Source organism: Prunus avium, chromosome 6 (genome assembly GCF_965620075.1).
Source record: "Prunus avium chromosome 6, drPruAviu1.hap1.1, whole genome shotgun sequence".
Lineage (NCBI taxonomy): Eukaryota > Viridiplantae > Streptophyta > Magnoliopsida > Rosales > Rosaceae > Prunus > Prunus avium.
Window position 1 is genome coordinate 27952567 of NC_142289.1, and position 143220 is coordinate 28095786.

At 36.2% G+C, this 143220-nt stretch overlaps 10 protein-coding genes, 1 non-coding gene and 1 pseudogene across 30 annotated transcripts; 7 read left to right on the forward strand and 5 right to left on the reverse strand.

Moving 5' to 3' along the window:
• The first annotated feature begins 4130 nt into the window (after positions 1-4130).
• LOC110769235 (Rho GTPase activating protein with PAK-box/P21-Rho-binding domain-containing protein) lies at positions 4131-9605 on the forward strand. The gene is made up of 5 exons (XM_088254486.1): positions 4131-4893; positions 5602-5722; positions 5963-6082; positions 8126-8356; positions 8813-9605. The coding sequence occupies exons 1-5, from the start codon at positions 4463-4465 to the stop codon at positions 9356-9358; spliced, it is 1449 nt and encodes a 482-aa protein (XP_088110612.1). The 5' UTR covers positions 4131-4462; the 3' UTR covers positions 9359-9605.
• Positions 9606-13330: 3725 nt separating this feature from the next.
• Positions 13331-15046, forward strand: LOC110769236 (FANTASTIC four-like protein (DUF3049)). Its single transcript, XM_021973172.2, has one exon. It carries the CDS (start codon positions 13835-13837, stop codon positions 14792-14794), a length of 960 nt encoding a protein of 319 aa, XP_021828864.1. The 5' UTR covers positions 13331-13834; the 3' UTR covers positions 14795-15046.
• Positions 15047-37839: 22793 nt separating this feature from the next.
• Positions 37840-41476, reverse strand: NLP1 (nitrilase-like protein 1). Its single transcript, XM_021974023.2, has 9 exons — positions 41296-41476; positions 40176-40224; positions 39789-39880; positions 39439-39590; positions 39314-39360; positions 39185-39218; positions 38787-38953; positions 38425-38521; positions 37840-38320 (listed from the first exon to the last, which is right to left on the reverse strand). The coding sequence occupies exons 1-9, from the start codon at positions 41382-41384 to the stop codon at positions 38145-38147; spliced, it is 903 nt and encodes a 300-aa protein (XP_021829715.1). The 5' UTR covers positions 41385-41476; the 3' UTR covers positions 37840-38144.
• A 2484-nt stretch (positions 41477-43960) lies between these two features.
• LOC110769944 (copper ion binding protein) lies at positions 43961-47917 on the reverse strand. 2 transcript variants are annotated; one of them, XM_021974002.2, is made up of 4 exons: positions 47758-47917; positions 46608-46727; positions 44913-44951; positions 43961-44363 (listed from the first exon to the last, which is right to left on the reverse strand). In XM_021974002.2, the coding sequence occupies exons 2-4, from the start codon at positions 46707-46709 to the stop codon at positions 44154-44156; spliced, it is 351 nt and encodes a 116-aa protein (XP_021829694.1). In that variant the 5' UTR covers positions 46710-46727; positions 47758-47917; the 3' UTR covers positions 43961-44153. The 2 variants fall into 2 exon arrangements, with proteins under 2 accessions (XP_021829694.1, XP_021829695.1); XM_021974003.2 differs by having other exon boundaries at positions 47671-47906.
• On the reverse strand, positions 45587-45667 carry LOC148293972 (small nucleolar RNA SNOR75). The gene has a single exon (XR_015836938.1). It is a non-coding gene; the product is annotated as a small nucleolar RNA SNOR75 (small nucleolar RNA).
• Positions 47918-49727: 1810 nt separating the features above from the next.
• Positions 49728-54028, forward strand: LOC110769940 (uncharacterized). Of its 5 annotated transcripts, none has more exons than XM_021973993.2 (6): positions 49728-49965; positions 51102-51231; positions 51314-51781; positions 52118-52267; positions 52390-52838; positions 53226-54027. In XM_021973993.2, exons 2-6 carry the CDS (start codon positions 51150-51152, stop codon positions 53835-53837), a joined length of 1761 nt encoding a protein of 586 aa, XP_021829685.2. In that variant the 5' UTR covers positions 49728-49965; positions 51102-51149; the 3' UTR covers positions 53838-54027. The 5 variants fall into 5 exon arrangements, with proteins under 5 accessions (XP_021829685.2, XP_021829686.2, XP_088111658.1 ...); XM_021973994.2 differs by having other exon boundaries at positions 51113-51231; XM_021973995.2 differs by having other exon boundaries at positions 49729-49965; positions 52393-52838; positions 53226-54026.
• A 2356-nt stretch (positions 54029-56384) lies between these two features.
• On the forward strand, positions 56385-60681 carry LOC110769939 (uncharacterized). 2 transcript variants are annotated; one of them, XM_088255529.1, is made up of 6 exons: positions 56385-56524; positions 57248-57433; positions 58144-58620; positions 58779-58925; positions 59343-59779; positions 59951-60681. In XM_088255529.1, exons 2-6 carry the CDS (start codon positions 57262-57264, stop codon positions 60563-60565), a joined length of 1848 nt encoding a protein of 615 aa, XP_088111655.1. In that variant the 5' UTR covers positions 56385-56524; positions 57248-57261; the 3' UTR covers positions 60566-60681. The 2 variants fall into 2 exon arrangements, with proteins under 2 accessions (XP_088111655.1, XP_088111656.1); XM_088255530.1 differs by lacking the exons at positions 56385-56524; positions 57248-57433 and having other exon boundaries at positions 58479-58620; positions 59330-59779.
• On the forward strand, positions 56472-80776 carry LOC110769945 (uncharacterized). 3 transcript variants are annotated; one of them, XM_088255527.1, is made up of 6 exons: positions 56472-56524; positions 77420-77626; positions 78023-78499; positions 78658-78804; positions 79163-79599; positions 80050-80776. In XM_088255527.1, exons 2-6 carry the CDS (start codon positions 77434-77436, stop codon positions 80662-80664), a joined length of 1869 nt encoding a protein of 622 aa, XP_088111653.1. In that variant the 5' UTR covers positions 56472-56524; positions 77420-77433; the 3' UTR covers positions 80665-80776. The 3 variants fall into 3 exon arrangements, with proteins under 3 accessions (XP_088111653.1, XP_088111652.1, XP_088111654.1); XM_088255526.1 differs by lacking the exon at positions 56472-56524 and adding an exon at positions 73148-73430; XM_088255528.1 differs by lacking the exons at positions 56472-56524; positions 77420-77626 and having other exon boundaries at positions 78358-78499; positions 79150-79599.
• Positions 67138-71049, forward strand: LOC110769941 (uncharacterized). Of its 9 annotated transcripts, none has more exons than XM_088255537.1 (7): positions 67138-67431; positions 67846-67963; positions 68224-68396; positions 68488-68822; positions 69203-69352; positions 69476-69918; positions 70321-71049. In XM_088255537.1, exons 4-7 carry the CDS (start codon positions 68711-68713, stop codon positions 70933-70935), a joined length of 1320 nt encoding a protein of 439 aa, XP_088111663.1. In that variant the 5' UTR covers positions 67138-67431; positions 67846-67963; positions 68224-68396; positions 68488-68710; the 3' UTR covers positions 70936-71049. The 9 variants fall into 9 exon arrangements, with proteins under 9 accessions (XP_088111663.1, XP_088111664.1, XP_088111662.1 ...); XM_088255538.1 differs by having other exon boundaries at positions 68491-68822; XM_088255536.1 differs by lacking the exon at positions 68224-68396.
• Positions 74364-76200, reverse strand: LOC148293973 (uncharacterized). 2 transcript variants are annotated; one of them, XM_088255534.1, is made up of 2 exons: positions 75748-76200; positions 74364-75671 (listed from the first exon to the last, which is right to left on the reverse strand). In XM_088255534.1, the coding sequence occupies exon 2, from the start codon at positions 75357-75359 to the stop codon at positions 74556-74558; it is 804 nt and encodes a 267-aa protein (XP_088111660.1). In that variant the 5' UTR covers positions 75360-75671; positions 75748-76200; the 3' UTR covers positions 74364-74555. The 2 variants fall into 2 exon arrangements, with proteins under 2 accessions (XP_088111660.1, XP_088111659.1); XM_088255533.1 differs by having other exon boundaries at positions 75752-76195.
• Positions 80777-91167: 10391 nt separating the features above from the next.
• LOC110769943 (uncharacterized) lies at positions 91168-94707 on the forward strand. Of its 2 annotated transcripts, XM_088254033.1 has the most exons (11): positions 91168-91411; positions 91679-91791; positions 91898-92028; positions 92118-92184; positions 92700-92752; positions 92953-93007; positions 93095-93169; positions 93325-93442; positions 93549-93595; positions 93696-93887; positions 94161-94707. In XM_088254033.1, exons 1-10 carry the CDS (start codon positions 91168-91170, stop codon positions 93804-93806), a joined length of 1014 nt encoding a protein of 337 aa, XP_088110159.1. In that variant the 3' UTR covers positions 93807-93887; positions 94161-94707. The 2 variants fall into 2 exon arrangements, with proteins under 2 accessions (XP_088110159.1, XP_021829693.2); XM_021974001.2 differs by lacking the exon at positions 94161-94707 and having other exon boundaries at positions 91169-91411; positions 93696-94043.
• Positions 94708-122245: 27538 nt separating this feature from the next.
• LOC110769964 (uncharacterized) lies at positions 122246-129258 on the reverse strand (annotated as a pseudogene). The gene is made up of 11 exons (XR_015836484.1): positions 129226-129258; positions 129118-129173; positions 125545-125632; positions 124925-125218; positions 124408-124673; positions 124072-124313; positions 123675-123779; positions 123347-123537; positions 123074-123092; positions 122645-122679; positions 122246-122564 (listed from the first exon to the last, which is right to left on the reverse strand). The product of XR_015836484.1 is annotated as an uncharacterized LOC110769964 (transcript).
• Between the last annotated feature and the right edge of the window lie 13962 nt (positions 129259-143220).

Genomic DNA, 143220 nt, shown 5'->3' on the forward strand with positions numbered 1-143220 from the left:
TCGTTGATTATTTTATTTGAGATAATCCACCCAAGTGCCCGAAAAGATTTAGAGGTCAACAACGGCGTAGCAAATGAGGCCTAAATAATAGAGTAGGCCTAGTTCAAGAATTTGGTATATGATACAGATTGACCTTCAAAGAGAGGCCCAAATTCAAGAGTTTGGTATGCAATACGACCGTCGGACGGTAACCCACCTAACGTAGATGGAAGGAGAGGAACGGTGGATGTTATTGTCGTTTGTTTTTTTTATACATTTCTATTTCTTGTAATCTTATTTTTGTGCATCTCACTTCCTAAGTTTTCTGTCACGTTTGAAATGGAATATTGAAGAACCAGTTGGCGTTGAAAATATACAAGTTCTGTTTCATTGCAGCTGAGTTTTTCGTGGTCAATGATACTGGGGTGGGACCTACGGATCCAAAAGATAAGAAAAGGGTTGTTCCAAAATATCTATACAAAGAATAATCTTGTCCATTAAGTGAGTATAATAATCATTTTTCACTCACCACGTCACACGAAAGGAAAGAAGCACGCCAAAACATTCTGGTCAATGGTGACACATGTAATTCTTCAATTAAACAACCCCAAGTAAGATTATCTCACCTAAATTTAGATCATCTGCCTGACATTATATGAATTTTTTTTTTTTTTTTTTATAATTGTATTTTTTGAGAGAATCTCGAGAGTACGAGGGAAATTTTATTCATCATCAAAATGAACTCGAGGGACTTAATGTCTTACCCTTATTACAAGCATTAAAGACAAGACAATCTTTAATAATATCTGGTGGCTCCTCAAACCACTTTACTCGAGAATCACAAGACAATGCACCATCTTGTTGGCTTTATGCTTAATAAACACAAAATTAAACCCATTATGGTTTGTAACTAGGGTTTTAAGATCCTGACTGTTTTTATTTTAATTACGATTACTTGAGGAAAAGGAGGAGGAAGTCTAAGTTGGAATCTATTTCAACATTGTAAAAGAAAAATACTACGAAACTATAATTAGGAAATTGATAATAACATTTCATTATCAATAAGGCTACTTTTACGGCATTTTATACTACAAGTTCATACCACTTTATATGCAATTGAAGTGACTAACTATCATTATTGTTTAATTGAATTATTTCATTTCATCATCATTTCAGTTTTATTAGGCAAGTTATGATTTTCTCTTTAAATGACCATGTTTAGACTTTAAGAAAAAGATAATCTTTGATAGGATACCATTATTTTTCTTGCATCTATGCATCCATACTTGAAGCTCCCTATATAAACTCATCTTGGCCATAGCCATAGTTTGTGACATAATTTCTAAAATTATATAAAGAAAACCTTTTCTTCTTTTTTGAGTACAAGCGATAGTCTAAATTACAAATGATGTCATGGGAGTTTGAATGTCACATCCCGGATCGGCTCCGCCGTAGCACGATATTGTCCGCTTCGGGCCCCCCCTCTCTGGTCCTCACGGTTTTGTTTCTGGGAGCTCACGACCAACTTCCCAGTGGGTCACCCATCCTGGGATTGCTCTGGCCCCCAACTCGCTTAACTTCGTAGTTCCTATGACTCCGAAGCCAGTGAGCTCCCAAAAGGCCTCGTGCTAGATGGATGCGGGTGTGCACATATAAGGTACATCAACCCCTCTCCGTTGGTCGATGTGGGATCTTACAATCCACCCCCCTTAGGGGCCCGACGTCCTCGTCGGCACACTCGCACCACACGGCAGAGTGGCTCTGATACCAAATTGTCACATCCCGGATCGGCTCCGCCGTAGCACGATATTGTCCGCTTCGGGCCCCCCCTCTCTGGTCCTCACGGTTTTGTTTCTGGGAGCTCACGACCAACTTCCCAGTGGGTCACCCATCCTGGGATTGCTCTGGCCCCCAACTCGCTTAACTTCGTAGTTCCTATGACTCCGAAGCCAGTGAGCTCCCAAAAGGCCTCGTGCTAGATGGATGCGGGTGTGCACATATAAGACACATCAACCCCTCTCCGTTGGTCGATGTGGGATCTTACATTGAACCTGAGACCTCTAGTCTGCAAATCAAGACCCTTTTTCACTAGGCTAAACTCCGTTGACGAAAACCTTTTCTTCATACAAGGTACTACGCAGTACCATTTTTGTGATGTTGATTTGCTAGGAAAAATATATTATTACAACCATTTGAATGAAGTAATGGAAATGGGACGAGTCAAATGGCTCTTGATGATTTAAATGGAGTTTTTCTTTCTAAATATGTATGCCGTCCATGTTTCCAATACATATATATTCCTTCCTTGGTCATTCGTTATGACTAATATATACTAACATGCATAAGAAGATGTCAAACTTCTTAAACCACCCCCGTTGACTAATCTTCTGTAGATTTGGCGAATGACCCATGGAGATGGTAGAGGTAGAAACAAAAAATTTAGTGAGGTTTTGGTGTTCAACTTACCAAACTAGAAGAAAGAGACGGGACCTTGTGAGAACTTGAAGAGCCAAAATTTGATACCTTGCAACATACTCTACTAATAACTTCTTTGGTTTATTCATTTAATTTTTATTTATTGTTATTTTATTTATATTCTACAAAACTTCTTATGTTCTCTAGCACGCTTGTGCTAATGGCCATTTTATTATTATTGTTATTTAGACATTTGTATTTTTTTATTATAAAATATTTGAGTATAAAAGAATATAACAGAAATATTATTTTACTCAAATGATGTGGAGTTGATGAGAGTAACTGCTTCCAGTAGTTGAGGTTCTTTTATTCGTATATTTTAATTTAATATTGTCCTATAAAGATAGGAGATTATATTATATTTTTTTCTTTTTAAATTTTAAATTTTAATAAGAAATATTATTATTTTACTCTTTTATTTTTATTTAATAATTTATTCTCAATCTTTATTATTACTCTTTTTAACCCATCAATATTCTAAACTACTCTAAAGTATGGGGAGGTGAGTCGAACACAGTTGCAAGGTGGCAAATACACCGACTTGGTCAATTGGCATAACCCACATATGCAATCTTTATAATTTATTATAGTAAATTTGGGTTTTTCCCTTTAAATTCATTTTTCCTTACCTACAGCCTATCCTTTTATTTTTCTATAAATTAAACCCAATTTTTATAAGTAAAACCCAATGACTAGGATCCACCTAAGCAAGTTACCTAATCAAGCTTAACATATTAAATGTTATATTTTTTCAATTCCTAAATTACCATAATTGCATTTTAACGTTTTTTTTTTCCAACAAATTGTTTGCTATTCAATGTCATAATGGTGTTTCAATTTTGCATAAGTTTTGTGGGTCAGTTTTATTTATTTATTTTATATATAATTAAAACTTGGTGTGTAATTAGTGTCGTATGTTTTTGAAATTGAAATTTTAAATTTTTTACTTTTTAAGAGTTCTCCCCGTATATGAGTAACACCTTGTGGGTACACTACAAATTTTACTTCAACGATTCGAACTGGTTTACTTTTCAACTCTTCGTTCATAGATTATCCTTACAAAATAATTAGACAAATTAAAAATCATTTAGTTATCTAGTTGTGACTAAAAAAATAAATGAACACGATACTTCAAGAAAATACTAAAATGACAATCATATCTAATTGAGTGATTAAATGAGTTTGGATTCGCGGGATGTTTTGTATAGGTGATTTTGGAACCAATAAGTGCCCGTTTGGCATTGCTTATTTGGGGTGATAAAGAGTGCCTTCTCAATCGATGAACGGAATGAGCCAAAAATGAGCTCTTAAAATTTACTGAATTCATTTGTGGTGATGATTGGAGGAGATTTAGTTGATGTAGTTCAACAAAGTACGCAAATGAAAGCCTTTGAGGCGATAAGACTAGTTTTTCTATAAACAAGAATTGCTCCTTGTCAACACGTCCACCTCACCTCTCAAGGAGGAATTACGTGAGCCGTCCATCTCAAAACCCAAATTCCTGCAGTGCAGCCAGCCATTCCCACTACACCACTAGATAGAAGCAAAACGGTGTGGTGAGAGTTAATTAAAACCTACCTGTAGAAATTAGTACTCTAAAGTTAAATTAATTTTCATTAATTACATTAATTAATGCTCGGCCCAACCGTATTCATTCGGTTTATGACTTCGCACCGAAATACAACTCTCTTCCTCTCTGTCTCTGTTGCTTGCTTTTCTTGTTCAACGCCACCAAAACCAGTCACAAAAAACCCAAATAAAAAAAAAGGACATATTTATTTCAGTTAATGATTCTCACGTCCCACATTGCTCATTGCTCAAAGACCCTTTCTTCCCTTTCAATCCAAACTCTCTCTCTCTCTCTGTGTAAAAGCTTCAACAACACCAAAGGCTTTTTCTAGCATTTGTTTTTGATTTTCTTGTTTTCTTAAAGCAAAGAAGTAATCTTGAAAACGCTTTCTTTGCTTTTTTTAATCAATCAAGAAAAAGGTTGCTTTCATAGCCAGCCATGACTGAGGTCCTCCATTCCCCTTCCCATTTCTGCTCTTCCCCAAGAGCCGGCTCCTCTTCTTCTTCTTCTTCTCCTCCTCCTTCTAATTCTTCTTCTGTTTCGTTATCGTGCGCACCCCCATCTTCTTTATCCTACGCGCCCCACCCTAGCGAAGAAGAAGATTGCGAGTCTGCGGTGACTGACTGTGAGGTGAAGGACCGTGACAAGCAGAGAAGGGAACAGCTTTCTCTCTTGGCATTGCTTGTAACCTTTTTCAGGAAATCTTTGATTACTTGCAAGAGTGATAGGAGGGAGCTTTGCGCTATGGAGATCGGCTGGCCAACCAATGTGCGCCACGTGGCGCATGTCACCTTTGATAGGTTCAATGGGTTCTTGGGTTTGCCTGTGGAGTTTGAACCTGAAGTCCCCAGGAGGGCTCCTAGTGCAAGGTAACTTTTTTTTTTTTTTTTTTGGGTCAGGGTGAATGTTCCGCTGTGATTTTGTGTGAAATGTGAATGTGGGTTTTGTATTGTTATGTTATGTTTGGTGTTTATTGGGTTTACCCAATTTATGTAATTGAGAAAGTTTTCGTTTTGATTGATGGGTTTTGGTTGCATTGAGTTGTGGAATTGCTGTGAATTTTCTGTCTACAATAACTGGTGTAATTATTTTCCCTGAATAGGTTTTTACATTGCATTTCTTGAGTTCAATTAGTGCATGTGTTTCTGCGATTCAATATTTCTGGTTGTGAGGTTACAGATGATTTCAAGTTTTTTTTTGTCCTGATATATGTTCTATCAACTTCCTTGGTTTGGCCTAGTTATGACATGATTAAAAGTGTTATTTCTTTTTGTCTACCTTCCCAATGGGATGGAGTAGTGCCTTTAATCTAGCAAGGGCAAGGATCAGTTTATGAGCCACGTCTTTGACAATTGCAAATTTCATCATATTCCTCATCATCACAGATGAATGAAATTAATTTGCACTTTTACAAACTTGTTTACAACATTAGATCAGATCCACTATTTGTTCCTCAAAAACACAAAGCCTGGTAGTTTTTGTGATAACAGTTTTTGTTTCGTGACAAAAAAAAAATCGTGTGTCATTTAATTGCTATAATTTCTGCCTCTCTTGATTTTGATTATCTTAATATGTAGTACAACTGTTTTTGGAGTATCCACGGAGTCCATGCAGTTGTCATACGACTCTAGAGGGAATAGTGTGCCAACAATTCTCTTGCTTATGCAAGGACGGTTATATGCTGAAGGAGGCCTTCAGGTATACTGCATTTCCCTTCTCTCTGTGCATTCTATGTTCACGTGATGAATAATGATTTCCAATGCTGACATAAATTTTTGCTACACAATCCTAATACTTAAGAATTAACTTAAGTCCGTAATTCTGATTCATTGTATTGTCTGTGTGATATGGGGTGGTTCTGCTTCCACATTTTTGGTTATAAAGATGTTGACTTTATTGTCCCTGACATTTTCTCAAATTGTAAAACTATAAATGTAGGCAGAAGGGATTTTCAGAATTAACGCAGAAAACAGTCAAGAGGAGCATGTAAGGGACCAATTAAATAGGGGAGATGTACCAGAAGGCATCGATATACACTGTTTGGCAGGTTTGATCAAGGTAGGTCATTATAATTTATGATTGATACTTTTTGTCTTGCATTATATTTGGCATATGCTTGTTCACATGAAATATGTGAAGGTAACCTGAGTGATGAATGATGATAGTGATACAGGGGACTCTGCCTCTCTACTTCCTCACAATTTTCTTGCTTGACTTGATTGTCGGAGGTTGTTGGCTGACACCACACTGCCCCCATCTCTGATTTTACTTTTCCCTTGATTTCATGGCCTGTTTGTTTTTTTAATTCTTTTTTCCGGATATAATTTCATGGCATGTTCAAGGCACAAGTGTTGCATGAAAAGCATGAGACTTTTCATCTGATTTTTGGCATCAACATGTATAAGGGTAAATGTGCACCCATTGGTTTGTGTCAGAGATAATTTTGAAATTTGCATATTTGACATTGCTTTGAATTTAGTTTCCAAAGTAATGGCCTGGTGATGATGGCACTGAGAATGATTATTAACTATTTTCAGACTTTTATCCTTGTTTACGAGGGAGTTAATAAGTGATTTAATTTGACTAGGTAATTAATTATGGGATTTCATTTAATGGGATTTTCAGACTGGCTCTATAAATTCCAAGTCAGGGACTTTGTGTGAGAGTGTGTCAAGGAGAATGTAAAGAGGGGGATTTGGTGAAGTCAGAATTAGGTTCATGACCTAGGAAAGGAGGAGAATTTGGTGTGGGCTGTGCAGCAAATCTGACTAAGAGGAATGTGACTTTGTTAGGGAAGTGATTGTGGATCTTTCCTTAGGAGAGAAATCCGTTTGGCATACTGTCATTTCAAAGTAGATATGGTCCTGGCACTAACAGGTGAGATTCCAATAAGGTGTTGAGAATCTCTTGTAGGAGCCCTTAGAGAAACATTTCACAGGGAATTGATTCGTTTTCTGAAATCCTTTGTCTCATTGTGGAGAATGGGTTTAGGGAAGATAAATGGGCTGGGGAATTTCCTTTGTATTTCTGTGCCTCAATTGACTGTTTTCTGTTCACAATGTGTCAATTGCTAACTTTATAGTAAGTTCTATCCAAGAAGAAAAAACCACATAGGCCCATGCCAAAAGAACATAATGAACTCAACTACGGCATGACACAAGCACAAATGTGCCACAATCGAGGATGGAACAACACGGGGTACAAGTGAGCATGATCTTTCTTTTATTGAGGCACCCTTGAGCCTCCTTTGTTGTGCTTGTATCAACTCCAGGTGTAATTGATGCATTGTCAACATCCTTTGTACCTTTTGATCAACAAAAAATGGGAGTGCTTGAAAATGTTCTTCAAGTTTAGGTAGTTGCAGTATCACATGTCCATTTTAACTCGCAAGAGTCAAGTTCCTGTAGTAGGAGTCCAGGGAAGAATGGTGAAGATCCTACAAAGAATTATTACTACAGTCTTCTATCCTATTTAGGGGTTTGATTACAGAGTAAATTAAGGATTTTACTAGTGATTTAATTTTTTTACAATTTTGACTAAGGAATTTGATTTTGACGGAGGTTTACAAATAGGTTATGATTCAACTTGAATTACAGGATAATGAAATCATATTGGCTTGGCTCCCTCTTGTTCGTCTCTTCCTTTCTTCTGTTTTCCTCATCTTTGTGCTCTCTATATCTTCTCTCCCACTTCCCTTTCTACTAAGGTCCAGAGTTTCGTTTGCAAATCCAAAACTTGTTGGATTTGCAAATACTCCTTTCCTTTCATTTGCTCATACATTTTTTAATCATTACATTTCATCATGTCATTTATTTTACAAGTCGAACTTTGTTATTCAGTAACCTTTTCTCATGGTGCACGTATCTGAGGATTTTCTTGTGAAGCCTATTCTGGATTTTGGTGAAAATGCTAGGACTTATGGGTTTCCTTGACTTGAGTGTTCATCTTTATTCCTTTTCGTGTGGTTGTGAGTATCATGTGTATGCATCCATGATCCATGTGAGCACCCATTAGAATAGAATGCTTTCTTGTTGTTTACCTCATCTTGCATCGTCTTGATTCTTGATACATATTCAACTGATGTGTAATTTGGTTATTTAGGCTTGGTTTAGGGAACTCCCAGCTGGGGTTCTGGATTCTCTATCCCCTGAGCAGGTAATGCGATGCCAGACAGAAGAGGACTGTTCGCAGCTTGTGAGGCTTCTACCTCCCACTGAAGTTTCTCTACTGGATTGGGCCATCAACCTTATGGCTGATGTTGTCGAACAGGAACATCTGAACAAGATGAATGCACGCAACATAGCCATGGTTTTTGCACCAAACATGACGCAGGTTTGTTTTTATAGTTTTTCTGTTCTCGCTTTTTTCTCCTTTCCCCTGAAGAGTGCATCTTCCATACCGATATCAGTGGCAAGCATAGTTACTATTTCTTCTGAAAGATCACATGTTAATTTTCTGATAACCCAATCGCTGATTTGAATACATGCTTTCACTGCATGTATGAGTATTTTTTTTGTTTCTTTAGTTTAGTGTATATATAGCTTTTTAATTTCCAGCGAAGGTCTCATTCTCCTTTTGTTCAAGGGTTGAAGCGGCATGTCATATGCTGTATACTAGATTCTGTACTATATTACATACAAAGGGATACAGGCTACAGCATCAGTGGGGCACCTCCCACCCCCCCTCTGGTTTGGGATCCTTGAAGTTTCCAACCATAGAAAAATCATTAAATGATTTCTGACTATGTTTGCTATCATTGCCATATTTTGACTCTGTTTTTGGGTTCAGATGGCAGATCCTTTGACTGCATTGATGTACGCAGTCCAAGTGATGAACTTCCTCAAAATGCTTATTTTGAAGACACTGCGAGAAAGGAAGGATTCTGTGGTAGAGCCTCCTGTGTGCTATGAAGAACCTTCAGATGAGCATGGACACCAGAGCCCTTCACAGGCCTGCAGGGAAGATACTGGCAAAGATAATGAAGAGAAAGAGCAATCGTTGATTACTGAAGAACCTATACTGGGAAGTTCATCTAACTCTAACCATGTCAATAATCTAACTAATAGAGAGGCTAGCAGTTCAATAAGCTTGGTTGATGGCGATGGGTGTTGTGATACTGCTGCGCAAGTTGACAGCATAACAGCGGAAATTCAAGGCGAATCTGCAAAGAACAAACCTGGTGAATCGAGTATCTCGAATTTCAAAATGGGGCCTAAAAGCACAAGTGATCACCAGCCTGTGGTATGGGGAACAGGGCCTGTTGAGAAGAATAAGGGTATCAGCAATCTGAGTCGCATAGATTCAAGGATGGAGCGGATTGAAGCCTGGCGGTGAAGAAAGCTAAAGCTCTATCCAGTTTGATCTTTAACTGAATATATGGCATTGTGTGAATATAAGTTTGATTGATTTGCAAGATTGTGGGAAGAGTTTGTGAATTGTTGATGTATGTTTTCTGTCTGGCTGTGTGGTCTGCTTAACCTGTTCTTATTTCATGGATGACACTCTGATAGTATCTATCACTAACACTGTTATTGGAGTTCCATTGTGTTTCTGATGTATGCATGATTAAACTTTCATTTTACTTTTGTTGATGTTACTTGTGGATCCGCAGTTACTTTCCTTACACGCCAAGATTCCTATATTTAATGTAATTGATTTACTTCAATTCCTAATTCTATTTACCCGCAGTTACTCTCATTTTGTCACTGGAAACTGAATTCTGAAATCCCTAGTCTCATTTCAAAAACTATGCCGGAAGATAAGGGCGCTAACATCAGAGTTATGACAGCATAAGTAGTCCGTGCACCTGTGGACGATTGTGGGCCATTACTGTATTGTATGACTCCTTAACATTATCCGTCATTCATTCACAGTCGACGAAAAACAAATGGTATTTAATTTGCTTTGTCTGGAATGTGTAAATGAGAAGGGTGACCACAAATGTATATAGCCAGTGAACAATACACATCACGTGGAAAGAAAATCATACCAGGACGACATAAAATCTACCCCATTATGGAACTCTCGAGAACTCTAGTTGCTACTTTCTTGAGAAGTATAGTCTGCATCAAATAAACATCAACGGCTTGGAGATGGTTGTCTATAGTTAGATGAGCCATCATTATTGCGTGATGGGAGCCAAACATTGTCATAAAAAAGTTGTGGCCACCATAAGGAACCATTGGCATATTCCTCATCTTCATGCCCCTTGAAAATCACCAGCTCTTGGCTGTGGCTCATCCAGCTAGCTAAACCGTCTTGATTGAAGGCCGGCCATGACATCTAAAATATTTTATGATCGCGACTGGTGAACTGGTTCTTGCCCGTTTGGATTGGGTTAAAAATAGTTTAAGTTGTAGTAAAGTTCAATCTAATTAGTATCTTGTTGATTTTTTTGTTGGTGAGTCCTTATTTAGTTAGGATTTTAGTTCCTTACTATATTAGGATTTTGGTTACTTACCTGTTTATGGTTCATTTGTGAGTGATTCTGAATAGGCCAAAATCACTTCTGGGGAGAGGCACCTCCCACGTACTTCTCCATATAATCACTTTAAGTGATTCTTGTGAGAAGCACCTCCCATGTAATTCTCCATAAAATCACTTAAAGCCACTTAAAGTGATTATATGGAGAAATTCTCCATAGAAGTGATTTTATGAATAATTACATGGGAGGGGACGAAAAGGATCTGTTTCTCTTTTCTATGAAGATATTGCTTATTCCTTGACTCTGACGACCCCTTCTCTTCAGGGGGAGAGGGGAGTGAAGAAGTTGTGTCTGCGCGAATTAGGTAAAGTAGATATGGATGAATTCTCCTTCACTTTGGCTGATGTTGTCTTTGTTGTTATCGCGGTCTCTGTTGCCGCCATTGACGTTGTCTTTGCTTGCTTCGCTTTTTGTTACTGTGGTCATCACCATTGATGTTGCTATGGCGGTGTCCTTTGCCTTTTCTTTGTCTTTATTTGCCCTTACTTTGCCTTGCCTTTACCATACCACCGCCTCTTGGCACCGCGACAACCCAACATGACTGTATTCACTTACTCTCTATGTTTTTCAATCCCTTATTTTATATCTTTGCACTTTATCCTGTCTGCACATGGCTCCTTTAAAACTTCTCTCCCTATCTTTCTTTGAACAAGAGGTAATTAGAGTGGGTTTCTCATTCTTTAATAACTTAAGTTTTTGAGGCTAGTGTTCTCTAACAGTAACAACTAAATCTACGAATTAGAGGTAACATGTTGTGGCAATTTAGATTTTTCGTCTTCGAGAGAAAATATAGAGATGACATGTTGTGGTATATATTTTTCTTCAAAGATTCGTTACAAATCAACATGATATTCACTCATAAGAACATGGGCAGCAGCTTAGGACAGGGACAGTGACAGAACAATCTCATCCACGTCTCGCACATCAATACCCTTATCATTTATGAGGAAATTTCTTATGTCTCATATATGAAATTACAACATTCGTATGTGAACAAATATAATTTAAGACAAATCCTACTGATTTGATGTATGACGCATACAATTTAAAGTCTAGATTCATCTGGTTGATTTAACATAAAGTTCATAGTCAATGAGTTCTAGCCTAGTGAAAAAACAAAAAACATTAACTTGCAAACCAGTAGTCTCAAGTTCAAACCTCCATACACCTTGGTAGTGTGTGTGTGTGCGTGCGAGAAACCCCCCTTACTCGCTTGTATTCAAAACATCAAAGTTTATAATAGAAATGTGGGTTCATATTTGAAATCCATCCTTTTTAAATTCGAACGGATGAATTTAGATTTGAAATTTCAGTGCAAATTGTTTAATTGAACCTTAAAAATATTAATCTTTTATGTGAACAAAATCTACATGCGATGTTGCTATTTGAGGGGGAAAAAAAAGGGTGGACTTCAAATACTAAAAAAGTTTATTTTAAATTTCATTTCATTTTTTTAATTATATATCCAATGCAATCATTTAAAATGAGTAATCCCTTTCCCTAGTCATCCATTTTATATATATATATGCAATCAATGAAAACTCTCTCTCTCTCTCTATATATATATATATGGTTTTCATTGAGGTATCCTTCTTATTTGAGGGACACCTTTGTAGGGCTTACTCCGCATTATATTTCACAAATCCAAACCGTCTATTTTGTAGCATTCATTCACAGATCATCTCTACAAAAAATCACTTGAATCCGATATCATTTGACCACTCAATTAAATTATTGAAATTTAAGTACTTTTTTGAAGCACTATATTCATTGATTTTGTATGACACAATTAGATATCTAAACGGTTTCCGATTTGTCTAATTTTTTGTAAGGATAATCTATGAATGAAGACCTAAAAAATAGATGGTTTGGATCGTTGAAAATAAATTCGTAGGGTACCCTAAATGGCGTCCATCAAATAAAATTATTTGAGGAATCTGTCAATAGAAGGGGACTGATATATATATATATATTGAGCTTCGGTTGAGGGATCTCTCAAATAAGCTTATTTGAGGGACACCCTTGTAGAGCCCACCATACATTGTATTTCATTAATCCAAACGTCTATTTTGTACACTGAGATCTTTGCAAAAAATCACTTGAATCCGATATCATTTGACTATTCAATTAATTTGTTGAAATTTTAGTACTTTCATGAAGCACCGTGTTCATTAATTTTGTAGGACACAATTAGATGTCTAATGGTTTCCGATTTGTCTAATTTTTTGTAGGAATAATCTTTGAATGAAAACCTAAAAAATAGATGGTTTAGATCGTCGAAAAAAAATTATAGGGTACCTTTAAGGGGACTATATATTATATATATCCAAAAAAAAATCAAGCAAGAACAATTCCAAATGCCATTGTGTGGTGCTTTGTACCAAGTCCCTTTCGTTTCACACAAGCGAGTAGTGTTGGGTAGGCAAGAAATGATGTAAAGAGAAGACTCAAAGATGCGAAGGGTATGGGTTCAAATCCTCTAGCAAATCACATCAGTTTCCTCTGCCACCAGGTTGTAAGATGGAAAATATATACATCCGTACAAAAACATCAGTCATTCTCCAGAGTCGTCTCTGGAAAAAAAATTGAAAGAGGAAAGAAAAAATCACATTACTGGGGTCATTCACTCCACACAAAGAGGATCCTGGTACCATGATGATGTTTCGGCCAATATGTTACAGATTGTTTGGCTATGTTATTATCACTTTGAAGATTTCAGTTTCTATTTATTTTGTTGGTCTATTTATTTGGCTATGTTATTATCATAGATTGAGTCATGATTTCACATGATAAACGAGTACGCGAGCGCACAATCTATGATCATTTGGCAAGTAAGGTATTGTACTAAATTAATACACTTATAAACATTGTCATCACAGTTAAAACATAAACTTGTCATGAAACCTAGATAATTCATGTGAGGTGCCTTTACATAGCTAGGCCTTGTTAAGTGTAACAAAACAAGCAAAAAATAATGGGTCGGTTATAACTTATATCTGCTAATTACACCAAAGGTTTTGTCAGAAATTTACGTCCAACAATAAGCACCAAATTTAAGGCGTAGAACCAACACCACCCATCTCCATATTCCAGTCCAACTGAATCAGCACCCACCACCAATCCTCATTAATTAATAGCAACAACACACGCTTTGATTTTTTCAACCCACATGCCTGATCCCGTGCCTCTTTCTCTCCACCATCAAAATCTCATCTCTTATATTTCTTTCTGGAACTACCCTTTATTTGTTTCTTTTGTCTCAAGCATCTTAGAGAGACAGAGAGACAGAGAGACAGAGAAGAGTAAGAAGTGCAGAGAACAAGGCCATGGCGGCCTGTGGAAGCCTCCAACACATCTTTGAAAACCCTAAATTACCTGAGAACCCAACAACACTTCTTGAATCCTTCTCCTCACCATGGAACCAAATCAAGCCTCTAAATAAATCATTATCCATTCCTCCTGAGAATTCATCATCCTTCACTGAGATCTTTGGTGAGCTTCATTTCAAAGAGAACATCAGTTCTCATTTGATGTCCTCCTCATCTTCATCCCCATCTTTGGTAGATTTTGATGTTCCACAACCCAAGATTGAAAAAGAAGAAGAATCCAATATTGACAACAAGAATGAGGAGGAGAATAATTACCAGAAAATCCCATCAAAGGAATCCTTTCCAAGCTCCCCAAGGAGTTCCAATTACAACAGGTCTCATAAAAGCAGTGATAGCTTTTCATCAATGAATTCAGAGAGCTTGCAGTTCTGCACAGAGGGACTTGGATTTGAAAGCTCAGATGAGGTTGAGGACTTGATCAAGACTAGTGATCAAGATAATTGGCAGAGTAGTATGCAAGAGGAGAAGGTTAGCTTTGCAAAGCAATATTTTCCAATATCAGAAATGAATGGTTGTGGTGGTGAATCTAGGAGGTCAAGGACTAGTGTTGGGGGATTTCCTCCACCAATTTCTTGCATAAGCAAGAGCGGGAAGCCTTGGGTTTGCTTCAAGTCTTACAGGCAGGATGGCAGATTTGTCCTCAAGGAGATCAGAATTCCCACCCAGGAGTTCCTCCACGCTTACAGAGAAGACGGGCGTCTCAAGCTGCACTTTGTCATGCCCGACGACGAAATTCTAGATGAGGAAAATGAGGAAGATGATGATGTATTAGAGGATGAGGAAGAAAAAGAGGAAATTGAAGATGATGATGACCACCAAGATCATCTACATGCAGATGATGCTAATGGAATAAATGAGGGAAATGAGCCCAAGACAACAAATGATGAGGTACTGTGAGGTTGTTTGTTTTAGGTAGGAAAAATTTCACTTGGAGTGTCTAAAGTGATTAACTTGTTAGCGTGTCAGTAAGGCTTTCAGTTTCTGTCATTAATTCCTCCCAATATGCAGGTTTTTCTTTTATTATTGGTAAGGAATATGCAAATAATTTTAGATAAAAGAAAACAAAAATGGCTTTGACTATGCCATTCTGAGATGATCTCTTTTTCTGCTTACCCCTAGCAATGAATTAGCCAGTTGTGCTTATATACTTTTCACAGAGCTCGAGCTTTATTTTGTTTGTTTGGTGTTTTTTTTTTTTCTCATAATACAGTAGAGCATCAGATTCAGAGCAAACAGCAAGCGAGCTTTATCCGAATTCTACTGTTTCCCATCGAAAAAATTTTCCTTCCATTCCATGCAGTTAATTTAGCAAAGAGAAATTTAGAATAAAACCCATTTCTTGCATTGAATTTATATATAAACACTAAAACCTTTAAATTGAAGAAAAAACCCAAAAAGAGCCGTTTGCAATATTTTTATTAATTTGAATGATGTGTGAAATAACATTATTATCTTTGCATTATAATTTTAAGAAAAACAAAACACTTTTGATATTGTTGTAATTTTTAGGTTTTTCAAGGTTTTTATTGTATATATAATCCATTTGAAAAGTCAATTGAGTTTTTTCCCCTAAGATTTGGGTAGTGTATGATTTTTCTATATTTTGGGCAATTTGATCCAACGGTTAAGAGATAGAATCTCATCTAAGGGCCATATACAAGGCCCTCACTATAGAATTCTTGCACATTAAATTAGGCTATTGGGACATTCATGGTCTAGTTTTTGTTTTTGTTTTTATAGTACAAGCGATTAGAGGAGGGAGGTTTACACAAATATTTATTAGGTGCGTAGGGATTTTGAACCTCTGCCCATATTGTAGAGGTGGAAGAGCTTAACTAACTAATCCCATTAGCTTGTCTAATTTTTATTAACGTAAGCCGTATATTATATTGTATTTATTTAGGGGGATTTTCGTCCCAATACTTATTATTGTACAATAAGGTTTTATTACATTTCTCGATGTATACACGTATTTAGGTGTGTATGGCTTTTGTCCATGTTTACAAAACATCAAGGCAGTTGAATCCTTGCGATTTACTAGTGTGTGTGTTTTTTTGGCTACGGTCAACATCAAAAGAGGTGTGATTGCTATCTATCACCCACCTACCCAGAAGATTTATATATTAAGATATGGGGTCTACACAACATGTCGCATCCTGACGATGTTATCTCCTTTGGGAGAAAAACTTCCCTGGCACGGGTATGCCAGGGTCAGCCATCCACATCAGTATCCCAACTCAATGAAATCACGCCACCTGTTAAGTTCTCTGACTTCCCATTTGATTTTTTATTATAATAAAATTTATCATTTAATATTTTAACAATACTTTTAGTCAGTACAAAATCTCCAGAATACCCTCCCACCGATTCCAACCTTCTCTTCCAACCAATCTTTTCTTTTTCTTTTCTTTTTTTTTAATGAAAAGTGATTTCTCTTCTTTTTCTGGGATATTTCTCGCTCAACTTGCTTCCATTCCATTTTCTTCAAAACTCAACTCACTCAAGTCCTTTTTTTTGTTGTCGAAAACTCACTCAAGTCATAACCCATCACTGAAGCAGCAATTGCTTTTGTACCATTTTCTTCTCTCTGTTTTTTCGAATGCCCCTGCTAGGTTAGGGTTCTGGGTTTGTTGGGGGTTGGAGGGCGGTGGTCACGGGGGAAGGGGGCGTTGGGTGGTTATGCTGCGGTGGAGGGTGGCTGTGGTATGGGTTTGAAGGTTAGGTGTTGGAGCTTGATCGGGAGAACGCAGAACGCAGAGAGAGAGAGAGAGAGAGAGAGAGAGAGAGAGAGAGAGAGAGAGAACCTGGTGTGTGGAGGAGTATGGCTGCTATGGATTCCAAGTAGTGCTGGGAAAGAAGAGAAAGCACGGGAACAAGAAGGGTATTTGGTTATTCGACATTAAAAAAAAGAAAAAGATTTTGGTTAGAGGTAGGAATGGGTGGGGAGGGTATTCTGGAGATTTTGTACACACTAAAAGTATTCTTAAAATATTATGTGGGAGGTTTCACTAAAAAAAGGAATCAAATGGGAAGTCAGATAACTTGACAGATGCGAGATTTCATTGAATTGGGATACTGATGTGGATGGCTGACCCTGGCATACCCGTGCCAGGGAAGTTTTTCTCCTCGTTTGGGCCTCTAACAACTCGGTCAGTCAGCAATAAATGACTTCTAAGATATGGCGTGTCGGAATTACAATCATATATTATTTTCTACCGGTGATGGGAATATATATGCCGAGAGCTTTCATTTAAGGATTTTTTAATAAGTTTATTTGAGGGACATCTTTGTAGAGCCCATTCCTCATTATATTTCACAAATCCAAAATTTTTATTTTGTAGATATTCATTCAAAGATTATTTTTACAAAAAATTACTTGAATTCAATATCATTTGACCACTCAATTAAATTATTGAAATTCAAATATTTTCTGAAAGCACCGTGTTCATTGATTTTGTTGGTCTCAATTAGATGCGTTAATAATTTTCAGTTTGCATAATTTTTTGCAAGAATGATCTCTAAATGAAGATGTGAGAAATAGATGGTTTGGATTGTTGAAATTTTTTTCGTAGGGGACCCTGAAGGGTGTCCCTCAATAGAAGGAGACTGATATATATATATATATATATATATATATATATATATATATATATATATATATATATATATATAGAGAGAGAGAGAGAGAGAGATCCCTCAAATAACTTATTTGAGACACCCTTCTAGGACCCTCTCTGCATTATATTTCACTAATCCAAACCGTCTATTTTGTAGATATTCTTTCAAAGATCATCTCTACAAAAAATCACTTGAATCCGATATCAATTGAAATTTAAGTATTTTCTTAAGCACTGTGTTCATTGATTTTGTTAGTCTCAATTAGATGCCTTAATGATTTTCAATTTGTATTATTTTTTTCAAGAATGATCTATGAATGAAGACTTGAAAAATAGACAATTTGGATCTTTGAAAAAAAAATCGTAAAATACCCTAAAAGGTGTCCCTCAAATAAAATTATTTAAGAGATCCTCAATGGAAGGGATATATATCTCTTTCAACCTTCTCTCTCTTTTATGGTACCATCAACCCAATTGTCTTCCAAGAGGTATAATTGCAGGAATGGAAGTGCAGCTGCAGGGGCCCGAAGCTTGTGGTCCAAAGACAGATTTTTGGTATATAGCTCGATTATTTTGGGAGGCGGATGGGTAAGAAGAGAAAACTGGCAAACAATTGTCGGGAGATTGTGAATAATAAAGGACCCTATGTAGACAAGGACAAAAGCTCTTTTCCACCAGACACATGGCAAAATTTATCTCCATAGTCTTGGGAAGATGATAAGAACTTTAAATCATGGCGTTGGAGCTCAATTGACTTATTGCAGCGGTTCATGTCCACATCCAGCATCTTGATTATGATCACAATTGACAACTAAAACTATTGATAGCGGGTCTTATATGTTGTCACTTTGTCATATCTTGCAAGAAAGGGATCACGCTAGCTGTACATAAAATTAAATAAAATGTCCTCTATTTGTTTTTTAGGACAAAAATATTAAATCAATTTATACGTATATGACTAGTAATTACTTATTACATAGAAACCTCTGTGGGTGGCTATTCCAGAAAAAAAATGGCGTAAATAGAAAATTGTAGATTGCATTAACTTATACCGTGTATACACGTGCCGTACATTAATTCAATATTTTTGTATTATCCATTTGAAAAGAAATATCAGAGCTCAATTTGATTGGAATATGTTTTTATCAAAACTATTACTAATCCTTCATATTTCTCTCTTATGCTTTTCATTTTTTATGCACGCGGCTGCCTTTGGATCGCTACTTATATAGGTCATAGTTGTTTTAGTGAGCTAAAATTTCCGGCCAAGGGAAATTACGAGGTTAACTTGAATGTGGTATTGAAAAGATTATCCAAAAAAAAGGAAAGCAAGTTATAGAAGAGCTGAAACTGCTTTCAATGAAATGTTGGAGTAAAATCTCCCAAACATGTTGCAAAAGGTGTATCTTTGAAGGAAGCCAAGAGCTTCGCAGAGGATGCCCTTAATTACCACCAAGGAGCTATAATTTAGTATGATAATTGCCTCATAAAATACTCAAATCAATATTTCTTAGGTTTGAGTGACGCAACTAACGGACTATATTTGACAAATTACAAATTCGTTGATACTCCCTTAATGTTTGATCAGAAAGTTGGTCCATTGTTAACCAAATTATGTATTCATGCTTATGATAGTGATTTTAAGGTTGCTCACGGGGAGTTAGAAACTGGGATATTGTACTAGGGTTTAATTTATGGTGTGGATCAATGCACTAGTGATCTTTCTAGCCATTCTTGTAAAAAATGCCTTAATGTTGCAATGACCGAACTTTTGAAAAACAATCATGGAAGGAGCAGTGGACGTGCTTATTATGGTAGTTTTTGAGAAGAGAAATTCTATTAATAATTTAGGAAGAATACAAGAGAATCTGCATGATCGGTTCATAATTGTATATCATTTTGTACCCTTCTAGCTTATGATTTGGTTATGTTTTTGAGTTAAACTTGTGCTTTTAATCCTTTTTGTGTTTATCTTTCAGTTAATTGACATTTAGGTAACAATGATGACTTTGGATAGGAAATGATGCAATCCATGCATGTTATGGGCTGATTGGCATATGAGGAATATGAGCTTAAAGACAAACTAATTTTGGCTACAACCCATTTCCAGCCCAGTTTCGTAGGTCAACTGCTTGGCCTTGGATCAGAATGCTGTGGGGCTCGGATGAGGTGAAGATCTTCATGAAAGTTGTTCCATTGGGTGTGTACTATAACATATCCAAATTTCAGCCCAATTGAACATATGTGGAGTCCTTAGCCCGTCCAACACTGAACCATGCTCAGGAGGATTTGCAGCTGCCAGCTTTGAGCCTTGTCTCCTCCTTTAAGCCATGTGCCTCACCCATGCTGCAACTGACTTTGGATCCAACATAATGAGTGAAGTGGGGAGGCATTCCAGCAATGAAATTCTAAAGGAGCAAGTTGGTACATAATGGAGCTATTAAAGAGAAAGCATGTGCATGCATGTAAAGCATAAATGAAATGAAGTCAATTCCAGTCTCTGTTCGGCAGCCAAATTGCAAGGCCCAAAACGCACACTTCTACTACTCCGATGAGAATACTTTCTTCATATAAGTTGTTCCAATGGGTGTCTACTATAACATATCCAAATTTGAGCCCCATTGGATAAGTTTTGAAACCTCTGTCCTTCCTACACCAAGTCTGGTTCAGAAGACTCGTTTTTGTTCAACAACCAAAAGAAGACCACATGGGTTGGCAGCAAAAGGCAGCCACAATTGATCACCTTTGATCCCATGTGAAGAAAGCTTGAGGTGCAGCAAAAGAAGTATGGGATGAGATTGATTCCAACCACACTAACATAGACAAGATGAAGTGTGAGTTATGGGTTGTATTAAAAGAGGAATGGTGGTGTTGGATTTCATCATGTTGTTCCTCCCTCTTAGCCCTATAAATAGAGAAGCCTTCAAGCTTCAAAACACACCCCAAGGGGGGGAGCTCTCAAACACTTCTCTAGAGCTCCCTTCCCTTCTCTCCCTCAAATTCTCTTAGTTTCCTTTCAAGTTGTCAATTGTTGTAACAAAATGAGTTTACTCAATTTTCCTTCAAGTTTTCTTAGTTCCACTTTACTTTTATTTGTAATGTACATTCTTTCTTAAGTATTCAAGTTTAATTAGTTTCCAAGTTTCAATTATGGTTTTTGTTCTTATTCATTATGCTTATAAGTTAATATGCTAGTTTGAATGATTGATCACCATTTAGGCTTGCATGTTAGCTATCTTGGTTTGAATTAAGAGTAGACACCATACTTTAATTCGAATTGAACTATGAATAAGAAGAGTATGTATGGACATTCGACAACAGGGATTAGATACATGCTTGGTTGTTTAAATTGTTCTTCTATGCTTAATGGGTTCCTAATGCTTAGTTTTAGGTTAGACAACAAATGATCAAATTAGGGAATTAGGAACACAAGGTTATGACCAAACACCATGGCTTAATCATACTTTAGCTAGAATCAATCCGTTAATCTAATTGAACTTGGGAACTTATTTGCTTGAGTTATTTCCTTTTTCTTGTTTTATTTATTTTCTTTTTCATTTCTGTTTTGTGTAGGAGAAATGAATTGGATCATTCAATCACCAATCCTCGTGGGATCGACCTCGCACTTACATATGCTATACTACCAAACGGCTCGTGCACTTGCGAGTATCACAAGTTGAGGATACAGCTGAATCCATTTTGGTGCAGCTGAATCGAAGCAACACTGCACGTAGGAACGCAACCTCATTAAAACCTTCCCAAAGATACCCTTGGGTGGGAAAAATAGTGCCACACGTGCATTGGACTACAAGAGAGTCAAAAAACTAAGATAAAACGAAATAACATAAAGCACAACTACAAGCTCAGCAAATAACATCCACCACAATGTAAAACTGTTAAAGAAGAACTTCTATGCTCGCATAGTTCTTTGTACAATGCCAAGAATGTGTCGTGAGGGTCAGAAAATAGAACCAGCAAAAGCACCGTACCCCATCTCCCCCAAATCCAGACAAAACCAAGCACAACTACAAGACCAACAAAGAGCATCTCACCACAATGTCAAAGAGAAAACTCCTATGCACGCATAGCTCTTTGTACAGTGCAAACTAGTGAGCGTCAGAGCAGAGCCCACAGAAGCACCAAAAACCAACTCCTTATCTCTTAATCCAGACCCCTAACTGACAAGGCAAGGGGGGGGATCAAGAGTGACCTCTTAGTAAGATGACCTTCCAATAGAAGATCATCGTAGGAATGTTTATTGGATGCCAAGCCCGCAAACGCTCTAACAAACGCATTAGGGAGACATGGGAGGCTCCTCTAGGCTGGTCTTCGTCGCCTTATCAGCATAAACTTCGGGGGAAATACTACGCTCACTAGAAGAATCCATAAGCACTAGGTTGCACCTGAAGGAGTGCTCAAGATCATCAAGGGCTTTATCATCTGTAGTCCCCAGCACAAAGAAATCAAGCGAAATTGCAGATATGGGGACAGAGATAGCACCCCACATCCCTAGCCGTCAAGAGTCTCACCCAACCCTGGGAAAAACCAAGGAACCCATATTGCCATAGATCCATACAACCCAAGGAGAAACCCAGACCCCAACCTCTGCTAGACCCCCTGTATGTACTGCCAACATCTTGCAACACCAACCCACGTACAACCCTCACCCTAAACCCTCTGCTAATGTTACTTCCGTACCCCATCGACAGACCCCCTAGACAAACCAGAAGCTGCAATCGGCCACAAGTCCCTAAAACAACCGAGAGCAGCCCACCTGAAAAACGTGAAGGGCTGATTGAAGAAGAGAGGGGACTAGATTTTGTCAGACGCGAAGGAAAAACCCACGCCGACAAAACCTAATGGAAACCACCACGCTGAGAAGACACCCTACCACGATCCCAATCAAAGTCAGAGAGAGATGAGTGACGCCGATGACACCCTAACCCTAATTTTGACGTAACGGCCCTTCTCACGTACGAGAGGAGAAATTATAGAATAGTACCGTATCACCACGTCAGCTGGTGATACTTCCACTCAAAATACGCCATGTGTCAATTATTTTTAAATAAATTTGATTTTTTTTTTCAAGCTGTATTTAAAATTCATTATTTACATTTAGAATAAAATTTTAGAAAGACAAAAAACAAAAGACGCCATTACCACCTCCCTCCCACCCCAACCCAACCCAATTTCCCCACTCCCACTGCTTGCCGCCCCTCCCTCTCTCTCTCTCCATAAAAATCTGCAAGATCTCTTAAACCATAGGAGCAGAAAACAAAACCAATATCATATATTCTAAGCATGTCAGGAGTATCCATCACTTAAACCCAGTTCGAAAAAAATCTAAATCTTCAACTTGGGTTTTCATTTTCAAGCATAGCTCAAGAAAAAAAAGTAAACTGTAAACTGGGTTGGTGTTTTTTTGTCTTAATATGTATCAGGAAGTGAGTGATGGAGGAGGAGGAGAAGGAGAATCTTAATCCCTTTGGTAATATTGTGGAGAAAAATCAGCCCAAAAAAAAAAGGCGTTATGATGCTCTCTACACGTTGATCCAATGAAATAGAGATATGGTCGTTGTTTATGGAATAGAGATATGGACGGAGGAAGAAAATGATAGAGAGGGCGCGTCAGTCAAGGGAGCCAGGGTTGGGGTGGGCGGTGGTTCTTCTGTCTTTTGGATATTCTTATTTTCTCAATTTTATTTTAAAGATAAAAAAATATTGAAAGTCCAGCTGTATAAAAAAGATTTAATTATTTAAAAATAATAATAATACGTGGCATATTTTGAATGGAAGTATCACCGGCTGACGTGGTGATACGGTATCATTGTATAATTTCTCGAGATGATGACCATATTCATCAATATTATTTTTTCCATTTCATTCCTAATTAAATAATAAATTATCATTAAAAACTAATAGACCCCAATGCACGCATCTTTAATAAGCAGGGCATTACTTTCTAGTTTTGATTTTCCGATTTGGCTTGGGATTTTGGTTTTCTCAACTACAGCAGGAGAAATTATAGAATAGTACGGTTGGGGACGAAGGGTTGTTGGAAAATTCTTTCTTTTTTTTTTCTTTTTTTTTTTTTCTAATTTTATTTTAAAAGATAAAAGTTAAGTAAGTCCAGTTGTAATAAAGTAATTAATTTTTTTTTTTTAAATAGACACATGTCAAAATTTAAATGGGAGTATCATACGCTGACATGGTACATCCGTACTATTCTATAATTTCTCGTACGAGAGGGCGACCCTATCCCCTATATGTGTTCTCAATCCTCCATGACTTAATTTATAATCGTGCTTATTATGGTAGTTGTTATATTAGATTTGAACCTTTTCACTTCATTTACAAGTATGATTATTAGATTTGGAGAATATATGTAGGTCTTGTTGCTCTAGAGTATTAAGAATATGTACCTTACACCTGATATTTGAAGCACTGAATGTTGACTTTTTAATTGTATCTTAGGTAATTATTTGTAATATGACGTTTCCTAGTGTAGTCTTGTAATTACCCCCTGTTATAGTGGGATTAAGGTTGTAATCCTATGTATATATATACCTCATTGTGAGATGAATATTACGAAATAATATTAGCCAAATAGTATTCTTCTTCTTGGCACCAAAGTTGCGTTGAGGAAAGAAAGGAAAACCCTTAACTGAATCCACCGCACCACCACCACACGAACTCAATGCGTCATTGCCGCTAGAACCCAAAAACCACCATCACAGCACAATATCACGCATAGCTGAACTGAATAAGCGTGCGCTGCCGTTGCAAGAATTCTGTAGCCGCCGCACCGACCTACATCGCATTGCAGCAACCCCAACCCTTGCACATAACCCAGCCACACACCTGCTCCGCATCAACTCTATCGCCACTCATCTTCCTCCTTGAAACTTTCAGTTTCTTGCAATGGCCAAGGAAGACGAATTTGCTGCCACTTCTAACACTGCTTCCGTCGTTGTTCAATTTGACAATACGGTGTTCCATGCCGGAATTACTCTCACGAGAAGAACTACGATTTGTGGTCTCAACTCATGGAGATGCATATCACAACGAGACAAAAAGTATTTTGTGGCAAAGATAAAGTACCCACCGACACTTATCCCAAGTACAACAAGTCAGTGGGGGATCCAGCATCTTGTCAAAGTGTGGGCATAAATATTATATAATAATATTATAATATTTATTTATGTAGCAATATTATATATTGGAAAATGCTAGGGAGACCAACTTGGGAGACCAACTTGGGATACCAACTCTCTAATAGAGTGTGGGACCCATTGTATTGGTGGGCTCCATCTCTATTAGAGAGTTGGTACACAAGTTGGTATCCCAAGTTGGTCTCCCTAGCATGACCCTTATATATTTACATAACTATTTATTTTATGAACACAAAATGCATGTATGAGGGAGGACAAACTAAGTTATTTTTTGAACTGGTGTTTCCCTCTTTTCGGCCGGGTAGGCCGATTGAAGGAGTTTTTGGTCCTTCTTCTTTTGGATGCGGGGCGTGCCACCACCAAGCCCCGAATTTGGGCTTGAATGGAATGTGAGTAGATGGATGTGTTGCGCTTCTAACTTCTGATCAAACGATTGACCGGCCAAGCAAGGAACCTCCTCTTGGCCTAGGTTCTTTCACTTCCTCGGGCTCGAGGATAGTTAGGTTTCGTACGGATGTTTTTATGATTTTTAAGGTTTTAAGTAAAAATAATGCAATTAAACTAAATGTGCGTATAAACGTAAAGACAAGAATTGAAGTGCGATAAAATAAATCAAAGCGATAAATAAAGCGAGAATGAAAATAAAAGCGATAAGAACAATAAGAACGATAAAATAGAATAGACTTGAAATTGAACTTAATTGAAGTGCGATAACAATGAAAAGCAAAGCAATGGAAATAAACTTGAATATAAATGACACGAAAATATAAATTGAACAAGAATTGAAACTTACACTAGGAAAAGGAAGAACTCGCTACACTAGGTGCTTGAAAATAAAGTCCTAAGTCTAGGAAAAGAAAAGTGCGAGACGAAAGATAGGTTTGTCTGTTTGATGTTGTGTCCTTCTGCTTTCGTCGAGCAAGGTTTATATAGGGCACTCGTCAGCCCATGGGCTGGCCATTGAATGGCCAAAGGTCAACTCTTTATGAAAATCTTTCCTTTCGAAGCTCCCCTAAATCCGTGGGATTGCACTTGCTTGAAATATTCTGACATGCTTGATTCTTCCTTGTTTCGGCACACTCGGAGTTACTATGAAATTCTTGATTGCTTTCCTTATGAGGCCTCTGTCACGTGCATGTGATCCTCCGAAAACCCAGGGCTCGAATTGGTGGCTTAAACTTGGGCCTCCGATTTCTCTTATATTGCCACCCATATAATATACATTAAATTCCAAATATATATAAGCTAAAATGGGATGAATAAGGCTTAAACTTGGGAGCTGGCCGCACATGCGTATTCATCTACTTATATATACTTATATATATATATATATATATATATATATATATATATATATATTATATTATCACAATATATGAGATGGAGGGCTTAAGCTTGGGAGCTGGCCGTACATGCAACAACAATTGCATTTATATATATATAATATCAATACAATATTAGATAAAGGAAGTTCAATAGAGCCCCGGCCGCATGTTTTGAAGTTCCAGCCCCACTTATTTGAATATATATATATATATAATAATACAACTAAACTTTCCAACTCAACCAAATCCTTTAGCCCAATTTGCAAATAACCTAGATGCTCCAAACGTGGCCATTTCCACACTTTAGTCTAAAAACCTTCGGCCGCATCTTCCTCTCAATATACTTCGGCCGCATGTCCCTTGGAAAAAGCCCCGGCCGCACTCTAGCCATACTTCGCACACACTTGGCCCCCTTCAATCTCCAACCACGCCTGAAATAAAGTTCGGCCTCGATTGAGCAAGGCCCGACCACACCTGGTTGCCCAGCTCCGTACCCGGCCGTGCTGTTCGGTTCATTTTTACACATGATTTTTCATGTTATTCACCCACTATTTTGAGTTAGTTCTTGACATTTTATAGCTTTTTACTTCCTTTTTGTGTTTTCTTAGATTTTGCCTTGGTTGGGATGAAAATGAGCTAAAAGTGCATTATTAGTTATAAATTCTGTTTTTGTTCATTTTCGTAGGTCAACTTCTTGGCCTGGGATCAACATGCTCTGGTGCTCGGATGAGGTCATGATCTTCATGAGACTTGTTCCAATGGATGTTAACTACAACATATCCAAATTTGAGCTCCATTGGACAAGTATTGCCTATCCAACCAATCCATCATGTTACCACAGTTCTGGAAATCCGGATTTGGCCAGCTTTTACCTCCCTTGTGTCATCTTAACTTCTTGTTACCATAACTCTTGGTAACAAGGAATTACATTTGTAAAATAGATATTTTCTGAGCTTTTGGCATCTTTGTGAAGTCAAAGCTCCATCATGGTAAGGGGACAATGGGCTAAGGCTTTATCAAAGGTGGTAGTTTTATATTAAAAGGTAAAAGCTGGAAAAGAGGAGAGAGGGAGGAGAAGTCAAAATTGCAATCTGATATTGGGAGCCTTTTGATCGTGGGAAATCAGGCTATTCCACATTCTACACAACTTGAGAGCAGCTTTTGGGGAGCTAAGAGCAAGGAAGGAGAAGGAGGTGCAGCCAAGGAAGAAAGGAGAAGACTTCCACCATTGAAGACTTCAAGCTTTCATCATTTCCAAATCTGTAAACTCCTTCTAGTTATATTTCGAGTTTGTATTTGGAATAAGTATGAGCAACTAAAATCCATAGCTAGGGCTTAGGTTGAAGCCCTAAACATGATTACCTTATTGTTTTGATGCTTGAGTGTATGAATTTCTAGATGTTGTTGATGAACCCCATTCACTAATTGAATTTTATGATATGTGTTTGCTTCCTTTGCTTAATCACCTTAGGTTGTATGCATGTAGCTAAAGTTGAGAAGTTGTGTAAGATAACCAAGAACACAATTTCTAATTAGCAACAAATGATTGAACTTGTTTAAGTGAGCATCATGTGAATTGGTTTCTTGACAACAATTGATGAATTCCAATTCACCAAATTAATCTATCCTTGATGTGTGTTTTCCTTGATTGATTACCTTTGAAAGCATGCTTCTTGAGGTTGTTGGGATTATGTGTATCTTCATGTTTTCCTAAGCAATAGATGGATGGAGTAAGAACCATCCATGTGAATTGGTTTCTTGAATACCTAATGTAAACACCATGCTATTAGGGTTCTTGTGATGTTCATATTCTCTTTGAACTTAATGGGTTTTCCTTACAATCGAATCGAAGTACGAACCATACCTAGGTTCGGTTATGAGGAGGGCACAAGTATTGTAGCACGAACCATGCACTTTACGTATATTAGAGAGAATCAATGCGTCTTGAGCCACGACCCATGGTCTTGATTGCGAACATCTTCATCAATACATTTAGAGTTCATCACTTGAGTATCCATGAACATGGGTAGAATTGTTTAGGGTGGATTCCGAAACCCTAGTGTTTGTTACATTTTAATTTCACATTTTGATAATTCATCTCTGCCATTCACATTTAAATTCAAAGTCCATTTACTTTCATGCAATAGAAATAGGTCACTTGAACCAAATCAAAAAACCCCCCCCAATGTGTGTGTGAGTTGCGTGTTTGACACGTTTTGTGTCTTTGTCACTGAATTTTGTTTGTTTCCGTAATTGTTTTGGACTTTTGGTCCGCGTTGTGTTCTTGAATTTTCTGTGCTGATTCCAACCGTATAAAGAACGTGAATTTTGGATAAACGGTTGGAAAGTTATAGGTCAAAAACTGGACAGAGGTCGAAACTGAAAAACAGAGAAACGAATCTGTCCAAATGGTGATAAACGGGTGATAGAAAGTGCTGTTTGTGTTTTTCTTTGTTTTCTTGTGTTGTTTCATTTCTTTTATCTTCCTTACTTCATTTCTAGTTTCCAATTTGTATTGTATTTGTGTGTTGTGTAAAATTAGTGTTCTTTACGTACTCAAATTAGAACTTATAGGAAACCGACAAGTTCTTCGTGGGATCGACCCCGTACTTACATAATCTATACTTCATTAGATTCGTGCACTTGCGGGTATTTTTAATTGGTTGTTTGCACATTAATTTGTGTCCTTTTAGGAATGCAACAATTTTTGGCGCCGTTGCCGGGGAACTGGCACGGTTGCTTATTTGTTTTGTTTGAGTATGTTTAGAGTACTTAGTTTTATTTTTGTTTATTGATTGTTGTTTCATTTTATCTTGATTTGTTTTTGTTTCTTTTTCTTACAGGAACATTCGAGGAGTCACCTCCACCATCTCCAATGGCAGCCGCAACTGAAATTGTGGAACTTACTATGTAAGAATACTCCAATAAATTTGTGATGGAAGAAGCAAATGTTTTTGGCTCATTTCATAATGAATTGCCTATGAATGAATATTTCCGACAAACATACAATTCGGAGTGGAGAAATAATTCAAACTTCTGGTGGACCGACAATCCAAATTTTCAACAAGGGTCATATCAACCATATCAAGGCCAACATAATACTTGTCCACCTTATGGTCAACCCCAATATTATAATCCACCACCACTTAGTCAATCTCACCAACCACCTCAAGGACCAACTTTGGAAGAAATTGTTGCTTCAATGGTTAGACACACAGATAGTTTCATCATGCAGAGGAATGACACCCATATGCAGAGGAATGATACCCACATGCAGAAAATGGTTAAGGCCATTGCCAATCTAGAAAATCAAGTGGGGCAAATTGTCACATCTTTGAGTCAAAGGGAAGCTAGGATAATGTCTAGCCAAACAGTGATACAAAATGGGCGTGAGCATGTTCAAGCAGTTACCTTGAGAACTGGTAAGGTAATTGGTGAAATTGATGGTTCTAAAAATTTGATTCACAATGTTGATGAAATGCAGGTTGAGCAAGTGATTGGGCCTAAGGAAAAGGATGAAATCAACATGGGGGAAGATAAACAAGCAGCATCTTCACCTGAGTGGATCCCAAAGCATGAACTTGCAAGAAGGGCAAGAAAGGAGAAGGTAAGTCGTGAACCTACTGATGAAGATATCTTACATGCTCCTTTTCCTCACAGGTTGATGAGTTCTAGGAAAAATCAACATGCCAAGGACATATTGGAAACTTTCAAGCAAGTGCAAGTCAATATTCCTTCCTTGGATGCAAACAAGCTCAAGGAATGCGAAACTGTTGCATTAACGGAAGAGGTTTCTGCTGTTTTGCAAAGGAAGCTTCCTCCCAATTTGCAAGATCCAGGAAGTTTCACAATTCCTTGTATAGTTGGTGATAAATTGTTTGAGGAACCTTTAATTGATTTCGGTGCTTCAATTAATCTAATGCCATATTCTGTTTTTGAAGTACTAAAGGAAGACAAGCTGAACATCCATGTTCCAAGCACCAATCATATGTTCAATGTCACTCCTTCTACTCAAATGAGAAGGCCACCCGACCCTAAATATGTGCCTCCTCCATCTAATCCACGTATTGAAGAGCGCTTAAAATTGCTTTTGAAACCTACTCATGTGCATAAAAAGAAAAGAATACGAAATGGGTTGATTAGATGGCAAAGGGATTTGAAGAAACTTCATGTTCGGCACAAGGAGGCGATTGAGCCAAAACCCCCCAAGTGACCCAAGTATGTTGGAAGTCCGGCAAAAGACTTTAAACTTAGCGCTTCTTGGGAGGCAACCCAAGGTGAATAGAAGAAGTTTGTTGTCGTCCTAATCGCTTCAAAGTGGAGTTTCTCTAGACTCAAACTTACTTTTATTTTACTTTATTTATTTATTTTCCTTTTGAGTTAGGATTTCAATCTCCAACCAAGGTAATTTCGATTTTCTTGTTGTTTCTCTTTGTTTTTCTTACTTTTACTTTCCTTTACTTGTTTGTGTTTCTATTTTGTTGTTAAGTTTGGGAAGTAAATTGCTTCATGATTGCACACACTGAACTTTGGCTCAAATGTTTATTTCATTCCATACATGTGATTCCAAACACAAACTTGAAAAAAAAAAAAAAAAAAAAAAAAAAACATAAATTTCTCAATCACATGTTCATTGTTGCATTTTGCACCACCTGAGGCTTCTGCTAATTGCCTCTGTCTGTTCTTGCTTGTAGAACCTGCAACAGCTCTACATGATCTTCATTCCTCTTTTGCAGCATCTCTACATGCTGGCTGGCACTGTAGAGCCGCTTCTGCAGGTCCGCCACCAGAGCTTTTGGGGAGCTAAGAGCAAGGAAGGAGAAGGAGGTGCAGCCAAGGAAGAAAGGAGAAGACTTCCACCATTGAATACTTCAAGCTTTCATCATTTCCAAATCTGTAAACTCCTTCTAGTTATATTTCGAGTTTGTATTTGGAATAAGTATGAGCAACTAAACTCCATAGCTAGGGCTTAGGTTGAAGCCCTAAACATGATTACCTTATTGTTTTGATGCTTGAGTGTATGAATTTCTAGATGTTGTTGATGAACCCCATTCACTAATTGAATTTTATGATATGTGTTTGCTTCCTTTGCTTAATCACCTTAGGTTGTATGCATGTAGCTAAAGTTGAGAAGTTGTGTAAGATAACCAAGAACACAATTTCTAATTAGCAACAAATGATTGAACTTGTTTAAGTGAGCATCATGTGAATTGGTTTCTTGACAACAATTGATGAATTCCAATTCACCAAATTAATCTATCCTTGATGTGTGTTTTCCTTGATTGATTACCTTTGAAAGCATGCTTCTTGAGGTTGTTGGGATTATGTGTATCTTCATGTTTTCCTAAGCAATAGATGGATGGAGTAAGAACCATCCATGTGAATTGGTTTCTTGAATACCTAATGTAAACACCATGCTATTAGGGTTCTTGTGATGTTCATATTCTCTTTGAACTTAATGGGTTTTCCTTGCAATCGAATCGAAGTACGAACCATACCTAGGTTCGGTTATGAGGAGGGCACAAGTATTGTAGCACGAACCATGCACTTTACGTATATTAGAGAGAATCAATGCGTCTTGAGCCACGACCCATGGTCTTGATTGCGAACATCTTCATCAATACATTTAGAGTTCATCACTTGAGTATCCATGAACATGGGTAGAATTGTTTAGGGTGGATTCCGAAACCCTAGTGTTTGTTACATTTTAATTTCACATTTTGATAATTCATCTCTGCCATTCACATTTAAATTCAAAGTCCATTTACTTTCATGCAATAGAAATAGGTCACTTGAACCAAATCAAAAAACCCCCCCCAATGTGTGTGTGAGTTGCGTGTTTGACACGTTTTGTGTCTTTGTCACTGAATTTTGTTTGTTTCCGTAATTGTTTTGGACTTTTGGTCCGCGTTGTGTTCTTGAATTTTCTGTGCTGATTCCAACCGTATAAAGAACGTGAATTTTGGATAAACGGTTGGAAAGTTATAGGTCAAAAACTGGACAGAGGTCGAAACTGAAAAACAGAGAAACGAATCTGTCCAAATGGTGATAAACGGGTGATAGAAAGTGCTGTTTGTGTTTTTCTTTGTTTTCTTGTGTTGTTTCATTTCTTTTATCTTCCTTACTTCATTTTTAGTTTCCAATTTGTATTGTATTTGTGTGTTGTGTAAAATTAGTGTTCTTTACGTACTCAAATTAGAACTTATAGGAAACCGACAAGTTCTTCGTGGGATCGACCCCGTACTTACATAATCTATACTTCATTAGATTCGTGCACTTGCGGGTATTTTTAATTGGTTGTTTGCACATTAATTTGTGTCCTTTTAGGAATGCAACACGTGCCTTCTAGCATACCCGGCCGCAATTTGCGAGCCCAAGCTCCTTCGACCGCGCCCAACTACGTTCGCACGTAGCCCGGCCGCATTCAAAACCTCAAGCTATTTCGGCTGCTTCCTACTAGCCTTCAAGCTTCGGCCGTAGCTCCGCAACTCAGGTACCCGGCCGCAATTTTCCAGATTTGGCCACGCCCAGCTGTCTCGCAAGCCCAGGTTTTTTTCTAGTCGTGCCCGACCTTTTCGCAAGTTCCCACTCTCGACCGCCGTTCCTCCAATCAGGTTGTGTCCAGCTTTGCATTTGAAAACCCGGCTGGGCACAATCCAGCCGCCCTTCTTGAAGCTCCAAACCCGATTGCCAAGTTTCAATATCCCAAGCCGCTTGAATTTCATCAAGTGCTCGGATTGGGTGGATTTTCAACACGCCCAAACAACTGGGTCTTGATCCTTTGTCAACTTTGGGGCCTTGATATTTTGAATATGGGAAATTTGGGTTAAAAATCTTGAAGGTTTTATTTATTTGTTAGGCAAATGTCTTATTTATTGTAGCCTACATGGTTGAAGAAGAAATTAAGTGTAGATAGCTGCCCACACTAGGCTTTATATACGTCCGCCAATGCCAATACAACTACACCTTTTAAACTCTTATAAATATAAAATATCTAGAAAACAATCAAACACTAATGTTGTGAGGTTTTCTTCCAGGTCACTCAAGGAATATTGTTGCGTTATTAATTTGAGATGGGATCTGGTTTATATGCCCGTGCCATTCTGCCAACTTAATTGCCATGAACAGATTAAGTAAGGTTTTACAATTGGCATCAACTAATTAATACATGCATTTTACTTACGCATGAGTGTAGGCAGCTGCCCACATTAGGCTCTATGTAGGTCCGCCAGTGCAACAAGTCGTATGTTGAAAACTAGAAAGTCAAGGGTTGGTTGTTGACCTCCATGACACTAGAAATTATGAAGCATTACATCCACCTGAAGACGACGAAGGAGATTTGGGATGCCATTTGAACGACATTCTTTGATGAAACCAATGAAGTTTGTTTGTTTGCCTTGAATCAAAAGGCGTTTACTACCTAACATAATGGAAAATCCATGACAAATTATTTTTGGGAACTAATTGCAATTTTTTTGGAATTGGATCATCGTGATAAGGTGGTTATGTCTTGTGACCATGATATGAAGGAAGCCATGAAAAGCGAGGTTTACCAGTTAGAAGTAGCGGCCATGGTGGCACGCCATCCCTCTCAAAACCGGATCGGCTAGGACACCCGAGCCGACCAAGACCAGGTTTCTTCGACCAATGGTGGAGGGGCTGATTGGTCCAGCTGCAATGTTGATTGCTCTTCTCGCACATTGAATGATTGTAAATGCCCTAATTGTGGGCAAACCATGCATTTTAAAAAAACACTGTTATGAAATTATTGGCTATCCTGAATGGTGGGACAAGAACCGTGATCCTAGGTACAACAAGTCTCATGCATTTGTTGCTTAAATGAAGGATGATTCTGAACATGTTTGTAAACAAGCACCTACTTTAGTCACTGCTACATGTAACAATGATAAGTCTTTAAAGGTTTCTGCATATGTTATGAATAATACATGGATAATTCATTTTGGCGCTACAGAGCATATGACTTTTGATTCTAGACAGGAACAAACCTTAATGACCTCCACACAACCTGTTGTATCTACTGCTGATGATAATGTCATCCATGTTATTAGGGAAGGCACCATATCCCTTACTGATAACCTTTCTTTAGACACTGTACTTGTTGTTCCTTCCGTGGACTATTACCTTTTGTGTGTTGCTCAACTAACTGTGGCCTTACATTGTATTGTGATTTTTTAGCCTCTTTTTTGTGTGTTTAAGGATATCCGAACTCACATGTCGATTGGTTATCACATTTTTTTTTTGTGTTTGGACTCTTTATCACATTTTCGATGCAGCCCTTTGGTCATTAAAACTATTGGTGCTTGCTAACGGGGTCTAGCATAGTGAAAAAAAGGCTTTGACTTGCAAACTATTGGTCTCAGGTGTGAACCCCCATAGCACATTAGTAGTGTGTGAGTATGTGAGTGTGTGTGTGTATGAATCCCTCTCCCCATTGTAGTTTAGACTATCGCTTGTATTTAAAATTTTTAAAAAATTATTCTGGCTTATTTTTTTAACATTGACAAATAGTGGCTACTTTAAATTTAGTCAATATAGAGTTTAGATTGAATAATTAGTGACTGAAACCCATAAAGTGGTATGGCATGGTGTCCTCACATGTCTTATTTGCAATATTTGTGACCAATTAATTTTTTTTAAACTTCTTTTCAAAAGAAGCGTCCTCATATCCAACCAGCGTATTCTTTTATCTCCCTCCCTAAATCACTCGGTAGATTTCATTAGGAAATATCTCCACTCAAGTGGGCTCTTGATTTTGACTTCTCTAACTCTGGTTCCATTTTTCATTTCGAATTTGATGTCGATTTAATTCAAATTGATTTTGATAATATTAGGTATAAACAACTAAAAACACTAACCTGAAGCCATTGAATTATCTCTATAGCTAAACTCTTTATGTTAGGTTTTGTTTCGTTAATCTTTTAGCATTCCTAAATAAACTTGTAATCTTGTATGTAATTAATCAAGCTCAAGTAATTTAGGCTAGTTTAAGTCTGCATTCAAGATGATTACATAAGTTGAGATAACCTTGTCATGACTCATATGGAATCAAGATCCTTGAAGGTAAAAATACATTGTATTCATTTAAATTATAGGGTATGACTAGTCCCTACCTCTCTCTTCCTTCTTTGCCCCTCCCTCATCTCTCCCTTTTCCTCCCTGACCCAACCCTCATCGCACCCCACCCCACCTCTCTCTCTCTCTCTCTCTCTCTCTCTCTCTCTCTCTCTCTCATCTTTTCTCTATGGCTCTCCCTTCCACTACAATTTGCAAGCTTGTTAATGCTTCCATTTTTTAGGGCTAGTTGGGTAAGGACAGAGAGTTTGTCAGTATGGGAAGGTACGAATAGGGCAGAGGCTGCCGATAGAGAAGATGGGGAGCGGTTGCTGAGCATAATTTTTTTTTTAAAATTTATTTTAGTTTTAAGATTTTTTAAAAATATATCTTATTTCAATTACTCATCTCACATAAAGAGCTAAGGCCATGTTTGCCATCCCTGACTATGCCTCATTAAACTGAACTAGGTTAAATAGTCCTTGAAACCCATGTTTGGTAAGAGAGAGGATTAAGTTAAATGGGATTGTATAGTCTAATGGGGAAAAAAACATCGGACTCGCTTGTCTAATATAGCAAGCCTGAAATGTGGTTCGCAAAATAGTGAGGGTGCTATTTTGAACATGCGAGTCCGGCTAGATACCATCACCACCATCAAACACACGAGCCCGAAACATCAAACATACCACCACCACCATGATGCCATGACCGTCAGACCACCACCATCAAACCCATAACCAGCCGCCCCAAACCCAATCGAACCATCATCATCACCCAATCAGTTAGTCGAACCATCATCACCACCCATAACTAGCCACCACATACCCAGCTCAACCACCATCACCACCCAATCAAACCACCACAACCATTAATTAGTGGAACTAGAGAGAGAGAGAGAGAGAGAGAGAGAGAGAGAGAGGGTGGGTTGATGGTTCGATTGGATCTGCGACAGCATGAAGAGAGAGTGAAAAGGAGGGAAGGAAGAAGAAAAGAGAAAGCAAAGAATAGGAAGAAAGAAAGAAAGAAAAAAGAAACGGCCTGGGAAGGAAGAAGAAAAGAGGAAGAAAGAAAAAAAAAAGAAATGAGCCAAGGAAGAAAAGGAAAAAGAATAAACAAAGGAGAGAAGAGGAAGGAAGAAAGAAAAAGGAGAACAAGGAGAAAAGAAAAAGAAAAAAAAAAGAGATAAGATAGTTTTAGTCATTAAAAAATATTAATATTTTCTTTATTTTTTAGGTCAAGATCCTTAATTAAAATTAAATATTAAAATAATTAGTTTTAGTCCGACACAACACCAAACATAGGTCTTCACTATTTTTACAGTCCAGCTTCTTAGTCCATGACAGTCCGTCGTACCAAACGACCCCTAAAAGTACTAAAATGTTCATGCCATGTCATCACACTTAATGTTATTGTGGACGGAAATGGTAAAGTGAGAAAATTTCAGCAATTTTTAGAGATTCTAGGGTTAAGTGAGAAATTTTCAGTTTCATGGAGTAAAGTAAGATCGAGCGTCCATTCTAGTGCTAATGTGCCACCTCCATCCAATTCCATTTAATTTCTATTAAAATATTATAAAAACACCCCAAAATGTTCTCCAATGTTTAGAGAAGTTTATGTGGTAAATTGCTAAATTTCTTTCTTTGGATGGTAAATGCACACTCCTAATAGTCCACATGGTATATGTGCAAAATTCCCTAAATTTCTTAATATTTAAAAATGTTAATTTACTATATTATCCCTATTTAATGAAAAGTTTCCATTCTTAATAAATTCATTAATCGATGACAATTTTTGATATTTTGAATATTTCACCATTCTCTACCTATGCTTTATATATATATATATATATATATAAATTTTTTGGTTGTATATTACATAAAGAGAAAATATTAGAATATTTTGTAAAACGTGAAATCTTATCTCTCGTATGTCAACATTTTTGTAAAAACAACCAAGTATAAATTTAAATTTTAGGTGCTAATTTTCATTTCCAAATTTTAGCAACATAAATATCAATATGTTTTGTATTTAATTGTAGACAAGTTGCTAACGGGGTCTACCGCAGTAGAAAAGGGCTTCACTTGCATAACAGTGATCTCAGGTTCGAACTCTCATGACACCTTGGTAGTGTGTATGTGAGAGACCCCACCTCCCCAATATCGCTTGTATAAAAAAAATAATAAAAAATTGCATACGAGTTCACAGAAAAAGTTGTAGAAGGTAAAGATCCCCAATCAAACTCTAATTCTCTACATTAAATGATGGAATATTAATACCACGAATTGTTTTATGGATATCAAAAGGCACAAAATGGCTTCACTTTCCCCAAACAAACTCTATTCCAATTTCGTACAATAATATAATTACTTCTTTGAACTTCAAAAAAAAGACTTTCAGATATTTCCTTGTAATGATTTGTACCCACCAATTATCAGGCTGACAAAGAATTTTTCAACCTAGTTCTGCTAAAGCACCATTATTAACATATTCCAATTTTCTTATACCTAAACCACCCATGATACTCCTGAGTTTTTCCCTTTTTAATTCATCAAGCACAAACTGACTCAATTTTGATAGAAGCGCAGGGCCCAGACCTTTCTGTGCTCCAGAAATAGAACCTTTGGAACAGAGCCTGGATTCTCTGGGAGGGCAACCAACTTGCTCCAATGCAGTACAGTAACCAGGATAAATGAAGTTCAACAACAAGAATTAAGCCATATGATAACAAACTAAATAAGAAATATGACATCGCACTCTCAGCAAATACATTGAAGAAATAGATTGGAATTAAAAGTTTGACTTGGCAAGGTAAATAAGAGTTTAACACAATCCATTCTGTAGAGACTACCAATTATAAATGATCACCCAGTAGTGCTTCACTTGAAATAATTTCTTCCTCTAAAGTACTCCTAAATTTTCTAGTCATGCCATTGAGGTCCCTGTTAGTAATCCGGGTAGGACCACTGTACTTCTGAAATTTAGTGCATGATAGTGATGGGTTTAGAAGTATTTCCTTTATTAATTCTACAACATGCATAGCAGTAAGAGGTAAGGGGCATCATCACAACGGGGAATTGCTGCCATCTGATGTCAGTAGCACCTTGTATAAATCTGGGCGTCGATCACGGAATACTCCCCAACTATGTCTCTTCCATTTGATTTTGTCCAGGTCAAATTCTGCTACTAGTACAGCTTCCTCTTTATCATTAGCAGTTGCAACAATTTCTCCAGTGGGTCCTGGACATTAAATTATGCAAATCCAAGTATTTCTAAAAATTCACCTCAATCAACGAAGGATTGGTTTATTGAAGGTAGTTCTAAATAAAAGTAAGGAAAAATACCTGCAATGAAAGAGTTACCATAAAATGTGATCTCACTCTTTCCATGCTCGGTCTCAATTACCTCTTTCCCTATGCGATTTGAAGTTACTACAGGGACCTGAAATTCATCAAACAAAGATTAATTACTTTTTCTTGGTAGCAATTCAATAGGAAAAAAAAACTCTCAATTCGTTCCAATTTATATATTGCATCTTTGATTGGCCATTATTGGTCCAAGACAGTCACCAGTTTAGAGACTAGACAAACTAAACCCAACTCCAGACATAAGCAGCTTGAAATGACAAGGACAGACAAGCTAACTTTAAACCAACTGAAGTGCTTTCTAAATCCAAAAAGTAGCCAAACTACTCTAAAATATTTACCACATTAGCCCCAGCATGCCCTTGCATTACTCGCCTCCAGTGATCCCTAGAATCAAGTCCTCCATCTTGAGGTTCAGAACCAATAGCAGTAGGGTAAAACAATATCTCTGCACCTTGAAGAACCAAAGATCGGGCTGCCTCAGGAAACCACTGATCCCAGCAAATTGCTGACATGAAATGAAGTACTAGCAGAATAAGTTCACAGTCTTCCCACAAAATGTCATTGGTCAACATACACGCCACTATTCTCAACATGATTTCTATTATCTAACAGATAAAGATTGCAGAGTTCAATGAACCACAGACGATATTGAAGATATGCCAGCTTTTGAATTGGGCAGCTGTTGCCCCAAGAAATTCATCTAAACTCAAGAAGCAAGTACTTCAAATTTTCTCACCAACTCCAATTGTGGCAAACTTGGTCTTGAAAACCTGCTTACCAACAAAATTACATCATCAATCACCACCAATATAGAAGCAACCAAAAACAGCATTATATATAGATTGTAATTGTATTAAGCACCCACCTTGAATCCAGTGTCACCTGGATTGAAGTAGAACTTTTCCTGGTAGCCTGCAGCAGAAAAATTGTGGCTTTTATCATAATTACAAGATGAGATCAAATAAGAGGAACATTGTGCAACTTGAATACCTGGTCCGTCTGGGATGTGAGATTTCCTATAAAGTCCAAGATCTGCCCCATCAGCATCAATAATGGCAATTGAGTTGTAATGGGCATTATTTGCCTCTTCAAAGAAGCTAACTGGTATTACCACACCCAACTCTTTTGCAATTTTTTGCATCCTACAGAGCATGCAATAAAATACATAAGTATTCCTGCCCAAAAAGTGTTCCCAAGTCAATTAAGAACCTAATTTTTTTTTCCTTCATTTTTCTTTTTAAAGGTTTTCCTGATATGTTAGTAGCACAATGCAGAATCCAGGATGAGGACATCTAGGAAGATCAAACCGAAATTGAAAAGCTATTTCCCAATGCTTTCACCTAAGAATTGTTGGATGATCTTTGTAAGGCTTTGCTCGCTGAAAGAAGTCCTCCCTTTGTGCCTGACAGAAGTAATGTCCCTCAAAAAGTTCCTGCAACAATCCAGCACCAATCAAAAGAAAAGATCACATATAAACTATCACAATTTGCATTCAATCATAAGTGCCATGGAAAAAAAACAGAACAATTTTAGACTTAATCACGATGCTTCTTGCTCTCCACCTTTTAGGCTCACGTTGAACTTTGCATATATAACTCTAATTTGGAATTTGGAATATCAAATCTTAATAACTTTGAGGATGTATCAGTATGAGCATGGCAAAATGAAAACAAAACTATGAGTTATAGACCTAGAAAGAAACTTCTTCCAGATTTGAAGTGTCATACCTGTATAAGAATGATGTTTGCACCCTTTGCATGAGCAGCTCTAACCAACCTGAATGGAAATAGACAATGAATTCCACTTAACAAGAATACTTCTTTAAAAATAAGGGCAACGCCCAGCCTGAGGAGAACCAGTTGACGGAACAACTTCGAACCCTCAATTCTTTAGTTTAAATTAGGCCCCAACTAGATCCAACTACATATAATTTTTAGAGGGTAAAAAAAAAAAGCATTATGCTTATTTAATCTCAAATAAAGTGTCATAACCCAAGTTCAAAAGGGCTCACTCTCCTGGACTAAACCCAACAGTCACACACCCATCTTCTTGACTAAAAAAGAGTTTCCAAATTAAAACACTAACAAAAATATTCCTTCCAAACTTCGGATAAGCACAAACAGTTTTCCATTTAATAGTTCATTGCACGTTCAGATGCGTACTTTTAAGTAATCAAATGAGACACATGCCATGCCTGAATTAGATTTGATCAAAATCGAACTGTTAATAGAACAAAAGCACCGGGCAAGTAAGTAAAAGACATTTCATATTAATCATTAGATTTTCATCAACAGACATACAATCATGTTCAAATGTATACTCTCGAGTAATTTAATGAGACTTCACTGGATCAAGGTTCAACGGTGAATCGAACAAAAGACTATTATCCAGAGCAAGCAAACTATAACTTAAATCCGCCTTAATGCGACTAAAATCCGTAACAACCACTTACTTTTACTCTTATGGAATGGTGGATGGTATTGGACAAATTGAGGGGAATGGCAAAACAAACTAACCAATACGATTATACAATCAGAGTAATTTTCTGGCCCCGAAAACAACGAGAAACACTGGAAACAATTAGGAAGATTGCAAAAAGAGGAACAACCCAGAAATTCATCCAGTGCAAGAATCTCACTCAAGGAAAACAAGCTGATAACTTTCTGGGTTTGGTTATTCAGTTCCAGAAATGCACATAACAAGTTCAAAATGCAATCTTTAACAAAAGGGTCTTTCAATTCAGCAAATTTTCATTGATCAAATAACAGGCCCTGCTTATGCTCGCTTAGCCTATGATGTTAACAAGATTAGATGAATGAAGAGAAAGAAGAAAGTACAAAAAGAGACCTTTCCGCTGTTGCAACGTTAGTGGTGACGTCATCGGTGCAAGCGAATTGCAAAGCTGAGACCACCACCTCCCTTATATCCTTCTCCATTTTTCTCTCTGCAAACTATACTCTTGCTGAGGCACTGAGAAGAAGAAAGAAGAGAGGGGAGTGCGAGCAAGTGGGGCCTGTTAAAATCCGACTTCGCTTTCTTTTAAAATACGACCATTTTGATTCTGTCAAACCAAACCGATCAACGTACCGATACAATTTTTTTCAGTGTCTTTATTTCCCCACCTATTTTATTTAACCACTAATCATGTAAATTTGAAAAAACATAATCCTATCTTTTCACCTACTATTATTCCTAAAATATCATTTAATTATTAATTCAAGAAAATTCTTTCCTAATCATTAGTAGTAGAGATATGGAGAGGATCAAGTTGTGTTTCACTCAGTGGATAAATATTTTAGTCTAACATTTTGATTTTCTGGATCTTTAAGTCTTTTTTTATCAAACGGTAGAATAAGTGGATTACATAAGTTGAGATTTTTTCCTTAAATCCTTAGAAGTCGTTTTACAAAAGGGTAATAAATAGAGGTGAAAATAGCAGTCCTCATAATTTAAAATTGCAACATACCCACAAACATTGGTTCACTCTTTGATAAACGCAAGAAAATCGAATGCCATGTAGTTACAAGAATGTTAATATTCACCAGTACTACTACGACTACGATTTTGGGGAGAGAGTGGGAACTGAACCTAAATTTTGGGGAGGGGGAATCGAACCTAAAACCTGGAGTGTAATGATAAATACTCTTAGCCATTTGAGCTACAAACTCTTTGCATATAAACATAATATCTTGGCTTTTTATCACAAATGGTCCTTGCCGTTAAAAATTCTGTTAAGTGTGATGTGGAAGATAAGTGGAGCCCACATGTCCAATCACATTATGACATGTGGATTAAATAAATAAATAAATATTTTTTTGATGAAAATCCATTAAAAAACATTTGGCTTTTTATCACAAATGGTCCTTAACATTTACGAAATTATCACGAATGGTCCTTGAGGTTTTTTTGTGACACCAATAGTCCTTAACGTTTGAGCTTTTTATCACAAATGGTCCTTGCCGTTAAAAATTCTGTTAAGTGTGATGTGGAAGATAAGTGGAGCCCACATGTCCAATCACATCATAACATGTGGATTAAATAAATAAATAAATATTTTTTTGATGAAAATCCATTAAAAAACATTTAGCCTCTCTCTCTCTCTCTCTCCTCCCTGTGGATTCCAATTTACATCTGTTGGCATTCATTTTGGTGTGCTCATGTCCATTTGAACACAAGACTTTTGATTCCAAAAGCTCCCCGACAACAGCATGGTTCTCTCTCTGAAGAATTAAGCAAGGGAATTTAGTTTCAACGTTAAAACTATAGGCTTTACTTTATGTACATAAATAAAAACCTAAAAACTAGAAATAAGAACACATTAACAATCAGAAATTAACTCACCAAATCCGAACAACAACATCTAAAATTGAATCAAGAAGTTCTTTAGCCGTGGCTTGTGCTTTCCCTGCCGGAGCCATCTTTGTATAGTTGTATATAGGGTGGACATGGGTTGGTCAGGTTGTAGAGGCAAGAAAAAAACAATGGGAGAGGGGAAGCACGGAGAGAGAGAGGGCAGAGGGAGAGAGAGAGAGACAGAGAGAGAGAGGCTAAATGTTTTTTAAATAGATTTTCATCAAAAAAATATTTCTTTATTTATTTAATCCACATGTCATAATGTGATTGGACATGTGGGCTCCATTTATCTTCCACACTAGATACTTAACAGAATTTCTAACGGTAGGGACCATTTGTGATAAAAAAACTCAAACATTAAGTACTATTAGTGTCACAAAAAAACCTTAAGAACCATTCGTGATAATTTCGTAAACGTAAATGACCATTTGTGATAAAAAGCCTAATATCTTTAAAAAAAATATATACATAAACATGTTTTTTATGTAATGAATTATAAGTTGCACTGAAAATCAATTCGCAATGATATTGTTACAAACTTATAGGATGATATTGTTGCATGATAAATAAATTCTTTAAAGTCCCATTTATTTTTCTTTTTTTCACACTGTTGACGATAAATCCCATTTCTAAGGTGGTTATTTTTTTAAGCGCTTAATTGCTCATATCAGCTTTACATTACAAAAATTGGAACTCAGCCCAGTGAACTTAAAATTCCGACAATATCACTGTCTCATGCATGTAACAACATGTAACTATAGATGAATTATAAGAAAGACAGCTACTAACAAAGCTGCAGAATGTGTAATCTAAGTCAATTTGCTCTTGGAGCTTGTCTATGTCTAGTTCACCAATTAGATTCCTAATATTTGCACTGCACGGCATCTGCAAACTATGAAAAAACAAACCCTAAGATATGCAGCAAATCATTCCATCAAGAAGACTGCTTGGCCCCGTTACAGATAAAGAGCCATTGCTTGCTACATGCTAACAAATCACAACCTAAAACATTCCCTCCATGCGGAGCGTTTTTCTTCCTTTCGCACAACTTGGGCTCAAGCCTCTCCTTAAGCCCAAGTGAAAAGTCTCAACTGCTGACACAATCGTCAATCAACAAAAACCATTTGCTACCCTCTTATAACGCAATGAACAACCGCACTAGAAAATTGAAAGCTGCAGAATACCTTCCATTATGCATATATTTCCCAAAACAGAAAAGGTTATAACAAAAACTCAACACAGCACATATCCGCCAGAAACAAAGACGGTTCGTAGTTTGATTTATTTCTATGCTAACCAGAAAGTGTTATGACAATTGATGCTTCAATTGTTCATACCAAAGCACACTAATCTCAGTCCTGCACTTCTTGTTTCTTTCCACTAGATTTGAGATACCAACCTGCAGCAGCACCAATAGTTATAACACCTGCTACAACTGCATAATTCCGGTACTTGTCAGTGGATACCTTGGCAGTTGATTCTCCAGAGGTAGAGCCACTTGGTTTGGCATCAGATATCGAGCCCTCTGAGCTTGCAGTTGGGTTCTCTTCCGGTTTAGGGCCCTGAAAATGTTCAAATAATTGAGCATAGTATTTGTAGCAGAGACATGACAATCCCAACCAAGAACTAGTATGACATTGAACCACATCTAGCAGGCTGGAAGAAAAAATTTGACCAGAACATATAAATCACAATTGATTGGGTGATCGCAATGATAAATATGTGATCAGACATGTAAACTAATAATCAATACGCCAGCAAACCAGACCACACTAAAACTTGAGCTGCTAAACATTTGACTAGAACACTTCAAGTTGCAAAATGAAGGGCTGAATAAAATATGGTCTTCCAATTTTATCGGGTGTTCCCGAAGGAACAACACACAAATACATTATCTGTAGAGAAAAGTATGATGCCATAGTTGTATTATCTTGTTTCTCAATTTTAACAAGCTTCATTTAACACTACGCAAAGCCCTCAAAAGTAATTCAATTTTCTGAATGCTGAACTCTGGCTGCTTAAACAATGAAGAATGCTTTACATTCTAAAGTGTGGTTATCTAAGATTACTTAAATCTCAAAATACATGAAATGTAAAAACTGTGGTCATACTTTACGCGCAAGCTTCGCCAGCTTCTCTTGCTCGATTTTCTGCATTAAAAACAATAAACAATAACAGTGAGAAGATATATCACAATAGCATTGCATATACGATAAGTAAACAGACAAAATAGAAACACTCGTCCACACTTCATATACATGTAAGTATGCGTGCACATATATCTACATATTTATATGTATCTGTACACAACGTTCTTCACTAGCAGATACACCAAACTTTCAAGTGTGCTGGACTGACACCACAGCAGTAGGATTGCATTTAATGAGATTCTACAACTCCAAATATTTGAAACCGTAAAAAGACATTGGCCACACAGTAAACCATTACAGAAACCAGGTTTTCTAAGAGAGAAAGTAAAACGGAGAAACCTATCAAAGCCTCTATGGAGCAAAAATTTCTACCACCAAATCATCTAAACATTTATCTTCATCAAGATATTTTTTTTCCTTCAACGTATGCATCAGGATCATCAAAACTCAAGCTCAAAATCAAAGGAGAATCAGAAGCAAATCAAGATCTTGAACTGTTGATGCAGCAGATGCCTTTCTATCCCAAAAATGAAAGAAAAAAATTATTTGAAAACCAGAAAATAAAATATAAAATATAAAAACTTGGAAATAAATAGAAACAATGGGAATTGGTCTCATAGGAAAAGTGGGTATTATTCTCTCAGACAAATGCCTCGATTGTCTTCACAATTGAAAGAATGGAATTAGATCGTCATCATTTTTAATGATCACAGAGATAACCCCCCACATCGATTTCATAATTCAGATTTTAGAATAAATAAAAGTATTTCGAGAATAACAGACCAACCATTGTGGAAATCAAATCCAGAATGATTAGCCTATGAGGCTATGAATCTGAGCAAGCAGAAAAGAAACCAACCAACGGAACAGTTGCTTGAGATCTATCACATCTGATTGATTACTGCCTATGATTAGCCTATACTTCACATGCAGATGCACAAGTTCAAGAAAAAGGAAAAAAAATATTCATGAAATTAAATTTCAAATGATTTGGTGATAAAACTTTTGCACCAAATAAAGCAAAAGATGAACAGGGAGATCTGGACTCACTTCGGCCTTTGGTATTGCACCAAAGGTATATTGGAACCACTCCAAGTCAACTCACGCTTTACATACAAGCAAGAAATCACAAGAACTTCTTTCAATTCAGAAATTCTAAAAGACAGACACCTAATACGTTACTCATGTGACCAATACTCAAACACTATGAACCTTCACATACATGTGTAAATTGCATTTATACCATTAAAAAAATAGACTTTTTCATTACGTGTGCTTGTACTTGGATAGACTTATCTATTATTCTTTGAACATGGTAACTGACACTAAAAGTGTGTTCCAGCTCTATGAACAATAATACGGTATATGATATAGTTCTATAACACATTTGTTTATTACTAATACATACTGACCTAATACATTCCTACAAATATTTAAATAGATTCTTAATCAGTTTGTTATTTCAAGTTTCCCCAGACAAACTATTTACATAGGTTTCAGCTCCTAGATAAAGACCTTTCCTTCATCCAACAATAGTCATCAACCTCAATAGTTATCTAAATCTAAGAGGAAATGCGTACAAATGCACACAAAACAGCAACAATACAGTTCAAAGGAAAATCATAAGAGAATATATCTAGGGTTTTTATAAATGACCTTAATATAAACAGTCTCTGCAGCTCTTTCCTCCTCGCTAAGCACTTTTCCACTGCTTGACAGCCTCCGAGTAACAAACCTTGCAGCCATCCTTGACGCCATTGGAGTTGATTATCCTTCCTGAAAAGGATATTATAGATAAGGAAATGCTCCTCTATCTTCTATTCCTATAACTGTGGTTTTGAGTTATATAAGTTCTGGAATACAAAAAAACACAAACAAACAAACAAACAAACAAACAAAGTAAACCAATGACGATAACATCAATTATCTTATCCAACCCAATTTTATTATTGATTTAAATTGATGATAAAACCATTAAATCTATTGATAAGTAGCTTTTAGTCAAGTCCTAATTAAACTTGCATGTGCACCATATGATGCTCTCAATTGTACCCCAATCTGAGTAACAACAAAACCATGGAGTATCCAACAAAATTTACACATAGGACCCCTTTTGTGTCCAATATACGTTAAGATAAGTATAACAAGTACAAGAATTCGGTAAGACCCATTAAGGATCAACACCAATGACAACCCCAAACCCTCATTCCGTCCCACAAAAGAAAAATAGCATAACAAAAGGAAAATGCAAAATGCCAGGGTATGTTTCACGCATATCTCCAAGATTTGATTCTTGAAAATGTAAACTGTATAATTAACAAAAACAGAACAGGGGTATCTTGTTTAACAACGGTCTGACCATTTATAATCTATCACTACACAGAACCTTAATGAATGAACTACGCATTGACGGGCAACCATATTTCCTTTATAGAATCATCCATTCTAAGAAAATCTATTTCAAAACTATACCCAGAAAAGGTTTTTCCAAAGACTACAACATAAAACTAAAGAACCATATGCAATAAAGGGTACTATAAATACTCCCGGAGCTTCGCATTTCATTACAAATCCAGGAGCTGGTACTGAATTACATATTAACCCTAAATCAACTACTTCGAAAATTTAACCTGACGGCAACAATCGGGAGCATAATGTACATGAAACGAAAACTAATCCAACAAAATCAATCAGAACCACACACTTGAGGTGAACTTACTGATATCAAAATGTTAGGGAACTCGATCACAAGCCCTAAAATTGCAAGTAAAAAGGAGCCGATGAATATTTGGGAAAAATTGCTTACCGAGCAAATGCTTCTTCTAGAGATTGAGACGACGAGAGAGGAGAGAAACAGGTGGTTGCTTGTGGTATTGGGCTACTATGTGAGTTTGTGAGGAGGGTTTATAAATGATGGACCGAGTAAGATCGAGAAGCGAAGCTCTTGGCCGTTGGATTCGAGGGAAATATTTCGTTGGCGCAATTGGGCCCTTTGGTTACGAGTCACAACTACGAATCTAGGATAGTATTTGGAAACTTCTAGTTACAGCAAAAATATTGTCCAAGCAAATTCCAGGCGAATTTGTTTGTTTTTATCCAAATGCAATGTAACGAAATTTTGGGCTTTGTTAATTACGCGCCCTCATTAGTAGTACTTTAGTTAGGATCCGGATTTTCTGTTTGGATTTTCTCTGTTAGGATATGCTTGATTTCTATCTTCAAGACGTTATCTCATTAAAATTTAATTCTAAAGATTTAAAGTTGACACATCATCCCCCTCTAAATTTATTAGAAAATTTAACGAATGTGACAACACGACAAACATTGCTGACGAAAGTAAAGTTGAGGAACTACATAAGCTATTTTGCGAATTAATTAGAATACGAAAATGCAATTTTCCTTCATACGCCCCCTATGTATACAGTGTACGGCAACTCAAAACCACAACGAACAACAAACAAACCCCCCTGGTTTTCTTTCTCATCCCGCCCTCTCTGTTTTGTTTTTATTTTTCATCTAAAGATGTAAAATTCATTGAAATAGTTTTCTTTCTCATATCTCCCCTTTCTATTCTCTTATTTTTACATCTCACATTCTCACATGTAAAAATTAAAATCCTCTCAAATGCTTACTTTCAGATGTTCTACTTTTGAGCCTATGAAAATTTGGGTCAAATTTAAAATATGTCCAAAACGATGGAAAGGATTTGGATTTGGGCCTCTAAATCCAAATCTCCCTAATCAAATCCATGAATTCAAACGGATCCTTATTGCCTCCATACAAAAAACAAAAAACAAAAAAACAAAAAAACAAATAAAATCAAAGGACCTACATCTAAAACCAACAACGCATGAACTATACTCAATGACAATTGATCATTTTGAACGTAGTCTAACAACCCGAAAAAGAATATACAAAAGAATATACATGATAAAATTTCTCAATTTGATTGTTTCACATAATCACTTCTACTTTTGAACTATTCCTAGTCCACATTTCTTTTCGGTAGCCTGTCTTCTTAGAAACTGAGGAAGCTTCACACAAGTTTCCAGTCAATTATAATAAGCTTTGGTCGACCCTCTTTGTCTCTTGGCTCTCCGTGGGAAGCCACTGGCCATATAATATCGTCTTGTCTTTATTAATTATTGGATGTTTGGTGTCTTGTCTTCCTCCTCCAGCTGAAAGAAAGTAGGAAGACCAAAACCCTGGTTTGGTGGGTATTGGATATTAGCTTAGTTTATTTTTATTTTTAGAAAAGATTGTATTTCATTCAACTGAAATGAATATTACATGATAAGAATTAGCATGTTAACGGCGGTCTCGTTAAAACCTTCTCAGAGAAAACAAAACCCTGGGATAGGAAAGAGTATCATCCATGCTATTAACTAAACAGAAGAGTCAAACAACTTATACGAAACAAACAAACCTCTAAAACCCAACCACAAAACCCCTTAAAACCATATTTAGTGCTAAAAAAATGAATATATCTAGGACAAAAGATAATCTCACCATAATTCAATTAGGTGCATTTTTGTAAGATAATTTATTTTTTTTTAAAAGGTGGGACACATAAGACCGGGAGCCCATACTCGAAATCAAAACACTAATATGCCAATTAATAAAGAGTACTTATCATTGACTGTAATTCCAATCCTATCTCCTAATCTAAGTAAATCCTAAGTACCAAACACGGCCCAAGAGTACTAATTTTCCACAGCCATCGGATCTTATATTCACACAACTTTATATTGTGGAAATTTTTAAAAAGAAGACAAAACATCATACTTCGAGTGAACCTTTTCCCCGTTAGAGACCCAAGTCTTAAAGTTTCCCACTAGGCAAGAACATATAGCAACCCCCTTTTATATATATATATATATTCAAGTTTCCACCAAGCGTACGTAGAGAAGATTGGCACCATATATCTTCTTTTTTTGTTCAGTTTCTCTCTAAAACCTACCCGAAGAGGAGTGGTGGTGGTGCTGTTTAGATCTATTTGGGTACTTTGAACACTGTAAGTATAATCTTTATATCCATGACTTCTTCCTTCCTTGCCTGTTCTCTCTTTCATTTTCATTTTCTTTATTTTTTTTCTTTTAGTTTTTGAAGAAAGAAAAACACTCCAACAAATTCTTCACAAGGCTCCAGATCCATGATTTCATAGCAGTGATCCAAAATTCAAAATTAACGGTCTTAAAACAGTTTTATTTTTACTTTTATGTATCACGCATGTATTTATTTACACAAATTCATTGTAGATAGTTTTGTTTTTATTTGTTTGTATGCATGCGATGAGTATCGTCCTCGATATTTCCACACACCCATTATCTTCAATTTTTTTTTTTTGGTAAAACATTATCTTCATATTTTATTTTGTTATCCACCCTGTATAATTTATAATCATGATATTAGTTATGCATCGTTAATTTCTTCATTTGACTTGTTCATCTTGTACGTACATGCGTCAAATAAAAGATTAGTCTAAACTTAAATGCGAGTGGGAAATATATAGACTTTTAAGAAGATCGGGAATTAATATAGAAAGACTTTTGACTAGAATGGAGCAAACAATAATTGAGTTGAGAATTTTTAACTGCAAAAGTTTGGAAACAATAATAAAAATAAAATAAAAAGGACGGCCGGGTGCACATGGCATTTCATATTGTCGGACGTTAGTGCCAATTTGGCTGGTTCATGTAATAATTGTTTTGGTCGTTCGTCAGCCTTCACTTAGGTGACCGACGTCAGCAGGAAAAATCACCACTGATTTTTTTTGTTGTACTTTTCTTAAAGGGAGTTGATTTTATCTCTTTTGTCTGCTTACATTTCTTTTTATCTTTTAATATTTTTTACCATAACATATAAGGGGTGTAGACGAAAGAGAAGTGAGAACACAAAATTTCCAACAACGGAAGTGTAAGTGGATAAAAAAGAAGTGTGAAAATTAGCTCCATTTTTTAAAACAGAAATACATTAGAAATTAGATCCCTCTGAGATCTTAATACTGTACAAGTCAAAATGCACTTTAATAAGTACATCCAATGGAAAATTACTTACCCAAATACATGAATTATTGTAGCGATGTCCTTTTTTAGCCAACTGCTTATTGCTTTAGAAATATATAATTACTTGCTGCGCACATTGTTCAAGTTTTTGCGCAGGTACGACGCATTTGAGCAAGTTAAAATATTTGGAACCATGTCTAGCCCAGGAACACAATCTACACCTGCTTCCACAGAGCCTAAGCATCCTTCACGTCATCTGCTAGAAAAAAGCAATAGTACGTAGGATATCTGTTTAATATGAAGAAGAAAGAGTAGAATAAAACATTTCTTGACTTGATTCCTTTAAATCCTACACAGGAAAAGCATACTTGGACTTATGTGTGCCTCTGCACAAAGCTGCAATAAAGGGTGATTGGGATACCGCTAAAGGAATCTTAACTAATAATCCTACACTTTTAAGTGCTAGCATAACAAAAGGATGGCAGACCGCTCTTCACATTGCAGCAGGTGCAAGGCATATTCACTTTGTGGAGGAACTGGTCAAAATGATGGATAAAGAAGACTTGGCACTTCAAGACAACAAAGAAAACACTGCATTGAGTTTTGCAGCCGGAGCTGGAGCCATAGAAATTGCCGAGATTATGATTCAGAAAAATAAGTTATTGCCAACAATTCAAACTGGTAAAGGACTGACACCGTTCTTTATGGCTGCTTTGCTAGGACGGTCTGAAATGGCGTGTAACTTATACCGTGAAACGTATCCAACGCTAAATGAAACGAACCGCAAGGATCTATTTTTTTCTTTTATCGATACTGGTCTTTATGGTAAGTTGCACAAAATTCTTCTTCCTTGTGAAATTTTCTCTCTTTTTTATTTATTTTTTAAATAGCATTTATCAAATTAATGTTGGAGCTTGTTAAACATTAAACAATTAATTTATATTTTCTTTTACTCATATCTTAGATTATTTAACTTAGATATAGTAGAACCAGTTCTAGTAATTTAATTGGAAATTTTTTTGCCTTAATGTCTATAAGAAGATCTCTTCTATATTTTTATGTGCACTTAGAAGTAGAGGAATTAATTCATAATAAACTTTTACAACTGGTTTATTTCAAAATTCTTTGCATTCTTTCTTATATCCCTATGAAATTATGCAGATTTAGCCATGAAGATGCTAGAAGATGATAAAACACTAGCAACGGCCCATAATTCCGATGCAGAAACTGCCTTACATGTCTTGGCTCGAAGGCCTTTAGAATTTGGTGGCCGAAGTACTTCAGGAATGTGCAGTAGGCTCATGAACTCATGTGAGTTGATTCTTCGAAAATTATATATGATATTGACATGTGTAATAATTAGTTGTGTGTTTTTGTTTATTTGGTAATCTTGCCTTGTTGTTTATTGACCTTTTTACATCATAAAAATTAAGTAGTCTCAGGCATTGAGGATACGTACAAAAGCTTGAAGCAAACTAAAGCCCTAGAACTAGTCGATTGCCTTTGGGATCAAATCTTGAAACACGATGATGACGATGTCATGCGCCTCATCACAGAACCTTCGGAAGTACTATTTGACGCGACGAGATTAGGAAATTATGAGTTCCTGTCTGTGCTTATTAATGCTTATCCAGATTTACTATGGGAAACTGATGACAAAAATCGGACTATATTCCATGTTGCAGTCTTATATCGTCATGCAAGTATCTTCAATTTAGTACATGAGACGGGTTCAATCAAAGACATCATAGTGACATATGCTGATCATGATGATGAGAATAACAACATTTTACATCTTGCTGCAAAACTAGCACCTCAGAATCAACTCAATCTTGTGTCAGGAGCAGCTCTACAAATGCAGCGAGAGTTAGTATGGTTTGAGGTACCCTTACAATCCTTACCATTTTATTATGTGTTAAATGTATTCTTTTAAACATTATTGCCCTTTTTGTAAACATTTCTTTTTTATTCAACAACTGTACGTACACGAGATTCGAACTCATGATAATAACACAAAGTAGAGACTAAATTACAAACACTTAAAAGCTCTCTTATCTATCATAGTAGCAGCTGTCAAAAGGCGTTGCACAATATTAAATAACATTGAATCCAAGTCTAATGAAATTGATTGGGATGAAAAGAAAGCTCTTGATAGAATGCATTGGTGGCCTCCTTATTACTTCTACATTTATTTTGAACAGTTTCAATTGTTTACGCGTAAAATATTTTTATGTCCTTCAATTTTCATCATCGATTTTTCCTATGACAGGAAGTGAAAAAGATTGTTCAACCTCTGTCCATAGATATGAAAAACAAGGACGGCAAAACACCTCGAGAATTATTCACTAGTGAGCATGAGGAGTTATTGCGAAAGGGAGAATCATGGATGAAGAACACTGCAAATTCGTGCATGCTTGTTGCGACCATTATCACCACTGTCGTGTTTGCAGCTGCATTTAGCATACCAGGTGGTATAGCTGATAATACAGGAGCACCAAAATTCCTAAAAGATACAGCATTTCTCATCTTTGCCATATCAAATGGAGTATCACTCTTTTCCTCTTCAACTTCCATGTTGATGTTCTTGTACATCCTCACCTCCCGGTATGCAGAAAACGATTTTCTCAAATCCTTACCGTTGAAGTTAATGGTAGGACTCGCATCACTCTTCATCTCCATGACATCCATGATGATAGCCTTCAGCACAGCCTTCTATTTATCTTGTCACGGATTAGGTTTCGTCTCGGATTTTATATTTATATTAACATTTGTTCCAGTTGTCTTGTTCGTTTTCTTGCAATATCCACTCTTGTGCGATATGTTCTTGTCAACATATTATTCAAGTCTTATATTTCAGCCAAGAAAACATATGATCCAATAGAAAGCCAAATCCTCAAGTCTTATATTCAAGTCTTATATTTCAGCCAAGAATAATGTGTATCTATGCATTATAATTGAGGAAAAATTTGTAGTCAAGTACTTTTGTAATAGTGATATTGATTCAATAAGTCTTCGTACTTTGTGTGCTTGAATCAACAACATTATCTGAAAGAGGGTTTTAGAATACTATAGTTCGAAAGATGAGTTGTTATTAGAATTTCATAACCCTATATATGCATTTTTTTCTACTAATTTTGAATCTTGAATGTTTGAACCTCTGCAATCTACTTAATATTCTGGAAACACTAGTCTTTTTTTTTTTTTTTGGTCTGAACCATGAGGTGGTCCTGGATGGGCCCCAACTATGGGTGGCACCTTTAAGCCTTAACCACAACCCAGACTAATCCTCACTCACACCGGGTCGGCCCGTAAGGGGTAAAGTGTTGGCCAAAGTGGTGACTCCGTACGAGAGCAGGGATCGAACAACACTAGTCTTTTTTTGGGACGTATGGAAACACTAGTCTACAACACATAAGTTCTTTAGCGAGGAAATATTTCCTTGTAGAAAGTAATCAATTCCTCATTAAACTTGTTCAACGAGGAAATATTTTGAGTCTTTCTTTGAGCATGAATTACATATAAGATAATAAGTTAGATTTGTAAGTATACATTCGATAAATATATGAAGCTAATTAAGTAATTTAGATATGGCAACTAGAAAACCTCAATTTTAGTCACAAATCAATCCGTAGCCAAAACTATTGGGTTCGTGGTTAAATGTAAGAATAGGGCTACCGGGTCCAAATTGGGAAATCCCAAATTGATAACTGGAGTGCATTTCATGTGTCGTGATGTAAAATTAATGAATAACATAAAGAGCGCCAAAAAAAACGAAAACCAAGAACACTTTCAAGTTGTTTTAAAAAATAAAGGTGATTTTGAAAACTGAAAACGAAATCTGTTACCAAACCTGTTAGTGTATTCTCTGTCTCAACTATCTTTGGAGTTTTATTGTACAAGATAGGACTTTCTGATTCTAATAAACTGGTTATATTAAAATTAAAATAGCCAAAATAAAAAAAACCATGAAATGTTCCAAATTCCTAAGTAAGAAATGACACATAATATATATATATATATATATATATATATATATATATATATATGCAAACAGGGGCGGAGCCATATATTGTGGTCCAGACCCCCCTTCAATCTGTTGATCCCTTGTATTTATATATTATATTATACTATATTTGAGATATTTACTCTAAAATAAATAATATATTAGGTTCTTTTTGTCTACAAATTGACTTTTAAACTTCTTAATCGTTCTTCTACTTCCAATTATATCTCCTCACTAGGTTATGATATTTACGTTAAAAAGTCCTAAGTTTTTTTTCTTCGCTTTCTCTTCCTCTTTTATTTATTTTAAGCTTAAGCTTTATGAAATTTTTCCCTCCCTTTTTACATGTTTGAGTAGGATACTTTAGTATTGGGATTTATGATTTTTTTTTGTATTTCTTCTCTATGTTGGAATATAAATTATTAACTTTTGAGTCTTTAATAGTGTAGATGATGAGATTAATATTCAAACATTTTATAACATAAAATTAAGGACAATTATAATTGTAATGAATGGATAAATTATTAATCAATATGAAATGATATTATGAAGTGGGCTAAATCGAATAGTTAGTATCATATTAACTTATTAACCAGTAAGCGTTTGAGCACTCCTATTCGAATTATTTTATAAAATTTTGTGAAGGACCCTCTAATACAAAATTCTTGCTCCACCACTGTTTGCAAACAAATATTCTGTCAAATTTTTTGCAGCAACCGGAAGAAGAAGAATCACCATATGATCATGGAAGCCAGGATTTCCACTTTCTCTTTCTCTTGTATCATTTTTTTTCTTCCAATATTCCTCGTTTCTTTTTGGTAGATTGTCTTCTTCTAGCGGCGCCAGTGAGTGTGGCTTCCCCAGAGATTGGGAAAGCCATATATATATACAAATTTCTATATTTTTGCCTTTTGCTATATATTTAGTATTATGTTTTTGTACAATTGTCTAGGCGTGGGGTTTGCCTTCACATGAGAGGGGACCTATGTATCACTTCGCTCCAAATTGACACATCTTTTGAGGAAGTTTCCTGCAAGTTTCCCTTCAATTATAATAAGCTTTTGGTCGAGTGTCTTTTGAGTCTTGCCTCACCACCGACAATATAATATAATTTCATCTTTGTTAAATATTAGGTGGTGGTGAGTGAGCGTCGTCTTCTTCCACCTGAAAAGAGAGTACGGTTGCCACTATATTGGCTCAACTAGTCAAGCCTTTCAATTTCAAGAGCACTACTTTTCCACACCCCTCGGGTCTTATTTAAAACTTTATATTTTCGACATTTTTTTACCCTTTAAAAATAAAATAAAACAAAACACTAATTATATAATATATTTGGAGTGAAAGTTGACCAATTATTACTGTCTTCGAGTTTCCCACTAAGCAAAGCTAGAGAGAGAGAGAGTGGAAGCAGTTCTGTTTGGCTTCAAGACTGTCGCCCTTCCTTCCTACTAGCTATATATAAGCTTCAAGTTTCCACCATAGACAAGAGCGGTGGTTGCTATTTTACTCTCTCTCTCTCTCTCTCAAGGGTGGTGCTGGCGGCTGCTTAGCTTTTGATCTGTCTTGTGAGTAACCTGCTTATCCATTCCTCCTGTTAATTAGTTTTTGATCTGTCTCTCAAAACTCCCACACTTATTCTTTGATGATCCGTTGACAAATTTCATATCGATTCTTGTTATCTGGGGGCAAATTTTGACCTATAGTGTGAAAGTTTGCATGCATATTCTTCAAGTTTTTTGTTTTCCTTGTGTCTGGATATTTACTTTATTAATTATTTGTACGGACATGATTCATGCTCTTTTGCTTTGTCACTTCCATTATCTGTATTTGTTTTTATTGATCCTCGAGTCTCGCCCTGTGTAAATCTTGTGCGTTTCATGGGTAAAAAAATGAGTGGAACTTAGTTCTCCATGTACGTATCATCAAAATAGGAAGCCGAAGAGAAGAAGAAGAGGAACGACTAAAATGGATGGAGAAAACAAAAGCATATTTTGACTCCATTTTATTAATTACTCTTTATTTAATTCAAGTAATTTAAGAACAATTAAGCATATTTTGTCCTAATGAAACTAAAGTTTAAGGATCATGGGAACGATTTTGGAAATTGAGGGACCAAAATGAGAATCGGGTCAAAATTCAAGACCGAATAGAACTAATAACCCAAGAAATTACTAGTTAAAATATAATCACTTAGATGAGAACCGACTTAGTACAGTGGTGATTAGATAAACTAACACAAAATAACAACCTACTAATTTAAGTTTTTATTATTTATTTATTTTGTGCAGGTGCACGCGTGCATATGGCTTCACAGATTAATTTGGTAAGCATGACTAGCCCACAAGCACAACATGTACCAGCAGCCGAAATCCAATTAATGGCTGGCATTCGGTCTCCACCACATTGTGTGATCCACATAACCAATTTGCCTCAACCTAAGACACCTTCACTCCATCTACTAGAGGAAAACAATGGTACGTATGTAACATCTCTCTCTCTCTCTCTCTCTCTCTCATATCATGTCCATACACACCATTATTTGTAGTCCCTTCTTTTATGATAAATAAGATTTTTGTGTATTGCATGACATAATTGTTAAGAATTTGGCCATACATTTTCTAAAATTACAATAATGCAACTATGTCATGTATTTGTGGTTAATAAAGTTAAAGGCCTTTGTCTATGCACCTGACCTGAGGTCATGTTGGATTACCTATTCTTAATATCGCTTGTATAAAAAATAAAACTATTTACATCAAAAGAAGATGTGTTAAGCACCAAAATTAGTCATTTTGACCTATAGTATTTTATAATTTCAACGTCCTCCATCTTCACAAAGATAATAGCATATATTGTTAAATGTAAAGGCTTGAGATTTGAGAACATGCTATATATTTGAATCTTGTTAGAGTCTGTGGCGTTTGGTATTCTATTCAAGTAGAGAACTCAAAACTTTGATTTTTCTTCAAAACAAGGAGTTCTCAAATCCATTTTTTAAGATTCAAAAACTTGTTTGGTATCCTATTCAAATCCATTTTTTAAGATTCAAAATCCATTTCTCAAACCCTAAACTCAAATTCTGTTTTTGAGTTTTTGACTTTGTGATCTTCTTTGTGATCAGCATGGTACTCAACAAATTAATTAAACATGCCAATATTTCTTCCTCTTTAAATTCTACACACAGGAGAAGCAAGAGAAAAGTATCTTAGGTTAGGTGTGCCCCTCCATAAAGCTGCTCTAAGAGGCGATTGGGAAACTGCTAAAAGCATTCTCAGTGAGGATGAGAAACTTTTAACTGCTAGCATAACAAAGGGATGGGAAACTGCCCTTCACATTGCAGCAGGAGCAAGACATGTTCACTTTGTGAAGGAACTGGTCCAAATGATGGATGCAGAAGACTTGGCACTGCAAGACAATAAAAAAAATACTGCATTGAGTTTTGCCGCTGCAGCTGGAACGGTAGAAATTGCTGAGATTATGATACGAAAAAATATATTTTTGCCAACAATCCGAGGGGGTGAAGGAATGACACCAATATATATGGCTGCTTTGTTGGGACAGTCTGAAATGGCGGAGTACCTGTACCCTAAAACTTATGAAATATTTGACGAAAGGGACCGCAATGCGCTGTTTTTTACTTGTGTTGATACAGGTCTCTATGGTAGGTATACGAAACATTTCATGCTTTTGATTTTATAATTTTCTTTGTTTCCTAGAGAAAACTAATGGCACACACAAGTAATTAATTAATAAATTACTTCACACTGGCTGAATTTTCAATGTTTACATCCTTCTTATGTTACTTTGTAAATTATGCAGATTTAGCCATGGAGATGTTAGGAAAGTATACAACATTAGCTACGGTTCGTAATGGGTCAAATGAAACAGCCTTGCATGTCTTGGCTCGAAGGCCTTCAGAATTTACTAGCCAAAGTTCAGGATTGTGGAGTAGAATCACCAATTCATGTGAGTTAATTGATAGAAAATTATAATATGTGGACCTATATATATATATAGTAATAATTACCTAATTAAGTGGAAGTAAGCACTTATTTTGTGTGATATGATCACTATTATTTTGTCATGTGCAAATTACTAAGTAAAATGCAGAGAGCTAGCTCACAGAGAGAGAGAGAGAGAGAGAGATAGACTACTTTTAAGTGGCATGACAAGAGAAAGCTATTGCTTAGGGTTTTTATTACTAACCCCCATCCGGCATGGGATCCAAACCCTTGCTATTGAAGAGAAGGAGCGCCTGATCGTATATAACATAAAAGTTTACACCTGAATTAATAAGTTATTGTAACTATCTGAGATTATTATGCATACTTGACCTTGGGATTTTGTTGTTCTGACATTCTCATCGTAAGTACGTACTTTCAGTTCGGAAGTTTGCATACAAGGGAAACTCGAAGCAAACCAAAGCCCTTCAACTAGTTCAACAGCTTTGGAAAGAAATCTTAAAACTTGACGACCAAGTGGTAATGAGCTTGATAAAATATCCTTCACAACTACTTTTTGATGCTACCAGATTAGGAAATTTCGAATTCCTGGCTGCACTTTTAAGCGCTTATCCTGATTTATTCTGGGAACTAGACGAAAACAAACGGAGTATAATCCATGTGGCAGTTTTGCATCGTCATGCAAGTATCTTCAATCTAGTGCATGAGATAGGCTTTATCAAGGACTTCATAACGGCAATGAGTGATGATGAGGATAACAACATATTACATCTGGCTGCAAAATTAGCACCTCAAAATCAACTCAATCTTGTGTCAGGAGCAGCTCTTCAAATGCAGCGAGAGTTAGTATGGTTTGAGGTACTTCTGCTTCTATCCTTGCAATCTTTACCATTGTTGTATTTTTTCTTATAAGATACTTATAATGTTGCCAATGTTTTATGTGATCGTAACACAAATTACAAGGGTTCATAATTTACTGCATAGTTTTAATAAATACGCATTTATATGCATTAATATTTCCATATGCAGGAAGTTACAAAGATTGTGCAACCTCTCTCTACAGAGATGAAAAATAAGAAAGGCAAAACACCGAGAGAATTATTCACCAGTGAACATAAGTGGTTATTGCATAAGGGAGAATCATGGATGAAGAACACTGCAAATTCGTGCATGCTTGTCGCAACCATTATTGCCACTGTCGTGTTTTCAGCTGCATTTAGCATACCAGGCGGTATAGCTGATAAAACAGGAGCACCAAATTTCGTGAAAGAGACAGCATTTCTAATCTTTGCAATATCAGATGGAGTAGCCCTCTTTTCCTCTTCAACTTCCATGCTGATGTTCTTGTACATCCTCACCTCGCGGTATGCAGAAAACGATTTTCTCAAATCCTTACCGTTGAAGTTAATGGTAGGACTCGCATCACTCTTTATCTCCATGACATCCATGATGGTAGCCTTCAGCACAGCCTTCTATTTATCTTGTCACTACGGATTAGGTTTCGTCTCGGATTTTATATTTATATTTGCATTTGTTCCAGTTGTCTTGTTCCTTTTTCTGCAATATCCACTCTTGTCCGATATGTTCTTGTCGACATATTGTTCCAGTCTTATATTTCAGCCAAGAAAACATATGATCCAATAGAAAGTCACGGCCTCATTAATGTGAACGCTCTAACTGAAACCTTCCCTCCACAATCATGTATATGTTTGTATATTCTAGCTTAGTTTTGTAATAAAATAATAGTGATCATCAACAAATACATGGCGCTCAAGTTTTGTGTGTATGAAATGAAATCATCAATCGAAAAATCAACGATACTATAACCAACTAAGCTCTTGATTGAATTGTATTTCTTAGTCCTAATGCTGAAATTCAACCTTATAAATAGTAACGAAGAAGGAGAGCGTCAACACCAAATCTTCAAATTCATTATTTATCTTTATTCTCTGCAAATTTAGGTGTAGTGTAATTTATGAAATTGATACTTAGGTGAAGGGGGTGAACTAAAGTAGTGTGTGAGTGTGTCAGTGTGTCAGTGTGTGTTTGTGTATAAATCTCTCTCCCCCTTGTAGTTTAGACTATCGCTTGAATTCAAAATTAAAAAAATTATTGTGGCTCATTTTTTTAACATTGATAAGTAGTGGCTACTTTTAATTTAGTCAATATAAAGAGTTTAAATTGAATAATTAGTGACATTGGCCTCCTTATCCTGTTGGATTTGATAGGCATGTTGCTATTGTAGGAACTCTAACTTTCGCCTCCTATCCTCCTTTGCCTAATTTCCTTGTTGAACCAATTCAGACAAGAACTTTCCACTTTGGTTGAGAAAACCTTCAACACCTTTTTCTTTCTTTTTTTCATCCTTCTGCTTATCTCTTCCCAACGGCCTTGGAGTGGGCATGACCACATCATCTTCATCTTCCTCCAAATTGACTGTATTGCCACTATGAGAAGAATCTTTGAATGTTTGTGTAGGAGATTCACATAGGTCGTTCCATTTTGGGCAATCTTTTAAGAGGTGCCAAGCATGATACAACTTGAAAGGCCTATTAGGAGGTTTATTATCATTCAAGAAAATTGTTTTTGCATTCAGATCCTACCCATGAAATAAAATAAAAATCAAGTTAATAATTAAAAAGAATTAAAATTATAAATTTAAGCATTGAAAAAAATGGGTACTCACCACATCTTCAAGATTGGTGCCACTCACATGCCTTGCATTGGCCTTTGTCATACATGCCTTCCATAGAGAATATTGTTGGTTGATGATTTTGAACCGAGAAGCACTAGCTTGTGGTGATTGTACCCCGGCTCCACTCATGCCCGGATCATTTTCCAAAAACTTTTGGTACACATGCAACCAAAATGAATCGTTTGATTGATTCGTGCCAATACCCCCATCTTCAGAGATAGAAACCTACCCTTTGCACAATGCCTCATCTTCTTGTGGTTTCCATTTCACACCTCTTTGGGATTTTGGGGCCATTTTCAACAAGAATGAAAGTAGAATGAAAAAATATAACAAAGGGAGAAAGGAACAAAATGATTTTTGGTGGATTATTTACTAAATGAATGGCTATTTATAGAGTTTGGAATAAGTTTTGGGGTTGGATCTGATTTAGATTAATTATAAATATTATTTTGACCGTTGGATTTAAATTTGAACCGTTGGATGTGAAATTTTACCATTGAGATTGCTCAAAAATTAATCATGATCATTGATTTTATAGTTGTTGGAATTTTTCTTTTTATTTATAAAAAAAAAACAGCATATCAGATTTTTTGAAAACATAGCCGTTGTCCATCAATAATGAAATGTGAATCTGCTTTTTCGCACAAAGTTGCTGCCCAAACAGAAATTGTTAGCGAGCCCAACAAATTTTGTCAGCACGTGGGCTTCCAGTCAGAAGAAGAAAAAAAATAGATTTTGGGCCCACACAAATTAATAGTCCAGGCAATAATGGGATTGGAATTCCATCCAAAGATTTGAGATTTCTCAAATTTTCACCCCCAAAATACATGGGTTGGAGAAGTTTTTTGGACTCAAAACTCAAAATTTGAGTTTCCACCCCTTGGGTGGGAGATGGTCTTAGGAGAGAAAATTTGAGAGCTTCTTCTTCCTCTGCATTTTCTTCTCTCAGTGAGGTTTGAGATTTTTGAGAGAGAGAGAGAGAGAGAGAGAGAGAGAGAGAGAGAGATAATGGTCTTCTTCTTATTCTCTACATTTGCACTTGGGTGAGGTTTTAGTTTTCAAATGAGGTTTTTAAATAGCTTTTGAAGTTCTGCTTATATTTAACCTAACGGCAACAATCGGAAGCATAATGTACATGAAACGAAAACTAATCTAACAAAATCTATCATAACCACACACTTGAGGTGAGCTTACTGATATCAAAATGTTAGGGAACTCGCTTAGAAGCCCTAAAATTGCAAGTAAAAAGGAGCCGATGAATATTGGGGAAAAATTGCTTACCGAGCAAATGCTTCTTCTAGAGATTGAGACGACGAGTGAGAAGAGAGAAAAAGGTGGTTGCTTGTGGTATTGGGCTACTATTGTGGGTTTGTGAGGGTTAATAAAGGATGGACCGAGTAAGATCGAGAAGCGAAGCTCTTCGCCGTTGGATTCAAGGGAAATATTTTGTTGGCTCAATTAGGCCCATTGGTTACGAAAGACGATTACAAATCTAAGATAGTATTTGGAAACTTCTAGTTACACAAAAAATTATTGTCCAAGCAAATTGCAGGCGAATTTTGTTTGTTTTTATCCAACTGCAATGTAACAAATTTTGGGCTTTGTTAATTATGTGCAGTCATTATTAGTGCTTTCTAATTAGAATTCGGATTCTTTGTTATGATCTGCTTGACTTCTTTCCTTATGACGCCATCTCATTAAAATTTAATTCAAGGGATTTAAAGTTGATACCTTCCTCTAAATTTATTAGAAAATTTAACAAATGTGACAGCATGACCAACAACTAACAAAAATAGAGTTGAGGAACTACATAAGCCATTTTGTGAATTAATTAGAATACCAAAAATGCAAATTGGGTCTAAATGCAAGGATATAGCCACTAAAAAGCCTAAATATAAAATAAATAAATCAAAGCTGAATTGCCTGTTATACTTTACACTTTCTGTTAGAAAACGCAATTTTCCTTCATACGCCCCTATGTATACAGTATATGGTAACTCAAAACCACAACTATCTCCCCTTCTATTTTTTCATCTCACATTCTCACATGTAAAAATTAAAGGCTTGAAATCCTCTCAAATGCTTAGTTTTAGATGTTCTACTTTTGAGCCTATGAAAATTTGGGTCAAATTTAAAATATGTCCAAAACGATGGAAAGGATTTGGATTTGGGCCTCTAAATCCAAATCTACCTAATCAAATCCATGAATTCAAACGGATCCTTGTATTAATTAACAAATTAATTGCTTCTGACTATAATGATTTTGTATAATTTGTTTTGTTTTTTTTAGTTTTACCATTCAATTAATTGCATTCATGATCAAAATTAATAGCATTATATTAATTTCGAATTAAGAAGTTGCATTATGCATATAACGTTGGCTCTTTTTCTTTCTCCATTTTCCCATGTCTCTGTTTCGCCTTTATTATGGCTTTTTTTATTATTATTTATTGTTGGTTGTATTAATGAGATCCACATATTACCTAATGAATAGTTATATAATTTCATGTGGATGCTTACTTGATGGATTGGTATAATATGTGGGTCTTTACTTTTCTTGATTAAATTGTATTTTATCCATATATTAGGTAAATATTATCAAGGAAATAATGCAAAATTTAAATTCTGAGATTCAATTACAAGAGAATAATGCATTAAATTTGGATTTTCAATGTGTTTTCCTTATTTACCTCAAAGGTTAAAATCGATACCACAAAAAAAAAAGGCTTATTATCACAAAACATCCCTGACGTTTGCGAAACTATCACATTACATCCTTAAAGTTTTTTTGTATCACTCATGGTCCTTAACGTTAATATAAGTGCTCTTAAATAGTCTCTCTGTCAAAAAACCTGTTAAATCCAGGGATATAATCGTCAAATCAATCCAAAATTATAAAATATATAATATTTTTATTTCCTTCCTTTCTCTCTTTCTTTTCTTCTTCTTCTTCTTTCTCTCCGCCCCGTTCTTTTCTTCTCTTCTTCTCTGCTCTTTTTTTCTTCTTTTCTCTCTTTCGTCCTCTCTGTCCCTAATTATCCTTTTAAGATTATTCTTTTGGGCTATGTCCATCACACGAGGCCAGTACTCATCTACTTTCGCATTAATCTCCTTTGAAGACCACAAAAACTCAACTTTTCCATTGTTCAAATTCATCCCAGCAGCCCTCCATATCTCTATCATGTAGCGCCCAACAGTCTCTATCTTCTTCAAATCACCCCCCATCTTATTGTTTAGCATTGCAAACCAATCTGCAATCCATATTTTCACTCTGCAGCCAGCAGAGGTCATCTTGTTCACATTTATCGTCTTCATAACTCCCTACACAACAGCACATTTGAACCACAATGTGTCAAACAAAGTAGGGTAAATATTCAGTTATGCTAAGATACGCTCATATTATTATTCTTCTCCAATATGGAGGTATTTATACAAGTACAAAAATGTGTTAACCCTAAATAAAATAGGAAATATATCTAAATTACAATAGGAAGTAAATCTCTATTACAATATGACTAAATAATAATTGGTAAGTAACCAAAATTCTAATGAAATAAGGAACCAAATCCTAACTAAGTAAGGACTCGCCAACACAATGATATAATGAAAACATGCCCTTAATTTTCTAACTACAACTATTCTTTCAAAACACAAGAAAGTCCGTTGCAATCCAAATAATCAATACACGAGAATAACAAACTACAGAATCTCAATTTGAGTATCTTCTCTCCACAAAAAGTATCAAATCTTGTTCAAAATCAACTACTGAAATTTACAGATATATAATCAACATCAATTATGTGTTATGAATTTTATGATTGTTAAAGAAAATTTGAAAAAACACCTGAGCAATATGCATTCGACCAGAGGGTTCAAACCCATCATTCGGACTTATGAGCGAGCAAATTCCGAAGCTCGTCCTCTTGAATACATTCCTCTGCCACGCTCCTCAACATCTGGTACTTCTCCTCCAAACTCATTCTTCACCAAATCACACCCACAAGTTTGAAGTAAGTTCAGATCAACGAAAAAAATTGGAAACGATAAGAAAATGATAAGAAAAGCGAGAGAAGCTTGGATTTGAAGAGCTGGATGGTGAAGCCTCGGAAATTGAAAGAGATTGGACTCCATCGGCTTGGGGGGCTTGCTCTGGTGCTTAAGTGTGAAGCTTTCCCAAAGAAGGAAAGAGGAAGAAAAAGAGAAAAAAGAAACAGCAAAGGAAAAGAAGAAGAAAAGAAGAGGAAAAAGAGAAAAGGAGAAAAAGAAGAAAAAAAGAAAGAAAAAAAAAGAGAAACAGAGAGAGAAGAAGAGAAGTAAAGAACGGGGCCGGGGAGAAAGAAGAAGAAGAAAAGAAAGAGAGAAGGGAAGGAAATAAAAAAAATAATAATAATAATTTTGGATTGATTTGACGATTATATCGCTTGATTTAACAGTTTTTGTTAACAGAAGGACTATTTAAGAGTACCTATATTAAGTTAGGGACCATGAGTGATACAAAAAAACTTTAAGGATGCAATGTGATAGTTTCGCAAACATCATGGACGTTTTGTGATAATAAGCCAAAAAATAATGAAAGTTAGAGAACCTACATCTAAAACCAACAACGCGTGAATTATACCCAATGACAATTAATTGTTTAGCACGTAGATCTAACAACCCAATAAAGAAAAGACAAAAGAATATACCCAATGACAATTGATTGTTTCACATTAATCACTTCTAATTTTGAAGTATTCCTAGTCCACATTTCTTTTCGGTAGCTTGTCTTCTTCTCTATTGAACTATTCCTAGAAACAGAGGAAGCTTCACACAAGTTTCCAGTCAATTATGATAAGCTTTGGTCGACCCTCTTTGTCTCTTGGCTCTCAGAGGGGAAGCCACTGGCCATATAATATCGTCTTGTCTTTATTAATTATTGGGTGTTTGGTGTCTTGTCTTCCTCCTCCAGCTGAAAGAAAGTAGGGAGACCAATCTACAGGCTCAACTATATAGTCAAACCCTCCAAGGCCTCGTTTTGTTTGGTGGGTATTGGATATTAGCTTAGTTGAATACCATATTTGGTGCTAAAAAAATGAATATATAGTCCTTTTGTCTTTAACAAAAGTGTATATAACTGCCGTATTTTGAAAAATCACATATGAGAAGGGAAAGTACGTTCATGTATAATACATGTGTGTTATGAGATGAAGAATCGATTGAAGAAAGAAAATACTTAGGGGCTGTCTGGTAACGTTTTTGGAGAATACCTTTAGAAAATAAAAACAAAAAAATGAATTTGCATTTTCATGATTCGAAAATACGTCTGGTAGATTAACTGAAACACAAATTTAAAAAATAAAAACAGTGAAAACGTGTCTGATAGTACAATTTGAGAATAATAATATGTGAGTTATTTTCAGGTGTATTTTGCTAATTTCTGTTCTAATTTTTTTTTTTAAATTTAAATTTTTGATATTTTTAGAGGCTAAAATTATTATAAACAATGAAAAAAAATTAAAGCCTAAAAACTATCTTATCTCCTTTCTTTCTCCTTTTTCTCCATTTCTTTCCTCCTCTTTTCTTCTTCCTTTCCTTCCCAATGCCGTTTCTTTTTTCTCCTTTTAGGCCACACCCACTCCTCCTTCCTTCCATGGCATGAATCCTATAAAACCACCCATCTCTCTCTCTCTCTCTCTCTCTCTCTCTCTCTCTCTCTCTCTCTCTCTCTCTCTCTCTAGTTCCACTAATTAATGGTTGTGGTGTTTTGATTGGGGGGTGATGGTGGTTGAGCTGGGTATGTGGTGGTTCGATTGGGTGATGATGGTGGTTGAGCTGGGTATGTGGTAGTTCTTCTTCCAGTCTCTGTTTTTTTTTTCGTAGTTTGCAGATTTTGGGTCGGAGAAGATGGGTGTTGTTCCTGTTGGTGGGTTTATCGATTGTCAAGAAAAAGAGCTAGAGTTGTTGATGGGATGCATTCTCGTGTCTTTAGAAAACACTGAAAACGAAATCACTGAAAACAACTTTTTATCGTTTTCAACTTTTATTCACAAAGTTAGATTGCACCGAACAAAGGTGTATTTGCGGAAAACAGGAAACAAAAACAGAAAACGGGCTCAAAAGCAATAGTACTTTCTTGCTTATTGTCGTAGAAATAGCTGGCTTATGTGTTATTGTGCTTTCTTGCTTTTAACCTAGCTTATTGCTTTAGAAATGTATAATTACTTGCTGAATAGTTCAAGTTTTTGCGCAGGTACGACACATTTGAGCAAGTTTAAATATTTGGAACCATGTCTAGCCCGGACCACAATCTACACCTGCTTCCACAGAGCCTAAGCATCCTTCACGTCATCTGCTAGAAAAAGGCAATAGTACGTATGATATCTGTTTAATATGAAGAATCTTATCTATCGATCCTACACTTTTAAGTGCTAGCATAACAAAAGAAACTAAAGCAAAATTTAGAAAACCAATTATAATAAACCAAAACTATGGTTTTGAACCCTGTTTATGATTCGCTTGTATATACCATTGTTTGTTCATATATGCATCTATGCATTTGTATTTCAGTTGCTATTATGACTTACTCTTGCTAGTTCTGTGTGAAACTTGCCGTGTGGTTACAATGCAGACCAACTGTTCGATGAAAAGAACTTCTATAACAACACTAGGATACATGGATGCATGGTATAATTGAATGGAAGTACGGTATATTGAAAAATAGAATTCCTTTTTTTTAATAACCCTTTTGAAAGTAATCAAATCCTAATCCCTGGATACGATCAATGCTCTGAGTTATCAAAGGTAAAAGCAGCAGCATTCTTGTTGAAAATGGACTCTGCTTGGTTGTAAGTCCTTGTCTGTGGGATTAACATGAAACATTTTGTTCCTTTAGCAGACTGCTCTTCACATTGCAGCATGTGCAAGGCATATTCACTTTGTGGGGGAACTGGTCAAAATGATGGATGAATAAGACTTGGCACTTCAATACAAGAAAGAAAACACTGAATTGAGTTTTGCCGCTGAAGCTGGAGACATAGAAATTGCCAAGATTATGATTTAGAAAAAATAAGTTCTTGCCAACAATTCAAACTGGTAAAGGACTGACACTGCTCTTTATGGCTGCGTTGCTAGGACGGTCTGAAATGGCATACCCGAAAACGTATCCAATGCTAAATGAAACGAACCGCAATGCTCTATTTTTTTCTTATATCGATACTGGTCTTTATGGTAAGTTGCACAAAATTCTTATGTTATTTTCTCTCTCTTTTTTTTTTTTTTTAATAGCATTTATCAAATTAATGGTGGAGCCTGTTAAATATTAAACAATTAATTTATATTTTCTTTTACACATATCTTAGATTATTTGACTTAGATATAGTAGAATCAGTTCCACCCATTCTAGTAATTTAATTGGAAATTTTTTTCCCTTAATGTTATGTACCCTTTAATTCTGTTGAATTTTAGTCATCAAGTCTATAAGAACATCTCTTCTATATTTTTATGTGCACTTAGAAGTGGAGGAATTAATTACTAATAAACTTTTATAACTGGTTTATTTCAAAATTCTTTGCATTCTTTCTTTCTTATATCCCTATGAAATTATGCAGATTTAGCCATTAAGATGCTAGAAGATGATACAACACTAGCAACGGCCCGTAATTCCAATGCAGAAACTGCCTTACATGTCTTGGCTCGAAGGCCTTTAGAATTTGGTGGCCGAAGTACTTTAGGAATGTGCAGTAGGCTCATGAACTCATGTGAGTTGATTCTTCGAAAATTATATATGATATTGACATGTGTAGTAATTAGTTGTGTGTTTTTGTTTATTTGGTAATCTTGATCTTGTTGTTTATTGACCTTTTTACATCATAAAAATTAAGTAGTCTCAGGCACTGAGGATTCGTACAAAAGCTTGAAGCAAACTAAAGCCCTAGAACTAGTCGAATGCCTTTGGAATCAAATCTTGAAACACGACGATGACGATGTCATGTGCCTCATCACAGAACCTTCAGAAGTACTATTTGACGCGACGAGATTAGGAAATTATGAGTTCCTGTCTGTGCTTATTAATGCTTATCCAGATTTACTATGGGAAACTGATGACGAAAATCGGACTATATTCCATGTTGCAGTCTTGTATCGTCATGCAAGTATCTTCAATTTAATACATGAGACAGGTTCAATCAAAGACATCATAGTGACATATACTGATGATGAGAATAACAACATTTTACATCTTGCTGCAAAACTAGCACCTCAAAATCAACTCAATCTTGTGTCAGGTGCAGCTCTACAAATGCAGCGAGAGTTAGTATGGTTTGAGGTACCTCTCCTTGTACCCTTACAATCCTTACCATTTTATTATGTGTTAAATGTCTTCTTTTAAACATTATTGCCCTTTTTGTAAACTTTTCTTTTTTATTCAACAACTGTACGTACACAAGATTCAAACTCATGATATCTTCCAATAACACAAAGTGGAGACTAAATTACAAACACTTAAAAGCTCTTATCTATCATAGTAGCAGCTGTCAAAAGGCATTGCACAATATAAAATAACATTGAATCTAAGTCTCAAGAAATTGATTGGGATGAAAAGAAAGCTCTTGATAGAATACATTGGTGGCCTCCTTATTACTTCCACATTTATTTTAAACAGTTTCAATCGTTTGCGCGTAAAATCTTTATGTCCTTCAGTTTTCATCATTGATTTTTCCTATGACAGGAAGTGAAAAAGATTGTTCAACCTCTGTCCATAGATATGAAAAACAAGGACGGCAAAACACCTCGAGAATTATTCACTAGTGAGCATGAGGGGTTATTGTGTAAGGGAGAATCATGGATGAAGAACACTGCAAATTCGTGCATGCTTGTTGCGACCATTATCACCACTGTCGTGTTTTCAGCTGCATTTAGCATACCAGGTGGTATAGCTGATAATACAGGAGCACCAAAATTCCTAAAAGATACAGCATTTCTCATCTTTGTCATATCAGATGGAGTAGCACTCTTTTCCTCTTCAACTTCCATGCTGATGTTCTTGTACATCCTCACCTCACGGTATGCAGAAAACGATTTTCTCAAATCCTTACCGTTGAAGTTAATGGTAGGACTCGCATCACTCTTCATCTCCATGACATCCATGATTATAGCCTTCAGCACGGCCTTCTATTTATCTTGTCACTACGGATTAGGTTTCGTCTCAGATTTTATATTTATATTTGCATTTGTTCCAGTTGTCTTGTTCGTTTTCTTGCAATATCCACTCTTGTGCGATATGTTCTTGTCAACATATTATTCAAGTCTTATATTTCAGCCAAGAAAGCATATGATCCAATAGAAAGCCAAGTCCTCAATGTTTAACATTACCCCCAGAATAATGTGTATCAATGCATTATAATTGAGGAAAAATTTGTAATCAAGTACTTTAGTAATGGTGATATTGATTCAATAAGTCTTCGTACTTTGTGTGCTTGAATCAACAACATTATCTGAAAGGGGGTTTTAGTTCGAAAGATGAGATGTTATTAGAATTTCATAATCCTATATATGCATTTTTTCTACTAATTTTGAATCTTGAATGTTCGAACCTCTGCAATCTACTTAATATTCTGGAAACGCTAGTCTTTTTTTGCGTCGTATGGAAACACTAGTCTACATCACATAAGTTCTTTAGCGAGGAAATATTTCCTTGTAGAAAGTAATCAATTTCTCGTTAAACTTGTTCAACAAGGAAATATTTTGAGTCTTTCTTTGAGCATGAATTACATATAAGATAATAAGTTAGATTTGTGAGTATACATTCGATATATATATGAAGTGTGCCAAGCTAATTAAGTAGTCTAATTTAGATATGGCAACTAGAAAACCTCAATTAATTTTAGTCACAAATCAATCTGTAGCCAAAACTGGCTATAATGTGAGGTGCTTCTTAATAGAAGTGCTGTGCCAGGCAAATACAACGCAAATACACGGGAAGCATTTGGTTCTTTTTAATGAAAGTTTTGACATGGCCAAAATACCCTTATTTTATTTTCTGAAACGCCAAAATACCCTCGTCTGTTTAGTCTCTCCCATCAGACTCCATTTTATTCTCTCTCATCCTTAAATTTCTCTATCTTAGCCCCTCAAATTTCTCTCTCCATTGGCTAAAACTCGATTTCCTTTCTCTCGAATTTAGGGTCTTTTAGTAATACTTCGTATAAAGAAGGAGAAACAAAAGATCTGACTATTTCAAGGCCATAGCCACCGTTGCTCTTCTTGCAAATCACACTCCCTCTCACGTTGGTGCATAAATGTTGCAAATGCCCAATTGGTCCAGTGAATTGTGGAACGTTCTACTGGAAATTGCCTTTATAAAAATATCCGCCAATTAATCCTCAGACTTTACGAAAGGAAACTGAATCACTTTGGCTTCAAGCTTTTGTTTGATATAGTGTCGATCTACCTCAACATGTTTTGTGCGATCATGTTGAACTGTATTCTATGTAATAGCTATTGCAGCCTTGTGCGTGGTCACCATATAACCACACTCATCTCCACCCGAGATCCACCCCTAGCCCCACCCGAGACTCATCCAGATTCTCTCTCTCTCTCTCTCTCTCTCTCTCTCTCTGCAAATTCAAAAATTGAAAAAGAAAAAAAATTAAAACACTTTGCATCTAGGGGGTGCGGGCTGGGTTGGGCTCTAGGTTATGAGGGGATGGGAGGAGGAGAAAGGGGTCTTGTGGGTGGTCATGGGGAAATAGAAGTTTTTGGGGTGTCTTGAGAAGGGTTGGCTGGGGTTTTGGACTCAATGGGAGAGCAAGAATTGGCGGGGGTTCTGGGTTCGATGAGAGAGAGAGAGAGAGAGAGAGAGAGAGAGATATTTGTTTTATTTTTTAATTTTAAGTTTGTTTATTATTTAATTAATTAAATATTATTTATTTATTTAATAATATATGTGGACCACGTGATATCATATGAGTGGATTTATGTGGTACATTTGTTGCCACGTTAGCAGTTAATAGACTTGGTAACATAAAGATTGCTGACATGTATGCGACTGAGATGAAAAAAAATTTGATGTATCGAACTCTAATAGTCGATAAATTTTACCGTATGAAAGTGAAAATTACCCTATTTATTATTATGTTTTTGTACAATTGTCAATGCGTGGGTTTTGCCTTCACGCGTGGGGACCTATGTATCACTTAGCTCCAAATGGACATGTCTTTTGAGCAAGTTTCCCGCAAGTTTCCCTTCACTTTCATACGTCAAGTGTCTTTTGACTCTTTGGCTCTCCACCGACAAAATAATATCATTTCATCTTTGTTAAATATTAGGTGGTGGTGAGTGAGCGTCTTCTTCTTCCACCCGAAAAGAGACCTGAAAAGAGAGTACGGAGGCTACTCTATTGGCTCAACTAGTCAAGCCGTTCAAGAGCACTACTTTTCCACACCCCTTGGGTAACTTTATATTTTCGGACATTTTTTTACCCTTTAAAAAAACATAAAACAAAACACTAATTATATAATATATTTGGAGTCAAAGTTGAAACTACACGTACCAAGTCTTGAGAGAATATTTTCCCGTTGAGAGTTATTGACGTCTTTAAGTTTTCCACTGAGCAAAGCTAGAGAGAGAGAGAGAGAGTGAAAGTAGTCCTGTTTGGCTTCAAGACTTTAGAAACCCTTCCTTCCTATATATAAGCTTCAAGTTTCCACCAATCATGCCATATCTAACTAGAGAAGAGTGGTAGTTGCTGTTTTAATCTCTCTCTCTCTCTCTCTCTCTCTCTCTCAAGGGTGGTGCTGGCGGCTGCTTAGCTTAGAAACTCCCATATATATTGGTCTTGTAAGTAACCTACTTATCCATTCCTCCTGTTACTTAATCTGGGCCAAATTTTGACCTATTTAGTGTGAAAGTTTGCATGCATATTCTTCAAGTTTTTTGTTTTCCTTTTTTGTTTTTTTTCTTTCTTGGGTCTGGATATCCAAATTCCAAGCTTAATTAGCGTTAAACAGTTTCAATCATGCAAATTTTATTCTATTTGAAAAAAATGATCTAGTGGAAGATCTCTTCTTCTTTTCTTGTTTATTAATTATTTGTACGGACATGATTCACTCTCTTTTGCCTTTTCACTTCCATTATATGTATTTGTTTTTTTTATTTTTTATTTTTATAATCCAGTTTATATAAAATCATATCTATAAAATGTGGTCTCTTTGTAATAAGGAATTGCCTTAAAATATTGCCCATGATTGTTGTGATTTCGATGATGGTGAGGAGGATACTAGTGTAACAAGCTCGACTGAGAGGAGGGGGCCTCCATCCCAGGGTCTCCCCACCCCAAGACAACCTCTCTCTCTCTCTCTCTCTCTTCAAATCGAACGAGTCAGATACTCCAGATTCACCGAGGACTCAACCCAATCGCCATCCCAGATCTGTTGCAGACTGAATCTAACCGCAATACCAGATCCAACCCTTGAAGACCAAGGCCACGCCACCGTCTTATTCACCAAGCTTTTTGCACCCGCAACCCACAAACCCATCCCCGCCGCAAATGTATTCGTTGTTCTTGTATTCCTTTTTTTTTGGCGGTGGGTATGGCCAGGGCCGGCCCTAACATTTTGGTGGCCCATGGCCAAAAATTAAACGAGGCCCTTAGTATATAATTTTTTTTAAAAAATTTGCTCATTCCTTTTTCTTTTTATGAATATGAAGCAAAATCCCACTGCTTAAATAGAATAATTTCATTCAACCAATAAAAAAAAAACCAAAAGTATATGATCCATAAACAACAAAAATCATATTTAGGGGCATAGAGCTTCTAAAATTTCAGCAAAACAAAACAAAAGTTTTTAAAAGTGGCTCTTCCATAGGGCTTAGTTCTCAAGTGGCTCAATTGTACACAAAAAGCTCCTTTGACTTCCACTTCATCATCTACAACCTCTTCAAAATTCTTGATCTTCTTGATCTTCATTGAAAAATTCTTGATCTTCTAGCATTTTGAGAAGCAAAATCATCAATAACCTCTTCAAAATCAATATTTTCCAACATATTCTTTTCAATACATAAGATTGCCAATCCATTTAACCTTTCTTGTGACATAGTTGATCGCAAATAAGATTTTATTAATTTTAATTTTGAAAAACTTCTTTCTGCAGATGCCACAGTTACTGGCAAAGTCAGTATAATTCTATAAGCAATTGAGACATTTGGAAAACAATCCACAACTTTTACAAAATCAAGAACTTCAATGGCTGTCTTTGTCTCTTTCGGTAAATACATTTGTAACACTTCCAATTCAGAAAACAAATCATCAGCATTAATATCAGATTCATTATTATGTGTTAAAGCAACTTCAAGATTTCTACAACATTCACGCAATCTAATACAATTCATTTGAAGTAAACTCTTAGGATCAAACAAAAAACCAAAAATGCCTTCAAATATTTCTAATTGTTCAAATCTACTCCTCAAAGAAGAAATTGCAGCATCAACTACAACAAGAAAATAATTCACCCTAAAAGATTCTTCAGCAGATTGAAATGTCTCTTTATGGTCATTTTCATCAAATTGTTTTTTTCTTCGACTTTGACGTTTTTCAGGAAATACAGGGTCAATTTCCATCTTTGATGCAATGTCTTTAGCAGAAAGTAGGGCCAATGTGAACCCATGTTCCCTATAGTCTACAAAATAAGAGACCAGCCCCTTCAAATGTTTTATTGCAACATCAAAGAGTGAAGATGCAAAGAGTGAAGATGCAAAGAGTTTTTGCATCTTCTACCTTTATGGGAGCATTTGATACATCTACACATCGAATTATTAAAGTCATTTGCTCATAGTTACTTACATCTGGAGTACAATCAAGTATTACAGAAAGTGACAGACAACAAATGAACAAAATAAACACACACCACACCAAACACAACCAGCAAAGCAACGAAACACAACCAAACCAACCAACCAGCAAATGAAAAAAAACTAAATTTAAGCAATAAAAAAAAATAATACAACCTGGTTTATGCTTAAGTTGTTTTAAACCTCTTCAATCTTGCAGAGCCTTCATTTCAATTGATCTATATTGCACATCTGAAAAATATAAAAACATACAATTCAATATCTAACAAAATAAATAAGGGAGCAGAGCAGAGCAGAGATGACATACTTACACTGAAACTGCATTTCAGGTGTCTAAATTTCTTCGATTGGGCTAATTTTTTGACATGTTATAGTAGAGATGAAGAGGAACAAGTTTGATAGAGGGAGAATTTCGATTTGAGCTTAGGAAGTTGATGCTTTGGATCTGTGAACAGGGCTGACGGACGGATTTGATAGCTGAGATGAGAGGTGTTTGGGAGAGAATTATTTGAGAAATCTTGAGTTTTAAAAGAAGCCGTTGGGCAGAAAAAAGAACAAAAGATAAAAGAAGGCATGCGTGGGATGGGAGACAGATGAGGATGAACAAAAGATAAAAATAATGCACAAAAGGGGAGACAGATGAGGATGAGGATGGCGTGGGAAACAGATGAGGATGGAGTGGGAGACAGATGAGGATTGTTTATTCAATGGTCTCTCTTTTGGCTCAATTTGTTTTCTTTATGTTTTTTTTTTAATTTTTAATTAATATAACACTTTATTACTACTTAATATATATAAAAATTTGGGGCCCCAAAAATTGGAGGCCCATGGCCGTCGCCCTCCTTGCCCACCCCTCTGGGCCGGCCCTGGGTATGGCTTGTGGTGGGTTTGGGTGGTTATGGATGATGGTGGGGTGGTGGTTGGTTGCAGAGGGAAGGATGATGGGGGCATGGCTTGTGGTGGGTTTGGGTGGTTATGTATGATGGTGGGGTGGTTGTTGGTTGCAGAGGGAGGAGGAAGGATGATGGGGGCATATTTAGGGATACAAAGAGGTTGGGTATGAGTATTTGGGTCTGGAGGAGGGAATCGGAATTTTTTTTATAAAAAAAATATTATTATTAATAATTGAGTTAAGTTTTTAAAAGAAAATCTTTCTTTTTAATTTTTTTTATACATGGCACCTACGCCGCGTCCAATTCTACTAACTTGTGGGTCTTATTTGTGCCACGTCGACATTTTTAACAAAGTTTTTGCTGGTGAGGGTAAATTGATATGCAAAACATCTGTCAAGGGGTTAAAGTGGCTTTAACTTTCAGAGAATGAAGTGAAATTTGACCATAGTTTCAGGAGCACTATAATAAATAAGCCTTTCATGTAGGTATGATCATCAAAACAGGAAGCTGAATAGAAGAAGAAGAAGAAGAAGATGAACGACTAAAATGGATGGAGAAAACAAAAAGAATATTTTGACTCCATTTATTAATTACTCTTTATTTAATTCAAATAATTCAAGAATAATTAAGCTCTTCTGTATGTCTAGCATGCAAGTTGGGCACACAAATACGGGTATATTTTTGCTCACCACTTTAACCCAAGGTGTACCTTTACCACCCTTCTCAACACTTGACACGTGTCCCTTGGCATAATTATAGTTAACTCTTTACTTTGTATTTATGCAATCATGGTTATATCAATAGACACGTGTCAAATGTTGAGAAGAGTGATGATGGTACACTTTGGGTTAAAGTGGTGAGCAAAAATGCTCCCCACCAATACAAATCATGTGGGATCCACTGTACCAAAATGAGGACCACATCTTTTGTTAATTAGGGTCGGTTATATAATAATTATCAAACAAATTACTAGTTAAAATATAATCACATAGATCAGAACTGACTGAAGACACTGGTGATTAGATAAACTAATACAAAACAACAACCTACTAATTTAAGTTTTTATTATTTATTTATTTTGTGCAGGTGCACGCGTGCATATGGCTACACAGATTAATATGGTAAGCATGTCTAGCCCAGAAGCACAACATGTACCAGCAGCTGAAATCCAATTAATGGCTGGCGCTCCAACAACAGGACTAGGCATTCAGTCTCAACCATATCATGTGATCCACATAACCAATTTGACTGAACCTAAGACACCTTCACTCCATCTACTAGAGAAAAAAAATGGTACGTAACATCTCTCTCTCTCTCTCTCATCATGTCCATACACACCGTTATTGGTAGACCAGTTTCATGATAAATAAGATTTTTGTGTATTGCATGACATGATTGTTAAGAATTTGCATGACATAATTGTTAAGAATTTGGCTAGGTATAGACCATACATTTTTTTAAATTACATTTTAAAAGAACAGATTTGTTCTGTTTTCAAGTATTTGGGTGTTTTGAGTTATTGTTTAGTTGAAGTTTTCAAAACTAGGTCTACCAAACAGATTTTTTGAGTTTTCAACTCAAATTCTGTTTTTGAGTTTTTGACTTTGTGATCTTCTTTGTGATCAGCATGGTACTCAACAAATTAATTAAACATGCCAATATTTCTTCCTCTTTAAATTCTACACACAGGAGAAGCAAGAGAAAAGTATCTTAGGTTAGGTGTGCCCCTCCATAAAGCTGCTCTAAGAGGCGATTGGGAAACTGCTAAAAGCATTCTCAGTAAGGATGAGAAACTTTTAACTGCTAGCATAACAAAGGAATGGGGAACTGCCCTTCACATTGCAGCAGGAGCAAGACATGTTCACTTTATGAAGGAACTGGTCCAAATGATGGATGCAGAAGACTTGGCACTGCAAGACAATAAAAAAAATACTGCATTGATTTTTGCCGCTGCAGCTGGAACGGTAGAAATTGCTGAGATTATGTTGCGAAAAAATATAAATTTGCCAACAATCCGAGGGGGTGAAGGAATGACACCAATATATATGGCTGCTTTGTTGGGACAGTCTGAAATGGCGGAGTACCTGTACCCTAAAACTCATGAAATATTTGATGAAAGGGACTGCCATGCGCTGTTTTTTACTTGTATCGATACAGGTCACTATGGTAGGTATACGAAACATTTCATGCTTTTGATTTTATAATTTTCTTTGTTTCCTAGAGAAAACTAATGGCACACACAAGTAATTAATTAATAAATTACTTCACACTGGCTAAATTTTCAAAGTTTACATCCTTCTTATGTTACTTTGTAAATTATGCAGATTTGGCCATGAAGATGTTAGGAAATTATACAACATTAGCTACGGTTCGTAATGGGTCAAATGAAACAGCCTTGCATGTCTTGGCTCGAAGGCCTTCAGAATTTACTAGCCAAAGTTCAGGATTGTGGAGTAGAATCACCAATTCAAGTGAGTTAATTGATAGAAAATTATAATATATGGACCTATATATATGTAGTAATAATTACCTAATTAAGTGGAAGTAAGCACTTATTTTGTGTGATATGATCACTATTATTTTGTCATGTGCAAATTACTAAGTAAAATGCAGAGAAAGAGAAAGCTATTGCTTAGGGTTTTTATTACTAACCCCCATCCGGCATGGGATCCAAACCCTTGCTATTGAAGAGAAGGAGCGCCTGATCGTATATAACATAAAACTTTACACCTGAATTAATAAGTTATTGTAACTATCTGAGATTATTATGCATACTTGACCTTGGGATTTTGTTGTTCTGACATTCTCATTGTAAGTACGTACTTTCAGTTTGGAAGTTTGCATACAACGGAAACTCGAAGCAAACCAAAGCCCTTCAACTAGTTCGACAGCTTTGGGAAGAAATCTTAAAACTTGACGACCAAGAGGTCATGAGCTTGATAAAATATCCTTCACAACTACTATTTGACGCTACAAGATTAGGAAATTTCGAATTCCTGGCTGCACTTTTAAGCGCTTATCCTGATTTATTCTGGGAACTCGACGAAAACAAACGGACTATAATCCATGTGGCAGTATTGCATCGTCATGCAAGTATCTTCAATCTAGTGCATGAGATAGGCTTTATCAGGGACCTCATAACGGCAATGAGTGATGATGAGGATAACAACATATTACATCTGGCTGCAAAATTAGCACCTCAAAATCAACTCAATCTTGTGTCAGGAGCAGCTCTTCAAATGCAGCGAGAGTTAGTATGGTTTGAGGTACTTCTGCTTCTATCCTTGCAATCTTTACCATTGTTGTATTTTTTCTTATAAGATACTTAATAATGTTGCCAATGTTTGAGCCTTACAGAGATGCGTTTTCTGTGATCGTAACACATTCATATGGTGTGACTCAAATTACAAGGGTTCATAATTTACTGCATAATTTTAATAAATACGCACTTGTTATTACAAAATGAGTGTGTTGACAACAAAAAGAAAAATCAATGTTCTATATTCGTAATTGACAACATATATAATTCACATGGTAGAATAACAGAAAATTTCCTTATATATAAGTTTGTATATATTATACTAAGACTTTTGAAGAAAGTTCTTGTTTTTTTTTTTAATGCGAAAGTTCTCGTCATATGGTGAATTTATTCGTACTTCATTCATCCTGAATGATTTTTTTGTTTTATTCATATGCATCAATATTTCCATATGCAGGAAGTTAAAAAGATTGTGCAACCTCTCTCTACAGAGATGAAAAATAACCAAGGCAAAACACCGAGAGAATTATTCACCAGTGAACATAAGGAGTTATTGCATAAGGGAGAATCATGGATGAAGAACACTGCAAATTCGTGCATGCTTGTCGCAACCATTATTGCCACTGTTGTGTTTTCAGCTGCATTTAGCATACCAGGGGGTATAGCTGATAAAACAGGAGCACCAAATTTCTTAAAAGAGACAGCATTTCTAATCTTTGCAATATCAGATGGAGTAGCACTCTTTTCCTCTTCAACTTCCATGTTGATGTTCTTGTACATCCTCACCTCGCGGTATGCAGAAAACGATTTTCTCAAATCCTTACCGTTGAAGTTAATGGTAGGACTCGCATCACTTTTCATCTCCATGACATCCATGATGATAGCCTTCAGCACGGCCTTCTATTTATCTTGTCACTACGGATTAGGTTTCGTCGCGGATTTTATATTTATATTCTCATTTGTTCCAGTGGTCTTGTTCCTTTTTTTGCAATATCCACTCTTGTCTGATATGTTCTTGTCGACATATTGTTCCAGTCTTATATTTCAGCCAAGAAAACATATGATCCAATAGAAAGTCACGGCCTCAATGTGAACGCTCTAACTGAAACCTTGCCTCCACAATCATGTACGTATATGTTTGTGTATTCTAGCTTAGTTTTGTAATAAAATAACATGGCGCTTAAGTTTTGGGTGTATGATATGAAATCATCAATCGAAAAATCAACGATACTATAACCAACTAAGATCTTGATTGAATTGTATTTATTAGTCCTAATGTTGAAATAGTAACGAAGAAGGAGAGTGCATCAACACCAAATCGTCAAATTCATTATTAATCTTTATTCTCTGCAAATTTAGGTGTAGTGTAACTTAGGATATGAGTAGTTGTAATTTAGGGCCCGTTTGGTATCCTACTTAAAAAAAAGAAATCAAAACTTATAATTATTGTTAAAATATGAGTTTTTAAATACTGATTTTAGGATCTAAAAACTTGTTTAGTATTGATCTTCAAACTATTTTTAAGATATAGAAAAAGAATTGAAATAAAAAGAAAAAAAATTAGAAACCCTAATTCCCAAATTGAAATTATCGTAAAAAAAGGAGAGAGGGAGGAGAGACAAAAAAACTGCAAAGAGTTTGACTAAAATTTTCATAAGATTCATTTTTAGGTAGAATATTTTTTTAAAATATATTGGTTGTTGGTCTAGGTTTAGTCAAAGAGTTTATGTTTATATTTTCTTAAGTTATGTAGTAATCTATACTATTTTTTAAGAGAATAGTCTTTATCCATCACTTTTGACCCAAAAAAAAAAAAGACTTTGAAAAAAAAGTCCAACCCGGGCCAAGCTCTTTCAAAACTTGGCTCAGCCCAACCCAATCCAAAAAATTAAAAAAGGCCCAGTGACAAACCCTATTTCTAATCACAAAGAAAACTGTTATAAAGAAAGTGGTGGAACCCACATAAAGAAAAGAAGTAAATAATAGTCAAAAAGCTTAATGATGATGTTGGGTAATGAAGTCCACGGGAAGCCATCCAATTTGCCTATAAATAGGCTTGCTCATTCAGTTGTAGAACACACAGATTCAAAGAGAAAATAGAGAGAAAGAAAAGAGAGTGAGAAATCTAACTGTTAGTGAGTTCTATCTGAGAGGAAATTCTGTCAGTGTAAACACCACAAGAGCAAATATAATTCTACTCCCAATATTCAGTGGTACTTTTCATACTCTGATTATTTTATTTTATAACATGTTATCAGCACAATAGTCTCTCCTCTTTACTTCTAAATTTTCCCTGCTCAACATTATGTGGTTATTTCTGTCTCCTCTCTGTTATATGTCTCCTCTCACTTTGCTACTACGACGACATGCAAACTTTCTTTTTCGTTTCTCACAATTTTTATGTTGTTTCATCCATGTTTGCTTAATTTATTTTTTCGTACTGTAATTTGGAATGGTGCGGTTTTATACCCCATCCTGTTATTTTATGGTGATGTAATTTTCATTACCCATCGCATTGTAACACATATTATCGTAATAAAAATGATGGTGTGATCTTAAAACCCATCTTATTATATCTTGAATAGTGGCGCAGTTATATTGCCTACAATATATAATATGTTATATACTTCATATATATTAGGTGGTGGTTTTATTCCCGCATTTACGTTATTTACTGTATGGTGTAGGTTTATTACCCATGCAACAGTATTTATTTAAAAGTGTGGTGCGGGTTTATCGTCCATACAACTGCCTTTAGCATTTACTTTATTTATTATATGGTGTAGGTTTATTACCCATACGGCAATATTTATTTAAAAGTGTGGCGCGGGTTTATTGTCACATAACTGCCTTTACTTTTTATTTAAAAGTATGGAGTAGAATTAATGCTCATACCAGCACATTTACTTTTATTTAAAGTATGGTGCGGAATTAACGTCCATGCAGCAAGCAATTTATTTTATCGCACGTTTACTTTTATTTAAAGTATGGTGCGGTTTATCGTCCATACCAGCAAATTTATTGATAGCACTTTATTTTTATCATCAGTTAATATACATGAATAATGAGGGCCTAAAGTTCCTCAAACAATTAAAGGGCCTGAAGTTCCTATTAAGAAATGGCTTAATGTCCCATATCCCGAGCCGGAAGTTTCGGGTAAAATATGCAAGATATTTTTGCCCTGAAGTTCAAAAATATATTAAGCCTGAAGATTATTGCAAATTTTGATGCATCTCATTTTCTTTGAAGATGCCAAACTTGGCAAAACTGGAATTTGCTGCCTTGGACATTTCTAGGAACAACTATCTATCAAGGGTCCTGGATGCCAAGATCCATTTGCGTGCCAATGGCCTTGGAAAAACAATTGTAGATGGAAGTGATGCATCACCTGAAGAAAACGCAAAGACTTATTTTTCTTCGCCGTCACATTCATGAAGCGCTGAAAAGCGAATATGTGGTGGTCGATAAACCATTGGTTTTGTGGAAAGCCTTATTCGAAAGATACAATCACTAGAAAACGGTGACCCTCCCAAGAGCCAGATATGAGTGGACACACTTGAGAATCCAAGATTTCAAGACAGTGTCTGAGTACAACTCAGCAATACACAGAATCACCTCCTTGATGAAATTATGTGGTGAAAATATCTCTGAGGAGGATATGCTCGAAAAAACTTTGAGTACCTTTCATGCCTCAAATGTGCTTCTGCAGCAACAATATAGGCATAGTGGTTTTACGAAGTACTCAAAACTGGTATCTTGCCTTTTGTTGGCTGAGCAGAACAATGAGCTTTTATTGAAAAATCACCAATCTCGCCCAACAGGCTCAGCACCACTTCCTGAAGTAAATGCTGCATCTTAGGAAGTGAATGCCACCTCATCTCGTGTCAGTATCTACAAGCATGGGCGAGAAGGCAAGCGTAGCCGCTAGCATCATATGGCTTGGGTCCAAGGAGCAATCATCCACGAGCGGCAAAAACGCATCTCGAAATAAGGAGAAAGTACAGACAAGCCATATGCCTAGAAATGTTGAAGGCGCTTGTCACAGATGTGGTGCAAAGGGACATTGGGCGCGTACATACCGTACGTCGAAGCATTTGGCGAATCTTTATCAAACTTCACTTAAGAATAGGAAAGTGGAGACAAATTACATTGATCATGTTATACCAGATTCGCCAGCCACAGATGGCTCATCGGAAATATTGCTTCAGTTAGACATGACGCATCTAGATGTTTCCGATTTTGTTATTGAAAGAGGGAATAAAGTTTATGGGTCTGAATTAGACTAAATTCCTTTATGTACCGTTTGTATTATCTGAAGTACTGTTTTTAATTTTCATTTCAATCTAATAAAAGTGGCAGTGTTTTTTTTTTTTTTTTTTTTTACATTGAATAATTGTTTATTGATTCAGCTTATTTTATTTATTTGAAGGTATGGATATAAATTATGGATGCTCCCAAAAAAAAAAGCTCTAGCACAGATATTTGTCTCGCAGACAGTGCGACTACTCATACGATCCTTCAAGATCGAAAGTATTTCTCAAACTTGATGCTTACAAAAGCAAATGTAACAACCATATCAGGTGTTGCAGATCTGATTGAAGGCTCATGAACATCCCAAGTTATGTTATCAAATAGAATAATATTGTCCATTCAAGATGCCTTGTATTCATCTAACTCCAGAAAGAATCTGTTGAGTTTCAAAGATATACGTTTGAATGGCTACCATGTTGAAACAAAAAATGAGGAAAATATGGAATATCTTTGCATTACCTCCAGTGATACTCAGAAGCGTATACTGGAGAAGTTATGTGCGCTCTCATCAGGGTTGTACTATACAACCATACAGACAATTGAGGCACATAATGTCATGGACTAGAAGTTCATTGACTCAAATACTTTTAAGCTTTGGCATGACCGGTTGGGTCATCCTAGATCCACCATGATGCGTAGGATCATCACCAACTCTAAAGGACATCCCTCGTTGACAAAATACATTATGTTATCAAGTGATAGCTCTTACCAAGCTTGTTCATAGGGGAAGTTGGTGATTAGACCATCACGACCAAAGGTTGATGTTGAATCCCCATCATTTTTACAGAGAATTGTTGCGTAGATTCAGCTGCACCAAAATGGATTAAGCTGCATCCTCAACTTGTGATACTCGCAAGTGCACGAGCCGTTCGGTAGTATAGCGTATGTAAGTGCGAGGTCGATCCCACGAGGATTGGTGATTGAATGATCCCATTCATTTCTCCTACACAAAACAGAAATGAAAAAAAAGAAATAAATAAAACAAGAAAAAGGAAATACCTCAAGCAAATAAGTTCCCAAGTTCAATTAGATTAATGGATTGATTCTAGCTAAAGTATGATTAAGCCATGGTGTGTGGTCATAACCTTGTGTTCCTAATTCCCTAATTTGATCATTTGTTGTCTAACCTAAAATTAAGCATTAGGAACCCATTAAGCATAGAAGAACAATTTAAACAACCAAGCATGTATCTAATCCCTGTTGTCGAATGTCCATACATACTCTTCCTATTCATAGTTCAATTCGAATTAAAGCATGGTGTATACTCTTAATTCAAACCAAGATAGCTAACATGCAAGCCTAAATGGTGATCAATCATTCAAACTAGCATATTAACTTATAAGCATAATGAATAAGAACAAAAACCATAATTGAAACTTGGAAACTAATCAAACTTGAAACTAAAGAAAAGAATTTACATAACAATGAAAATTAAAGTAGAACTTGGAAAGACTTAAAGGAAAATTTAGTAAAAGGATTTTTGTTACAATCAATTGAGAACTAGAAAGGAAAACTAAGATAATTTGAGGGAGAGAAGGGAAGGGAGCTCTAGAGAAGTGTTTGAGAGCTCCCCCCCTTGGGGTGTGTTTACAAGCTTGGGAAACCTCACTATATATAGGCCTAAGGAAGCTGAAAATCTGAATTAAGTATGGCTAATACATACAACACTTGTTTTATAAAATCTGAAATGGTTGATGCACTTCACTAATGCATACAACACTTCCATTATAAAATCTGAAATGGTTGATGCACTTCACTAATAAATCCCACCAGCAGCCCTAACTCATCTTCATGTCACCATGACCAAGCTTCCAACCAGAAATAATAGCTCATCCTGAGGTCAGCATGACCAGCAACTTCAAGGGCTTACGAATTGGGCTTCCCTTAAGCAAATTAAGACTTTAAGCACTCAAACTTGAAGTTCAGAATGTCTTCTTTCCAGCCATATATCATTTGGGCCAATCCAAGGTCGGAGGAGGAAGTTAAGGCCAAAACAAATTGCTAACTCATTTTGCGCGCTGATAAAATCCATCCTGAGCATGGCTCTGTGTGTGCTAGGTAACAGACTCCATATTTATCCAATGAGGCTGAATTTTGGATATGTTATATTACACACCCATTGGAACAACTTTCATGAAGAATGTGGCCTCATCCGAGCTATGTAGGTTGCTGAAACAAAGCTTGCAATATGACCTACGAAACTGAGCTGGCAGGGGACTGTAGCCAAAATTGAGTTTGTCTTTAAGCTCTTCATCCATTCATCCAAATTAGGCCCTAACATGCATGGATTGCATCATTTACTATCCAAAGCCCTCATTATTACCTAAAGCTCAATGAACTGAAAGATAAACACAAAAAGGATTAAAAGCACAAGTTTAACTCAAAAACATAACCAAATCATAAGCTAGAAGGGTACAAAATGATATGTAAATATGCACCGATCAAGAATCCAATGGGAAATTTGTGGGCCTATTCATCCTCTCTGTGAACCATTTTGGTACTTTATGGTCTTGGTTGATGCATCTACCCGATGGTCACATGTTTGTCTTTTGTCCACTCGGAATATGACATTTACTAGGCTCTTGGCTTAGAGAATTAAATTACGAGCCCAATTCCCAGATTATCCCATAAGTCAATCAGACTCAACAATGCTGGTGAATTTACATCTCAGACTTTTGATGACTACTGCATGTCACTAGGCATTTACATTGAACATCCTGTTCTTCATGTTCATACTCAAAATGGTTTGGCAAAAGCTTTAATTAATCATCTTCAATTGATAGCTCGCACTTTGCTAATGAAGACAAAGTTGCCAATTTCTGCTTGGGGACATGCCATTTTACATGCAGCATCACTTGTGCAGTTGAGGCCAGTTGCCAACAATCAGTATTCTCCAATACAACTCGTGTTAGGTAATCAACCAAACATTTCACATTTAAGAGTTTTTGGTTGTGCGGTATATGTGCCCATTACACTACCGCAACGTACTAAGATGGGCTCTCAATGCAGATTGAGAATTTATGTTGGTTTTGATTCACCATCTATCATCAGATATTTGGAGCATCAGATATCTGGAGCCCCTGACGGGTGATTTCTTTACCGCACGGTTTGCGAATTGTTATTTTGATGAGACAATTTTCCCACTCTTAGGGGGAGAAAAATCTGTTCCTAAAGAATAATAAGGCAAACTCGTTCCTAAAGAACGACGTGAATTATCGTGGGATGCACCCACTTTGTCTCATCTCGATCCTTGTATCGCTCAATGTGAAAATGAAGTGAGAAGGATCGTTCACTTCCAAAGTATTGCAAATCAGATGCCAGAAGCATTTAATGATGCAACAAATGTGACAAAATCACATATCCCAGCTGCAAATACACCTGCAAGGATTGATGTCCATAATGGACAAAACAATGTGCCAGCAAATGATTCATCTGTTGCACGCCTGAAGCGTGGCAGACCACTAGGCCCAAAGGACTCAGTCCCTCGAAAGAGGAAGTCGATGGCCAAAATGAATCCAAATGAAATAAATGGAGAGCCCACAATTCATAATTCAAATGCCCCCGAATAGGCACAGGTACTTCCTAAAAAAGAAAATGTCCTTGGTGAGACAAGCGCCCTTGAAGTGGTAGTGGTACCTAAAAGTCAAGAAATCTTCATAAATTATACATTCACTAATAAATTGTAGAATAGAAACGAGATGATCATCGATGATATATTTGCATTCTCAGTGGCTATTGAGATCATAAAAGATGATAATATTGAGCCTTGCTCCATTGATGAATGCACACAGAGACAGGATTGGCCTAAGTGGAAAGATGCAATCCATGCAGAATTAAATTCTTTGAGAAAAAAGAGTGTTTTTGGACCTATTGTTTCAACTCTACCCAATGTGAACCCTGTAGGTTACAAGTGGGTATTTACAAGAAAGCGCAATGAGAAAAATGAGATCGCAAGGTATAAAGCGCGACTTGTTGCACAAGGTTTTTCAGAAAGGCTTGGAATTGATTATGAAGAAACATACTCTCCAGTAATGGACGCAATCACGTTCCGTTACTTAATAAGTTTGGCGGTTTCAGAAAAACTTGAAATGAGACTTATGGATGTCATTACCGCACATATGTATGGAGAATTGGATACAGATATATACATGAAAATCCTAGAAGGGCTTAAGCTGTCTGAAGCAGCCAGGAATAAACAACGAGGCATGTTCTCAATTAATTGAGAAGATCATTGTATGGGCTAAAACAATTTGGATGAATGCGGTACAATTGTCTCAGTAAGTATTTACTAAAGAAATGATACACAAATGATCCTATTTGCCCATGTGTGTTTATTAAGAAATCAGAGTCTAGATTTGCTATAATGGCAGTATATGTCGATGACATGAATCTAATTGGAACTCCTGAAGAGCTCCAAAGACTGCTGATTACCTCAAACGCGAGTTTGAGATGAAAGACCTTGGAAAGACAAAATATTGTCTTGGCTTACAGATTGAGCATAATGCTAATGGAATTTTGGTGCATCAATCAACTTATACTGAAAAAGTATTGAAGCGATTTGGCATGAATAAAGCCCATCCACTTAGCACTCAAATGGTCGTTCGGTCGCTTGATACTAAGAAAGATCCATATCGTCCAAAAAGGAATGATGAAATGGTTCTTGGCCCAGAAATACCATATCTTAGTGCAATAGGTGCTTTATTGTACTTAGCACAATTTACCAGATCAGACATAGCATTTTTAGTAAATTTGTTAGCAAGATACAGCTATGCTCCAACAAGCCGACATTGGACCAGCATCAAACATATTCTACGATATCTTCGTGGGACAACAGACATTGGCTTATTCTTTTCCAGTGAATCGACCAAATTGGATATGCTGATGCAGGATACCTCTCTCTCTCTGATCCACATCAAAGATGCTCACAAACTGGGTATGTGTTTATATGTGGAGGAACTACAATCTCATGGTGCTCAACGAAATAAATGTTGGTAGCCACATCTTCTAATCACTCAGAAATACTTGCCCTCCATGAAGCCAGTCGTGAATGTGTTTGGTTAAGGTCGGTGATCCGTCATATCTGAAGCACATGTGCCCTACCCTCATCAACGGACACTCCAACTATCCTGAATGAGGACAATGCAACTTGTATTGGTCAGATCACAGGAGGATACATCAAGGGTGACAGGACCAAGCACATATCACCAAAAGTTTTTTACATACATGAGCTTCAGAAGAGTCAAGAAATTAAAGTCAGACAAATCCGTTCAAGCGATAACCTGGCAGATCTCTTCACCAAATCCTTGCCAAAATGTACATTCCAAAAACTAGTGCATGACATCGGATTACGTCAACTTTGCAAGCAATCAAATTGGAGCATGCAAAATCATGTGGAGCATTCAAGTGTCCTCTAACACAGGACATATGCGCGTTGTACTCTTTTAACTTTGACTAGGGTTTTTCCTAGCAAGGTTTTAACAAGGCAACATGAGCGCATTTAACATTACCCTTATGTCCCAAATGAAGTTGTAATCTTTTTTCTTCGCTTAGGTTTTTCACACTGGGGTTTTTCAAGTAAGGTTTTAATGAGGCAACCAATCTAGGGACATGTGGTCTCTAAGGGGGAGTGTTGTAAAGAAAGTGGTGGAGCATAAAGAAAAGAAGTAAATAATAGTCAAAAAGCTTAATGATGATGTTGGGTAATGAAGTCCACGGAAGCCATCCAATTTGCCTATAAATAGGCTTGCTCATTCAGTTGTAGAACACACCGATCCAAAGAGAAAATAGAGAGAAAGAAAAGAGAGTGAGAAATCTGAGTGTTAGTGAGTTCTATCTGAGAGGAAATTCTGTCAGTGTAAACACCACAAGAGCAAATATAATTCTACTCCCAATATTCAGTGGTACTTTTCATACTCTAATTATTTTATTTTATAACAAAAACTTCAATTTATTTTTTGGGGTCTGAGTTGGGTGTGTATTTTATTTTACCCGTTTTTAGGTGAAACCTATTTAAGCCACTTTTTAATCTCATCCGTCCATATTCACCCAACGGCTCACATGACCATCAGCAACACAACATAGAACAGCGCGACGAAGAGTAGAGCGAGGCTGAGGACAGCGTCTTCAGACCAAAAGAAATTGACACTCGCGAGCGTCTTCTTGTACTCTGCTTCGATTTTGGCATCTCCTTTCTCTCCTCTTCCCTCCCTGTTGAACGATTTGTGGCTCCGATGTTGATTTTGAGTTGAACTAGAACTTGATACATTTGGTGCTTATTTGTGATTTCGTTATCTGGGTTTTCTCTTCTGTGCTTATTTGGGATTGTTGCATTTTCATTGCAACAATATGATTATACTTCCAGATGCTGAAAATTGAAAGGGTTTTATTTCCGTTGTGTGTTTGATTGAAATATTATAGCTTTTCTAATTTGGAAGATGCTTCAATATACAGAATTCAGGTGATTGATTTGTTTTTGTAATTGCTTTTAGGGGATGGGTATTTCTGTTTGATTCTAAGTTTTGGGATTTTTCATGTTTGGTTATCTGAATCTTAATGCAATTGGGTCTTTTGGCTTAGTTTGATTGGTGTTTTCAATGTCTTGGAGGAGATTCTATTTATTGGTTCTAATCTATGTTGCATAGATCTCCAAATCGAAAATATGCAATACGATTCACCAATACGGCAAAACTCTAAAAAGGCTAGAATACAAGTAGGGCACCGATACAGCTATTAAAATAATAAAAATTGATATTGCATCCATCATGTTATAATCATCCATTATATTTAAAACATAAAACTAAAAGCCAGTTCAAAAGATCCATTAGTGTAGTGATTTGGAGTAATTGCTCCCTTACGAAAGGTCTTGAGTTCGAGTCTTATCATTTGATAAAAGGACTTAAAAAAGATAAACCAAACAAACTAAAAACCAATTAATACATGTAACCAAATTAAATGCATTTTGATATAATCATCCATCCTGTGAATCAAATGCATTTTGATAACAAAAAACGAATCAAATATATATAACCCAATACTAACAGCAGCTAGCTACAAAGGAAAAAAAAAAGGGTTAGAGTTGAATGTGTGTAAGTCTCCATGTTTTAAAATAAAAAAAATGAGGTTTTACAACTGCTAAAAAAACGTACAGCACGGTTTGCCCCTTAAAAATTAGGTTTACTCTCTCAAGAAAGAAAAAAGAAAAAAGAAAAAAGGTTTTATTCCTTAAAACGTGCGTTCCAACATAAGTGAAATTGAAAGCCCAACAATGAGACGACGTCGTCTCAGGGAAAAACCTAAAACAAACAAAATCGCGCTCACTTCGTCTTCCTCGCGCAGCAGAGGCTCACAGACGACGACGCTTCTTCATCTTCCTCACAGACGACGCCTCAGACTTCTCGCTGCAGCGCCGTTTCGGGACCGTATATCGGAGACTTATCGGACGGTAAAACTTTCGGAAAAGTCCACGATACGAGCATACCCCTCAAGACTGCCGTATCGGTGCAACACAGGTTCTAATATTAGGCTTGTCCTTTTGTTTCTATGGTGTTCTGTTTCATCATCTATTATGCATAATTTCATAATGTGTATGCAGAATTTCGTCATCTATTAGACATGCAAAAATAAAAGATTGCATTAACACAAAATTCCAACTGATTCATTTTATGCCCTAATATTCTCATCTGTTTTAGTATGTCTGATTTTGAATGTTTTTGGATTTAATTGTGCTCTGTATTATGTCTTTCATGAAATTAATCAATTTTGATTTCAATTTTTAGGGCAAACCCAATCCTATTCAACTCAGATAATTAAAATGAAGAAACCTCGAAGCACAATCTCCACATCAAGCAAAATAAAGTTCGAAGAACCCGAATCTTTGTCATCCGAAGATGTAAGTAATCAAAAGCAAATTTTTTTATTGCTATTATAATTCTTAGTGTTGTGAAGAACAATCAATTTTTGCATTTGATTTTCATTCTTTTTTATATTTATTATAGGAGGGGGAGATAGAGCAGGAGCTTGCAGATGTGACATTTGGTGAACTGCAAAAGGCACGCTCAAACGGGTCACATTTAGTGCACCCAAAGCCCAAAGAAGAGAAGAAGGGTGGCCGGGCCAACAAGAACCGGTAATTTGAGCATACATTAGGTTGTTTCCCATTAGTTTTCGTAATGCAATTGAAGAGTTGAATATGCGTGTGTATGTTTGCTTTTGAAGGCCAATGGAGGTTAGTTGCAAGAAGCCCGTTACAAGATTTCGAGAGATCATTCAAGGTTCGAAAAAGGTGAGCCTTTGATATGAAGATGTTCTGCTTTGTGATTTTATGACTTAATTAAGACTCAACCTTATTTGCGGTACACCTTTCTGTTTTCCTATTGGGTTCCAAAGGTTTTCATGAGAAAAGATTGATAACTTAAATAGTTAACTATGACAAAAATTGACGATAAATAACTGTAGCTTGTTTCTTGTTTTGTGTTTTTAATTTATGTTTTTTCTATGACCTTTTGGAATCAAAACCTGGTGTGTTATTAAGCATGACATAGGGGGATTATGGTTTTAGTATTTGATGTGGATTTTATTCTTAGGATTCATTTCTCCTAGAGAAGTTCTTTTTGTATCAAAGTTATGTTAAAGCGAGAAAGTGGATGAGCAAAGTTGTGAGTAGTCAATCTATGATTAGAGCTAGTTATTTCCATACCTAGGCAATCATGATATGAAGACAACTAGTGGAGTATTGGAGTAAAGCTTGAACAATTCAATCAGTGTACTTTGGTTGAAATTATTTCTTGCTATGTTCAGGTGGTACGTGACCCACGTTTTGAATCTTTATGTGGAACACTGGATGTTGACGGGTAGGCTTCTCTCTCTCTCTCTCGCCCCCCAATTTGTGGTGTGTATAGATTACTTTATTTAGGCTTCTCTCTTTTTATGAAAGATGAGTTGCTACTTCTGGATTATCCGAAGTACCAAGCCAAAAATGAGTTGTAATTATTTTGGCTTCAACAAAATTTATGTTACTTAGAAATTAAAAAAGATAACCTGCATTCAACAGGTTTAGGAAGAGATATGACTTTCTATTTGCAAATGAGCTTCCTGCTGAGAGAGAGGTAAAATTTCTTAAATATGTTATATGTCTTCAGTGTCATCTCTACATGTTTATTATTTTTCTCTGATTTTTGTTTTGCTTATGACAGGAACTGCAGAAGCAAGTGAAGAAATCCAAGGACCCAGAAGTCATTGAAGAACTAAAGAAACGCATATCTTGGATTGTAAGTGCTTGCCTTCAAAAACATATATTTGATAGATTCCCGCATTTATCTGACCTTGCTATATATTCCTTTTAACTCTCTATTTTGCTTGAAAGAAAAATTAGAGAAACTGGCTCTGTCACTATTCAGTTTTCTTCATTGTTGTGTTTTTTCAGGATAAACAGCTCAAATCTGAGTCAGCCAAGCGCACTGAAGCTGCAATACTGGCTGAGCACAAGCAAAAAGAGAGAGGAGCAGCAAAGCAAGGGAAACAACCCTTTTTTCTTAAGAAATGTAATACTCTCTTGCTCTCTCTCCATCTGTGTGTGCATGTGCATGTGCATGTGTGTTTTGTTTCAAATCCCCATTGTACTTGTTTAACATTTTTAATTATTTACAGCTGAGATCCGAAAGAAACGACTTATGGAAAAGTATAAACAACTCAAGGTACAAATTTTCGTTTTGTCATATGTTCAAAATACCTTGTTGGGACTAGTACTTTGTCATCATGGCTTTGGCAACTAACGTAATTTTTTTAAATGATCAGGGATCTGGCAAGCTTGAAGCCTTCATCGAGAAAAGGCGCAGGAAGAATGCTGCAAAGGACCACAGATACATGCCATACCGTAGGCCTGACAACACTGAGCAACAAATTTAATGACTTCATTTGGTTCTGGAGAAGCAGAGTAAATTTTCTTATTAGCTGAGTGGCATTGGGAGACTACTGGGTAGTGACATGGTGAGTTTGCTTGGAAAGCTGCAAATTTCAGTAAATTTGAAGAAAAGCACCCAAAAGAATCATTTTTTTACACTATCTTTTGTTGGGATTTAGTTGTCAAATTTGGATGTGGGTGGCAGGGTGCCAAAGAGTAATTCCAATGATCTTTTTATTATTCGGAGCTTGCTATATTTGCTCACTATTTCATTCCTTCAAATGCAAATAGTAAAACAATTAAAAAAAATATATATATATATATCAAATGAACTCTCACCCCCTCTCTTCCCCACCCAGCCAACCCCAGAGCTCTGATGAAGGTAGGAGCCTTGGTGCTGCTGGGAGAACTAGTAGTAGTGGGCATACAAAGAAGTTGTGGCAGAGGCCATTGGAGACCTGCTGAAGATTCAAAGCTGAAAGAACTTGTGGCCCAACATGGTCTTCAAAATTGGATTCTAATAGCTGAGCATCTTAATCCTGCTGAAGATTCAAAGCTGAAAGAACTTGATTCAAAGCTGGAAGAACTTGTGGCCCAACATGGTCTTCAAAATTGGATTCTAATAGTTGAGCAACTTAATCCTGCTGAAGTTTCAAAGCTGAAAGAACTTGTGGCCCAACATGGTCTTCAAAATTGGAACCTAATAGTTGAGCATCTTGATGGGAGAGGGACATGTAATAGTGTAGATTACTATCATCACTCGAAACCCAACAACCCATCACCATTTCATCTGCCATACACAACACCATTCACATAGCCAAACCCAAAAACCATAACAGTTTCATCTCCTGACACCTGAAACAAATTTAAAGAATCGTTGAATAAAAATCAAATTTACAGATTGAATTTTTTAGGAAAAAATTGATATGATAATCCTTAATCTCCAGAAAATAAAAATTCATTGTCTAAGTACTATCATCATCCCATCATCCTTCACGAAAAAACTAATGCCACCCTCGACGATCGATTTCTCACCACACCCAAATGCAGATGTCCTAACCCCCACAACGTCATCTGGCATTGTCTCAAACCTTTGTTCTGCAAAACCCAAGTGGTTGGGTCGTCGCTGACCTGGAAAACTGAGCGATGTCGTCGCGAACCCAGATACCAAATATGTCATTACGTATCTGACGATCCACAGATCTCCTCCTCGAATCCTCACCATCGGAATGAGGGGGTCCAGATCTATTGGCTCCATGTTGTGTTGCCGACCCCACATAGAGATAGAGACAGACGGAGATAGAGACAGAGAGGGGAGGTGGCTAGGGCTCTGGTACTGGCTGGGGCGAGGAGAGGACTAAGGGAAAAGGAGGTGGTTGGGTGGTTCTTTGGGTGGCGACATTGTTTTTAATTAATTTTTTATAACTATTTTTAAATACAAGGAATTATTTATTATTGTTTTGCCCATATAGAGTCCACGTCATTAGAAAAAGGGGTTTCATGTTTGACACATAAGTATTTAAAAGACTTATTAACGGTTTGTATAATAGAGTGGGTAAATTGTAAGCTTTTCAGGGATTGAAGTATATACTTGTAAATGTCCTTAAAGGTGGGTAAGAACTTGAAAATGACTTTGGTGGGTCTTTTACCTTATGGGCTCGTTTGGTACACAGGATTGGCTTGGACTGGCTTTGATTAAATTTAGTACCATGTTTGTTTTATCTAATCCTAGTCTTAGATGGGATTGCTAATACCGGGCCCACCAAAAACACCTCCTTAGGAGGGGACTACTAATCCCATGTGAAAAGGGAGGATTAGCTAGTCCTAATGCTCACCAATGTATAAAATGCATATATTATATTGTAAAATTAATAACATATATTATTATTATTAAACTTACTTACACATATACTATAATGTACATATATACATGTATATACACATAAATATATCATATATGTATATATATATATCATATATGTATATATGTATATATATACATACACATATATACATATAAAATATATATAATATACATATACATATATACATGTATATTATTATTATAATATACCCATATACACATATACATATTAATATTATAATAATAGTATACGTGTATATATGTAATATATATTATATATTATATATTATAATACATATGTATATATATACATATATGTGTATATATATTATACCCATGTATGTATTATAGTATACATATACACACATATATACACATATACATTATATATATATATATATATATATATATATATATATATATATATATATTATATTGTAATATACATATATACATGTATATACATATATATATATATGTATGTATTATACCCATGTATATATTATAATATACATATATACACCTATATACACATATATTATATATGTATAATGTATGTATATATATATATATATATATATATATATATATATATATATATATATATATATAAAATATACATATATACATGGGTATAATACATACATACATACATATATATATATATATATATATATAGTATAATATGCATATATTATATTATAAAATACACATACATGTATATACACATATACATGTATATACATGTATACATGTATATACACATACATGTCACATATATTATAAAATACATATGTACACATACATAATACATGTATTTATACATATATACATATACATAGATAGTTTTGAAGAAAAAAAAAAAAAATCTAGTCCTAGTCCAAGCATACACCAAACGCAGGATAAGTGTTATCCAACTTAGACCAAGCCAAGCCAAGCCAAGACAGTCCCTAAGCATAGTTCATGCCAAGACAGTCATGTGTACCAAACGAGCCCATAATTACAAACTTAAGAGTATGGTGGCCCTTAGAAAGACATAAGTCTAGTATTAGTGCATGTGTACTGTATGTTTATATATATATATATATATATTGTATTATTGTACGGACATTCGGACATTCAGACGTTATTATTGTGCGGACGCCATGTCTTTTGTACTACTCTATTCTGCTTTCCTGCCAGTTTACAATAGCATCCGCATGATAATAAAGTGTGGACATCCGGATAAGAGAATAATTATATATCAGTGAGCTATTAAGGGATCCTCAAATAAGTTATTTGGGGGATAATCTTATAGGGCCCACTCTGCATCGTATTTTACTAATCCAAACCGTCTATTTTTTAGATAATCATTCAAAGATCATCTATACAAAAAATCACTTGAATCCAATATCAATTTGACCACAATTTAGTACTTTATTGAAGCACCTTTTGTAGGACACAATTGGATGTTGAAACGGTTTCCAATTTGCCTAATTTTTTGCAAGGATGATCTATGAATATAGATTTAAAAAATAGATTATTTGGATCATTGAAAACAAATTTGTAGGAGACCCTAAAGGGTGTCTCTCAAATAAAATTATTTGAGGGATCCCTCAATAGAAAGGGACTATATATATATATATATCCAAATAGTTTAACTGCAAAACATTTAAGTATTCATATTTTAACTGTAACACATAGTTTTCATTGAATATGAATTGGGGACGGGTGAAGAGAAATGAGGAACAATAGCCAAAATGAAGAACCAAAAGTCAATTGACCTTTTTTTAAAATTCTTGTGAAATGTCACTTGGCTTAAAATACCACCCTTGTTACAATGTCACTATTCAAAAAATTCTTTTTTAAAAACCCCAAAAACACATAGTGGGTTTAGCCAAAAGCTAAGATCAGTAACCTCAATTAAGACTAATCCTAATTAAGAATGAATCTAAAATTTCCTATAAATTATATGGTTTTGAGTAGCCATCAAACATGGAAATGATTGCTAGGAGAGTAGTTAAGGAGTTTGTATTCATGTTAATCACTGTGACTATGATTATTCAATCACTCTCAGTGGTTGTAGAAAATGATGACCCTTTTCATTATTCTCCACATTCCCTTCATATATTTTTTTTGGTTTCTCAAGGTATCCCCAGGCATGGCCCAGGCCTAATCCTCCGAGGTACTGTCGAGCGCATATGCGGGGACCTCTCCCAAGAAAGTTTTCTGCATCCACAAGGACTCGAACCCGAGACCACTTGCTTCAGTGACCAGAGCCCCTTCCACTCTGACCAACCTTCATTGGTCTTCATATTTTCACTTCTCTTAGTTTAGACATAATTTTAAATTCAAAAAACTTGGCACAGAAATTCTTCAAAAGATAAAAGGAAAAAATTGGGCTAACTCCACTTCCAAGAAAAGTTTTACCACCACCAATTCACCTTGAAAAGAAAGTTCAGCCAAATAAGATACCGCCAAGTCGTCCAGTTGTAGTAACACCAAAACATGGGGCCTATGTGGTAAAGGGAAAATCAATAATTTATATGAAAGACTTTGTAGTGGCAGAGTATAAGTGAAGTGATGGCTTTCATCAGGCGCTAGGGCCATTTCAAATTCCCCAATACATGCAATCTCATCTCTTTAAGAATATCTTGGAACAATTTCACTTTCGATTTCCAAGTGAACAGGTGAAGGCCATTCGAGCTGGATATCATTTCACTGATACTCGTATCCTAATGGACACTACTCATTTAGGAACTGGAGGTTCAACTGCAGTTACAGCAATATTAATTGACGGTCATAAGCTCCTGACAGCCAACGTAGGGAATTCTCGAGCTGTTATTTGCTACAATGGTGTGGCTAGACAACAAGTTGTTGATACTATTAGACATGTAAAAGATCCTTCTGTAGTATGCACTACAAAAAAAAAGTGGTAACAATCACCATTATTTGGTGACATTTGGTGACTAATTTAGTCACCCCCGCATTAGTCACCAAATGTCACCAAATAATGGTGACTGTTGCCAGTTATTTTTGTAGTGATGGTACCTTACTGAGCAAGGACGAAAAAAGAATTGCTTAGATGATATTTCATGTGCAGTTGTAAGATTTCAAGTTGTCGAACAAGTTCTCTAATTTCTCCAGCGTGTAATTTCATCTTATTATTTGAAACCCCCAAGTTTGCTTTATAATCCCTCAGTTTTTACATCGATCTTTAATTCCATTGTTACTGAGGTCTTGTTATGAAAAAACTTGCTAAGATATTCACGAAACTTGCATGCATTATATTCTTTTGATGCTCGTTGGTCTTGATTCTGTAACTTTATGGACCAAGTAAAGACAGAAGTTATATATATATGGTGCGTTGTGTTAATGTAAAGATTGATCTTCTCATAATCGTCTCGTGTAGTGTAGGATTTTCCTAAAGACAAGAACGTGTAAAATAGGGAAAGCTCTCTCAAAAAAGAAATGATTGTTATTAGAGCTAAGTACTTAAATTTTAGAGTGTTGTTAAACGAACCGTAAAATTAATTGAGTACACCCTAATATTTAAATCTAAATATAAAATTAACCAAGTACACCTTAATACACTCTATCACACAACCCTAATACCAATCCTAAACCAAGTTTCTCTTTTTACACGAATTCGTGCTCTCTTTTCAGATTTTGGGTTTGCATAAAAATCTTTAATTTTGTAAGTTGTTGTGGGAGTAGATTTGATAGCTCCTTCAATTCAAAGCTTGATTCTTGTAAATCCTTTTGATTTTATTTATTTATTCGAACTTGTTGCTCTCCAAATCTATTCTATCATCTTATGAAAGTTTTATGGGTTCCTTATCTTTTTCTGGGTAAAATGAAAGTGTCCCACACTTCTTTCATAGAACAAGAATTGTCAATGGTAAAATAAAAATAATAATTAATGTCACCAACTGATGCCTCACAAAACTAATCAATAAATATAGGGTCATTATCATAAGGGTCCGCTACGCCATCTTCATATGTAAACTGACGTATATGATCCTGATATGGCGTAAGCCAATTAGATGCAGTTATGGTTGCACATCTCAACCAACGCTCATCAACTAGTGGCATAGGGTATTGACTTTCCAAATAAACTTGTAAAATCAAAGAACTTTAATTAATCTAGTTATATGAAAAGAATAGTAAGCAGGCATATTATTGAAAGTCAACTATAGGCCGGTTACTTCTCCTAGGTTGTTGTCCTAGGTTGTCATACAGTATTTAGTTAGTTTGTGGTTTCCCAACAGAGAGAAATTGAAAAGGAAAAGAGGGGATGTAAAGGGCCATTGACTTAATATTATCAAAGATTAACTTGATCTTCCCTCTACAAATAACAGTAGCACCCTTACCATTTGCAACTGACACTAGAGATGAATGATTCAATTTTTCAAAATCATATAAGTGTGTGAGTTGATTTGTCATATGATCAGTGGTACCTGAATCTATGACCCAAAAATCATGCACTTTACTAACATTTAGAGCAGTAGAAAATGCATTCAGGGTACATGAGGTTTCTTTAGGAGAAAGGTTTTGAGTTTCAGCAAGAAATTCAACAAATTTGCCAAGCAAGGCTGTTGAGTTCTCCTTTCCTAATTGCTTACTCCTTCACTGTCATTACTCCCTTTCATTTTCTGAATATAAGAAGCAAATTCATTGATAAGATAAGCGGGATTGGAAGTGAAGCTTAGAAGTCCATTGTTTGACGATGTTGCATGATTAGCCTTAGAAACTGAAGTCTAAAATTTCTTCTAAGTGCCCTTGTTGTCCTTGATAAACTTGAGAGGCTTCAATTCAGGGTGAAGGATCCAACATCTCTCCTTCACATGACCAGTGTTGTTGCAATAACTGCACTTTAAATCTGGCATGTTGCCTTTGTATACTTTCTCCTCAGTGTGTTTGTGATTAGACAAATATGCTCTAGTTTCAGAAATATTTGTCTTGGTTTCAGTGTTCATGACCTTTCTATGTACCTTTTCTCTTTGAATTGTAGCACAAACACTTGTAAAGGATGGCAACTCAGAATTCATAAGAATGTGACTGTAGAGATCTTCATTTGTTGAGTTGAGTTGAGTTCTCCTTTCCCACATTGCTTACTCCTTCACTGTCATCCCTCCTTTCCTTTTCAATTGCTCTCTGTTGGGAAAATCACAAACCCCCTAAAATGCCTTGATGTATTCTCTCCTCATAATGTCATTTTTCAAGATATAGCCACCAAGAAGACGATTGGTGAAGGGTTCTATCTTGATGGCCTCTATTACTTGTCCAAGGATTTTCAAACTAGCAAGGGATTTCAAGTCAGTTCCAATTTTATTCCAGATCAAAGTTTGTGGCATCAACATTTAGCTCACCCTTCAGAACCTGTTCTATCTATTTTGTTTTTCCTAACCTAGTAAAACAACAGACCACATGTGATTCCTATCAATTGTCTAAGCATGCTAGGTTGTTTTTCAATCCCTCTATGTCTCAAGCTAATAAACCCTTTGAGATTGTACACTTTGACATATGGGGTCCAACCTTTGAATCTTTTGATATTTTGTGACTTTTGTCCATGATTTCTCAAGAACCACTTGGTTATATCTCTTAAAATTCAAAAGTGATGTATTGAATATTTTCAAGGACTTCCATATATAATCTTGTTAGAAATCATTTTTCCACACAAATTCAAACACTACGATCAGATAACAGCACTGAATATATGTCCCATCTCATGACATAATACTTGAGCACACACGGAATCATTCACCAAACAAGTTGTGTGGGTACACCTCAACAAAGTTGGGTAGCCGAAAGGAAAAATCTTGATTTAGTTGATAAAACTAGAGCTCTAATGTTTCAAATGAACGTTCCAAAAAGATTTTGGTTTCAAGGAGTCCTCACTACTACTTACCTTATTAACCGTTTGCCTAGTAGAGTGTTGGATTTTAGATCACTCGTTGAAGTTATGAAGGGAAGGAAGATTGACCTATCTCATTTATAGGTCTTTGGTTGCACATGGTTTGTTCATATTCAGGCTTCTCATCGGGATAAGCTTGATACAAGAGCTGTCAAATGCATGTTCTTGGGACATTCTTCAACACAGATTATCATCGTATCAAGAGATGTTTGATTTGATGAAAAAACTCCCTATTACCACAAGACCAATGAAGCTATTGGTCAGTGGGAGGATCCATTTTTTTATATATGTTTCCGTTGCCTACTCTTGCTGCAAGTACTGACTCCAGTCATCCTATGCCTTATCTATTGCTCATCCTTCATCTCATGAGCCTGAAGTTGAAATTCAAAATGAACCTGTTGAAGACTTAGACAATTCTCTTAATCATCATGAGGATCAAAGCAATATAGAAGCCTCTAATTCACCCTTGAGACGTAATCCTACGTGTGATCGTCATCCTCCTCCAAGGCTGCAAGATTATGTCACATACACTGTCAAGCATCTCATCACCAACTTTGTATCTTATCAAAAGTTCTCACCATATCATGCTGCCTTCCTCAATGTTGTTTCTAGTGCTCATGATCCACAAAGCTTCCAGGATGCAAATCTTCAAGCAGTGTGGAGAAAGGCAACGCAAGAAGAGTTGCAAGCTCTTGATGATAACAACACTTGGAGTGTTGTTAAACTCCCAAAGGAAAGAAGGCTATTGGCAGTCGATGGATCTACAAAACCAACTTTCACTCCAATGGATCTATTGAAAGACACAAGGCAAGATTGGTAGATTGGGGCTTCACTTAAACGTATGGTGCAGGCTATAAAGAGACTTTTTCTCCAGTTGCAAAAATGAACACAGTTCGTGTGTTGTTGTCTATTGCAGTCAATAAGGAGTGGCCTCTGATCGGTTCATAATTGTATATCATTTTGTACCCTTCTAGCTTATGATTTGGTTATGTTTTTTAGTTAAACTTGTGCTTTTAATCCTTTTTGTGTTTATCTTTCAGTTCATTGAGCTTTAGGTAATAATGATGGCTTTGGATAGTAAATGATGCAATCCATGCATGTTAGGGCCTAATTTGGATGAATGGATGAAGAGCTTAAAGACAAACTCAATTTTGGCTACAGTCCCCTGCCAGCCCAGTTTCGTAGGTCATATTGCAAGCTTTGTTTCAGCAACCTACATAGCTCGGATGAGGCCACATTCTTCATGAAAGTTGTTCCAATGGGTGTATACTAGAACATATCCGAAATTCAGCCCCATTGGATAATTGTGGAGTCTGTTACCTAGCAAACACAAAGCCATGCTCAGGATGGATTTTATCAGCGCGCAAAATGAGTTAGCAATTTGTTTTGGCCTTAACTTCCTCCTCCGACCTTGGATTGGCCCAAATGATATATGGCTGGAAAGAAGACATTCTGAACTTCAAGTTTGAGTGCTTAAAGTCTTAATTTGCTTAAGGGAAGCCCAATTCGTAAGCCCTTGAAGTTGCTGGTCATGCTGACCTCAGGATGAGCTATTATTTCTGGTTGGAAGCTTGGTCATGATGACATGAAGATGAGCTAGGGCTGCTGGTGGGATTTATTAGTGAAGTGCATCAACCATTTCAGATTTTATAAAACAAAGTGTTGTATGCATTAGCCATACTTAATTCAGATTTTCAGCTTCCTTAGGCCTATATATAGTGAGGTTTCCCAAGCTTGTAAACACACCCCAAGGGGGGGAGCTCTCAAACACTTCTCTAGAGCTCCCTTCCCTTCTCTCCCTCAAATTCTCTTAGTTTCCTTTGTAGTTCTCAATTGTTGTAATAAGATCATTCTACTAAATTTTCTTCTCCAAATCTCTCAAACACTTCTCCCATCTCTAAAGTTCTCCAAACACTTCTCCTCCCTTCTCCAAATTTCCCAAACACATTTCCCTTCTCTTCCAAAAGTCTCCATGTCTCAAACACTTCACAAACACCTTTCTCTCCACTCCCTAAGTTCCCAAAGTCTCCAAGTTCACAAACATTCTCCATGTTCTCCAAACACTTTCTCAAACAACTCTCTACTTCTACTTTCTTCTCCAAAAAGCCTCCATGTCCTCAAACACTTTTCCCAAACACTTCTCCTTTCATCCTCCAAGTTCTCAACCACTCTCTTCCAAATTCTCAAAGTTCCTAAACACTCTCTTCCAAAATCCACAAAGCTCTCAAAACACCTCTCTACTTTCTTCTCCAAATCCTCCAAGTTCTCAAACACTCTCTTCCAAATTCCCCATGTCTTAAACACATTCCCTTCCTTCCCTAAGTTCTCAAATTCTCCAAGTTCACAAACATCCTCCAAGTTCTCTTAGTTTCCTTAATGTTTTCTTAGTTGTAATTTATTTTTCTTTGTTATGTAAATTCTTTTCTTAAGTTTTCAAGTTGAATTAGTTTCCAAGTTTCAATTATGGTTTTTGTTCTTATTCATTATGCTTATAAGTTAATATGCTAGTTTGAATGATTGATCACCATTTAGGCTTGCATGTTAGCTATCTTGGTTTGAATTAAGAGTATACACCATGCTTTAATTCGAATTGAACTATGAATAGGAAGAGTATGTATGGACATTCGACAACAGGGATTAGATACATACTTGGTTGTTTAAAATGTTCTTCTATGCTTAATGGGTTCCTAATGCTTAATTTTAGGTTAGACAACAAATGATCAAATTAGGGAATTAGGAACACAAGGTTATGACCACACACCATGGCTTAATCATACTTTAGCTAGAATCAATCCATTAATCTAAATTGAACTTGGGAACTTATTTGCTTGAGTTACTTATTTCTTTCTTCCTTGTTTTATGTTCTTTGTTTTTGTTTCTATTTTGTGTAGGGAAACTAAATTGGATCATTCAATCACCAATCCCTGTGGAATCGACCTCGCACTTACATATGCTATACTACCAACGGTTCGTGCACTTGCGAGTATCACAAGTTGAGGATGCAGCTTAATCCATTTTGGTGGAGCTAAATCTACGCAACAAGTTTTTGGCGCCGTTGCCGGGGATTGGCAACATAGTTTGGTTCTATTTCTTTTCCCTACTTGTTTTATTTTTATTTTTCATTTTCATGTTTTTCTAGACAATTTCAAGTTTTAAAGTTAATGACGTTAATGGACAAGTTGTGTTTGTAGTCCAACAGAAAAGGACAATTGCCCAACAAGCAAGAGAACTGGGTTTAAGTCCCAGCTTACACAACCCATTGGTGCTTGTTGCTTTGAAGCATGGAATTGGATGTGTGTTGATTTTCCTTTTCATTTTAGTTTTTTCCTAATCCTTTTAATTCCATTTCAAGTTTGTGTGTTTGTTTTAGTAATTTATGATAGCTTAATAAAAATGGAGAGAGATGGCAACCTCAATCATAAGAATGGGAAGTGTGGAGCAATGGGAGAAGTCGCGACCTCCAAGTGCATCCATGCTCGACCTAATCGCTTCAAGGGGGAGCATTTCAATCCTTTCTCTTCTTTGAATTATGTTTATTTCCGTCATTGTTTTTACCTTTTGGTCCGTGAAGAGTTCTTTGTTTTTCTGTACTGAATCCAACCATATAAAGAACCTAAAATTTGGACTTACGGTTGGAAAGTTATAGCCTAAAAACTGAACAGAGGTCGAAGCTGAAAAACATAAAAACGAATCTGTCCAAATGGTGATAAACGGGTGATAGAAAGTGCTGTTTGTTTTTTTTTTTTTTTTTTTGTTTTTCTTTCTTTGGTTTCTTGGTTTGTTTCTTTTAGTACAACAATTTATGTTGTTTGTTTGAATTTGTTTACAGTACTTAGTTCATTTTTGTTTATGGTTTGTTGTTTCATTTTATCTTAATTTGTTTTTTTTTTTCTTATCTTAAAAAGTTTTAAAAAAAAAAGATTTTTCATATGAGCTGACTTATGGTAACCCCAGTGAGCACTTCTGTTAATACAGTGTCTAGGAGTTCTTTAGGCGACACCTTCGGTGTCTAAGAAGTTTGGGTTTTAAGCGGGACCATTGTGACCCCTCCAACCTTCCCGGATCCCCTGGCTGTGTTTTCTGAGGCCCTTAACTGGTCATCCGTGAGTTGCTTGTATATTGTGTGTTTTTAAATTAAGTTTTTTTTTTATTTTCTTTTCTGTTGAGTCTTTGTTTTTGTTTTGTTTCTGTTTTTGTGTGTTATGTTAGTTTATTTATTTATTTACGTGGTATGGTTAGTTAGTTTATTTCTGAGTGTTAAAACACATTTTTATTTCAAACATTGCATAAAAAATAAAAATAAAAACAAAAATAAAAACAATAAAAATAAAAAACATCATCATCATCATCTTCTTCATCATCTTCTTCATCTTCTTCATCTCCATCATCATCATGGCTTGCCTCTATTTTCTCTTACTTGCAGAATCTGCAGCAGCTCGACATGATCCTCATTTTTCCTCTGCAGTGCTTCCACGTGCAGATTGGCACAGTAGAGCCGCTTCTGCAAGTCCGCCACCATAGCCTTCAAGGAAGCTATTTCCTCGCTCATCGCGGCACACTCCCTTGTCCTCGCCAGTAATCGCATGCCCAAATTGGTAGCGGAGACCGCGTGGAGCACAGTTAAATTGTGGGACTCCTCTACCGCTGCCTTATCAGACCTCTGTGCCACATGCAGATGATCTGTTGGAGTGAGCTTGCTGCTAATCATGCCTCCTAGCAGCACTGCTCTGTTCGACAGTGCCTCAGAAAAGTTCGGTATTGCCTCAGCAAAGTTTGAGGCCGTGCCGTGATGATATGTGGAGTTTGGGAAGACAGGAGTTGGAGGAGCCCTTGTCTGGGCATTCGGTGGTGCAAGTGAGAGCTCAAGGTTGAGATCATCAAGGTGAGTGCATGAGGATGCCATTTGTTTTGCTTCTAAATTTTTTGATGTTTTTCCTTGAGTTTGCAGGAAGAAATGCTGGGTATCATCCGCTTGCAGAGGTGTGGTTTAAATAGACATATGCTGATGAGAGAGAGCCAACACCATTTCGGATTTCCCGGGCATGCTCGACCTAATCGCTTCAAGGGGGAGCACCTTTACTTTTACTTTACTTTTCTTTTTTCCGTGTTTTCTGGTGTTTAATGTTTTTGCCCGTTACTTTCATTTTCTAGAGCTTTGTGTTTTTGCTTTTCCCTTTCGGCTATCATCTTTATTTTATTTTAGTTAGGGAACTGTGCTTCCATTTCCGTTTGTCGTCTTCGTTTGATTTAAGTTTGGAAAGTGTGCTTTCTTTTCCGTTTTCTTTTTCCTTCTGCAAATTTACTCTTTTATTTCCAAAACAAAATAAAGACAAAAACAACCAAAAAAATAAAATAAATTAAAATAAAAACATCAATAATGCAGTAGAAGTCATTTCTTCACAGTGCTCGGTGTCTCGACCATTGGAGCTTTGAGTTTGGCCCTCTGGCTGTCCTCTTCCTGGGCTTCATGCACAGCCTCTTGGGGCTCACCACTTGAGCTCCCAAAGATCGCAATCTTAGCTTGAGCGTAACTACTCTCACGATCTGCTTGCTTGCGTTTACCCGGTCGGTCTAGGTCTTCCAGCTGTTTTCGCATGTCGCGAGAGTACAACTCTACCATCTTTGATAGGTTTCTATTCTCGTCCCGCAATACTTCTAGCTGGTGTCGATTCACCTCCACTATCCTTGACCTCTCCCTTTTCAAGCTTTTTATAGCAGTCTGACACTCTTCAACCATACTTCGCTCCGCCGCCAACTGAGCTTTAAGCACCTCTACCTCATGGGACTTCGCAAGTAGGCGATGACCCAAACTTGCGACTGTTGCCGTACTCTGCACGCTCAGTGCCAGGGCATCGCTCACGACCCGGTTGTCATCCCTTGTCCCCAGAACACGTATATCTTTAGGAGTCACTAAATTTCTAGCCACTCCAATGGCAACATCGTTGTCCAGGAGTATTGAGTCAGTTACTGTCACAGGCCCCCGTGCGGAAGCAAAGTAGGGCATCCATACTGGTGCCGCTGCTTGGCCTCGTGTCTGAGTCGGTGGAGCTAGGTTGAGATCCAACGAAAAGGGGTAGGAAGAGGCCATTTGATTTCTCACTCTCTTTTCTTCTTTCTTTCTTTTCTCTTTTGTGTGTTTCTGAGTTTGTGTTTTTTTTACCCTTTCTTTTTACCTTTTATAGACTTAGTCTGCTAAACCCTAGCCGCTGCGGTTCTGAGTTCTGTGCGGCCCTTACTGCTTATCTCTATATGTCGCCGCACCCGTTTCCCAACCCCCTTAATTGCATTTTCACCTTTCACCACCTTCTAGTGTAAAAGTCGTCCCGCTTCACCCCAGAAGCCAATAATTCTGGCTTGGGGGATGTGACAGCTGCTTCTGCGCGGCGACACGTCCCTCACCCCTTTCACCCGTGACTTCCCAGGAACCAAGGCATCAAGGACCACACTTTTTCTGTTTCGTAAATACCCGCCTTCGCACTCCCAATTCACGTTTCATTAAATTAAAATAAATAAAAAAAATAAATTAATAACATGTGGGCTTCGGACTTCATTGTGGGCTTCGGGTTTTCACCGTTGTTAGGTTTCAAAGTGTGTTAACTTCTTTTGGGTTGGGCTTTCAATCATTTGGGTTTTGGTTTGTGTAAGACTGTTTGTTTTCTGTTTCGAGTGTTTTACTGTTTCGTTTTTTTATTTTTATTATTTTTGTTTGTTTGTATTTTTTATTTTGTAATTATTTTATTTCAATTCTTGTGTGTTTTGTGATTTTATATTTACTTTAGTACCTTTCATTTCTTGTTATGACATTGCTTGTTCCTAATTTTTAAACATTGAGGACAATGTTCATATCTAGGTTTGGGGGTATTGGAGTTTACCAAGTAAATTTAGTTTCTCTTATTAAAAAAATATATATATATTTCTTGCTTTTTTTTTTTCTTTTTTTTTTTTTTTTTTTTTTTTTTCTATATTTTGAGTCTTGTTTTGTTTTGAGTCACTTTCCGAACACATTTGATGAGATTGTGATAAATGTTTGCATGACTTAAATGAAAATTGAATTTTATTTATTTATTTATATATATATTTTTTTGTTCCTTGTAAATTCTTCTTGTAAAATAAAATAAAATAAAATAATTCATTAATTAATTAATTTGGCATCGTTCTAGCATGATATGTTCGAAACCTTCTTTGCACTTGCCATTTGTTTCATAATTCTCCAATTAAAGGATTTGCATGACACAAAGAATTGTATCAAGCACAAATTAGACTTATATAACCATATAAAGTGAGCTTTTGAGCCTTGTACTTCAATTCATGAGTGTTATATACATACTCTTATTTTCTTGTCATCAAAGTTGTTGTTTGATCTCATTATTTATTGATTTGGTTGAACACTTAAAAGTCATTCATTCTTATGCAATTTGACTTCACGACATTTAAGAAGTGATATTAAGGCCCTCTTTGGATCGTTTGTGCCTTTCAAGCTAACCTTATGCATGCTTAAGCATGATTTTCCATTGTTAACCATTTTGAGCCTACATGTAAACCTTTTTCTTTCATTTACCAATTATATTTCCTCGCCTTAGCTTGAAAAACAAATATTTACCTTTCTAAGGAACTCATGAGCTTTAATTGGGATGTGTTTTTCATACTAAGTTTGGGAATTTCGAAGAAAAAAAAATCACACAATTGGTGAAAGAAAAGAAAAGAAAAAAGTTATGATTAAATGGTAGTTGAATGAAATTTTGTTTTTGGGTTTCATTGGTGTTTGGAAAGGAGTTTAAATCATTGTAAATGAAGGTATAAGGAGTTTTGATCGTGTAAAAGAAAAAATCTAATCGTGATGATTCGAAGTCTTGTAAACAATTGTTTTATGCTCTTATATTTTGAGTTTCTTGGACTTTGTTTTATCCATACCCTTCATTTCTTACTCACCTTACACCCTTGGCCCCATTACAACCTATGCTAAAGACCTAAATTGATCTTAAATGTCATGTAGTTGAATTGCATTTATTTTTCTACTTTTAAGTGTTTGGCATCCTTCTTGAGATCATATTAATGCAAGTTCTTCATCTTTCTATTGCGAGTTAAGTCCCTTATGGTTTAACTCTAATATCATGTTTATAACTGAGTGTTGCATTGTAGCCCTCTTCCGAGTAATTCATTTGTGAGAGGACAATTTTGGTGAGATTTGAAGTTGAATTTGTGCTTTGTATGATTTTTGAAATTGTGTGAAAACTAAGATTGGGGAATTTGTTGCATTTGGCTATCACACTACCACACTTTGAGCATATTATGTTTTGAACTTTGCCGCTTTGTGAATAATGTTTAAAATTGAGCTTTTATTGTTAAAACTTTTGAGTCATGTGCATGAGTCATTTCTCTTCAGAAAATGTTCGGAAAGATTGTTTTGAGTTCTTTTTATTTTTGTAATTTTTTTTGTTTTGTTTTGTTTTGTTTTGTTTTTTTTGTTTTGTTTTTGTTAATGTAATTATTTTTTTTTTGTTTTTGTTTTTTATTTTGCTTAAGGACTAACAATCTTTTAAGTTTTCTAATTACCTTGTTTTACAAGAGTCAGTAAAACGTTTGTGGGTATCGTATCTGTTAAACCCTCAGGAGACACAACTCCTCCTACTAGGGATGCCTAGAGGTTTAAAGGCTTGTTGCATTCGCTCAATGCAATCGAGTTACCTACGAAAGTGGTCTAGTTAACTTCTTGTTTTGTTTTTAACTTTGTTTTGTGTTGTTTTGCTCGAGGACTAGCAAAATCTAGGTTTGGGGGTATTTGATCGGTTCATAATTGTATATCATTTTGTACCCTTCTAGCTTATGATTTGGTTATGTTTTTTAGTTAAACTTGTGCTTTTAATCCTTTTTGTGTTTATCTTTCAGTTCATTGAGCTTTAGGTAATAATGATGGCTTTGGATAGTAAATGATGCAATCCATGCATGTTAGGGCCTAATTTGGATGAATGGATGAAGAGCTTAAAGACAAACTCAATTTTGGCTACAGTCCCCTGCCAGCCCAGTTTCGTAGGTCATATTGCAAGCTTTGTTTCAGCAACCTACATAGCTCGGATGAGGCCACATTCTTCATGAAAGTTGTTCCAATGGGTGTATACTAGAACATATCCGAAATTCAGCCCCATTGGATAATTGTGGAGTCTGTTACCTAGCAAACACAAAGCCATGCTCAGGATGGATTTTATCAGCGCGCAAAATGAGTTAGCAATTTGTTTTGGCCTTAACTTCCTCCTCCGACCTTGGATTGGCCCAAATGATATATGGCTGGAAAGAAGACATTCTGAACTTCAAGTTTGAGTGCTTAAAGTCTTAATTTGCTTAAGGGAAGCCCAATTCGTAAGCCCTTGAAGTTGCTGGTCATGCTGACCTCAGGATGAGCTATTATTTCTGGTTGGAAGCTTGGTCATGATGACATGAAGATGAGCTAGGGCTGCTGGTGGGATTTATTAGTGAAGTGCATCAACCATTTCAGATTTTATAAAACAAAGTGTTGTATGCATTAGCCATACTTAATTCAGATTTTCAGCTTCCTTAGGCCTATATATAGTGAGGTTTCCCAAGCTTGTAAACACACCCCAAGGGGGGGAGCTCTCAAACACTTCTCTAGAGCTCCCTTCCCTTCTCTCCCTCAAATTCTCTTAGTTTCCTTTGTAGTTCTCAATTGTTGTAATAAGATCATTCTACTAAATTTTCTTCTCCAAATCTCTCAAACACTTCTCCCATCTCTAAAGTTCTCCAAACACTTCTCCTCCCTTCTCCAAATTTCCCAAACACATTTCCCTTCTCTTCCAAAAGTCTCCATGTCTCAAACACTTCACAAACACCTTTCTCTCCACTCCCTAAGTTCCCAAAGTCTCCAAGTTCACAAACATTCTCCATGTTCTCCAAACACTTTCTCAAACAACTCTCTACTTCTACTTTCTTCTCCAAAAAGCCTCCATGTCCTCAAACACTTTTCCCAAACACTTCTCCTTTCATCCTCCAAGTTCTCAACCACTCTCTTCCAAATTCTCAAAGTTCCTAAACACTCTCTTCCAAAATCCACAAAGCTCTCAAAACACCTCTCTACTTTCTTCTCCAAATCCTCCAAGTTCTCAAACACTCTCTTCCAAATTCCCCATGTCTTAAACACATTCCCTTCCTTCCCTAAGTTCTCAAATTCTCCAAGTTCACAAACATCCTCCAAGTTCTCTTAGTTTCCTTAATGTTTTCTTAGTTGTAATTTATTTTTCTTTGTTATGTAAATTCTTTTCTTAAGTTTTCAAGTTGAATTAGTTTCCAAGTTTCAATTATGGTTTTTGTTCTTATTCATTATGCTTATAAGTTAATATGCTAGTTTGAATGATTGATCACCATTTAGGCTTGCATGTTAGCTATCTTGGTTTGAATTAAGAGTATACACCATGCTTTAATTCGAATTGAACTATGAATAGGAAGAGTATGTATGGACATTCGACAACAGGGATTAGATACATACTTGGTTGTTTAAAATGTTCTTCTATGCTTAATGGGTTCCTAATGCTTAATTTTAGGTTAGACAACAAATGATCAAATTAGGGAATTAGGAACACAAGGTTATGACCACACACCATGGCTTAATCATACTTTAGCTAGAATCAATCCATTAATCTAAATTGAACTTGGGAACTTATTTGCTTGAGTTACTTATTTCTTTCTTCCTTGTTTTATGTTCTTTGTTTTTGTTTCTATTTTGTGTAGGGAAACTAAATTGGATCATTCAATCACCAATCCCTGTGGAATCGACCTCGCACTTACATATGCTATACTACCAACGGTTCGTGCACTTGCGAGTATCACAAGTTGAGGATGCAGCTTAATCCATTTTGGTGGAGCTAAATCTACGCAACAGCCTCTATACCAAATGGACGTGAAAAATGCATTTTTCCAAGGGGATCTTGAAAAGGAAGTCTTTATGAAGCTTCCACCTGGTCATCCTCAAAGCAATAATCCTAATCTGGTTTGTAAACTACACAAATCTATTTATGGATTAAAACAATCCCCACGTGCATGGTATGCCAAGTTGAGTTCAAATCTAGAGGCCTGGCTTCCAGAGTAGCAATGTAGATTCTTTTCTATTTGTTCGAAGTGGATTCGTTGGAAAATTGGTGGTCCTCATCTATGTTGATGATCTCATTGTCACGGGTGACAATGCTGATGAAATCAACAATCTTAAATGGTATTTGCAATAGAAGCTTGCAATCAAAGACCTAGGAGTCTTGAAGTACTTTCTTGGCATTGAAATGGCCACTTCACACAAAAGGTTATTTTTAAATCAACGTAAATATGTTCTTGATCTTCTTAAAGAGTCTAGCATGCTTGACTCCAAACCTGGTCATACTTCTTTAGACAACAAACTCAAGTTTGACATGGAAGGTGAACCCCTCAACAACATCAGCTATTATCAGAGGTTGATTGGTATAAGATTATCTACTTAACTATCACTAGACTAGACATCACATATGCAGTTAGCATTGTGAGTCAATTCATGCATTCTCCCACCATGTTACACTTGAATGTGGTTAAAAGAATCTTGCGGTACCTTAAGGGGTCTGTTGGTCATGGTATACTCATGAGAAAGAATGATAATGTTCACATCCTTGGGTACACTGACGCTAATTAGGTAGGGAACTTCTTGGATCGAAAATCAACCACAAGATATTGCACCTTTGTAGGAGGAAGCCTGGTCACTTGGAAGAGCAAGAAGCAAAACGTCATTGCTCGTTCAAGTGCAGAGGTAGAATATAGGGCAATGGCTTCTATTGCTTGTGAACTCATATGGTTAAAAGGTTTGCATTCTGACTTAGGCCTTTGTCATGATAAATCCATGTTTCTCTTCTGTGACAATCAAGCAGAGCTCCACTTCGCCTCTAATCCGGTCTTCCATCAAAAGACCAAGCATATCAAAGTTGACTCCCATTATATTTGCGCTCAAGTTCAATTCGAAGTGATTCAAACACAGTACACTCGAAGTTAGGATCAGCTTGCGGATATACTTACCAAAGCCTTAGCTACAGCTCAGTTCCAACGGCTACTTTCCAAGCTGGATCAAGAAGCTTGGATCAATCAATCCTCTTGATCCAGCTTGAGGGGGAGTATTGAAAACTATAGGCTAGTTACTTCTCCTAGGTTGTTGTCCTAGGTTGTCATACAGTATTTAGTCAGTTTGTGGTTTCTTGTATTAGTCAGTCTGTGGTTTGTTGTATTTTACGCTTCCTTAAGTCAAGGAGCTAATTGAGGCTTTATATACGAAAGAGGTGTGGTTAGTTGTGCCTCTTATCCTATATAGTGTTCCTTCTCTGTAAATTACAATAATAATCCATACAAGAATATTGAATTTCATCAATTTCTTCAGTACATATATATGCATAAACATATGAATTGTTTTACTTTAATCCAGTGGTTGTGGTTAAGAAATCCAACAGAAATCTCATGATGAAAAATCAAATCAAATCCAATCCCTAGTTAGATTCATGCTTTTTTTATTTTATAGTCTTGTAGGTATTTGAAATTGAAAAACTACTTGTGAACATTTTTTAAGTCATTCAGTGGAGTATGCTTAATACATTATAGAATCAGAACAATTTTCTTTAGCATTTAATTTATATTTTACATTTACTTCTATTAAAATATTTGATTAGATCAAACTTGACGATAAAGGTTTCATGTTTCATTATTGTTTTTTTTTTTCATTATTAAAACCAATTGGATTGGATCCTAAAATCTAACTAGATCTAATTGGACTGGAAAATCCATATCCCACCTATATTGGATCGAATTTGAATTGGCCAAATTGTATCGGTTTTGAATCGAGGACACCCCTAGAAGAAATTTTTTAAATGGGAGGGAGAGCGAGACAGCATTATTACTATTTTCCAAAAATTCTTAAATGAGATCAATTATGAGTAATGTCCTCATAAAACGGTTTGAAAGTGGATCAAAGGGTCCAACAAATAGGAAGATAGAAACCAAGAAAAACAATAAAAATTCAAGTTCAAATCTGTCATGGATTGTATATGCTGCTATAGAAATAAGATCAAAGGACATGAGTCAATATTGGATCCTATATATCTGCACCAGAGATGAATTGAAAATTTTCAAGGCTTAAACACAATGAAATATAGCAACAACAGTTGTGGAACAGAATCAATTAATACATGTACTGTATTTCTTTTACACATAGCTGGGATTTATACAGTGTTTCACAATACAATAACGCTAACTGAATTAATGAAGGAAATTTGAATGAAAACAACTTCTGTATCTATTTTGTAAATAAACATCTGCAAAAGGAGCAAGCATATTTACAAATACCCCATTATTTGCCCAACAATATATAAACATTATATTTAGACCCTGCTGCATAATTCTTCACTTGTTCCCTTTCATCTTCCCACCTTTCTGCCTATTTTTTCCTAGACACGCCTGAACATTTGGAAATGAGGAACCATTCTGAGAAGGCTGCTGCGACGAAGAACCAGATCTAGGCCAAATGACTTTAGTGACGTCGGGATTCTCAGAAGACATATTGATGCTAGCTAGCTTTTACTTTCTTTCTGGTTATGCTTTTCGTTTGCCTTTTTCAAACCAGTACGGTATTTATAACCCTAGCTAGTATCCTACCAGTTAGTTTCCACTCAATTACTAAGAAAGAAAGTAACAATTAAGATCCAAACAACTCAATTTATTTTTATTTTTAATCTGCTTTGCTATATAATATCCTATAACAGTTCAACAGAAGTGGTCTTTGTGCTAAGTTGGTTTCAGACTTCGCATTGCAGTTCAACAGAAGTGGTCTTCGTGGTAAATTGGTTTCAGGTTTGATCAAACCTTTGATTGTTGAATCGCATGCGGTTGCTTGGAGCAGTGGTTTACTCGTCGTGAACAACACACACATTCCTGGAAAATGAAAATAAAATTTTGACTGGGATTTTTTTAATGATAATATTACTTGGAATTTGGCGTTGGATTTACATTACATTTTCATTTCACTCTTTTTTCCCCGTTCTTTCTCAACTCCCCTATGTGATTATTAATTTCCCTTCTGTAAATATTGACTTTTAAAACCGTCTGTAAGAAAATGATGACAGAAATGGTTACACATGTACAAAAGCATCATGGATCGAAACCCTGAAAATGCTTAAAAACCAAGAAAACGTCAAGGCCGACCGAAAAATCTTCCCAGAAACTGCAGATCTAAGAGCCACACGATATATCATATATAAAAAGGTGGCGTGCATGCATGCAGTCAAGTCATTTTATGTGGAACGTAAAAATAAATGACACTGAATTAGCCATGTTTAATTTGTGCACACTCATTTTCGTTGTATTTTCTGAGAAGATACTTAAGATAGCCATCACGTACGTGGGGAGTAATTAATTTGAATTATCACATGCACAACTGTGTATTAAATCTTCGAATATTTAAGAATCAATCCCTTGTGCTAATAGCTTTCCTATAACTGGAAATTCTCTTTGACCCTCTGCCTGGCTGCAAGAGGATTTTCTGTGAGTTTAAGTGGAAGTTACATAATTAATTAGAGGTCTCCAAATGTAAAAGCGTGTTGACATATATATATAACCTTGGTTTGTCACAGCGAGGAAACTGTTCTGGATTTCGTCTGAAACCATTACAGGTGTGGATATCAGTATGAATACACATTTGAAGACAGTGAAACTTACGCTGAAGGGGAAGAACCCAGTGACTCTGGCTGCAAGAGGATTTGCTGTGAGTTTAAGTGGAAGTTACATTATTAATTAGAGGTCTCCAAATGTAAAAGCGTGTTGACATATATATATAACGTTGGTTTGTCACAGCGAGGAAAATGTTCTGGGTTTCGTCTAAGATTAAATACGGGTGTTACCTTCAATATATTTTCTTATTTTTCCATCTAATTTATTTTCTCTTCAGAGATCAACTCACGCACACGTACGTCGTTTTCTGGTGGATTTGATCATATCTGTTAGGGGTCGGTCTGAATCTGATCGACTGATAAATCTTTTGTTTCCTGGAACAATATGAGAAATTGTGCAGCAATTCTTTGACGGTTTCTTTCTATTTCAATCTCTTTGTTTGAAAAATTAATTATATGATAAATATATGCACAGTAGTGGGCCATATAGGCGGTACAATTGTCCACCTTGTTGTGATTAATAAATATTCTATGTCATAATCAGAACCGTTAATTTTTTTTTAAATCGCCAACATAAATATCAATTCTCCAAAAATCAATTAAATTGTTGATCGTTTAGTCATTCAAATGTATCAACTAAATAATGTACAGTTCATCATGAGAATTTTAATTGTTACCAAAGCTCATCGATTTGTTCCATACATACAAGCATCTTCAATTTGATTAATTTTTTGTTGAGATGATATTTAGATTAGTTAAGGACTTCTCCTCTCAATCACCCATTAGATATATGTTAGTGAGTTCATATTTTTTTAATATTTACCATGTATCAATCCAATAATTGAGATTAGAAGTCCGAAGATTGAGATTAAGGTCTTAACTAACCTTCAACATAAAATCCTTAATGGACTTTCCCATTATAATTTCAATTCATAATTATACTCTTACACCGTGTAGGCATGGACTGGCTTGGCTAAGATTTTATCCCACGTTTGTTTCACCCGGTTCTAATTTTAAGTGGGATTAACTAAGACGGGCCCCAACAAAAACACCTCCTTAGGTGTTCTTAGAGAAACCCGTCTAGAGAGGAGGGACTAACAGTCCCGACCCAAGCGACGAGCAACCAACCCCACCCATGCTCCTCACAACCAGTGACCCTCTAAGCGACAACCACAACCACCCAAGAAGGAGAAGACAAAATAGAAGAGGAAGAGAAGACAGAAGATACAATTTTCGAAAAAAAAAAAAGAGGAGAAGGAGAAGGAGAAGACAGAATAGAAGAAGAAGAGGAGAAAATTTTTGAAACAAAATAAAAGAGGACATAATAGAAGAGGAAGAAAAGAAAATTTTCGAAAAAAAAAATAAAGAGAAAAGTAGACAGAAGAAGAGGAGAGAGGATGCAGAAGAAGAAGATGAAAGAGATGCTGAGAGGAAGAAGAAGAAACAGAAGCAGAGAGAGACGAGGAGGAAGAGGAAGAAGGGGAAAGAGAGAGAGAAAGTAAAAAAAATATTTAAAAAAACTTACTTTTCAAAAAATATTTATAATTTTTTTTTGTCCTATTCCAATCAAAAATACACCAAACACAGTACAAGTGTTATCCAGCTTATGACAGGTCAAGCCAATCCAAGACAGTCTCAGTATTTAGTTCAGTCCAGTCCAGTCCATGACATTCCGCCGTACCAAACAACCCCTTATTGCACTAGATACATTATAAAATCCTTTTTGGTCATTGAAGTCATAGAAAACAGCTAATCTAAGCCATTTTTCCAAGGTACAAGTTATCTATTATTCATAAAAAATGATAGAATAGTATAAATATACCACGTCAGTTTATGGTACTCCCACTTAAATATTATCATGTTTTCATTCTTAAAACTAGCCTCTCTGCATGCGCTTCCGCGCCTGCGAGAGGCTTTTTAAAAGAAAAAATTAAATTTATTTTAGAATTAAAAAAGATAATGGGTAGTTGTGTTCCATAAAAAGAGGATCCATTATCTGATTTTTTTTTAATTTTTAATTTTTTTAATATGAAAAAGTGTAAATTTACCATATTATCCTCACTTAATTAATAATTTCAATTCTTAATGTTTGCATTAACCAAGGGCATTTTCTGGTATTTTGAATGTTTCACCATTCTCTGCCTTTTGCTTTATATATATAGATTAAATAATTTACTTTTTTACAGCTGGACTTCTCAATTTTTATATTTTGAAATAGAATTAGAAAAATAAAAGACTTGATAATAAATTTATATATAAAAAAAAAAAAGAGTATTGCCCCAACAGCAGCACCACCCCAACCCAACGAACCTAATCCCCAGTACCTGCCATGACCGCCATCCCTCTCCCTTCCTCTTTCTCTTTACCCCTTATACTAATTTTAGGAAGTGGGGTTGGGTTTAGAGGGAGGATGATTAAACTGGTATTGATGATAATAGTTGGGAAGTAGTCTTGATAATTAAAAATGGGTTCATGCTTGGGTAATCAGGATCGGCCAGTAGCAATATAAGAAAGGTCTTGGTCTGAGACCCCATTTGGCAGTTTTGAGATTACTTAGTCTCTAACCTAGCTAGCTTATCTGTGTAATTCAGTTTTTTAATCTTAGCTTAGCCAATGTGTTATGATTCTAAGCAGACTATATTTTTCTCAAGAACAATAGAAAGAACTTCATTTTCTCTCTGATGTTTACTCTCAGATCTCAGCACTGTTATTAATAACATGAAGTAATACAGTCGAGGCTATAAAACAGCAATCGAGACAACAATCACATATAAGAACACAGCGCTTTGACATGGTTCACCCAATGTGAGTTACGTCCACGGAATTTGTTTGGTTATTTTTCTCTATGAGTTTCCTTGGGAGAGTCTCAAAAGCTAAGGGACAAAAGATCCCTTTAAAAGGGTGAGGAGGGCCTGTTATAAAGACAAAGGGTTTGCCCTCCCAGCCCTTTATATATTTCCATGTGGGATAAGTGAGGCACAAAATATGGTATAATTAAAAACAATCAAACCAAAAAAGACATGGATTAGTAGTTCTTAAATATAATGAATTATATATAGCAACATCCCAACTTGTGGAACAAAATCAAATAATGCATGTATTTTTGTTATGCAAACTGAAATTAAACAAATGCGTGCCCCTTAAAACAAGCTTGTATTTATTTTGTACAAAGATCTTTGAAGTTTGTAAATATAAATCTGCAAAGGAGCTTATTTATATATATTAAGACCTACTGCATAACCCTTCACTAGTTCCCTTTCTTTTTCCCAGTTTTCTTCTTATCTCTTCCTGCAACACTCTGAGCATTTGGAGGAGCCGACGAACGTCCACCACCATTATCATTTTGAGGAGGTGGCTGAGACGACGAACCACCACGACCATTCATGTCAGGGTAAAGGGACGAAGTGACATTTGGTTTAGAAGACATTTTGGATGCTAGCTAATTTCTGCTTAATCTTATGCAACAAGCTAAAAGGATTTTGGTTACACATTTCATTTCTGCCCTTCAATATGTATGTATATTTATAGCAAGGGGGAGGGGTAATATTACCACCCAAATATCCTAGCCATATAGTTTCCATAGGACTACCACGAAAGTAATCTAATTAAAACCCCTAAGCAAACCAATTTATTTATTTCTTATTCTTTTTCTATATATCCTACCAAGCGGTCTCGGGGATGTCTTGGTTTTTTCTGACTGTGTGCAATGCAGTCAAAGAGAATGGCGCTTGAGAAAAATATAAATTGATTGCTTGTGATTGCTTGGAGGATTTATCCTCCTTAATCACACACCTGGAAAATGAAAATAAATTATTTACTAGGATTTTGCTTATATATATATGCACAATGCTTAATAGAGTACGTTACGGGCCTAAGCAATTCTCAAGGCCTGCAAAAAATGATCTTCCCCAAAACAAACAGGTGGCATGCAAGTGGGATCGTTACCATAGGTCCACACGTCCATATCCGTAGACTGAAAATTGCGATGAGAATTTATGGATATATATAAATTGTGAGGAAATTACTTTTATATAATACCCTTTATTATATATTTTATTTTGTAATCTTCTTAAGTTCCCGCCAACTGGTCTAACCTAATAAAAAATGTTTTAACTTGCAGATTAGTGATATCTCGTTTGAATCTCCATTGTACCTTAGTAGTGTGTGTGTGTGTGTGAAACCCCCATTTCCCTTATAGTAGACTATCACTTGTATTACAAAAATAAAATAAAAATCTTCTTAAGTCCCCTTCATTCAATTTCCAATTTTAGAATAGTCCTTTTCTTTGTACACCTAATAGAAAGATGAATAATTGATAACTTGCACCTTGAAAAAATGGCTTAGACTAATTCTTTTCTATGACTTCAACTACCAAAAAGGATTTCGTAATGTATGTGCAATAAGAACATAATTGAATTGAAATTAGAATGGGAAAGTCCATAAGGATTTTATGCTAAAGATTACTTAATTAAAACCTTTAATCTCAGTCTAGGACTTTTAATCCTTGAATTGCATATATGAATGACTAAACGATCAACAATTTAATTGATTTTTGGAGATTTGATTTTTTATTCTATGAGTCTGGTTAGGGCTTTATGTCCCCCGTAGTACTTCTTAGTTATTCAATAAATTCTATGAGTCGGGTTTATTATAGATGTTTTGTCAAAAAGATTTGAGTATTTTTCAATGTGAGTAATTTTTGAATCTGACACCTTAACGAAAACGGTAGTACTAATAACCCACAAACTGATAAGTACCAAAAAGGTACACGTTTCAAACATGACTAAAAAGAAAATGCCTGGCAACGTATTTATATATGATATATAAATATGATATATCGTGTGGCTCTTCGATCTGCAGTTTCTGGGAAGATTATTTTTTGGTAAATCCAACGCCAAATTCCAACGCCAAATTCCAAGTAATGTAAAAAAGATTGAAATGAAAATGTAATGTAAATCCAACGCCAAATTCCAAGTAATATTATCATAAAAATAATCCCAGTCAAAATTTTATTTTCATTTTCCAGGAATGTGTGTTGTTCACGACGAGTAAACCACTGCTCCAAGCAACCGCATGCGATTCAACAATCAAAGGTTTGATCAAACGCCCTTCTGTTGAACGGCAATGCAAAGTCTGAAACCAATTTAGCACAAAGATCACATCTTGTAGGATATTAGAGAATAGTCCTTTAACTTGTATTTTCTAAGAAGATGAATGATGGACATTCATCATTTTGGTGTGGTTGTAATTTGAATTCTAAAATGACCGTTAAATTGATTTTAATTTGAATGTCTAAGTATGATCCCTTGTGATAATAGCTTTCGTGTAACCTACATTAGCACTCCAACTGAACTTCTCTTTTGACCCTCTAGGCTTCATTTTTAATTACCCAAAAAAAAAATTATTTTTCTTTCGTCATGGAAGTGGCAATTATATAATTGCTTTAGTGGAGGCTTCAAAATGATCTTCCCCAAAACAAACAGGTGGCATGCAAGTGGGATCATCTTTAGTGGAGGCGCGCTCTATTGTCTCAATGTTGATGTTAGATTTCTCCGTAATTGTTAAAATCAAAAAGAAAATAAAACAAAATCACTGCGAGAGTTACCATATATTGGGAAGGGTTGGAGGCTTCAAAATTCAACTCACCATGCCCATTCATGGCCATAACTTAAGAGGAATTTGCTATGAGCTTTTGTGGAACTTACAATAATTGGCCGTCTCAGAATGTAGACGTTTAGCTTGAAATGCAAAATGGGCTTACAAGGATAATTGACCATATATAAACGTGGCTTGAATATAACCAGCACAGTTTTCGTTTCATTTCCCCTTCTTGGTGGTTTACTATTTGAACTTTTAGCTTGAAATGCAAAATGGGCTTACAAGGATGATGCAAACGACATGTCGTTTATATTCGTTTAGGACTCCAATCCAACAAATTAGCACGAATATCCATTGTTACATCTTTAAAGAGCTGTTTTGTAAAGAGCGAAACTACAACATGACATTGTTACAAAATTCACTACTCTACCACCTGCCTCGGATACTTCAAACTGTGACAAGATGAAGGGAATAATGCAAAACAGAGGTTTGCTCGAAGAAAGAGCTGCTGTGAATAATGCAAGCTACTAAAGGAAGTGCAACGATTATGCCTTCCTCACTTGAAAAAAGTAAGCTACAATTCATCGAGGGACCTTTTATCACCATTCCCCAGTGAGAACATCCAACGGAACAGTTGAGATAACTTACTGGCTACAGGCTTCTGCTCTTGTTGTTCCAGTTTTACATTGCACACAGAATTATAGTCATGCTTCAAATGAGGAGCAACTATTCTTTCCTGGAAAAACACAAATGGTAAAATGATAATGAGCTGAAAGATCATATCTATTAAATCTGAGAGTAGGGTAGGAACAATACCTTAAAAACATCAAGTGGACAGAAATCAGTGTAAACTTTATTGACTGCACATGATAGAACACACATCAAGAATATACAAGAGCACATCTCCTCAATCCGATCCCTTCATACACTCATTCTAGATGGGGTGAATTCTTTTGTGTGGATTGGCTTGATCGGTTGAGCAGGGGCACTTGTGTTTTATATGCATCTGTCTGGGAGTCTCTCCCATCAAGAAAAACTCTCAAGCAGTCCTTATTGCATTAGGAAATAAAAACCCTAGTCCATATTAATTAGGAATCCCTGTGGCCCATGTATTTAACTTAAACACTCATACAAAGGCTACGGGCCGAGTAGTAATTGAGTCCTTGATCAATATTGAGCCCAAGACAACCCTATGATGATTAGAAGACCACTTAAGTAGGTAATTGGAATAATCCAACGTCTTACAATCAGTACCATCACAACCCTAAACACCAAAACACAAAACAATATTATCTGAGAATTCAACACGAGGAAAAAACAGAGAGTAACCCGTTATAAGTTATAACTGAAACAGCTGGCCATTATTCGCCATTAAAAAAAATGTATGAAAAGAAATCTGTAATCAATACAAATTGCGTTCCTCGGGAATCTTTTAAGTTCAAAAGTGAAATCAAAGTCTGGAATCCGAAAATATTCGAGAATCATATGAGTTAAAATTAAGTAAGAATGGGGCCTTACTGACATTGGAATGGGATGTTCATTGTGCAGCACTTGCACAAAGTGCTTGTTTGATGTGTTGGCTGGACAACTGTACAGAACCAGCATGTTATTCCCACCAAAAGGTGCCACAGTATTGCCCCTCCAATTTCTCTTCTGGGGAGGCTTTGGAGGGAGTTGCAAGGACCGTTCCCTCTGTATTTTTTGAAATTCTGAAATATAGAGAACATAACACCTACTATGAGAACAGAATATAGAAGAAGCCATATACATGAGCATTCATATTCCCACCCGTGCAAAACCCAGATCATCCAAGCAAAATTAAGAATTTACTGAAGAAATCACTCACCAGATCCATCATGAAAAAGTCCAAGCAGGCATGAAAATGGAACCACAGTTTCTGCATGTGCGAACCTTAGCCTTGCCTTTTCGTAACTGCCAGGAGCATGTTTTTCTACAAAGAAAAGGGGAGGGGGAGAGAGAGAGTGAGAATTGGAATACCAGAAGTCATAGCTCACACACAATAAGATTTTGTAGGTTGAAAGTACGACTGCACAACAGCTTTTCCCCCCTTTATAAGTTCAAATGAAAAGAAACACAGCAACAAAACAAAGACATTGTAAAACTACATAATGCAAAGAATTCCACGTTTAACTGAAGTCCAAATAGACACTGACATATCCATGAGGTTTAATAGTCGTTAGGACACAGTATTATCCCGTTATGACAGCCTACTATTGGGTTACCTTCTTCAGCCTTAATAGCCTGCTCCATGGACTGCACAACATCTTCAAGTAAGGGCACTCCCATTCTATAGTTTATTGATTTACCATTGCCCTTTAGTATAAAGGCCTCCAAATCATCTGTCCACTCCAGCAAAGAAACCTAAACACAGGAGACTTTTTCGTGTAAATAAACAAACAAAAAACATTGAGATCGCGTAAATCTGTGTTTACTGATATTACTAAACCACAATCGAAGGGGACAACTATTGCATTCTTCAAAGTTATAATTTTTTTTTTTTTTGTAATTCAGTTTCAGCACAGAATGGCAGATAAACCGAAAGAAATTGGGGTTGTGACAACCCAGTCTGGCTCCACCCAATCCCACCAACTAAGAAGGTGTATAATCAGTTTGTGTGTGTGCATGTGTTCAAAAATCGAGGAAAAATATCAGGACTGCAGAATACCTTGTAGTTTTGGCAACAATCATGAAACCTCAGCATTGTATCACTTGCACGGCTTTCGCTGGTTACAGCAAAAGCTCGATGACGCCCTGGTCCAAGACTTCCTTTCCCACTAAACAATCCCATGCCAAATGCCACAGCACTGGCTGATGCCCGAGGGACCTATCCACAGCCAGATAGATATAATTAACTTCGATCAGCTTAAAGTCTCAACCTGAGAATGAGAATTACTCCAAACATTGGAATAGAAAATTGCCAAGCCTAATAGATGACTATTATTCCATATTCAAAGTTACCAACAATCTATAAAACAAGGCTGATCATGGCAATAATTTATCCTGTATAGGGAAAACATACTTTAGTGCCTTTTTATAACAAAAAGGGAAGAAAGAAAACCCTAGAACAAAGCTTACCTGTGTTGCCTTTATTGCATAAACATCTGGATGGTAATCATCATTAAACAAATTTGGAAATCTTGCTCGAGTCCTGATTCCAAGATCATAGAGTTCATCCTCTCCTTGGATAATTAATTCTCCACCTTTCAGTTTTCCTTTCCAAGGAGATTTCCAACCCTTTAACCAACCAGGAAGTTTTTCCAAAGATAGGTTCTGTTCTTCGGCTTCTCTTAGTAACACCTCCAGATGAGCTGCCAAGTTGTCCAACTCTTTAATCCGTTTCTTGGTAGGAGAACGAGTTCCATGCCTTGCCTGATAATATAAGTTGTATAAGGAGCCTTAAATGTGCCATTCTCTAGTTCAGGCATTAAAAGAATTTAACTTGTGGAAAGCCAGCAAGCTAAACAAATGGGCAGAAGTCATGCTAAAAATATCACATCTTATAACTAAACATACAACCAGAATACATTCATGCAAACTATAAATATACAGACACAAACTCACATTTCATACAGAACAAACTTATTTGCACTTTGACTCTTCAAATCTAAGTTATTCCTGATAGTAGAATCTATTAATGCCTCTTTGTGTAATGCTTGTGTAAGCACTAAACACACAAGATGAAAAAAGAAATTTACCACAAGATTTAAGTGGATGGGAGTACATCCATCGGGAATCTTCGATGGTACAAATGAACTGTCCGCAATGTCTTTAACAACACCGTATCTGCAACAAGAGGTGGTATTTCATCAAATTTTAATTATAATTGACACATGTTAATTGACACATGTACTTAGTATTACTTGAATTATTTTAACATAGAGATTAAAAAAGTTATTTCGAGTTAACCTAGAGTCACAGCCCAGGGCCCAAAACTCTAGGGGGAACAAAAATATAATTTTTCAGCCTATGTATTTACATTAACGAAAAACAAACCCACAAACCGTCAATGTCCCAAAAGGAAGTTGCCGTAATCATTAATTATGGCAGCAACAAACCTCTTTGAGATTCTCTAGGAAACTAAATATAAATGATATAATATAATATTTCAAAAAACAAAAATTAATGAAACTAAACATATGGAAACAAAGAGTTCTTAACCAAAAAAAAAAAAAAAAAAAAAAAACCAAACAAACGTTCTTATCTTAGCCAAAAAAAAAAAAAAAAGAAAGACCTGGTAGTGGCAGCAACATACATAGGAAGCTTTAGCAATTTGAAAGTCTTTTCTTTGTGTCGTTCTTTTTTATAAATAGATGTATAATAGGATTTTTGTAAGAGACATCTTTGTTAACTTATTTTTCATTTTTATTTGTTTTAGCAAAAAACTCAACAGAGATTCTTGTTCCTTACAATTAGAAATTTCAAGTTTCGAGTTAAGGAAAAAAATGCTCAAAATCCAAAATTTACTATTCTTTATTCATTAATTTTATTGTTATTGTTTGTGTTTTTATAAAAATTAAAAAATGTTACCTAATAAAATTAATTTGTTAATAAAAAAATTTGTAATTTGAATTTGTAATTTGTCTAAAAGGGCACACTCTAGAAATTTGCTCTGGGCCTTAGAAGACCCAGTATTGGCTCTGATCACTGCCACACGCATCCAGTATGTGAATTGTTTCCTACCCTATGGAATTTGTAAAATGATTTCATGAAAACCCAAAGGAGGCTGACTTTATGTTGTAATTGGGCTATGTTCGTGGAATTTTAACATTTCTCTAATAACGCAGGTAATCTATATTTTGTATTGTAAGCAATTTGTTATGTTTATAGATGTGCTATGATCTATGAAGCTACAGCTGATGGTCTTGTTCAATCTCAACCATATAAACTCTCATCAATGAGCGGATCTTTTACACTATACAAATCTCAAAATAGTTGAGATTGAACAATTGCAACCATTGCATAACTGTGAATTTTCAGTGATATGCGGCTGGGCTGGGGAGCCACAGTGTTGGTCTAGTGGTGAGGGCAGTGTGGTTGTGCGGCGGGGCTGAAGAGATGTTTGGTGGTGATAAAACATGGGTGTTGTGTGGCGGGCGGCGCGCCAAAGACATGTTTGGTGGTGGTAAAACATGGATGTTGTGCGTGATGACTTTTAATTCAAAATTTATTTTTAAATTTTATGTTAAAATAAAAGATCAAATACAATAAACCCCCTAAATTTTGGGGTAAATTATAAACTCATATCCAATATTTATTGACCTGTTTGACTAGGACACAAATTTTACGGAATCTTTCAAAATACACCCTCCTTTACTAATTCTATAAATAGAGGCATCAAACTATGACATGGCAATTGTATATCCTATTTTTATGCTGAGGTGGCATAAAAAATTAATAAAAAAATCTCTACTTTTTTATATTATAAATTAAGTAAAAATCAAAAATCAAATTTATAAATGAATAAAATAATATAAACTTAAATTTTTTTTATTTACAAAAATTAAAAAAATACAAAGTCCCATCCTAACCAATATCCATCATACCCACCAACCTCCCATCCACGCAGTGCTGGACCACTGTACCCACCCTCCTCCAACAACGAACCCAACTGTCACCCCACAGCAAACTCGAGTGGTTTCGCCTCCCCGCTTACCCTCTCACTCTCTCTTCCTCTCTCATGGACCCAAAGCCCATACCCCTCTCGGCCTTAGATCTAGGTAGGAGCTGTTGGTCCTCCGTTAGAGAATGGCGGCGGGGTGCGATGATAAGATGTTGTTGCTCCTCAGATATGGGTAGGAGCTGTTGCGTCTCTGCAGCAATAAACAATTGCATAGACAAATTCTTCAAACTCACAAAAGATAATCATATTTTCCAGGAATGTTGAAACCTTTGATTTTGCTCAACTCGACCCCTACTCTCAACCTCATCGACAAAACACTGCCATTCCCCACTTCCCTCCCTGATTCCTATATCGCCACAGCCATACAGAACCAAATTCCAAATTGATTCTCAAAATTGCAAGATTACGAAATCGAGGAAACAGTGAGCACTAACCTAATCAAATTGATTCTTTCTTTCTCGGGAACTCTCTCCCCTACCCAGCCCAAATCCTGCCACACCCATAATGATAGCCTAGATCCACCATAGCCACCACCGTGCAGCCTCGGATCAGACCAATATCGACATCGAGACCAATCGAGGACCCAACCGTGAGGACTGCGTATTTTAAAGGTTGGCACTTTGGTTAAGCATGTCTTGGGCTTTGGAATTGTTGACTTCACCAATGAGGGTGAAAGCTGTATTTGATTAGGTCTATTCCAAGTGGGTTTTGATTCATGTGGACTATCTTGGTTATTCCTCTATGGTTCTTGTTTCAGATTCTCCTCTGCAATATGAGAGAGAGAGAGAGTTTGTAATTACCTTCATAATTTGGGGGGTTTACTGTAGTTAATCTTAAAACAAATTCATTATTGTTAAGTGTATGTAAATTTATTTAAAGTTTGACGATGTGGTATATGCCATCTCATTTGGGACTCAAATTTGGTGTCCCTAACAACACCCTAATATATTATATTGCTTTCATTTAACAGAGAGTATACTTGAAATTTATCTTCTTTATTTTTTTTACATTTATATATAAATCTATATGGGGGCGGATCCAGGACACCATATTTTTAACACAAGTTTTGACACAATTTTAGGACTATTAGATTACTCCCCTTTTAATGGATGAGATTAAGTCTGACATAACTTTTTGACATAAAAAATAAATTAAAATGTTTTTCTCTCTCCTCTCTCTATTTTCTCGAAAAGGTAAATTTCTATCACAAATTATTATTATTATTTTTTATCAGACCAAAAAAACTTCTTGATCTTTCTCTCTTTCTTTCTCAAAAAATTTGAAATCCCTCGTGTAGCATGAACTTTTTGTTGTTAGAGTTACTGCTGATAATTTGTTAATTAAGTTATGTTAACCCGTTATTATTTCTCATAACACATTTCCATCACAACAACCACCATTACCTAATAGAGAGAGAAAACAGAGAGAATGAATGAATGTCTATTCTGAATGAAGCAAGAGAACCAAAGCATCAAGATAGATTTTTCTTTATCTTTTTCTTTTTTTGAATTAAAACTCTAATATCAATTGATCAGAGAAAGATTGTCCAGAACAATTTGATGTTTAACAGAACAACTAAGAATAAGGACTTGTCTACCATATTTGCTTTAAAGCTCCAACAAGATAGAAAGCAACACAAACTACAAACCTAACTAGTGAACTTAGATAAGAGAGGTCCCATTCCCTTTCTTTTCTCCACCACCCCTTGATTGGGTGCTGGCAGTAAGGCTATCATTTCCTTTCTTGTATTGGTGACCTTGTGTAAGGTGTGCTTGGGAGGGTTCACCATGGCGACGGCTGCCTCGTCTAGAGATCAATAGCAGAGAACAGTTAAGGAAGAGAGAGAAAAATTATAATAATAATTTGTGATAGAAATTTACCTTTTCGAGAAAATAGAGAGAGGAGAGAGAAAAACATTTTAATTTGTTTTTTTTATGTCAAATTTAATCTCATCCATTAAAAGTGGAGTAATCTAATAGCTTGAAAATTGTGTCAAAACTTTGTGTAAGTTGTGCTTGGGAGGGTTCACCATGGCGACGGTTGCCTCGTCTAGAGATCATTAGCATAGAACAGTTAGGGAAGAGAGAGAGATGAGAGAAAATAATAATAATAATAATTTGTGATAGAAATTTATCTTTTCGAGAAAATAGAGAGAGGAGAGAGAAAAATATTTTAATTTGTTTTTTATGTCAAATTTAATCTCATCCATTAAAAGTGGAGTAATCTAATGGCCTGAAAATTGTGTCAAAACTTGTGTAAAAAATATGGTGCCATGAAAATTGTGTAGACATTTGGACATTCGAACGTTATTATCATGCGAACGCCATGTATTTTGTACTACCCATTCTGCTTTCCTGCCAGTTTACAATAGCATCCGCACGATAATAAAGTGCGAACATCCGGATAAGAGAATAACTATATATCAGTGAGCTTCTATTGAGGGATCCTCAAATAAGTTATTTGGGGGATACTCTTGTACGGTCCACTCCGCATTGTATTTCACTAATCCAAACGGTCTATTTTTTATATAATCATTCAAAGATCATCTAAACAAAAAATCACTTAAATCCAATATCATTTGACCACTCAATTGAGTTATTGACATTTTAGTACTTTCTTGAAGTACCGTTTGTAGGACACAATTGGATGTCAAAACGGTTTCCAATTTGTCTAATTTTTTGCAAGGATGATCTTAAAAATAGATGGCTTGGATCATTGAAAACAAATTTGTAGGAGACCTGATCGGTTCATAATTGTATATTATTTCTTACCCTTCTAGCTTATGATTTGGTTATGTTTTTGAGTTAAACTTGTGCTTTTAATCATTTTTGTGTTTATCTTTCAGTTAATTGAGCTTTAGGTAACAATGATGGCTTTGGAGAACATAATTCATGCAATTCAAGCATGTTAAGGCCTAATTTGGATGAATTGATGAAGAGCTTAAAGACAAATTCATTATGGCTACAGCCCCCTGCCAGTCCAGTTCCGTAGGTCATATTGCAAGCTTTGTTTCAGCAACCTACATAGCTCGGATGAGGCCACATTCTTCATGAAAGTTGCTCCAATTGGTGTGTACTATAACATATCCAAAATTCAGCCCCATTGGATAAATCTGGAGTCCGTTACCTAGCAAACACAGAACCATGCTCAGGATGGATCTTATCAGAGCGGAAAATGAGTTAGCAATTTGTTTCGGCCTTAACTTCTTCCTCCGACCTTGGATTGGCCCAAATAACATATGGTTGGAAAGAAGACATTCTGAACTTCAATTTTGAGTGCTTAAAGTCCTAATTTGATTAAGAGAAGCCCAAGTTGTAAGCCCTTGAAGTTGCTGGTCATGCTGACCTCAGCATGTGCTGGTTGGATGCTTGGTCATGGTGAGCTAGGTATGAGCTATCATTTCTGGTTGGAAGCTTGGTCATGGTGACATGAAGATGAGCTAGGGCTGCTGGTGGGATTTAGTGGTGAAGTGCATCAACCAATTCAAGATTTTCTAATACAAGTGCATCACCCATTTCAGATTTTCTAATACAAGTGCATCAACCATTTCAGATTTTATAATTCAAGTGTTGTATGCATTAGTCTTATTGAATTCTGATTTTCACTTCCCCTAGGCCTATAAATAGGGAAGTTCTCTAAGCTTGTAATAACACCCCAAGGGGGGGAGCTCTCAAACACTTCTCTAGAGCTCCCTTCCCTTCTCTCCCTCAAATTCTCTTAGTTTCCCTTTGTAGTTCTCAATTGTTGTAATAAGATCATTCTATTAAATTTTCTTTGTACTAAATATCAAACACTTTTCCTTTCTCTTCTTCTAATTCTCTAAAGCTTTCAAACACATGTTCTTCCAAAATCCTCAAAGTTCTCAAACATCTCTCTACTTCCCTTCTCTTCCAAAAGTCTCCATGTCTCAAACACTTCACAAACACATTTCTCTTCCTTCCCTAAGTTCTCAAATTCTCCAAGTTCACAAACATCCTCCAAGTTCTCAACCACTCTCTTCCAAATTCTCAAAGTTCCTAAACACTCTCTTCCAAAATCCACAAAGCTCTCAAAACACCTCTCTACTTTCTTCTCCAAATCCTCCAAGTTCTCAAACACTCTCTTCCAAATTCCCCATGTCTTAAACACATTCCCTTCCAAAATCCTCAAAGCTCTCAAACACATGTTCTTCCAAAATTCTCTAAAGTTCCCAAACACTTTCTTCTCCCTCCTCAAAGTTCTCAAACACTTCCTTTCTTCCTCAAAGTTCTCTTAGTTTCCTTAATGTTTTCTTAGTTGTAATTTATTTTTCTTTGTTATGTAAATTCTTTTCTTAAGTTTTCAAGTTGAATTAGTTTCCAAGTTTCAATTATGGTTTTTGTTCTTATTCATTATGCTTATAAGTTAATATGCTAGTTTGAATGATTGATCACCATTTAGGCTTGCATGTTAGCTATCTTGGTTTGAATTAAGAGTATACACCATGCTTTAATTCGAATTGAACTATGAATAGGAAGAGTATGTATGGACATTCGACAACAGGGATTAGATACATACTTGGTTGTTTAAAATGTTCTTCTATGCTTAATGGGTTCCTAATGCTTAATTTTAGGTTAGACAACAAATGATCAAATTAGGGAATTAGGAACACAAGGTTATGACCACACACCATGGCTTAATCATACTTTAGCTAGAATCAATCCATTAATCTAAATTGAACTTGGGAACTTATTTGCTTGAGTTACTTATTTCTTTCTTCCTTGTTTTATGTTCTTTGTTTTTGTTTCTATTTTGTGTAGGGAAACTAAATTGGATCATTCAATCACCAATCCCTGTGGAATCGACCTCGCACTTACATATGCTATACTACCAACGGTTCGTGCACTTGCGAGTATCACAAGTTGAGGATGCAGCTTAATCCATTTTGGTGGAGCTAAATCTACGCAACAAGACCCTAAAGGGTGTCTCTCAAATAAAATTATTTGAGAGATCCCTCAATAGAAGGGGACTATATATATATATATCCAAGGCCTATTTATGTACATGCCCTCAGTGCTTTCAAAGTTGTCTCAAATTACCACATGTTCTTTGAAACGTCTCAAAATACCACCTACATTTTTAATAACTGTCTCACGTTACCTATTCCGTCAGTATTAAGAGATGTTCCGTTACATGATGTGGCCCCCACATGGGGTATGGGTTTGCTTCTAGTCTTCTTTCCAGAAGACAAAGGCACAACCATTCTTCTTCTTCTTCTTCTTCTCCACCATCTTTGCCCTTTTGGTCTTTTTGGTCTTCATCACCCTCCTCCTCTTCACCCTCTCAACCTTTGAGCCAATTCCAATAATCTCCTTCTGTCCGAAGCCCAATCCACAATTTCCATATGTGCCCTTTTGGTCTTCATCACCCTCCTCCTCTTCACCCTCTCAACCTTTGAACCCACAACCAAGCCTCACCCACTCATCACAACAGCCTCCAGAAGATTTCTCTCCCAAAAATCTCCACCCACCACCAACACAGACCCCAAATTACTCAATAAACCCATCACGTAACGAAACGTCTCTTAATACTGATGGAATAAGTAACATGAGACAATTATTAAAAGTGTAGGTGGTATTTTGAAACGTTTCAAAGAACAGGTGGTAATTTGAGACAACTTTGAAAGCACAGAGGGCATGTACATAAATAAGCCTATATCCAAATAGTTTAGCTACAAAATATTTAAGTATTCATATTTTAACTGCAACAAATAGTTTTCATTGAATATGAATTGGGGACGGGTGAAGAGAATTTCAAGAAATGAGGAGGAACAATAGCCAAAATGAAGAACCAAAAGTCAATTGACCTTTTTTTTAAAATCCTGTAAAGGGTCACTTGGCTTAAAATACCACCCTTGTTACAATGTCACTATTCAAAAAATCCTTTTTTAAAAAACCCAAAAACACATAGTGGTTTTAGCCAAAATGCTAAGATCAGTAACCTCAATTAAAACTAATCCTAATTAAGAATGAATCTAAAATTTCCTATAAATTATATGGTTTTCAGTAGCCATCAAACATGGAAATGATTTCTAGGAGAGTAGTTAAGGAGTTAATATTCATGTTAATCACTGTGACTATGATTATTCAATCACTCTCAGTGGTTGTAGATATAAGGGAACCGCCGCAGTCAATGCAAATCAATGCCTCATCTCCAGCAATCTTGCCTTTGCCAAATAAGGCTCTTCCAACAGCTACATCGTCAACTCCTCAGAATCAATCAAAGGCTTCCCTTCCTAATTTATCTTTATGTTGACTTTGTATATTAACTCTAATTGATTCTTTATTCAATCACCCATCTACTTACTCTAGTTAGCATCATCAACTCTGTATATAAACTTTGTATTACTCATTTTATTACTTATCAAGCAAATACAGAAACACCCTTTCCAATACTATTCTTACATGGTATCAGAGCTTTAAGCTCCAACGAGTATATCTTCTTGATCCTCCCCTTTCTTTTTTACCCTCCACAATGAGTACTGAGTCTACACATGCCCCTGAACCCATACCCACCTTCACTTCCAACAGTTCGGTGATCAGCACTAACACCTCAAATTCATTGATTACAATCAACGCTGCTACACAATTACTCGTCAAACTCACGCCTCTGAACTATCCGTCATGGCGTGCACAGTTCAATGCCCTCCTCTTGGGGTATGATCTTCTGGGCTATATAGATGGCACTCACTCTTGCCCTCCCAAACCAACCACTGCCTCCCCCACATCACCCCATACTCTTTGGGTGCGCCAAGACCAGTTATTGCTTCATGCGATCCTCGCTTCTGTGTCCGAGCAAGTCATATCTCTTATTGCCACCGCCACCACATCCAAGGTTGCTTGGGACAAACTCAACCAACTCTATGCCAGCAAGGCTCAATCCAGAGTCATGGGCCTCAAAGAGCGCATCTCTCTTATGCGACGCGAAAATGATGACCCTTTTCATTATATTTTCCACATTCCCTTCATATTTTCACTTCTCTTAGTTTAGACTTAATTTTAAATTCAAAAAACTTGGCACAAAAAATCTTCAAAAGATAAAAGGAAAAAATTGGGCTAACTCCACCGCCAAGAAAAGTTTTACCACCACCAATTCACCTTGAAAAGAAAGTTCCAGCCAAACAAGATACCGCCAAGTCGTCCAGTTGTAGTAACACTAAAACATGGGGCCTATGTGGTAAAGGAAAAATCAACAATTTATATGGAAGACTTTGTAGTTGCAGAGCATAAGGGAAGTGATAGCTTTCATCAGGCGCTAGGGCCATTTCAAAATCCCCAATACATGCAATCTCATCTCTTTAAGAATATCTTGGAACAATTTCACTTTCGGTTTCCAAGTGAACAGGTGAAGGCCATTCAAGCTGGATATCATTTCACTGATACTCGTATCCTAATGGACACTACTCATTTAGGAACTAGAGGTTCCACTGCAGTTACAGCAATATTAATTTACGGTCATAAGCTCTTGATAGCCAACGTAGGGAATTCTCGAGCTCTTATTTGCTACAATGGTGTGGCTAGACAACTAAGTGTCGATCATGATTCGTTGGAGGAGAAAGAAGTAATTGGGAGGAAAGAGTTTTCACGTCTCCAGTTCAAGGGGGTTTTCCATGCGGCAAGCGTGAGGTGTTGAGGGCATGTGGTGAAAAATTCTTGAAGTACAAAGGATATGTCAATTGTAAAACGGATGTAGTGGTGGAGATTTTAGATGAGAGCACAGAGTTTCTTAGAGTTTCTTGTATTGGCAAGTGATGGACTATGGAATGTGATGTCTAACCAACAAGTTGTTGATACTATTAGACATGTAAAAGATCCTTCTGTAGTAGTATGCACTAAAAAAAAAAAGTGGCAATAGTCACCATTATGAAAGTTTTATGGATTCCTTATCTTTTTTTGGGTTAAATGAAATTGTTCCACACTTCTTTTACAGAACAAGAATTGTCAATGGTAAAATAAAAAGAAAAATTAATGTCACCAACTGATGCCTCACAAAACTAATCAATTATCATAAGCTTCAGTTACATCAGCTTCATATCTAAACCGACGTATATGATCCTGATATGGCGTAAGCCAATCTGATGCAGTTATGGTTGCACATCTCAACCAACGCTCATCAACTGATGGCATAGGGTGTTGAACTTCCAAATAAACCTGTAAAATCAAAGAACTTTAATTAACCTAGTTATGTGAAAAGAATAGTAAGCAAGCATATTATTGAAAGTCAACTATAGGCCAGTTACTTCTCCTAGGTTGTTGTCCTAGGTTGTCATACAATGTTTAATCAGTTTGTGGGTTCCAACAGAGAGCAATTGAAAAGGAAAGGAGGGGATGTAAAGGGCCATTGACTCAATAATATCAGAGATTTACTTGATCTTCCCCCTACCTATAACAGTAGCCCTTACCATTTGCAACTAACACTAGAGATGAATGATTCAATTTTTCAAAATCATATAAGTGTGTGAGTTGATTTGTCATATGATTAGTGGCACATGAATCTATGACCCAAAAATCAAGCACTTTACTAACATTTAGAGTAGTAGAAAAAGCATTCAGGGTACCTGAGGTTTCTTTAGGAGAAAGGTTTTGAGTTTCAGTAAGAAATTCAGCAAATTTGCCAAGCAAGGCTGTTGAGTTCTCCTTTCCCACATTGCTCACTCCTTCACTGCCATTACTCCCTTTCGTTTTTTGAATATAAAAAGTAAATTCATTGATAAGATCAGCGGGATTGGAAGTGAGGCTTCGAAGTCCATTGTTTGAAGATGTTGCATGATTAGCCTTAGAAACTGAAGTTTGAAATTTCTTCTGAGTGCCCTTGTTGTCCTTGATAAACTTGAGAGGCTTCAATTTAGGGTGAAGGATCCAACATCTCTCCTTCACATGACCAGTGTTGTTGCAATAACTACACTTTAAATATGGCCTACTTTCTCCTCAGTGTGTTTGTGATTAGACAAATATGCTCTAGTTTCAGAAATATTTGTCTTGGTTTCAATGTTCATGACCTTTCTACATACCTCTTCTATTTGAATTGTAGCACAAACACTTGTAAAGGATGGCAGCTCAGAATTCATAAGAATGTGACTGCGGAGATCTTCATATGTTGAGTTGAGTTCTCCTTTCCCACATTGCTTACTCCTTCACTGTCATTACTCCCTCCTTTCCTTTTCAATTTCTCTCTGTTGGGAAAATAACAAACTCCCTAAAATGTTGTTCTCTCCTCATAATGTCATTTTTTAGGATATAGCCACCAAGAAGACGATTGGTGAAGGGTTCTATCTTGTTGGCCTCTATTACCTATCTAAGGATTTTCAAACCAGCAAGGGATTTCAAGTCAGTTCCAATTTTATTCCAGATCAAAGTTTAATGGCATCAACATTTAGCTCACCCTTCAGAACCTGTTCTATCTATTTTGTTTCCTAACCTAGTAAAACAACAAACCACATGTGACTCCTGTCAATTGTCTAAGTCTGCTAGGTTGTCTTTCAATTTCTCTATGTCTCGAGCTAATAAACCCTCCCTTTGAGATTATACACTCTGCCATCTGGGGTCCAAACCCTTGAATTTTTTTATGGTTATAAATATTTTGTGACTTTTGTCGATGATTTCTCAAGAACCACTTGGAAATCTCTTAAAATTCAAAAGTGATGTATTGAATGTTTTCAAGGACTTCCATAATCTTGTTAGAAATCATTTTTCCACACAAATTCAAACACTCGATCAGATAACGACACTGAATATATGTCCCATCTCATGACACAATACTTCAGCACACACGGAATTATTCACCAAACTATATGTCCCATCTAATAAACCCTTTGAGATTATACACTTTGGCATATGGGGTCCAACCCTTGACTCTTTTGATGGTTGTAAATATTTTGTGACTTTTGTCGATGATTTCTCAAGAACCACTCAGAAATCTCTTAAAATTCAAAAGTGATGTATTGAATGTTTTCAAGGACTTCCATAATCTTGTTAGAAATCATTTTTCCACACAAATTCAATCACTCGATCAGATAACGGCATTGAATATATGTCCCATCCCATGACACAATACTTCAGCACACACGGAATCATTCACCAAACAAGTTGTGTGGGTACACCTCAACAAAATGGGGTAGCCGAAAGGAAAAATAGTGATTTACTTGAGAAAACTAGAGCTCTAATGTTTCAAAAATGATCGTTCCAAAAGGATTTTGGTCTCAAGGAGTCCTCACTGGTACTTACCTTATTAACCGTTTGCCTAGTAGAGTGTTGGATTTCTGATCACCCCTTGAAGTTATGAAGGGAAGGAAGATTGACCTATCTCATTTAAAGGTTTTTGGTTGCACCTGTTTCATTCATATTCAGGCTTCTCATCGGGATAAGCTTGATCCAAGAGCTGTCAAATGCATGTTCTTGGGATATTCTTCAACACCTATATTGGATCGAATTTGAATTGGCCATATTGTATCGGTTTTGAATCGAGGACACCCCTACAAGAAATTTTTTAAATGGGAGGGAGAGCGCTACTACAATAATGTAAAACAACAACATTAAATACACGACGCAAAATGAAAAAACTGTCGTGGTTTAAAAAATATTACAAACAACGACTGGTGTTATAACAACCGTCGTTGTGCAGTCCTAAAACCTTAGTTGATTTTAATAACACGACGGTTGAAATAAGGGTACCGTCGTCTTTCAAATTCGGAAAGAAGTCACCTTCGTCTTTCCAAGACGCGCTAATAAAAATTTCGCGTAAGTGAATTCGCGGCCATTCGCGAACCTCTCGAGTTCGCGTCTTTTCAGTCTGTCATAAAGCTCCTGATAATTGTGAAGCTCCAACCCTAGCCTCCTTCCTTTTGAAATTCGCGGCCCTTCGTGCTCTTCGTCTTGTGGATCTCGTTGAACCTCTCCTTCAATATTGGCTTCGCCACCTTCCCATTCACGATCCGCCTCTCTTGGCTCAAATACTACAACAACCGTTCTATCAGAGGTAAATTTGGCGACTACTTCGTACAGAGATTTGACGAGCAGCGAGTGACGAATCCAACAAGGTATTTGTGTTTTCAAAGGAATATGAGTATGATTATCTGTGTTGGCTCGGGTCCAATGGAGGGAAATTCGTTTTGAGAATTGAAGACACGGATTTGGAGAGATCTGTTAAGGAATCTGAAGAGGCTGTGCTAATCGATCTCTCTTGGCTTGGTCTGTGTTCTCTGTCATGACTCTCTCTCTCTCTATCTCGCAGATCTGCTGCTCCACTCTCCAGCCTCTGTAAGTTCCTCCTCCTCCTTCTTCTAATTTAATTTTTTATTTTGAGGCAAAGGAAATTGACAAATCTTAGAAGACAAGAACGAGTGTAAGTTTCAATTTTCTATCTGATTTCCACCATCTATATTATTTTTTGGTTACTTTGATTTTGAATGTGTGATTTTTTGAGCAGTTGATGGAATCGAAGGCTAAACCTAGGCTACTCGTGAAGCCTCTTGGAGAACCCTGTATTCTGTTCTCACACTTTCGATTTTCTTATTTTAATTTGGGGATTTAGCTTTCTGTATGACATTTCAATTTTTTTTTTCATAATTTTTTCAAGGTACCCATATGTGACTGGTACATCTGTGTTTCTCTTATTTGAACTGTTGATAGGCTTACATGGATTTTGAAATTGTCCATGTTGACATGATTTGAACTGTTGATACTCAAACTATGTTAACTAGTCATTACCTAATTAGTTGAGGGTTTTATGCTTAATATTCAATCGATATGCTACTAATCATCAGCATTTGAGCTTTTGTTGCTCCTGAAATTCTGATACAATATTGGTATTCTTTACAGAGTATAAACACATTGTCACATTATAGTAGGTGTTGTCTCTCATTATTGACTCCATAATGGTTTGCAAATGTCTTGAATGTAGTAAACTTTTCTAATCCATGATTTTCCATCATAGTAGGTGTCTCGAGATGTTCTACTTCTGATGATTGTCATGTGATCTCATCATATGATAGAGCAGCTCTCAAACAGGTATTATTAATTGCCATACTACTCTACATTTTCTTTGGTGGAACCATTATTTTAAGTTAGCTGTAGATATGCTTGGTATTCTCAGCCTTATGAATTACTATACTGCTATACTAATGTTTATCTCATTTAAGGATTTTGCTTAAATTTCCCTCTGTCACACTCTCTAATTCTTTGAAAATTGATCAGGTATTGACTAGTAAGAATCAAATTTTTATTGCAGATGGGTACTGGTCATTTTTCACCTATTGGTGGCTATCATTCTGGAAATGACATGGCGCTTATTTTTGGATGTTGCACATTTTAAGTATCCTCCTCATTGGGTGCCCCTGAAAATTCTTTGGGATGCCATGAATAATGTTGACTTATCTACTGGGGAACGCAGAGGGTATGCATTCTTGTGTGCTAGTGAATATTACAGCTAATGGCAATTAAATTGGATATGCATGTTGGAAGCAATTTCTGTATATTTTGCATTATGAGATGCATTGAATATTTTGCCCAGGTTCATGTATATTTTGCTAAATTAGATCTTGCTGTTAGCTAATGTTTGGTTCAGACATACTACAGCAGGTTGCTGTTAGCTAATGTATGTAGATTGTTATCTCATAGAGACATTGACGGTTAAACTTTTTTTGTGATAAGGTTAAAACAAAATGAATTGTCAAAGTTGATATGTACATCTGAATTTAATATTACTCTGCACTGCTCACAGGTCAATTTTGGGAAACAATTTTGAAGGGAGTCTACCTGCAGAACTTTTTAATTACTCCCGTCTTGAGTATTTGTAAGTACACCGTCCCCTTCTGTTTCATTAACCCACTTTTTCAGAAAAAAAAAGGAAAAAGAAAAAAGAAAAATCAGCAGCTCTGTTTTTGTGATGAATTTTTTGTGTCTATTTTGCAGAATGATCAGTGACGTAGCAAACTCTGGTTTCCAATTCCCACGATTTGCAAACCTGAGCAATATATACACTTTGTAAATGGTTTTTATTGCATGTCGCACACATCTATTCATTTCTTAAGAGATTTAATACAAAAACATGTACAGGGCAAACAGTTGAATTAATTCATGTTCACTGGCCAGAGTTAAACTTTTAACAAGTTTTATTATGCTCTGCAAGAGTCTTTGTGCTGGGACAAACCCCAACATTTCTTTAAGTTGCATAATTTCTTATGCAGTCAGCATCACTAGATGTAAACATCTCATGTTCATGATTTATCCACTCACTCACCTCTTCTCATGGTTTCTATAGGATATTAAGGAACTGTTCCATCACCAGTGAACACCAAGATGACAGCTGAATGTGGAGACCAAGTACAAATTGTGGAAGATACAACAACTATAGGTTAATGCTTTGGATATGGTATTTTGTAATTATAGGTTAATGCTATGGAGATAGTATTTTGTATGAATATAGTAGGAATCAAGATTGGTTAACAATGTAATTACTTTTGGATCTTCAAGTTTTATGAAATAATTTTTTTTTTTTACTAAATAGAAGATTTGGACTTGAATTTATTGTTCAGAATGCATTATGGTTGTTTTTCTAGTTAAAATCGTTGTAGAGCTATTGAAAACTTAAATTATAAGAAATAAAAAATAAATAAAAAACCTAAAATGTAAAATCACTACGTCATTTTTACAATTAATAAATGACGGTTTTTGGAACAAAGCGTCATCTTTAGATTTAATAGACGTCGGTTTTTAAACAAACCGATGTCTTTGGATATAATAGACGACGGTTTTGAGTAAAAGCGTCGTCTTTACATATAATAGACGACGGGGATTTACCGTCGTGGTTTTATACATCAAAAGATGTCGGTCGATTTCATGACGGTTGAAAAACCAAATACACGACGGTGGATTACCGTCGTCTATTTCAATTTTTGTAGTAGCGCGAGAGGGCATTATTACTCTTTTCCAAAAATTCTTAAATGAGATCAATTATGAGTAATGTCCTCATAAAACGGTTTGAAAGTGGATCCAAGGGTCCTATAAATAGGAAGATAGAAATCAAGAAAAACAATAAAATTTCAAATTCAAATATGTCATGGATTGTGTATACTGATATGGAAATAAGATCAAAGGACATGAGTCAATATTGGATCCTACACCAGAGATTAATTAAAATTATTCAAGGATTAAAATCCAATTTTCTCACTAGTCAAAAACAAAAAGTTTTTTAGCCCTGCAGATTAAGATTCAAAAACAGAAGTTTCGTACCAAATTATCCATCTTGGTCAAAAAATAAATCAATGACCACAGAGTCGTAAAAACCACAATAACACACAAGAATAAGGGAGTCTCGAAGGGAGAGAGGGAGAGAGAGAGAGAGAGAGATGGCTTTCATGTCTGATAAGGGAGGCCCAAAACTTTGTGTAAAACACTATCAAACCAAAAACACATTGAAATATAGCAACAACAGTTGTGGAACAAAATCAAATTATACTTATACTGTGTTTCTTTTACACATAGTTGGGATTTATTCTTGGCAGCAGCCACCCCTTTCACAATACAATAATGCTAACTGAATTAATGAAGGAAATTTGAATGAAAACAACTTCTGTATCTATTTTGTAAATATACATCTGCAAAAGGAGAACCTGCTGCATAATTCTTCACTTGTTCCCTTTCTTTTTCCCACCTTTCTGCCTATCTTTTCCTAGACACGCCTGAGTATTTGGAAACGAGGAACCATTCTGAGAAGGCGGCTGCGAAGAACCATTGCTAGGCCAAATGACTTTAGCGACGTCGGACATATTGATGCTAGTTAGTTTTTTTACTTTCTGGTTATGCTTTTCATTTGCCTTTTTGAAACCAGTATTTATAAGTTATAACCCTGGCTAGTATCCTACCAGTCAGTTTCCACTCAATTACGAAGAAAGAAAGTGGTTTCAGACTTCGCTATATAATCTCCTCTCCTTTGCTATATAATATCCTATAACATGTGGTCTTTGTGCTAAATTGGTTTCAGACTTTGCATTGCAGTTCAACAGAAGGGCGTTTGATCAAACCTTTGATTGTTGAATCGCATGCGGTTGCTTGGAGCAGTGGTTTTCTCGTCGTGAACAACACACACATTCCTGGAAAATAAAAATAAAAATAAAAATTTGACTGGGATTTTTTAATGATAATATTACTTGGAATTTGGCGTCGGATTTACATTAAATTTTCATTTCAATCTTTTTTCCCCGTTCTTTCTCAACTTCCCTATGTGATTATTAATTTCCCTTCTGTAAATATTGACTTTTAAAACCGTCTGTAAGAAAATGATGACAGAAATGCTTACACATATACAAAAGCATCGTGGATCGAAACCTTGAAAATGCTTAAAAACCAAGAAAATGTCAAGGCCGACCAAAAAATAATCTTCCCAGAAACTGCAGATCGAAGAGCCACACCCACACGATATATCATATATAAACAAACAGGTGGCGTGCATGCATGCAGTCAAGTCATTTTATGTGGAATGTAAAATTACACCGACTTTGGAATGTAAAAATAAATGACACTGAATTAGGAGAGCCAATTTGTCTGCAGACTCATTTTCGTTGTATTTTCTGAGAAGATACTTAAGATAGCCATCACATACGCGGGGGGTAATTAATTTGAATCAATCCCTTGTGCTAATAGCTTTCCTATAACTGGAAATTCTCAAATTACATAATTAATTAGAGGTCTCCAAATGTAAAAGCGTGTTGACAGATATATATATATATATATATATA

Coding starts and splice junctions, on each gene's coding strand:
- LOC110769940 (XM_021973993.2), top strand. CDS start 51,150: ATGTCTAGCCCAGGAACACAATCTACACCTGCTTCCACAGAGCCTAAG. Junction 51,232..51,313: donor TCTGCTAGAAAAAAGCAATA/GTACGTAGGATA, acceptor AATCCTACACAG/GAAAAGCATACTTGGACTTA. Junction 51,782..52,117: donor TATCGATACTGGTCTTTATG/GTAAGTTGCACA, acceptor GAAATTATGCAG/ATTTAGCCATGAAGATGCTA.
- LOC110769236 (XM_021973172.2), top strand. CDS start 13,835: ATGGCGGCCTGTGGAAGCCTCCAACACATCTTTGAAAACCCTAAATTA.
- LOC110769943 (XM_088254033.1), top strand. CDS start 91,168: ATGAGACGACGTCGTCTCAGGGAAAAACCTAAAACAAACAAAATCGCG. Junction 92,753..92,952: donor GGAACACTGGATGTTGACGG/GTAGGCTTCTCT, acceptor TGCATTCAACAG/GTTTAGGAAGAGATATGACT. Junction 93,170..93,324: donor AGAAACGCATATCTTGGATT/GTAAGTGCTTGC, acceptor GTGTTTTTTCAG/GATAAACAGCTCAAATCTGA.
- LOC110769235 (XM_088254486.1), top strand. CDS start 4,463: ATGACTGAGGTCCTCCATTCCCCTTCCCATTTCTGCTCTTCCCCAAGA. Junction 4,894..5,601: donor AGGAGGGCTCCTAGTGCAAG/GTAACTTTTTTT, acceptor CTTAATATGTAG/TACAACTGTTTTTGGAGTAT. Junction 5,723..5,962: donor ATGCTGAAGGAGGCCTTCAG/GTATACTGCATT, acceptor CTATAAATGTAG/GCAGAAGGGATTTTCAGAAT.
- LOC110769945 (XM_088255527.1), top strand. CDS start 77,434: ATGGCTACACAGATTAATATGGTAAGCATGTCTAGCCCAGAAGCACAA. Junction 78,500..78,657: donor TATCGATACAGGTCACTATG/GTAGGTATACGA, acceptor TAAATTATGCAG/ATTTGGCCATGAAGATGTTA. Junction 79,600..80,049: donor GAGAGTTAGTATGGTTTGAG/GTACTTCTGCTT, acceptor TTCCATATGCAG/GAAGTTAAAAAGATTGTGCA.
- LOC148293973 (XM_088255534.1), bottom strand. CDS start 75,359: ATGCAAAAACTCTTTGCATCTTCACTCTTTGCATCTTCACTCTTTGAT.
- LOC110769939 (XM_088255529.1), top strand. CDS start 57,262: ATGGCTTCACAGATTAATTTGGTAAGCATGACTAGCCCACAAGCACAA. Junction 57,434..58,143: donor TCTACTAGAGGAAAACAATG/GTACGTATGTAA, acceptor TTCTACACACAG/GAGAAGCAAGAGAAAAGTAT. Junction 58,621..58,778: donor TGTTGATACAGGTCTCTATG/GTAGGTATACGA, acceptor TAAATTATGCAG/ATTTAGCCATGGAGATGTTA.
- LOC110769941 (XM_088255537.1), top strand. CDS start 68,711: ATGGCTGCGTTGCTAGGACGGTCTGAAATGGCATACCCGAAAACGTAT. Junction 69,353..69,475: donor CAGTAGGCTCATGAACTCAT/GTGAGTTGATTC, acceptor ATAAAAATTAAG/TAGTCTCAGGCACTGAGGAT. Junction 69,919..70,320: donor GAGAGTTAGTATGGTTTGAG/GTACCTCTCCTT, acceptor TTCCTATGACAG/GAAGTGAAAAAGATTGTTCA.
- LOC110769944 (XM_021974002.2), bottom strand. CDS start 46,709: ATGGCGTCAAGGATGGCTGCAAGGTTTGTTACTCGGAGGCTGTCAAGC. Junction 44,952..46,607: donor CAGAGACTGTTTATATTAAG/GTCATTTATAAA, acceptor TTTTTAATGCAG/AAAATCGAGCAAGAGAAGCT. Junction 44,364..44,912: donor TGGCGAAGCTTGCGCGTAAA/GTATGACCACAG, acceptor GAACATTTTCAG/GGCCCTAAACCGGAAGAGAA.
- NLP1 (XM_021974023.2), bottom strand. CDS start 41,384: ATGGAGAAGGATATAAGGGAGGTGGTGGTCTCAGCTTTGCAATTCGCT. Junction 40,225..41,295: donor AACGTTGCAACAGCGGAAAG/GTCTCTTTTTGT, acceptor ATTTCCATTCAG/GTTGGTTAGAGCTGCTCATG. Junction 39,219..39,313: donor CAGGTGACACTGGATTCAAG/GTGGGTGCTTAA, acceptor GTTGGTAAGCAG/GTTTTCAAGACCAAGTTTGC.